The sequence below is a fragment of the Ailuropoda melanoleuca genome, chromosome 17 (assembly GCF_002007445.2).
Source record: "Ailuropoda melanoleuca isolate Jingjing chromosome 17, ASM200744v2, whole genome shotgun sequence".
Lineage (NCBI taxonomy): Eukaryota > Metazoa > Chordata > Mammalia > Carnivora > Ursidae > Ailuropoda > Ailuropoda melanoleuca.
The window spans coordinates 36,280,097-36,400,221 of NC_048234.1; the positions used below are offsets into that span (position 1 = coordinate 36,280,097).

Below are 120,125 nucleotides of genomic sequence, written 5' to 3' on the forward strand. Positions count from 1 at the left end.
CCCATCCCTCCCACCCCCCTTCCACTCCAGCAACCCTCAGTTTGTTTCCCCAGATTAAGAGTCTCATGGTCCATCTCCCTCTCTGGTTTCATCTTGTTTCACTTTTTCCTCTTCTCCTATGATCTTCTGCCTCGTTTCTCAAATACCACATTATGAGTGAGATGATAATTGTCTTTCTCTGATTGACTTATTGCACTTAGCATAATACTCTCTAGTTCCATCCATGTCACTGCAAATGGCAAGATTTCATTTTCTGATGGCTGCATAATATTCCAGTGTGTGTGTGTGTGTGTGTGTGTCTGTGTACACACCACACCTTCCTTATCCATTCATCTGTCGATGGACATCTGGGCTCTTTCCATAATTTGGCTGTTGTGGAGATTGCTGCTATAAACACTGGGGTGCAGGTGCCCCTTTGGATTACTACATTTGTATCTTTGGGGTAAATACCCAGTAATGCAATTGCTGGGTCGTAGGGTAGCTCTATTTTCAACATCTTGAGGAACCTCCACACTGTTTTCCAAAGTGGCTGCACCAGCTTGCATTCCCACCAACAGTGTAGGAGGGTTCCCCTTTCTCCACATTCTTGCCAACGTCTGTCGTTTCCTCACTTGTTAACTTCAGCCATTCTGACTGGTGTGAGGTATCTCATTCTGGTTTTGATTTGTATTTCCCAGATGCCAAGTGATGTTGAGCACTTTTTCATATGTCTGTTTCATGTGTCCAAATGGATTTCTTTGGAGAAATGTCTTTTTGTGTCTTCTGCTTGTTTCTTGATTGGATTATTTGTTCCTGGGTTGTTGAGTCTGATAAGTTCTTTATAGATTTTGGATACTAGCCCTTTATCTGATATGTCATCTGCAAATATCTTCTCCCATTCTGTCAGTTGTCTTTTGGTTCTGACTGTCTCCTTTGCTGTGCAAAAGCTTTTTATCTTGATCAAGTCCCAATAGCTCATTTTTTCCCTTGCTTCCCTTGCCTTTGGTGATGTGTCTAGGAAGCTGCTGCTGTGGCTGAGGTTGAAGAGATTGCTGCCTGTGTTCTCCTCACGGATTTTGATGGATTCCTGTCTCACATTTAAGTCTTCTGCCCATTTTGAGTCTATGTTTGTGTATGGTGTAAGGAAATGGTCCAGTTTCATTCTTCTGCATGTGGCTGTCCAATTTTCACAACACGACGAGACTTTTTTCCATTGGATATTCTTTTCTGCTTTGTCTAAGATTAGTTCACCATAGAGTTGTGGGTCCATTTCTGGGTTCTCTATTCTGTTCCATTGATCTACATGTCTGTTTTTGTGTCAATACCATACTGTCTTGAGGATGACAGCTTTGTAATAGAGCTTGAAGTCCAGAATTGTGATGCCACCAGCTTTGGTTTTCTTTTTCAACATTCCTCTGGCTACTCAGGGTCTTTTCTGGTTCCATGCAAATTTTAGGATTATTTGTTTCAGTTCTGTGAAAAAAGCTGAGTTATTTTGATAGGGATTGCATTGAATGTGCAGACTGCTCTAGGTAGCATAGATATTTTAACAATATATGTTCTTCCAATCCATAAGCATGGAACGTTTTTCCATTTCTTTGTGTCTTCCTCAATTTCTTTCATGAGTGTTCTATTAGTTTTCTGAGTACAGATCCTTTGCCTCTTTGGTTAGATTTATTCCTAGGTATCTTATGGTTCTGGGTGCAATTGTAAATGGGATCAACTCCTTAATTTCTCTTTCTTCTGCCTCACTGTTGGCGTATAGAAATGTAACTGGACTTCTGTGCATTGATTTTATATCCTACCACTTAACTGAATTCCTGTATAAGTTCTAGCAGTTCTGGGGTGGAATCTTTCGGGTTTTCCACATAGAGTTATCATATTATCTGCAAAGAGTGAGAGTTTGACAACAACTTGGCCAATTTGGATGCCTTTTATTTCTTTTTGTTGCCTGACTGCTGAGGCTAGGACTTCTATGTTGAGCAGCAGCGGTAATAGAAATCCCCACTGTGTTCCTGACCTTAGGGGAAAAGCTCTCAGTTTTTCCCCACGGAGAATGATATTCGCTGTGGGTGTTTCATAGATGGCTTTTATGATATTGAGGTACGTACCCTCTATCCCTACACTGTGAAGAGTTTTAATCAAGAAAGGATGCAGTACTTTGTCAAATGCTTTTTCTGCATCTATTGAGAGGATCATATGGTTCTTGTCCTTTCTTTTATTAATGTAGTGTATCACATTGATTGACTTGCGGATACTGAACCAACCTTGTAGCCCAGGAATAAATCCCACTTGGTTCTGGTGAATAATCCTTTTAATGTACTGTTGGATTCTATTGGCTAGTATTTTGGTGAGAATTTTTATATCCATGTTCATCAGGAATATTGGTCTGTCATTCTCCTTTTTGGTGGGGTCTTTGTCTGGTTTTGGGATGAAGGTAATGCTGGCTGCATAGAGTTTGGAAGTTTTCCTTCCATTTCTATTTTTTGGAACAATTTCAGAAGAATAAGTATTATTTCTTCTTTAAATGTGTGGTAGAACTCCCCTGGGAAGCCATATGGCCCTGGGCTCTTGTTGGTTGGGAGATTTTTGATTACTTCTTCAACCTCCTTGCTGGTTACGGTTCTGTTCAGGTTTTCTATTTCTCCTAGTTCAGTTTTGGTAGTTTATACGTTTCTAGGAATGCATCCATTTCTTCCAGATTGTCTAATTTGTTGGCATATAGTGCTCAGAGTATGTTCTTATAATTGTTTGTATTTCTTCAGTGTTGGTTGTGATCTCTCCTCTTTCATTCATGATTTTTACTTATCTGGGTCCTTTTTCTTTTCTTTTTGGTAAGTCTGGCCAGGGGTTTATCAATCTTAATTCTTTCAAAGAACCAGCTCCTAGTTTTGTAGATTTGTTCTACTGTTCTTTTGGTTTCTATTTCATTGATTTCTGCTCTGACCTTTATTATTTCCCTTCTTCTGCTGGTCTGCTTTATTTACTGTTCTTTCTCCAGCTCTCTTAGGTGTAAGGTTAGGCTGTATATTTGAGGCCTTCTTATTTCTTGAGAAAGGCTTGTACTGCTATATATTTCCCTCTTAGGACTGCCTTTGCTGCATCCCAAAGATTCTGAACCGCTGTGTTTTCATTTTCATTTGTTTCCATGAATTTTTTTTTAAATCCTCTTTAATTTCTTGGTGGACCCATTCATTCTTTAGTAGGATGCTCTTTAGCCTCCATGTATCTGAGTTCTTTCCAATTTTCCTCTTGTGATTTGAGTTCAAGTTTCAAAGCACTATGGTCCGAAAATATGCAGGGAATGATCCCAATCTTTTGGTACCGGCTGAGACCTGATTTGTGACCCAGAATGTAATCTATTCAGGAGAATGTTCCATGTGCACTANGGAATGATCCCAATCTTTTGGTACTGGCTGAGACCTGATTTGTGACCCAGAATGTAATCTATTCAGGAGAATGTTCCATGTGCACTAGAGAAGAATATGTATTCTGTTGCTCTGGGATAGAATGTTCTGAATATATCTGTGAAGTTCATCTGGTCCAGTGTGTCATTTAAAGCCCTTATTTCCTTGTTGATCTTTTGCTTAGATGATCTGTCCACTGGAGTGCAGGGGCAGAGGGTGTTAAAGTCCCCTACTATTATTGTATTACTGTGATGTGTTTCTTTGATTTTGTTTTAACTGGCTTATCTAGTTGGCTCCTCCCATGTTAGGGGCATAAATATTTACAATTGTTAGATCTTCTTATTGGATAGACCCTTTAAGCATGATATAGTGTCCCTCCTCATCTTTTACTACAGTCTTTGGTTTAAAATCTAATCTGATATAAGGATTGCTATCCCAGCTTTCTTTTCATGTCCATTAGCATGATAAATGGTTTTCCATCCCCTCACTTTAAATCTGGAAGTGTCTTTGGATCTAAAACGAGCATATGGATGGGTCTTGCTTTTTTATCCAATCTGATACCCTGTGTCTTTTGATTGGGGCATTTAGCCCATTTACATTCAGGGTTAACTATTTAAAGATAGGAACTTAGTGCCATTGTACTGTCTGTAAGGTGACTGTTATTGTATACTGTCTCTGTTCCTTTCTGGTCTATGTTACTTTTGGGCTCTCTCTTTGCTTAGAGGACCCCTTTCAATATTTTTTTGTAGGGTTGGCTTGGTGATCACAAATTCTTTTAGTTTGTTTGTCCTGGACACTTTTTATCACTCCTTCTATGTTCAATGACAGCTTAGCTGGATAAAGTATTCTTGGCTGCATATTTTTCTCATTTAGTACCCAACAATGTTATCGATGTTATGTTTTTTACAGAAGGCCAAAACTCTACATACTTCAGATTTCCTTAAACTCCTATTCTGTGCTATTTAGGTAGAGGGAAATAGTTTCAGCTTCTAGTGGCTTCAAAATATCCAAATTTTCTAGCATCCAAACTTTACTTCCATGTCTGTTTTATTTACTACACTTTTATTGGACACAACAAGAGAAAGACAGAGGCTAAGCAGTATTGACCAAAAAAAAAAAAAAAATTAGCAAGCTTGAAAACTGTCAAAGTTCTTTTACATAGGGGCAGGCCACAGATACCATTTCTCACAGAAACATAAAACTTATGCAACAAATTATATAAAATGTTTCCATCTATCTAGGGAAGAATCTTAACCATAAGGTAAAGATTTCTGTAAATTCCTATACTTATTTCTAGACTATCTAGAAAGATATTCTTATTTTTGTCCTGAGGCCCATGTTGCCACCACTAACTCAAAATAAAAAATATATGCTAGAATGGGCCTCTAAGGATCCGTATTTCCTGTAAATGTATGTTTCCTACTCTGCTCTTGCACTGACAACCTACAGTAATAACCAACGGGCCAGAAAGTTGAAAACTTAGAAGTACCAGATACGTTCCCAATAACCAGAAGAATCAAAATTGTAACGTACTTCAAATAATTTGAAATCAACCCAGCATGTACAAAACAACTGTCACTAGCCACTTCTCTCAACACCACCCAAAGTCAGGTGTTTCTCATCAGTGGATTCTCCAACTAATTTAAGTTTATTCCTGTGTGATCACCAAAATTATTTTCCCTTCTATTGAATATAATGTAACTTTTTGAAAATGCTGAGCTACTGTTGCACATATCAACTGCTGTTCTGCAATACAGTGATACTGTCCCAGACTCTCAAGGTGTCCCGTATCTGCTCTTTTGCCAGACTGTAAGTTCTTACCTTGACAGCTTATCTCCCCTTCCCCCTAAATTTGCTATTTTTAATCAGGAGGAGGAAGCAGATAAGTAATCAAGAATTAGAAAATCATATAAAATAGAATGCTGAGATAATCTGAAATGCTCTCCTGACATGAAAACGTGGGATCTAGTATATCAAATTTTAGGACACCAATCTCAGCTGCTCAAGGCCCACTTCACTTATTTCCTGTTCTTGATGGACTGGGGGAAGAAAAGAGACACACACACACACACACACACAGGTGGAGTGAGGAGAGGGAACAAAGTAGTAAGAAAAAAAAGAATGTTTCTGAAACATTTAGACCTGAATTCAAATCTTGGTTTTGCCACTTCCAAGTTGTGACCTTGAGGATGTTACCTAAGGATCTCTGATCCTAGGTTTCCTCATCAGTAAAATGGAGATAATATTTATTCTACAGGGCTGATGGGAGAATTAAGGGAGGTATGGAAAGTACCTGGGGGCAGAATACTCACACTCATGCAAACACTCAAATATTCAACCCTAATTATGTGAAGATAAACTTTGAATTAACCCACTTTTTAAAATTAAGTTAATCTAAAAAATAAATAAATAAATAAAATTACGTTAATCTAACTTACAAGTTAGTAAAATTAGAAACACTGTCATCCTTTACAACTATCCCACAATTCAAACTTGCCTTTAGCCATCTGTCTCTGCTCCTATTAAGTATCCTCAGAAAAAAAAAAAAATTTTGTGACCTTTTAAAAAAAGCTTTAAATATTAAAACATACATATTAATTGTATTCCTTGCAGAACCACGTATTAACAGCATTTAGCAAGAATTTTCTAAATAGTTGTATGAATAATATACTACATTCAAACATTTGGTATTTTAGTATTTTAAGTCACAAGTCTTTTTTTTTTTTTTTTAAAGATTTTATTTATTTATTTGACAGAGAGCTCTAGGGACAGCCAGCGAGAGAGGGAACACAAACAGGGGGGCTGGGAGAGGAAGAAGCAGGCTCCCAGTGGAGGAGCCTGATGTGGGGCTCGATCCCAGAATGCCGGGATCACACCCTGAGCCAAGGCAGACGCTTAACGACTAAGCCACCCAGGCACCCCTAAGTCACAAGTCTTTTAATCAGTTCCACATTCAATATTGCTAATCTCTTGAAAAAATCCATACTCAATAAATCATCCTATGTAATAGTTCATCCAATTATCACTCTCCAAATACCTGATGTCCGAGTAACCTTAATTAGTATCCTCATTAAAAAACACTGCATATATCTAACACAAAGATGTCGAGTATGAGACATAACTAGAGACATGAGCAGTTATATGAGAAAAAGGCACCTTCTTTTAAATATAAAATTGAGCACTCAGCCATAAACATTATAGTGCATTAGCCATAAAATGTACTATTTTTAAAAGTGTTTCTATGACGGGGCGCCTGGGTGGCACAGTCGTTAAGCGTCTGCCTTCGGCTCAGGGCGTGATCCCGGTGCTCTGGGATCGAGCCCCACATCAGGCTCCTCCGCTAGGAGCCTGCTTCTTCCTCTCCCACTCCCTGTGCTTCTGTTCCCTCTCTCACTGGCTGTCTCTCTCTGTTAAATAAATAAATAAATAAAATCTTTAAAAAAAAAAAAGTGTTTCTATGATCTAAATCTGACAAAGAACAGCAAACTAATGTTTAATTATTCACATGCTAGGATACTATTCCAGCCCTCTTCTATTGCAAAAAATTAAGACTCAATTCACTGGCAAATAAAAGATGCGAGAGGAAAGAAGCCAATACAAGTAGAGCATATAAACCCTGAGCCAGGTACTTTATACATATTAATTCTTGAAATCCTCCATACAATCTAGTCAATCAAGTATTCTATATCACATGTTAAAAATGCTGCCAGTGAGGCTCAAAGAAGTAAAGCACCTTGCTCAAAGATGTCTCCAATTCCAATGTTCATATCCTCTCCAAAATGCAGACCACATTTCAATATACTTAAATTAACATGCCAATACACACTTCCCCCTTTCTCAAAATCCTAACAAAGATTTTATGAATAATAAATAAATAATAGTGGAATAAATAAGTTCCACATATGCCAATATAGAAAGACCACAAACGAGTGAAAAGAGAATAAGCAAAGTGCAGGGTAATGATCCATCTGCTTAACAAGAATAGAAAATTACATATGGGTATATAGATAAATAATTTTCTCAACAGAATCACCAGATGAGTTTTAAAGGCTATAGAAAATTTTACCAAAAACCATTACACCCAAGTCTCAACTCTAGAAAGCTGTAGCAGCTGCTTAACCAGTAATAAGTAAACCAAGCAGTCTACGTTATATCAGTAAGAAATCAAACTAGCTCACTATAGCATAAGTTTACCTGTAAGACCAGAGTTCAGATCCTCTGGGGTAATGAAAATATTTTGCAAAGTACAGGCACACATATATACACTTTATCATACCTATAATGAATGAAATGTTTTGTATGCCAACCCAAAATTTTTTGCATCAAATTTACAGAAGATATCAACTTTAGTCTCTAAAAAAATTCCAATCCTAATTTCATGAAACTTTCTTTTAAATAATGGAAGCTGCTCTTACAGAAAAACAACAGAAATAATGCCACTGGACACTTAATTAAACTAAAAACAAACATCACATTTTTCTAAGTAAATCACAGTTAAAAATATCCGCCAAATAAGTACAAAATATTGCAAATAAATCTTTAAAACACTACTTGCTCACTCAATAAATACTTGCCTTACACAATAGGTGCCAAGCACCATGGGATTAGGAGGTAAGCAAAACAGCCTCTACCCTTGCAAATTCAGTTTGGGATGGGAAGGATAAAGTCCATATAATCACAAAATGGTATCACAAATTAGAATTGTTGAACTCATTTAGATTGGTGAGCCCAATCAAACTCTGATAAACTAACATCTAAATAAACTTTAATCACCATACTGTACACCTGAAATTAATATTACACTATATGTTACCTGGAATTTAAATAAAAACTTTTTTTTTTAAAGATTTTATTTATTTATTTGACAGAGACAGAGACAGCCAGTGAGAGAGGGAACACAAGCAGGGGGAGTGGGAGAGGAAGAAGCAGGCTCATAGCAGAGGAGCCTGATGTAGGGCTCGATCCCGCAACGCTGGGATCACGCCCTGAGCAGAAGGCAGGAGCTTAACCGCTGTGCCACCCAGGCGCCCCTAAATAAAAACTTTTAAAAATACAAATAAATGAACAAACTTTAAGGCCGAAAAACCCAGCCAGAGAAAAGTCAAAGCAGCCTTGAGTAGTGGTTAGGTTTGGGGTCCAAAGTTAGTCACTAGGTTTGAATCTAGGCTCCACTATTTAATGGGTATCTGAATTTGATCACATTATTAACCTGAACCTGTTTCTCCTTTCATTTTTTTATTTTAATTTTTTTTTAAGATTTTTTTCTTTGAGAGCGAGCAAGCGAGCAGGCAGGAGGGACAGAGGGAGAGGGAGTCTCAAGCCGACTCCACAATAAGCACAGAGCCCAACGTAGTGCTCGATCTCATGACCCTGAGATCACGACCTGAGCAGAAACCAAGAGTCAGTTGCTTAACTGAGTGAGCCACTCAGGCACCCCCGTTTCTTCCTTTTAAAAAAGCATTAATAATACTTTCATCATAAAGTTGTGAAACAAAAAAAAATAATAATGTATTACACCTTGATAAGTCTAGAATAGCTATTCTGTTACTGTCATTAGCAGCATTGGCAAAGGCCCCGAGAGGGAAAGAGCTAGGGAGTGATATCTGGGGGAAAAGAAGATATACAAATGGCTGAAATGCAGTGAATAATGGAGGAGAGGTAAGTAAGGAGCAAGACATGAAGACTCTATTAGCTGTGCTACATAATTCTGAAGTCTGTAGCCACACATGGTTAGTCCAAGTTGAGATGTGTTGCATGTATAAAAATACACTCCAGATTTTGAAGACTTAGTTAAAAAAAGGAAATATATCTTAATTTTTAATGTCTGTTTACATGTTGAAATGACATTAAGGACATACTGGGTTAAATAAACGTACTATTAAAATCACAATACCCAAAAGGTAGAAAAATGAAGTGTCCACCATCCAAGGAGTGGATAAACAAAATGTGACAAATACATACAACAGATTATTATTCAGTCTTAAAGGAAGGAAACTGACATCTGCTACAACATGGATGAAACTTGAGGACATCATATTAAATGAAATCAGTCATACAAGGACAAATACTTATGATTCCACTTTTATGAGATACCTAGAGTAGTCAAATTCAGAGAGAGAAAGTAGAAGGCTTGTTGCCAAGGTCTGGTGCAAGGGGAATGGGGTTATTGTTTAACAGGTACAGTCAGTTTTGCAAGATGAAAAGAATTCTAGAGATGGACTATGGTAACTGTTGCACAACAATGCAATGTATTTAATGCCACTGAATTGTACACTTAAGAACGGTTAAGATGGTAAATTTTATGTATTTTACAATTTAAAAATTTCACTTTTAAGTGACTATAAGAAAATTTAAATTACGTATGGTTTGCATTAAATTGCTATTAAATAGCACTATATTGAAGCCATGGTAAAATTTTCCAGTGAGAAGGGTTTTGAGCACCCATGTGACAGGATCTAGAACAGTAAGCTCTAATGCCCCAAGGCAGAAGACAGCACACTTTCTGTAAAGGGCTAAAGAATACTTTCAGTTCTGTGGGCCATCTGGTCATTCTGAAAGCAGTCACAGATAATAACGTAAGTGAATGGACATGGTGGATCTGGCCCACTATCATTGGCTGACCCCTGCGTTAAGCCACTGGAATCAATGACTCCTACCAGCTGAGACTGCTAAATCCTCAGGAATTCTGTGAGCCAGTTTAATATTGGTAGTTTAATATCTGCCACAGTAAGATGAAAATCATGAAACACTTGAAAATCAACAAACACAAATCAGTGCTGTTTTTCCTGAAGAAGTGGTTGATAAACATTTACCAACACACCACCCACCGTATTTACTTCTTTCCTATGTATTTAAACTTACATCAGTTGTCGGGGCTCCTGGGTGGCTCAGTCGGTTAAGCATCCCACCCTTGATTACAGCTCAGGTCATGATCTCAGGGTCCTGAGCTCCAGCCCTGTGACAGGCTCTGCGCTCAGTGTGGAGTCTGCCTGAGATTGTCTCCCCTTTTCTCTCCCCCCACCTCTGTCCCTTCCCCCACTCACGCACGTGCTCTTTCTCTCTCAAATAAAATTTAAAAAATAAANCGCTCAGTGTGGAGTCTGCCTGAGATTGTCTCCCCTTTTCTCTCCCCCCACCTCTGTCCCTTCCCCCACTCATGCACGTGCTCTTTCTCAAATAAAATTTAAAAAATAAATAAAAAAAATACAAAAATAAAATTATAGTAGTTGTGAACCATCTCTGAGAAAAATGGATAGTCATTCAACAGTCATTCTGCATTCTGTGGTTCAAATGAAGAACGGCTGTTCGAAAAGAATTATGTTCCAGCAACCAGAAATAAGAGTATCTGAAGCACTCAAGAGCTGTGGTTGCAGAGCGGTAACCTAAGGGGAAAGCAATTTAAGACAAGCTGCTAGGAGGGCAGGAAGCCATGATTATGTATATACTGCACCCAATGAAGGCTCAATAACCGGCAGTTATTATTAAATACATATTATTGTGCATAATGGTATAGATTGACTTGTAAACAAATATTTACTGAACCCAAACTATGTGCTAAGCTTTGGTAACACAATGGTGAACAAAGATTATCTCTACCAGAAGAAATGAGCACTAACCAAATAACCACATAATCAATTTAAATTGTGATGAATTATGACCAAAAACAGAGTGCTGTGAGAAAATACAGCAAGGAATCCCAATCTAGTCTAGACAATCAGGGATNATTGTGCATAATGGTATAGATTGACTTGTAAACAAATATTTACTGAACCCAAACTATGTGCTAAGCTTTGGTAACACAATGGTGAACAAAGATTATCTCTACCAGAAGAAATGAGCACTAACCAAATAACCACATAATCAATTTAAATTGTGATGAATTATGACCAAAAAACAGAGTGCTGTGAGAAAATACAGCAAGGAATCCCAATCTAGTCTAGACAATCAGGGATAATTCGCTGAAAAAGTGACCTTTGCACTGAGATTTAAGGTATGGGTGGGAACAGGCAGAGTAGGAGGCATTCCAGGTAGCAAGAACAAACTGCAAAGAAGTCCTCTGAGGCAGGGAAAGAAAAATGTAACAACAGGTCAAGGAACTAAAAAGTCAATATGGCAAGAGCAAGTGACCAAGGAGGAAAGAACACATCACAGCGGAGAGAAGGCAGGAGCTGTAAGCACACAGGGCCTCAAGGCCACATATGTAAGTCTAAGATCAGTGGGGAGTTATTAGTTTTAAGTGGAGCATAACATGATCTGATTAACATTTTTCAGAGATTGCAGTAGGAATGAATGCTTGGGGGGGGGTGATGTGGGGAGACTCACCAGCAAGCTCCTATAGTTTGCAGTCAAGACACAATAACAACTTAGTGGAGTCAATCCTCAATCTATATTTAAAAGTACCTACTTAGTATATTAAATACTTGGAGCAATTTTTGGTCTTAGGACACCACTCTTACAAATTTGAAACCCAAGTGTTTGTTTATGAACGTTACTATCTACTGATGCTTGCTATATTAAAAATTAAAACTGAGGCACATTTAAAAACATTCATTTAAAAATAACATGTTAATATAAATAACATTCTTATTAAAAGTAACTATATATATTTCCCCAGTGGGAAGAGTAGCATTGCTTTAAATTTTTGCAAATCACTTTAGTCTCATAATAGAAGAAAACTGGATTTTCACATCTGTTGCGATATCTCAACATCTTAGTGTATGAGAAGTATGCTATTGATTTTTGAGAGAATTAGAGTGAAAAATGCAACACAATTATTGTGAAAATAGTTTTGATCTTATGGTCCTCCTAGAGGAGTTTGGGGAACCCCCCACCAGGCCACATTGAGTCACATAATTACAATGAGATGCACTTCACAGTAACTACGATGGCAATAATCAAAGACAGACAATAACAAGTGTTCCAGGGGATGTAGGGTAATCGGAATCTTCATGCACTGCTGGTGGGAATATAAAATGGTGCCATCACTTTGGAAAATAGTTTGGCAGTTCCAGAAAAGTTAAACATAGAGCTACCACATGACCCAGCATTTCCACTCATAGGTACACACTCAAAAGAAATACAAAAGCATATGTCCACACAAAAATTTTTTAGTTATTCACAGAGACATTATTCAGACTGGTCAAAAAGAAACAACCCAAATGATTAACAACCCATTGGCTGATGAATGGAGAAATAAAATGCGAAATATATCCATACAATGGGATATTATTCAGCAATAAAAAGAAGTGATCCATGCTACACAACACAGATGAACCCTGAAAACATTAAACTAAGTGAAAGAACCCAGTTACAGGTTTCAAAATCTGTATTTTACACTTTCAGCACATTTCAAATCAATCCAACCACATTTCAAGTACTCAACAGTCAGATGCGGCTGGTAGTACCGAAGTGGACAGAGCAGTTCTAGACCCATCATAAAGTATAATGTTAAATGATGTTTCTGGTAATGATCCTGACACACAGCAATTTCCCCTAGCAAGAAAAGGCTCAAACCCATGCAATACAGTATTTATGTTATGTCTAAGTATATTGATACTTTTCTAAAAGTTTCCAGTACTGTAAATGTTTTCTAAAACTAGAATATATTTTACCTGAATATTTCAGGTAATTGTATTTCAAAATCTTACACTATAACCTGGAGAGCTATAAAATCCCAGAACAAGCTAGTTAGATGTTACCTGGAAGCTCCCTTCCATTCTCTGCACTAATTTTAATGACTGACAGACACTACACCCCCACCCCCCATTTTGGCCTTCATCTCCCTTGTTGACACTTGGAAGTTCTCATACTGTTTCCCATAGTAGATAATGAATAATTAATTAATAGGAGGAAAAGTCTCCTACACAGGGACCCTGTGCCACTACACAAGACTTATCTATTTTTTTAATCTATTTACTTATATTATGAAAACCCCTATTTACAAAATCACCTTGAAACACACATGGTTAAGTTTATATTCTAGCTACCCTTAACTAGAAATTTAAACATTACTCAGTTGTTGACTGCTCAATGAAAAGTAAATTTCAATTTAACTTAAAAAAAAGTGTTATTATCAACCCCAAACAAGTAACACTAAATACCGACTCTATTAAGGTCGTATACACTCAATGGCCCAATGGTCATATACACTCAAACAGAACCCAAGAATAAAATAAGAAAATTAGTTACCACCTTACAACATACTTTATAACTGATTCAGAAAGTTTAATGTAATTTCATCCAATCAAGTATTAAAACATTCATATAAATACTATTTCAGCATAATGTACTAAGAGAATTTACATTACACAAAACACTTATTGAAAGAGATTTTAAACTGTAGAATATGGAACTTGCCTGATAGAAAACCTAAGCCTTCAATATTTTCCAAGTCCTTTGCCCACCATACCCTCTTTATCTCTAAAATTAGATAAACATTTTCAGGACCAAATTTCCCAATTTTTTATTGAACATTTTTACTGAACATGGAATCTTAATGTCATTAAATATATTTTAATGACAAGTTTTACTCTGTATAGTTTAAAATCTATCAAACCCTTTAAGAAAAATTTAAGTTACAAAATGACATACTTTCTTGTGCTTCAAAAAGGATTTTACAAATCATCTGAAAAGTGCTTTTCTTATACTCATGCACTTTTCCTCTATGTGTTTCCCTTAACAGACCCCACAAGTATTTCAACTTGTCTTCAGGTTATTGCTGCAGTGCTACATGTTTTTAATGACGTTTTCTGCTTCAATAGAAAGCATTTCTCAGAATAAAAATTCAACTGCAATCAAAGTAAGTTGCTCTGGAAAAGCTTTAAACAATTTACTTTGGTTACAGAAGAATAAGATTAAAACTTCCACAGACTTTAAAATTCTAATGTCACCATCACAAAAAGTAAAAACAAACCCTCACAGACAGAACATCATAAAATGATTTAAGTGAATTCTTCCACTTATAAAATATTGACTCTTTCTTCCTAATCTTTTACAATAAAGTGCTGAAAGCAGGTAGGAAAAGCAGAGACCTGAACTAGGAATCCTAGGAAGAAGACCCAAGGACTTCAAATGCTAATATGGCTACACATACACTAGAAGCACTAAAATGAAAAAGACTGACACTATCAAATGCTAGCAGGGATGTGGAGCAACAGGAACTCCCAAGCACCTTTGGTGGAACTGTAAGACGTTAGCAGCCCTTTTTAAAAATATAGCTTCTTAAAATACTAAGCCTATAGCTATCCTATCTCCCAGTCATTCCAAGTATTTAACAGGAGAAACACATCTGTCCAAAAAAAATATTTGTACAAGAGTGTTCATAGCAACCAACTGCAAGAAGCCCAGGTGGCCCTCAGCAGGAGCGTGCATTAATTATGGCATATTCATACAGTGGAAAACACAGGAAAAAAAAGAAATTACTGGTATACACAAAGAATCTCGTTCTAACGCTGAGTGAAAAAACCTTACCCAAAAGAGTACATACTATATAATCCCACTTATGTGAAGTTCTAGAACAGGCAAAACTAATGGTGAAAAAAATGAAATCAGTGGTGGAGGAGAGTGGGACTGAACGAACAGGGAATGGCCAAGAGGCAACCTTATAGTCAACTATAAAGTTCTACATCTTGATAAAGCTTTGAATCATACAGGCTATGTATTTGTGAAAAACATTTAATGGTATTTGCAACTTACTCTGAAATGCCCCCAAAAAACAAAAGGAACTAATACGTGATAAGAGCAAATACAGCAAAATGTCAATTGTAGGTGATACACATATGAATACTCACTGTACCATCCTTTCGACTTTCCTGTATGTTGGAAAACATAAAAATGTTAAGGGAAATTTTTATACAATTAAAGACACCCCGCCCAAAAAAGGTGATTCCGTAGGTGGTAAAAGTTTCTCACTTGATGGTACAGTGTATTTACTGCTTCACAAAACACACCACCTTTCAGAACTATATAAACCAATACTCTATTTACTGTTCTGAAGAAACTTACATCTCAGGAATTGTTTCCTCAAAGACTGTTCCCATTATTTTGGATCGTCAGAGATCAATTCAACAATTATGCAAAATATCCTGGGATGTACATTCAACAATAAGCTAACGCAAATTTGTTGAATTCTTCAAGACTCTTAACAGCCAAGTTTGTATACCTGAGCAGATTTTAAGTAATGAATTATTTGGTAATATTCTCCATTAACTCCAATTTTATTCTTTTATTCGACTGCAACCGCTAATATCTGCAAACGTGGCTACCATCCCTCTTAAATCAAACAAAAACCTTCCCAATGACTGGCACCTAAGGGATGAGAGAGAAATATACTAAAAAGAAAACAGCAAGTCATCAATGAAAGTCATCCACCTTTCTCCTTAAGCCTAGTACTATTAAGATGTGGCTGAAAACAATTTCTACGTCATGGTTAATTTTTTCTTGAAGATTGAAAGGTAGGAAAAATTTCAGCAATCAAAACGCAAAACTAAATGTACACGTGCTCCTCTCCCCCAGATCTACCCTAACCCGCAGGCAGGTAAAACAATGAGCACCCCCCCCCTTTCTTTTAATTCATGAGACAAAACCGCAGAAGGAGGCTAAAGCGAACCCTCGCCCCAGCCCAGCCTCCACCCCGCCCGGAGCGCGGCGGTGGTCCCTTTCCTTTGTGAGGAACCGGAGGGAGGCGGCGGGGGGCGGGGAGCTGGGGGAGGAGGCTGGTGGTCCGCGGACGCGGGAGCAGGAGGAGGGCGCGGAGGGAAGCGGCGTCGGCGCGTCCCACAAACAGGCCGCGGGGCCCCGCCACAAGCCTCTGCGGTGTCCCAAGGAGCACACCCAGGAACTTGGGTGTGATCTAATTCGAGAAGAGACCCGGGAGAGGGGCCGAGGGCACCTCGGGGGAAGATCCCCTCCCAGGCCTTTCCGAAACCTTCCCCTCCTGCCGCAGGCGGAGGTCCTGCCGCCACCCCCACCCCGGGCCCGAGGCCAGGGCGGCCCTCACCTGCTGGACGGAGCTATTCTCGGGCACAGCGAACTCCTCCTTCTCCTTCGGGGTCTTCACGGTGACTTTCATGATCTTGGGCTCCGCAGAGGCAGCGGCCGCGGGGGCGCCGGCACCTTCGGCCGCGGCGGCGCTGTCCTGGGAGCTCGGAGGACCGCCGCTTTCACCACTCTCGGCCATGGCGGCGGCGGCGGTGACTCAGGCGCGCAAGAGGGAGAGGGCGAGCGAGGGGGAGCCAGCAGACGGCAGAGCCGGCCGGCCCGGGCAGCGGAGAATGAGGGGCACGCCGCCTCAGTGACAACGGGTGCAAGGCCGCCCTGGCAGGCGAGGGGCCGCGGAGCTCGGTGTGGGCTCCGGCGCAGGCCCGGGTCGGGCGCTCCGCAGCCACCGTGTGTTCAGACGCCGCTCGGTCGCAGCGACATCCGCAGCCGCCGCCGCTCTTCCTCCTCCCCGCCCCTCCCCCCACGTCCCTCGGCCGGCGCCGCGCAGGGCACGCCGGGTAACTCGGCTGGCAGCGTCGCCGAGTCATGCCCGGCCGGCGCCGCCGCCCCCTCCGGCTGCCTTTCTTTCCCTCTCCCGTTCCATTGCTCAGAAGGGAGGCGCAGGCAGAGTGGAGGATTTAAAGCAAAATGGGGTGGGAGAGATCAATTCATTTCATCCCCTTCGCCAAAAAATAAATCAGGGGGTTCTGGGAGGCGCTGTAACGGCGCGCTGTGATGACCTCACGGCTAGCGAAATTACTAGAAAGGGGGCTCGACCACTGGGCGCTGCAGCCGCGGATGCGCCTGCGCGCTGGTGGTCAGGGTCGTGTCCCCCGCCCCTTGCAGACCCCGCGGGGGCCGTGCCCAGCCAGTCTGCGCCGTCACGCTCGCCTCGCTTTTGCGCGCACCCAGTACCCGGAGCGGAGGGGAGTGAAAATGCGGCAAGCTGTGCTGTCGCTTTCACATCTTTCCATTTGCCTACTTGTAGGATTTTAAATGGTTGATTTTACTGCCCGGGGCGCGGGAGTTGGAAGCTAAGTTAATGGAGGAACGGTCTGCGTTATAACGAAAGGAAAGTGGGCCGCAGCCACCCTGCGCAATCCCGCGGAGTCATTGCTCCACGGCCACGGCGTCCCGCCCTCGGGTCAGCCCGGTGTGGTCTGGCGATCAGGCTACATCAGTTGACAGTGGCCTCTCCTCCTGCTCTGACAGCCCTGCGCGAGCGCCCCGAATTCTCTGAACGCTATCTCTCAAAATACGTGGGGCAGAACCTGGGTGCCCAAGGACTGCCCACCTACTTGGGGTGTTCATTTTATATTCTAGCAAATTAAGTAATCGCTGCAGGTCAGTCTTCAGGTGTCATTAAAGGCAGCTGTTCAAAAGTCATTTTCAGTAGAGTATGGGTACAAATAAGAAATAAGTTGATTATTTTTCCCGTGACAATCCTGAATTTGAAATGACGTCATCATTTGCCTTTAAAGATGACTTGCAAGGAATATAGAACCCAGGACATTAACTTTATTAATCAGTATTGCGCAAATGGAAACCCTGACAGCCTACTGTGACCCAAATATGCAAAGACGCGTTCCGTATTTCTGTTTTTAAACAATCCAGCCCTGTTCGGGCAAAAAACACTGTCCCATGAAGACTACTTTTTAGCAGAACCCCTTGGGAATCTGGGTGTCAGAGTTCTGAAAGAATAAATTGCGATATACACATCGTTTGACATCAGCTAAATTTCTGGCAGCATTGCTCAATAAGGTGAAGGGATTACACAAGGCTCTCTGCTGAAGGATACACACTGCTAAAGGGTGACTACTTGCATGTGTCTAGATGTGAGGTAATCACTACTTAAGATAGAAAGTTCCACCGTGGGACAACCAATCATTATCTCTAGCCCCGTTCTTATGAAATTGCTCTGTAATTATCTGTATCTACTTCAATTTCTAAAAAAAAAAATGTATGTGCACAATTTATGAAATAATAACAATTTATCTCTAAGAATATATAGTATATATACCACTTTTTAGAAATAATCCTGCCTTTTAAGGAACCGTTGGTAGTGGGGGTCTAGATAAGGATCAACAAATTTCCAGGGAAGACTATATGGTAAATATGTTAGGCTTTGCAGGGCATAGATTCTCTATCTCAAATAATCAGCTCTGCCCTTGTAGCCCAAGGCAACCATAGACTACACGTACATGAATTAGTTGCTGCGTTCCAAAAACAGTTAAAAAAAACAGGCATAGGATCTGTTTGGAACCCCAGGGTCTACATGTCTACTTGAGGCATTTTCTTCTAAATGATGTTTTTCATTAAATGGTCAGTTGGAGAAAAATTAGAGGAGCATATTTCGTTCATTCTACAAACATCAATTGAGCATAACCAATGTCCAAATACGATGTTGAGAATACAAGACAAATAAGACTCAGTCCCTGTCCTCATCCCTGTCCTCAGAAAACCTAGAAGCTAGCTGGACAGGGAGTAGAAGTGACAGAGATGGCAGTGACATGCTGCTAAATGTTTAATGACCAATTTTCCAGAAAACGAGCTTTGATTTATAGTGTTTGCCAGTTTCCTTGATGTAAATATTTGCAAAATAGGCGATCTCAAGCTACCAATTTGAGGTCAACTTGCTCACAAGATTCCTGAAATTTTACTACTCAGTTCTCACAAGCCAATGTGAGCCAGATATCCAAACTTCAAGTACAATGATACAAGGTTATTGTTCACAAGGTAGAAGAATTCTTCCTTGACAAAACGAGGCAATTAATTCAGCCAACACGAATTTATTGAACACATTTTAATGCTGTGTCCAAGAACTTACATAGCTTCAACACAACATAGTACACACGTCCTGTCAAATAAGTGGTATAAATAACACGCACTCATCATGTTAGTCCCCTACTCAAAATCCATCAGAAGTTCCATGCTGCCTGGAAAATAAAGCCCAGACTTCTTAACTAGAAATTCAAGGCCGCCTACTAACTCCTGGTCTGATGACTAAGTTTCATTCCCATTACTCTATGGATACACTGCACTGCAGTCAGACATATTTAGAAGAACTGTTCATCATACTCTCCTCACCTCTGGTCATTCCTTCAAGTCGTTACCCCCTCTATGGACACACGTTGTGCCCATCATTGCTGCCTCCTCTCTAACACCTACCTTGACCACCCACCCCTACGGAATCAATTTTTTTCTCTGATCCTCCATCACAATTATTATAACAATTCACTTAACAATTCATCACTTGTAACATAGCTTCTATTATCTACAACTATTCTTCTGCTACCAGTCTAGATCACACCCTTATTAACTCTGGCCTAGATTACAGCAAAAACCTCCTACAGAGTTTCTTCTGCCTCGGGGTAAAGTCTCCATCCTCAAAACTGGCTCCTCTTGGTGCCATCTTATCCTTCTATAACTAAGCTTTGGCTATGATGCCTAGAAATTTTTCATGAGCTCTCACCAAAGTTTTAGAATAATATCTAAACTTCGGGGCATTTGTGTCCCGGGCCCTCTCTGACCAAAAGACCTTGCTTCTCCTTCATATCTTACTCCCAACCGAATGTGTCTCCTATGCTCTCCAAGCTTGTCCTGCACTTCCCTGCTGAAGACTTCAACACAACATTTTCACCGCAAGTAGAAATTCTTCCCTCTCACGTTGACTCCATTGTTTTACCCACCTTTCAAGCTTCATCTAAAATGTGACTTTCCCTAACAATTTTTCCCTGGTAACCTTTTTTTGATCAGAAATTTTCTCAAAATTCTCTATATTTCTACATAACTTTATTACCTTTTTGGTGTCGTGCCTTGTATTACACTCAATTGTGCGCGTATCCCCTTTATTATTGAGGTCTTTGAAAACAGGGATTAAATCTTAATCATTATATATACCACCCAGTGCCCAAACTAATTTCTTGGCGTGAGAGCATTTACTGTTGAACTGAAGTGTTGAACTGTCATGTTTCTACTAGAGAGGAAATTCATTTGATTCAATAGATCATTTTATACTCCTTTGTCTCTCCCAAGGTTTATGGCAGTGACAGATAGAAAGATAATAGATTCGTACATACACACCTTGAAACTTACTTGCTTTGTAATAGGTTCAGAGGAAGGAAACATTATTTATTCCTGCTTGGGGTGAGGGAGGCCAAGGCGAATGAGTCAGAGAAGAATTTTGAAGGAAATGATTTGAGCCAGGCCTTAACAAATAGGTATGATTTTGTTAAGCGTGTTAACAGGCAACATCGTGATGCAGTGGTGAGAAATAGAAATTCTGCGAGAGCGCTGATCTCAAAGTGTGGCCCACAGCCTGGGAGCAGTCCACAACTATCTTTAGGGGTACTTCAAAATCAAAGAGAATAGAGTAAAACATTCAATAAGTTTCTGAGACTTAGGGCTGAGGAAGAGGTGGTAGTGAAGAGGGGTGCTTACTTTATTAATTCACCAACTGAAACCGTAGACCACTGGATGGAATACAGCCACCACAAGCTTTGAATAAAGGCTGCTAAGTAGGAGCCCACAGCTGTGCCAGGCACTGCATAACATACAGACACAGAGGGGGCCAGCAGCACTCAAGAGAGGGAGATATGGCAAGCCTCTGAAGCATACACCTGTGGTCCTCATTTTGTTCTAGTCTCACTACATTTTTACTTTTTATTTTGAAATAATTAAGAGCCTCACAGGAAGTTGCACAAACAGTACAAAAAGTGCCAGGTACCCTTCAACCAGCTTCCCCCAGTGGTGACATCTTAAATTGTTGCCTAAGATCAAACTAGGAGATTGACATCAACTAGACCACATGCCTTATTCAGTTTGCACCATAGTTTTTAACCTGTATTCGTTTGTGTACAGGTTAGTGTTTGTGTGGTTCTGTGCAGTTTTATATCCAATATATAGTTTTGGGTAACTATAACCACAGTCAAGATACAGAATGATTCTACCAACCAGTAGAATTCTTTTAAATTTTAACTTTTTTTTTTTTAAGTAATCTCTATACCCAACATGGGTTTCGAACTCATGATCCCAAGGTCAAGAGTTGCATGCTCTGCTGACTGAGCCAGCCAGGCACCCCAGCCTCACGACCTCTTATCCTTCTTGTACAGCAGGGTTTCTCAACCTTGACACCACTGACATGTAGGGCCAGATAATTCTTCGTTGTGGGGGCTTTTTGCGCATTTAGCAACATCTCTGACCTCTACTCACTGAATGCCAGTAGTTCCCCCAGCCCATCCCACCCCTATCATGACAATTAAATGACTCTAGATACCGCCTAATGTCTCCAGGAGGCAAATTGCCCCTGGTTGAGAACCAGTGCTGTACAAAGAATCATATTTCACTACAAAGTCTCTTTAATTCTGAGTCACTTTGTCATGACAAACCCTTATGGATTTTCCCGAACATTGGGAAGTATCTCCAGGATTCCATTATGAACTTGCATTTAACCTCAGCTGTTGCATTTCACCTACTCAGGTCTTATCAGGAGTCTGGAATTTCCCCGGGCCTTATAAAAATGCCTAAAAATGTTCTAGGACTATTCTCCTTTGACCTCTCTTATGAACAGGTCCTACTGATATCCTGAGTCACGGTCTCTAGGGCAAGCATTGAATATCTTACAGAAGTGGTAAGACTGGTTCTCCTGGAAAAATACAAATACAACGATAAATATTTTTATAATTAGACTCAAGCTGGGTTTTATTTTTTATAGAATTTCAAGCCCAGTGCTTTCTTTTCAGAAGGTAACTTTATTCAACACATATGTATTTCAAATGTGTTTCCTGGCTTTAGGAGATTACATGAAAAGCCTGCCATTGTGTCATGTAAACTAAGTAAAGGAGCCATGGGGAAATTTCAGGTGCTCTCTGAGGACAGAGAGCAGTAGGTTAAAGTGTGCAAAACTTATTGTCTGAAACAAATCATTTAGGAATCCCAGAGGATAAAATGCTTCTGGGGAACAAAAATGCTTCTGGATGTTGGGGAGTTTTGTAGCACTCAAGAAATTAACCTGTTAAGGGGTGCCTGGGAGGCTCAGGTCATGATCCTGGGGTTCTGGGATCATCACATTGGGCTCGCTGCTCATTGGGGAGCCTTCTTCTCCCTCTGCCCCTCCCTGCCTCGTGCTCTCTCTCACTTGCTCTTTCTCTCACCAGTAAATAAATAAAATGAAAGAAAGAAAGAAAGAAAGAAAGAAAGAAAGAAAGAAAAAGAAAAGAAGGAAAGAAGGAAGGAAGGAAGGAAAGAAAAGAAAGAAGTTAACCTCTTGAAATATTTTACACAGGAAGCTGAGAGGTGTTTAAAAAAAAAGTGTATAGTCTTCTCATCATTCAATGTCATCCAAATAATTCTTTTTTTTTTTAAAGATTTTATTTATTTATTCGACAGAGATAGAGACAGCCAGCGAGAGAGGGAACACAAGCAGGGGGAGTGGGAGAGGAAGAAGCAGGCTCACAGCAGAGGAGCCTGATGTGGGGCTCGATCCCATAACGCCGGGATCACGCCCTGAGCTGAAGGCAGACGCTTAACCGCTGTGCCACCCAGGCGCCCCCATCCAAATAATTCTTAAAAACAATTCCCAAATGAGTTAAAAGTGAAGAAAGAACAACACTGTGGGTTATCTGAGTTGTTCTATAATCCATCAAGAATTGTGAACAGTCTGAGATTTTTCCCTATTTACAAGCTAACAGTTTCATGAATGCTGGCAGAAGATATAAGACTGCTAGGTCAGAAATAAAGTACTTTGTTACTAACAGCAAGAGCAGTAGCCAGTGCATCAGCATTTTCTTGCACCAGTTCCCCAAGCCCTAACTTCTGCAGAATGATGCAGAGAGGGCCAATGACACCTGTGCACGCAGTGGGTTGCATTCTAAGAGAGGAACCCCAAGCATGGAGAACTTGGATCTTTTAAATGGGCAGTGAACCTGCAGCCCTTTGCTCTGGAGGGAGATACGGTATCTCCAAAGACAGTTCACCATACAGATGTCTTTGAAAAATGAGTCCAGAACAAAGGCAGTGTATTAGTTTTCTATTGCAGCTGTGACAAATAACAACAAATTCAGTGGCTTGAAACAACAGAGAGTTATTATTTTCCAATTCTGGACATCAGGAGTCCAAAGCGGATCTTCTTTTTTCTTTGTCTCCCCAGTTTTATTGAGATAGAACTGACACCTAACATTGTATAAATGTAAGGTGTACGACATGAGTTTATGTATGCATATATTACAAATGATTACCACGGCAAGATTAATTAACTTCCATCATCTCACATAGTTACATTTTGTTTCTTTGAGATTAGAACTTTTAAGATATACTCTCTTAGTAACCTTCAAATATTCAATACAGCATTGTAAACTATAGTCATGATACTGTACGTTACATCCCCGGAGCTTGATTATCTTACACCTGAAAGTATCTTACCTTTCTGTTTTCATTTTTTCTTATTGTTTTATTTAAACTCAAGTTAGTTAACATATTGTGTATTATTAATTTCAGGGTAAAATTTAGTGATTCATCAGTTGCCTATAACACCCACTGCTCATTGCATCAAGCGCCCTCCCTAACGCCCTTCACCCAATTACCCCAGTCCCCACCACTGCACCCCCCTCCGCTCCAAAATGGATCTTAAAGGGCAAAAATCAGAGGCTGTGTTCCTTCTGGAGTCTCTAGAGGAGAATCTCTTCCTTGCCTTTTTCAGCCTGTAGACACTGCCCATGTTCCTTGGCTTGGGACCAAGTCACTCCAACCTCTGCTTCCATTGTCAATCTCTGACTTTCCTGCCCCTCTCTCTCACGTATAAGGACCCTTGTGATGACATTGGGCCCTCCCAGTTAATCCAGGATAATCTCCCTGTCTCAGGACCCTTAATCACAGCTGCAGAATCCCTTTTGTATTTTAAGTGACAGAATCACAGGTTCTGGGGATTAGGATGTGGACATCCTGGGAGAGCGTTATTTCACCCATCCCAAGCAGTCAGCACCTGTGTTCACAAGATGCGCAAAATTAGGAGAGACCCATGAAGAACTGTCTCCCAGGAATATCTACCCCTTGTTTCTACACTTTCTTGGCTTCTGGAAAACGTTTCCATGAGTATGACACTCTGTTCATCATTCTGATTAAACTGCCCACCAGAGGCTGGGAGCAAAACCCATTCAATTTGTTTCATATCGCCCTTAATAAGGCCAATATCAACAGGATTCTAAGTAACAGGATGAGGCCAACCATTAGTATTTGTAATTGTACTCCTCAGGGGTTCAGACCCCATCAGCTGAACGTATCCCATAAACCAACGAGGTCTACTTTGGCTGCCTCCTAGGTATTTTCTGTATTGACTTTTCCCCTTGGCCCAAGGTATTAATCTAGGTACAGCAGGATGCATTAGTAATTGTACATACTTCGCCATGGCCCACAAGGAGGAAATCGAGGGCAATAATATCAATGATAACAACATTGAGCAGTGAGTTGAAGCTTCCTTGAATGCCTTCCAGGGCCAATGCGATACACTGATCTCTTCACCCTTATTTTTTCTTAAAAAAAATAGCCCTTATTTAGGGGCACCTGGGTGGCTGAGTCGTTAAGCATCTGCCTTCGGCTCAGGGCGCGATCCCAGCGTTCTGGGATCGAGCCCCACATCAGGCTCCACTGCTGGGAGCCTGCTTCTTCCTCTCCCACTCCCCCTGTGTTCCCTCTCTCGCTGGCTGTCTTTCAAATAAATAAAATCTTTAAAAAAAAAATAGCCCTTATTTACATCTCGGTAGCTTCCTCAGACTGCTTTCTGCCAGAAGTCTGATGATCCAAACGTCTCGCTTTTATTTTGTATTGTTCTTATCCTTTTCAGTTCAAGCTGGTACAGTGCCTTTAAATTTTTTGTGCATTTCCTGTAATCAGCTTCATCATACAAAAAACATACCCATGCTTATTTCGGAGACAAAAACTTCTCTGCTCTGTGCGTCCATAAGGCTGTAGCACAATGCCCTTAGCATTCTTTGTACCTCTGCCAGGCACTCCCTAAGTCTTTGAAGTCTTAACCAAGGGTCTTAAGTACAGCTTTGAGATCTTAATCCTGAAATCTTTATTGTTATCCCTCTGATTTGATCTTTGCCCTGAAGCCATTTATTATTTTGAAAATCTTTGGCTGGGAAAGCCTGAGTTTAAGTTTTATTTTTGAACCCAACAATTCCTGGCTCCTTTATATTTTAAATTCTGCTGAAGAACTTACTCCTTTAGCTCGATTTCTTCCATGTATTGTAGCACAGTTATAAAACACCAATTGTAACACTCTGTATTGTCTGAAAAGCCTTCCCAGCCAAACTTACCTTCATGAGGTTTTCTATTTTCCATGCTACTATAGGCTATAATGTTGCCCACCTCTTGTCATTTCAAAACAAGAAGCCCCCTTTTTTCCAGCTTCCAATAACATTTGGTCTCCCTGTCTTTTAAGGTCTCACCAAAAGTCTCAAGTTCCTTCCCTACTCATTAACAAGACCCTAGGGTCTCTCCACCTTTTGCCAACACTAACATCATATGCACTGAGTTTATTATCATTCTTCCAAGTAACAAATTTTGCTTTGGTAATTTCTTGGTGCATAACAAACTATTCTCAAACTTAGTACCTTAAGGCAAAACTTTGTTCTCTCTCACTGTGCTATGGGCTGTCTGGGCAATTCTCACTTGACATCCCTAATGCAGGTGCAGTCAGAATGCAGCTCAGGCTGGGGTCATAATGAAGCCTTGAGTGGGAGAAATGTCTAAAATGGCTAGTTCACAAGGCCTACCATAGCTGCTGGCCATTGGGTAGGCAGTGGTCATCAATCAGATTACCTACAGATGGTCTTCCATGACTTGAATTTTTTATAGGATAGAGGTCTCAAAACAGTTACACGTGGTATCTGGCTTTCCACACAGGGAGCACTCCAAGAGGGTAGAAGTGGAAGTTGCCAGTGTCTTAAGGTCCAGGCTTAAAAACAGGTATAGTGTTATTTTTGCCATTTTTTTTTTTTTTGGCTAAAACAGTCACAGAATCCACCCAGATTCAAGAGAAAGAATCATAAATGCCACTTCTTGATAGAAGATAGGTCAAATAATTCCTGGCCACATTAGAGGAAGGGGCAGTTCAGAATATTTGTGTGTGATGAATTTTACACACACAGGCACATGCAAGTTCACGTGTGTGCACACACACACACACACACACACACACACTTTCCCTGAATCTGTTTTTCTCTTTTGCCTCTTAGCTCAGTGGTTTTCAACCTGGCTGGCTGCTGTTTTTAAATCATCTGGAGAACTGATTTACTATAATATTCCACGATAACTTTGTTTTCTATCTTATAAGCATAAAAGGCTGATATTTAGAAATAGGAGGATAAGAACCTGTTACTCTGACCAAAAAATACTTTGCTAATAAGTCTAGATCTTAATAGTACAACTAGCGTTTTCCTTTATAGAAGCCAAAAAAGGTACCTTAATGTATATAGTATAGTATATACAGTGTTACTGATTGGGTAACTAGACATAAATGTTATGTCTGGTAAGATAAAAATCACTGGCTCAAAGTGAACTACAGTGTTGAAAAAGAGTAACTAAAATTCTAATTGTCAGTTGTTTTTCTCCAGCAAAAGCTGGCTTGATGATAGGGCCTTGAAACAGTTATTTAAAAATGACAACCCAGGGGCGCCTGGGTGGCACAGCGGTTAAGCGTCTGCCTTCGGCTCAGGGTGTGATCCCGGCGTTATGGGATCGAGCCCCACATCAGGCTCCTCTGCTGTGAGCCTGCTTCTTCCTCTCCCACTCCCCCTGCTTGTGTTCTCTCTCTCGCTGGCTGTCTCTATCTCTGTCAAATAAATAAATAAAATCTTTAAAAAAATAAAATAAAAAAAATAAAAATGCCAACCCAGTCTCTGCAATAAAACTTTATATGATAAAGTGGTGGGTATAGATCCATTAAAGAGCAAAATAGAACAAACAGAATTTTTAGTTCCTTCTTTTGCAGGGATATACAGACCAGCTTGTTCAGACAAACTCTCCAGTTTATAAAAATTGAAATGTGGAAGGACTTCTTAAAAGCATTGAAGGCTTGACAAAGGGGGAGGTCACCAAGTCAATCATTCAAAGGAAAGGAGGAAAAGAGAGAAGCAGAAATAGAGGTTTGTCAGACTGGGATTTTTAAAAAGTGTAAACTGCTGTTAAGAGAGATATTTAAAATATAAGGACAAAACAAACTAGTGATAGTCACTTTGTAAAAAGAAAATCACCAGGAAGATAGGAAAATACTCAAATTTTTAGGTACCTCAAAAGCAGAACTGACAAACGTAAAGAAAAGTAGACAAATCCATAATCACAGTCAGACTTAACATCTCTCTTAGTAACTGACAGAACAGGGGGTAGAATCATTAAGGATACATTAGATTTCAAGAAATTTGATCTAATTGGGCATATATAGAATACTGCACACAACAACTACATAATACACGTTCTTTTTAAGCGCACACATAACACTTACTAGGTAGTCACATATTGGTGCCTAAGGCAAATCTTAACAAATATCAAAGCACGTTCACTTATCCCATTTATTATGTGCAGTTGTATGTCAATTATATCTCAATAGAATTATATTTTAAAAAACTAATTTTATACAAGATGGTACAATCAGTACTCATTATACTGAGGTATGGAGAAGAAAATTATTGCTTCCTTAACAAATTCACGAGGCACATACTATATTTAATATTTATGAAATAATTCACATCTTAATTTATAATATGAATATCAAAAAAGTTAATATTGAAAATGTCACCAGAACAATATGACACGGTTAATGGCAGTAAAACTTCTAAAATGTTTTAAGTGGGAAGTAAAACAAGGGAAACATCAATCTGGTTGGTAAAATTTTACAAGCTCTCTTGCAGCCATACAGTCATACGATTTACAACACTACCTTCTCGGCACCAGTTCTATTGTGATGAAGGGTTCTGATAGAAAGACAAAACAAAACTTCCACATCCAGGAGATGTCTCTTAAAAATCAACATAATTCAACTGAACAGGTCAATAAAATGGGTAAGTTGATACAACCTGCTCCCATAACAGCAAATTACTTAACAAGTAGTAGTGCTTTTCCTCTTTCTTAATTACAGAAAACAGTACATTAGATAAAATTTTGGGGGGAAAACACAATTAACCCATAATTCCCCATAATCTCCCTAATCCAACACAAGCAGTTTTATTTCAGAATTACAACTTTCCAGTTTGCCCACGTGCACATATATTTTAACATAGCTATAACCAGGGTACAACTGTGTATTTAGGTTTTATAGTTAAACATTGTTCAACATAGTCCATGTTTTTACATAGCCATCCTAATTATACTTTTTTTATAACAATTTTATAACAATTCCCACTGATGTGTCATATTTAGTCATTCAGGTTGGATCTTGGGTGAGACACTGAATTGGACATTTGAGTTACTCCATGGTTCCCCTACTATACATACTATTACACCTGTCTAGATCTTTTAAAAGTTACTCTTCTCTCAAATTATTTTCTAAGGGTAAATTATCCAATATCAGTAATTAGTGGGTCTAAGTATTTTTCTGGTTCTTGAAACATTACCATAGTACTTTTCCTAAAGGCAAAAACCAAAGCACAAGGCTGCTCACAGTACATGCAACGGCGCCCACGTCTTAGCAACTGCACTAGAAGCAGGTGCTCGTGTTAGGTGACATTTTGAATCCAATTAAAAATTTACCCCAGGAAAACTCTTCAATGACAGATTTTGGAGAATCTTAGACTATTTTTCACTTACCATCTTGCTTGTTGCTTCAGTAATTTTTCATTCCCATAGTGTACAAAACCTAAGTCATTGAAATTTACTAATGTCTGTGTCATGAAATTGTGTTTCTTTTTTAAATCCTTCAATTTTGCTCAAATATTCTTAAATTGTCATATGGAAGGGGTTATATAATTCCACTAACAGCAGCTTAGTTTAGAATTAAACTACAAATTACAGAGGGTTGATAAAGCAACCAAATTGTGTGATGGCAAGAAAATACCCGATTGGTGGGCTCACAAGACCCTTCCTCACCTCCAGCCCCAATCTCTTTGTTATCTTGACTGGCTCCTTTGTGTTCCTGAACACTGCAAAGGTGTCCTCAGTCCCACATAAAAACAAACCAAACCTCATTCAATCGTGTGGCGCCTTCAAGGTACCCTGGGGCCCCTTTAATTGTTAAAAGTGTTAAAGAGTTTAACTGTTTCTTCAATGCCTTGCTCTGTGCCACTGAAGAACTATTTGGAAGGTCATTAATGTGTCCTTTAGCTGTCCTACAGTTTTTCCTTGGGCTTATAAAGACCTCTCTACAACAACATTCATGACCATACCACCCACCTTTCTGACCACTGCTTCCTACCATTCCCAGGCTGTCCTCAGCAATACCTCTCTTCAAAAACTTTTTGCCCTTGAGTGTGTCAACTATTCATACAGCTCAGTACAATTCATACTGTTAATCCCAGTCCTTCCTCAGAGGATCAGAACTATATCCTAACTTGATGGACTCTACTTTTAGATGCTCCGTGGGCAAATCCAATTTAACAAGTCAAAACCAATTCTGTCCATCACACTACATTCATTCCTCTATCAGTCCATCCTGCTAATGACACTAGCATTCTCACTCTCATTTAGGCATGAGATCTTGTTTTCATCTCTGATGCCCTTGTTCATTTTCTCACTCTACACAAGTTTGCTAGATTCCGCCCTGGGAACGTTTTTTACTCCATTTTCTGAATTCTACTGCCACCTCTCTAGTTCAAATCCTCTATACCCTGTATTTCTGTTATTGGAGCGTCCTTGACACTCTCTCCCAAATTCATTTCTTCTATAATTTGTTATTCATCACTGCCATTTCAATCTTCTTAAAGGGCAACTTGGATTACATCACTCCTTTGTCCATAAACTTTCCCACGCCTACGAGATTATGTAGAGACTTCTTAATCTGAAATTTAAGATGAATGATAGCTATCACAAACCACCTCTCTGGCTGTCTCATTACTGTCCTATACTTCAAGCAAAATGAGGGCAATCTCTTTCCTCAACACATTCTTTATCTTTCCATTCCCGAACACTCCATTGTTTCTCCTTTTTCCATCTTTTTTATTCTCCTTTTGTGTTACATGACCTATACGCTTAAAAGCTGCCTGTCCTTCAGGAAGCAGTTAAAAAATACTATTTTTTTCTATAAGTATCATCTGACTTTCCTAACAAATATACTCTCCTTATGGAATCCACTATATTCTACCTTAAATTTTAGTTACTTATGTGCTATTTTTTATTCCTATTAGACTGAAAATAATTTGAAGGAAGAGATTGCATCTCACAGTTTTTTAACCCAATACTTTCATTAGCTTTTCTCATTTGATACCCAATTTCACTCTGTTCAATCATTTATTGAATAGTCACTATGAGTCAAGGTCATACAACTAATAAGTAATAGAAGTGGGACTTCAACATAGCTCTAGTTCCTCTGGCTTTACGAACACACTACAGAAAATGTAAAAAATCCCACAGATGTTAAAAATATATGCTGAATTTAATTAACCAGCTATATTGCCATAATCACATTTTAAGTAAGACCTTATTAATGAAGTTTGAAATAATTAAAATAAATTGCCTAAGATACTCCTTTAAAATGGTAAGATGCATTTTCTTCTGTACTCCAATAGCAATTTGAATATATCAGTATTTTTTATTGGAATATTTTATGAGTATTTCTTTACATTTCTGTTTTCTTCCAAGTATATATTTGCATCTCTAGTACTTAGCACAACACCTGGCACATGATAAATAATTTCAATGAACATTCAGGAAATGGAAAAGAATCTAAATAATAATATTTATTAAAAGAGAATGCCTGAGAAATCAATTTAATGGAAAAGAAACCCCAATTGATCACTGATTGTCTTTTCTCTCTCTTACTAGATAAAGCTTTCCCTGATGAAACTAATGTATCAGCCCAGAAATGACAGATTAAGCTATAAAAGTGGATATATCAGTCAAGGAAAAAGAATTCAGGGAGAAAAACAGAGCAATGCATACAGTACTCCAGAGAACACCCAACTCAAAAGAGGGTGCTCAATGAAGTTTTCTATTTGCCCAGGTGATTTTAAATCAATATACACCAGTAGAAAATGGCATATCTGTTTAGCGTCTACTATGTGTCAGGCACTGTGCTAGATGCTAGATAACGTACTAAATGGATAATGTGCAGGCATCAAAAGCTGATGATACCGTGTGCTTTGGTAATTCAGTTCATAAACTACTTGGGTAATTCAGTTATAACTGAAACCACTCAAGTTCTGTCTAGCTTGTTCATATAGGACATTAGAAATCTGATTTTGTTCATCAGAGTTGAAAAATATGGCATCATGGGGTGCCTGGGTGGCTCAGCGGTTAAGCGTCTGCCTTCGGCTCAGGGCGTGATCCCGGCATTATGGGATCGAGCCCCACATCAGGCTCCTCTCCTGAGAGCCTGCTTCTTCCTCTCCCACTCCCCCTGCTGTGTTCCCTCTCTCTCGCTGGCTGTCTCTCTCTGTCAAATAAATAAAATCTTTAAAAAATATATATATATGGCATCATGGAATATGACCATATATATTTAATGAATTAATTAGGTTCTAATGGCACCTATTCTTAATCAAAGGTAAAATTAGGAAAAACTATCTAAAAAAGCTTTACCACTTTATTAAATAATTATTCAGTATCTATTCTGTGCCACATAAAGGACTAAGTGCTGGGAATATAGGGAAAAATAAGAAGTCATAATTCTTTGTAAGGTTCATGTAACCTCATAGAAGAACCCAGACATACAAGCAATGATGATATTAAGTATTTTTTTCTTTCAAATACTTACAGGAAGTGGAATTTTCATATAATGCTGGTTTTGGAGGCCAAGGTCAGTATTTATGCATTCATTTTTGTTGTAAAGCCAAAAAACCCTCTGTATTTTAATGAATCATATTTGTATTTCACTGACTGCACTAAAAACAAAATCAATTTTAGCAATTGATGAAACCCATGAAAAATCTCTCATTCATTCCTCCCCCACTCCAACATTCTTTCTTTTCTCAGTGTGTCATGTTTCTGTCCACAAGAAAGACTGTTCTTTAAATAAGTATTTCAGCACAGATTTTGCTACTTCTGCCTGGAATGCCTCTCGACAAATTTACAGCAAAGGTATCTTACCCTCCAAAAACTATCTCATGCAAGTTTTCTCAATTTCCAAACAATATGCTATCACACTCTAATATGTATGGTAATTACTTTTGGTGTTGTCTTTACACCATCCCCCACTTCTATGTCCCCTGAGCATAAACTACTTGAGGGTATCCACCATTTTTCACTCATTTTGCAGGTCCTGTAGGGTTTAGCATGCAGAAAGTGCTCAGTAAATATTCAATGAACTTAAACAATCCAATTAATAATACTTTCACATTGTTTCTGAAATTTAAAAAATCAAACATATTAATGGAAGAGTAAATTAATTTTATTGACTGATGAAAAACTAAAGTGATAAGAAGTATGGATAGTAAACAATAATCATTGAGTTCTGCTGGAATTCTATTTTTCTTCTTTTCACTTTAAGCCAAAAGGACATAAAATTATAGACTGTTAGTGAGCTAATAATTTTAAAGTTTCTTCAACAAAAACTGCATAGTTTAGCAGTTGCACAGCATTAAATATATACATTTTTGCAAAACCCTGAAAGTTTTAATTTTTGTGTTGACCTCAAAGGCTAATGGAATCACCTACACTGGTCGGATTCAGAGTTTCTTTTCCCTTTTCTGCCACCCTGTAAAGAAAAATAGGGCAAATTATTTAGGAAGTATCATTTTAGGGGCATTTGCATTTTAAGAATAAATGAGACCAAAGGCATTTTGAGTATGAGAAAGAAGTAATTTTGTTGCAAATTTGAATGTGCATACCACTAAATTATTTTTACAAGGTTATTTTTTATTATGTTCAGTTAGCTACTGTACAGTATACTCGTCATTAGTTTTTGACATAGTACTCAATAACTCATTAGTTCTGCATAACACCCAGTGCTCACCACAACATGTGTCTTCCTTTTTACAAATGGTTAAAGCAGGTTGGATGAAAGAGTTACTTCTACTTGAATTAGTTTAGACTTAGTGAGATCACCAATATTTTATTTTTTAGGGCTCCTTTGGACGGTCCCAGGTTTTTAAACATATATAATTTTTGATCAATACTAAAATAAACAATTTGCTTCATATAATCAGCAAATTTGCTAATTCAGTTCATTACCTTTTAGAATAATTCAATTTCTAATCCAAGTTAGTCTTGTTCATATTAGACAGCATTAGAAATCTGATTTTGTTCATCAGTGAGTTGAAAAGCAGGTTATACTTTTCATATTGCTCAGTGACATATATGAATCTGTATTTAATTTTCTCCAAATGAAACTCCACCTATGGTATTTGATTTGAGCCAAGGAAGTAGGAGCTTAAAAGATAAGAAGTATTTTACATTTATTACTTTTAACATAACATTTTCTGCCTGACTCTGAGTTAAAAAGCAAATACTCAGTGTAGAAATACAGAAAGTACCAAGGTACAAAAAAGGAAATTAAAATCATTCTTAACTACTCTACCCCCCATTTTAACCAAAGTAATGGTTTGATGTATTTTCCTTACAATAATTTTATAGTTTTCTCTTCCATTTTTATAAATGATGGCAATGATACCCAAACTTAGTTGATCAACAGAATCACTTAAATGGTAATATTTTTCAAATTCTGATGTCTAGGCTTTATCCCAGATCTATTTATTTATAATTACCAGAAGTGGGCTGCACAATCTGTAATTCAAAAAGTTCCCAAGTGATTCTTGGTCACTTTCGTGGTCAGCCACGTTTGGGAACTAGTACTTGTCTGTGGAAGTGCATTCCTTAAAGTGGTGGTTCTATCAGGGGCACATGGAATCCAGACCCATTTACTAGTGTTGGCAGCTACTCTTTGTTGCTTTCAACCTTGTTCTGCTTATAACTTCCCTCTTAGTGGTCACAAACATTTCTACATCAACCTTTTTTAAATAAAAAATCAAGTACAAGAATGCCATTATTCATCCCTGACCAATTAAAAGTTTTGCACAGATTCATTCAAAGAAAAAAAAGTAGAAGAGGATATATGGGACCTGAGATGTGTAATGCCATGTATTAAAAACAAAATTTATTTCCTGTAGCAGGAAAATACAAATACATTTATTAAAAACTTTCCTACAAAGTAGATACCCACTATGCATAAGTACCAGTGTTATACAGCTTAAAACTCTTACCTTGTTTTTCAACAAGATTAAAAACAAAAACAAAACAAAACAAAAAAACCCACACAAAATTCAAGGATCTTTTTCCAAGTCTCCCAGGCAAAGGGAATTCTCCTTCCTAGACTGATGAGAGGTCAAACCTGGGGCTGTTAAAACTTCTGTGTTCTCCAGGCCAACAGTGGTGGCTTTCAAACCTTTTTGACTATGACCCCCCACATTAATTAACACATTTTTATATCATGACTTAGACACACATACGTACATACAAATATATGTGTGCGTGTGTATATACACACATATACATATACACATATATTGAAACAACTGATTTTTTTTTACTGCTTCATCCAGAAAAAAATGCTGAGTGCCAGCTTGTAAATGCAGAAGAAATAATAGAATTAGAAAAAAAATCACTATTTTGCAACCACCAAAATAATAACTGATACAAATATCATCAATGGATGTTAAAACCATTGGGTAAAAAGAAAAGGATATTCACACAATCTCAAAGTATCACTTCACATATTTATTAATTATAAAGGGGGAAAGATTATCTTTACAATGGAGATATCTAGGAGAAACTGCTGTACCCAAGTGATCAAAATTATATGACAGGACAAATGTCATTATGGACCTTCCCTCAGTGCAGTTCCTGGCACATATGCCACATCATGTACCAAGGATTTTACTTAAGTTATTGCTGCATAGACCAATATTTAGAATAACCCTAACATTTCCTTAAGTGTAAATTATATGACCAATAACAACAAAATTATTAATACATTTGGCAAAACAGATTTTGGACTGAATAAAATAGTGCTTTATTCTCACATAGTATCTATTCTAAATGTATTATTTGGGATGAGAACACTTTCAAAATTATAAAAGCATACCTGGTATTTGGCTAGTTCTGCTTGTAATAGTTTCACTTTAGATCTTTCTTGTTCTAACGCAGCATGAAGTGAAGTCACCTAAAACCAAATGTTCAATTTAAAAAAGACTTTGTCTCTTTAGGCAAATACTCTTAATTCTTAAAGTTTACTCACAATGATGAATTCGATTACTAGATGAACAGACATCAGAGAAGAACCACCTCCCACCCACCAAGCACACACAGAATTTCAGTTAGGCATATTACTCAGTTTTATCCTGAAGACAAACAGGAGAAGCTCACTATTCTAAGAGAAAATGCGGAGTCAAGATGGGAAGGGAAGAAAGTCAAATCCACGAACGGGGTAAGTTCTCTCTGCCCTTTTTACCTCTATATTAGCCTGCATCAACTAAAATACAACCGTATCTTCCCTTAGTCTTCAGGACATACCCACCTCTCTCAGCACAGTAAACAGAATCTTCACTCATTTGCTGTTACATGATAATAATGAAGTATAATTTGTTTCACTTTATCACCGTTGATGGGCTGTATTTTTGTTCAATCGAGTTCCATAATTTAGGACTATAGAAAAATAGCTTAAGAAAACCAGTCCTGTGTATTTCACAGTTTTTCTTACCTGTATAGTTAGCTCATTCTTGATACTTTGTGATTCATCAACTTGCAGAAGTATTTCTGCTTTATCTTTCACTGACAAGAAAGGAAAAACAGCAGTATAATCTTTTCAATCACTCAAATACCTGAACAATACTTTAGTGAACCAAGACAGCAGTGTAGTTGGGCAAAAATTCATTGTCCTTATACTGAATGAATTATTTCTTAATTCTATATAGCTCTTATTTTTTCACTGGTAAATTCTGACCATGATTATTACTACAGCAGTTTTTCTTGGAAATTTTACATTTTCTGTGGTATTAAAATATGAATTGTATAGACAGCTTGAAAGATAAATTTTTTCCAGCTATTCTAAAGAGGACAAGGACATAAACAATTTCTCATAGGAATAAAACAAATATCTGGACTAATCTTAAAGCAAGATTTTAAAAACAAGGTAGAATGTTTTCATTTTGTTTTGTTTTGTTTTGTTAAATTGTCAGGGTGAGCAGCACCGTAAAGCCCACAAAAATGATTCTTATCTGACTGTTCACACCAATGAGCACTGTCAAATGAAAGTAGCTCATATGATCATAACTGATTACATTATACACCTGTGGTCTTTCAGAACTCTTCCTTTGTCTAGAGGTTTTCCCTCTTTGGGGAAGCAAGGGATCTATCTATATTTCGGCCCCTAGGTTTCCTAAGCTTTAAAAATCTCCACATGACTAACAACTTCTTTAACCCATGATAATGGTTACAATGCATGACAAACTAACTCCTCAACTTTGAAAACAAACCAGGAGAGACTGAAGAAGTAACACGGTAAAAAATTTAGTGAAGGAGGAAAAGATCAAATATATAGTACTGTTGTCACCACAGCTCTACCAATATAGCACTGTAATTCAAATTTATCTTTCACAGTTCAATGCAGTAAGGTGAGACACTGTGTCAAGAATCAAATCAGTCTCTCAAGATTCAACTTGGTAACTTTCACATCCCCTCTCCCCAGAATTAGGCATACTCCCTGAGAACTAGTGATTTTTAATAATTATGTAACATTTCAATTATAGTCAGTTTTCCAACATGCTTGTTTTGAAAACACAAATTTGTTTCATTGAGATAGCTGTATTATGCAACAACTTGATCATAACATAAATTTTGCATTTGCTTGAGCATAATTTCACAAATACAGAAAACAGCACCCATGCACACACCTCAAACATCTACCAGCTATCTCTGTTCACTGTTAAGAACCACACCAACTTTGCATCCTTCCATTGTTTCACAGTAACACACAACCTGCAGAAGCCTACTTCCACCAGTAAACCTAAGGCAGCCTTAGTGCCATATTTATTATAGTATTTGTGTTTAACTACTTTAACATGTATAAAACTGTGTTACTGTTATTATTAAGTTCCCAACTTTTTTTTAATGTGTCTCTGATGAAGTTTTTTTTTTTTTGAGTGTTGCACCCTCCTAACCCCATTTTCCTATAAACCCTGTGGTTTTAATTGTGTGCTTTGAAGAGTTTGATGATTTTTAGGAATATGTGTTGCATTATAATAGAGCTGACTGTATTCACACTCAACATTATAAATGCTAGAGTATGTGTGCCCTAATGTACTGTATTTTTCATGTAATAGTTCTATATAAAATTCTTCTATTGGATTTTAATTTAAATTCAATTAGCCAACATGTAGTACATCATTAGTTTTTGACATAGTGTCCAATGATTCATTTGTTGCATATAACACCCAGTGCACACCACATCACGTGCCCTCCTTAATGCCCATCACTGAGCTACTTGTATTTTTTTTTAAGTAACCTCTACACCCAACATGGGGTTTGAACTCACGACCATGAGATCAAGAGTCAGCCTGGCATCCCTACTTGGATTTTTTTTATAATATACAGTATGGACACTGATGTTATTTACTGGTAGCATTTTAAATGTATTTTTGAGAGAAAGGTTTTATCAATTAACTTTTTCACTTTTCACAAATGTTTCCCTAAATAGAATATTACTTTGTTTTTACATATTTAAAAATCATGCATCCCTTGTCCAATGATACCCCTAATTTCTTCAATTAGAAATACAGCTTGTAAACAATTATTTTTTTCATAATTTTGTTCTGTCCAAATAATGCCTTTCCCCATTATTCTTTAACTTGTATTTCATCATAATTAAGGGATATGCTAGATTATAAAAAATAGTAAAGTTATCAAACAGGAAGTCTGAATCTATTTCAACACCATATAATCTGTTCAACTGAACATGATTCCTGAACATGAGTAAAACATACTCATATGTTTTGATAACTGTTGTTTAATATAGTTTAAATTTTGATTGGACAATTCCATTCCCAGTATCTTCAATTTGGTATCTTGTTTATTCTGATTCAAGGTAAGTTTCACAATTTTGTGAACACTATACAGTACTCACAAGAGATCTATTTGGAATATCACTGACACAGATTAACAGGGAAAACTGTTTATTAAACTTAACTTTGTTTATTCAGAAGATTTTCTCTTATTCAGATCTTTCTATGTGATTTTTATGATATATAATTTCCTTTGCATAAGCTTCATATTAAAAAATTAACACACTTCCTTTTCTGTTATGAATGAAAAATTTTCAAAGAACTTTCAAGGTAAGTATCATAATCAGGAATGCAACTGATGTTGATGTTGATATACTTTACTAAGGTGATTATCTCTAATCATTTTATATTGATTTCCTTGGCTTCCTGCTGCTGAAATATTGCCGAAGTTTAGAGCGGCTGCAAAAGTATAAAGAGTTGGGGAGGGGCGCCTGGGTGGCTCAGTCGGTTAAGTGTTCAACTCTTGGTTTTGGCTCAGGTCATGATCTCAGGGTTGTGAGATCAAGCCCCACGTCGGGCCCTGCGCTCAGCACAGAATCTTCTTGTTCCTCTCCCTCTGCTCTTCTTCCTGCTCATGTGTGCACACACGCTCTCACTCTCTCTCTCTCTCTCTCTCTCTCTCACTCTAAAATAAATAAATGAATTTTTTTAAAAAAAGACTGGGGGAAAGGAGGGAAGGAAAACCTAAAATGATGATATATATTTTCCTCTAATAATTAAAAAGAGAATCTTAAGCAAGGTCTATTCTTGTTTTCCTGCTGAATGTGGTTCAATACTTTATAAGAATTGAAATTTTAAGCTTTTTCTTACCTGAATAGTTGGAAACTTGTATTATACTAAGGTGCTGTAAGAGTGACTTGTAATAATAAAATTATCAGCAACACTTCAATCTGAATTACTCTGGGAAAATTTTTTATTTTATTGAGTTAATCATATATCTCGAAAAATTATCTTCAAATATTTTTTAAGGTTACCTTTAATTCCAAAAACACACAAATCACTTACTTTCACCTTCCTGAAGCATTTTCAATAACTGTGCATTTCTTGCCTTTACTTCTTTATACTTTGCCTAATAGTCAAAGAAAAAAGATTTAATTTTTTAAAAGTAAATGATATAATTAATGATTTGCTCTGAATTTACGGAGCTATGAATTCTACGCTTGCTGAAAGACAGAAATTACTTTTGAAAGTAATAGGATGGAGGAAAAGGTATTCATTACTGTCTCCTCCTAAATTAATTTCATGGTACAATAACAGAAATTAATATTTTAAGTGATTGAAAAATAAGAAAGAGATAAAACTGGAAAAAATTCAGGATAATACTAAATTTTCTTGAAGTTTTCTTTTTTTCCTTAAAAAAAACACTTATACAAGTCAAAATAATTAGATGAAAACAAAGAAAGATGATTCACAGCTCTAGACCAAGACTGTCCAGTTCTATACTAGAACTTTCAGTATCTGTTCTGTATCGCCATTGTCCAATATGTGGCTACTAACTACTGAGAGTGCCTAGGTACACACACACACAGTAGTTACAGAACTGTTCAGCACAGTACTATGTCTGCTCATTTAAGGCTTTATTAATCTCTCATTATTTCATTAACTATATGTTGTTAAAGTAACTTTTAGTTGATATGAATTAATAATTTACTGGAATTTCTTTCAATTCTTTTTCATTTCTTTTTCCTAATGACTTAGCTTCTTCTCATAATATAGAGATGACACAATTATACACTTATGAACAAGAGAAAATATGTTCCCACATCAACATCTTTATTCCAAGGAATTTTCCCCCTACACTACCCTTATTCAACATATCTTAAACAGACTTAATTATTTATACATATTTAATATATTAACACATTGGAGAAAACAATACATTTAATACATCGTGGAAAAACAAAAGATCAGAGAAAGAAAGCAGATCAGTATAAGAAACTTGTCATTTCTTCTCTTAACACGTATGCACGTAAGTACAGAAGTTACTTATTCAAAAATCTGTTTTGTAAAGCATATGTATTTTAAATTAAGGTCAATAAAGATGGCTTTTACTAAACACTCTATCCAGTAAATTGCTGACAATAAACCAGTAATGATATTCAGCAATACTGTAGACAATATCCTGAACGGAAGTAAACACCACAGTAAATATAAAGGGAACAGAACTTCTGAGAAGCTTAGGAATGAATAAGGGAGGTAAGTCAGAGGGACACATGAAAATATGAAGGGGAAAAACACACATAGTTAACTACAAGTAGATTCACTATGAATATATATCCACTATGAATATGAAACTGTTTCTAAGAAACTCTCTCTCAGGGCCTCAATCAATGTTAATAATCTTGCCTAACTCTATCTCCTGCTCAAGCCTGTTGTCCAAGGTACAGATCAGTATACAAGAGACATCTCTTAAAGCAGGCTTCGGGTCTAAGGTCAGCTCATAAAGCATAAATTGCAAACAAGCAAAATTACCTATGAAAAATCTTTATGTTGCCCATAAAAATAGCATATATAGTTTTGTATATACAACCCTGAATAGCAAATTTATCTATAAAAACAAAATGTATAACATACTAATGTCATGCAATTTAAAAGAGCATAAATGAAATATACAGGACCCTTATTAGCATTTTTAATTTCATGAAAAAGAGAGCACTTAGGTTAAATGATACATATATTGTGAGTTCAGCTGCATCCTGAACATCTATGCCTACATCCATAGCCATTTCAAACTCAGCCTATACAAAATCAGATATTAGTCCCCAGTGCCCAAACGTGTTCGAAATGTGCTCTTCCTCTCACATTCCATACCTGTTCATTGTTTTACTACACTGTCTTCACTCTAGGCTTCATGCATGCATATATATATATATATATATATATATATATATATATATGCACACACACACACATATATACACACCCATATATAATACATATATACATATGTATATATATAATACATATATAATACACATACATATGTACATATACATATATTATACATAATACATATACACATATATTTCATACATATTTTATATACGTCTTATGAATTTATTTATATACATCTTATAATATATTTAGGCCAAGTTTTTAGGTAAGAATTGAAGTATATATTCATTTAGCACCAATCCAGTGGTTCTAATTGCAGTTCTTTTTTTTTGCCCATAATTTATGAAGCTTTGGGTTTATTTAATTCTATTTTTTTCATCATGATAAGTGTACTCTTTAATCCCCATCACCTATTTCCCCCATCCCACCCACCTCCCCTCTGGTAACCATCAGTTTGTTCTCTATAGTTAAGATTCTGTTTCTTGGTTTGTCTCTTCCCCCCCCTTTTTTTTGTTTCTTTGGTTTTTTTGTTGTTTTGTTTCTTAAATTCCACATATGAGTGAGACCATATGGTGTTTGTCTTTCTCTGACTTATTTCACTTAGCATTATATTCTCTAGATCCATCCATGCTGTTGCAAATGGCAAGATTTCATTCTTTTTATGGCTGAATAATATTCCATCACACACACACACACACACACACGCACACGCACACACAAACACACACATGCCACATCTTCTTTATCTTTGTTGTGCCCAACAAAAGAAAACTATAAATCACAAAAAAAAAAAGCTAAGGGAGTGGGTGAATGCAGTCCAAAAATGTTTCAGTAGGTATAATTCCTAATGGCATGTGTAGAAGAGAAGGAAAATATAAGAACCATCAGGGCTGGAACTTGATTTATCATTTTTTTCACTATTACGTTATGTGGGGCCCAGAAAACTACCTGGCACATTACAGACACTCAGTAAATAACTGTTGAGTGAACAAATATTAGTCAAAAAAGAATGACACTTGAAATGAATGAGATTTTTTGAAAAGCCTAAGGAAGCAAGTAAAAGAGTAACATGTAGGTTTGTGGTTTTAAAAACAAATGTATAAATAACAAGTGTTGGTGAGCATGTGGAGAAATTGGAACCCCTGTGCATTGATGATGGGAATGGAAAAAGGTGCAGGTGCTATGGAAAACAGTCTGGCAGTTTCTCCAGAAGTTAAACATAGAATTACTATATGATCCAGCAATTCCACTTTTAGGTATATACCCAAAAGAACTGAAAGCAGAGACTCAGATACTTGTGCACTAATGTTCATGGCAGCATTGTTCACAATAGTGAAATGGTGGAACAACGCAAGTGTCCACAAATGGAATAGAATAAACAAAACGTAGTGTATGTGTGTATGTATGTGTGTATATATATATTAATATACACATACACACGATGGACTATTATTCACCCATAAAAAGAATGAAATTGTATTCATGCAAAAACATGGATGAAACTTGAAAACATTATGCTAAGTGAAATAAGCCAGACACACAAAGACAAATATATGATTCCACTTATATGAAGAAACTAGAATAAAGCAAATTCATTGGGATTAGAGGTTACAGGGATTGCAAGAAAAGGGAAATGGGGGTGTTATTTAATGGGTACAGAATTTGGGATGATGAAAAAGTTCTGGAAATAGATAGTGGTGGTAACTACACAACACTGTGAAGATAATTAACGCCAATTAGTTATACACTTAAAAATGGTTAAAATGGCAAATTTAATATTATATATATTTTCACATGATAAAAAATCATGTTATTCAGATTTTATATCATTGGGAGTTTAAAAACCTAAACAGCAGAAATGTTATTTCTATTAATCAAATATTATACATATTAACATACAAGAAAAACAGAAAAGTGCAATTTTATAGAATTCGTTTACAGCAGTAAATAATTACAAACCTCCCATTGAGTGATCACATTTTTCAGCTTCTGGATTTCAGCATCTTTCCTTTCAAGTTCCAACTTTAGTCTTTCAATTCTTCCATCTTTCAGAACTACTTCCTGTGAGAGAAAAACACTATTTTAGAACTAAGATAGTTCTGGGGTGCCTGGCTCAGTCAGTACAGCATGTGACTCTTGATCTCAGGGTTTTGAGTTTAAGCTTCAACTTGGGTGTAAGATTACTTAAAAATAAAATCTTTAAAAAAACAAAACAAAACACTAAGATAGTTCTACCAATTCTGGTTTACAATATTCCTCTGTGAAAAGTTTAAGAGGAAAAAAATCCCGATTTTCCTGATTTCAATTCATTTTCTAAAGCAACTTTAAACTGCTGACAATATTTCTGCTTCTACCCAAATATATAATTGTAATTATTGTGAAAGCGAATAAGATATTTATGATTAATCTCAAACTACAAACAGAATAATATTAGAGCTTTGAAATATTTCTATACTGGAATAAAACATATTAAAAATGCTCTGTTACAAGCTGTCATTCGTCTATCTTTAAAACCCAAAAGAATTGAAAACTTACGAGAAATAATAAATAGTAATAAGTTTTTATAATTATTTTCAATTATAAAAAATAAATAACAAAAAACAAAACCCCAAAATTAAGAACTTTTCTCTATATCAGTAATTAGCAGGTAGAAAAAATAACTAGAAAAACCATTTCTCCCAGTAGCTATAAAAAATATCCCTAAAAATAAAATTCAGAAATGTTTAGGATCTGTAAGGGAAACCGTAAAATATTGAAAAAGATGGAACAAAGTGATGGGAAGACTAAATATTACTTTGTAAATTCAATAAAATTTCAATTGAAATTCCAGTCAAAATTTCAGCTGGGAGAACACAGGATAGAAACAAAAAGTTAATGCAATGCAGAAGAATTTACCTAACCAAATAATTATACACCACACAGCAAAAATAACTACAAGTGTGGTCAGGGCACCTGGGTTAACAGAGCAGTGTACCAGAAAAGAAAGTCCAGGAAGAGATTTCAGATATAAGAATTTATTGTAATATAATTCTGGTATTTTAAAAATGTGAGAAAAGGCTGAATTACAGAATAAATGTAGGTTACAGGATAAGTGGCTAACTGGGGAAAAAAATCAAGTTAAATAAATCCCTGCCATATTGCACCACAGACCCAGACAAATTTAAGTGCAAAAAAATCATCCCAAAGTCAAATAACTCTGAAATCACTAAAAATGATACCGAACTATAAAATACATTCACATGGTCTCAATATTATGACATTATATGCAAAGAAAACATTCTGAAAGGACATATACTAAAAATTTACTAACTCTTAGGAGATTTATTTTTGTGAGATTATGGAAATTTTGCTTTATTCTTTAAAAATTTGTTTTATCAAAATTGTTTTATATGGAGTACAGAATCATTGAATAATATAAAATACTCTTCTAATTTTGAAAAAATGGAAGCACATAAGTAAAAATAAAATCTAGATGAATATCTATCATCCTTGAGTAGGAAAGCCCTCTGAACATAATACCAAATGAAGGAAACTAAAAGGAAAAGACTGATACATTTAACTTGATGAAAAATCTCCAAAAACACTAAAACAAAATTGAAAGATAAATGAGACCCTTATGGTTTGCCTCCCTCTCTGTTTTTATCTTATTTTATTGAAACTGGAAAAAATAGTCACAACCATATGACAGGCATTACAACCAATAAACACGAGAAAGTATATAATCTCAGTGGAAAGCAAAGAAATGTTATATCAAACTGGTACATTTAAATTTTTTTTTTCTCAGTGTGGAGTAACTGAAAGGGATTTAGTTATTTAAAAATTCAATTATTTAATGTATAAGAATTATTACTTAATAACCCAAAATGCTCACCATCTTTATTTAACTAAAAAATGGTCCATATAATAGTTTCTACATTATTAGAGGAAAAATAAGCATATATCCATAGAAAAGTAGGACCAAAATAAAGTATCAATAGTTTTCTCCACGTCAATAAAATTAAGGTCATTTTTTCCCACTGCATCTATAAACTGAGATAATATCTACCAACTTCATAATTAACTGTGCAAATTAAATAACCATCTTAAGTACTTAATATAGTATCTGGCAAATATATAGTAAAGCCCTCAAATATTAATTTTTGCCATTATCATTTCTCCACTTATCAGTAGTCTCCAAAATTTCTTTAACAAAGATGACTTTTTGGGATTCCTGGGTGGCTCAATCGGCTAAGTGTTTGCCTTTACCTCAGGTCATGATCCCAGGATCCTGGGATCAAGTCCCACATCGTATTCCTTGCTCAGCAGGGAGCCTGCTTCTCCCTCTGCCTCCTGCTCCCCCTACTTGTACTCTCTCTCTGACAAAAAAATAAATAAAATCTTTAAAAAAAAAAAAAAGATTACTTTTTGAGGCACCTGGGTGGCTCAGTTGGTTAAGCATCTGACTGTTGGTTTCGGTTCGGGTCATGACCTCAGGGTCCTGGGATTGAGCCCCAGGTCAGGCTCAGCGTGCAGCGGGGAGTCTGCTGGAGATTCTCTCTTTCCCTCTCCCTCTGACCCTTCCCACCACTCACATACACACACTCTCTCTCTAAAATAAATAAACAAATCTTTTCAAAAAAAATCAAGATCACTTTTTAAAAATGAAAAATCATACTGTTTTCATGTGCATTCATTTTTATAAAGCCCTATATTTCAATTAATACTTTAAAAAATATCTTTTAAGTAGAAAATATTATGCACTAAAATGAGGATACAAGGATGTACAAGATAAAGTCGGTGTCCACAAAAGATTTTTAATCTGTTAAGAAGGATAATAAAAATGTGCCGTGTGAAATGTGCCATAAGAAAAACAAAATGCTGTGGGGTAAAAAAAGAAGGAAAGATCATATCCAGGTTTTTTGTGTTTGGTGTTTGGGGTGGGGCAATGAAGGCAAGCTTCAGAGAGAAGATGACAAGTGACATGAACCTTGAGCAAAGCCAGGGAGGATTGAGCATTCTGTGATAGGTGTGCTTTGCTCTAGCTAGGAGAAAATCTGGGAAAGAACATGGCTGAAGTTAATTAGGTTGAAACTACACCATAGAACAACGCTTTTATACTTACTTGACAGTGATCCACATTAAGGAATGTTTTAGATCATGACCCAGAATACACCCATGTCAGTGTACGTGTATGTACTTATGTGTGTATGCTGTATATGTGCACATATACACAGAGAAACAAATTTTGTAAAATATGAATAGATAGATGTCATATGCTCTTGAAATTCTTCTTTTTTTTCCTATTATCTCTTTTTCTACTACCTATGTATAAACCTACTAAATTGATTTTTGGACTGGTTATATGAGGTGGCACTCTCAGTTTGAAAAGCACAGCCTGACGACTTCACATATCAGGTTAAGGATACTGTACTTGATTCAACAGACATTGAAGTTTAAGGACTTGGTGTGGCATGGTGGATGTCATGCTTTTTAAAAGTCATTTGGTAGCAGTGTATAACAGAAATTACTCCTAGCATTAGAAGGCAGGAAGCAGAAAGAGTTGTTAAAAATTACTGAAATAATACCAGTAAGAGATAATGAGGACCAAAATTAGAAAAGTGCTTGTGAAAAGGGAAGACAAGATAGATTGAAGAAATATTTCAACAATTAAAAACTCCCACACCTTGAAAAACAGAAAAGTGAAAAATACTTCTTTCTCTATCTCTTTCCTCTCTCCATTTTTCTCCTTCCTCAAAGAAAGAAAGCTCTTCTTTTTGCCATGGTTAAATCATCTTTTCCTGTACATTAATATACCCAGGAATTTTTAAAGGTGAAAATAAATCATCCCTAAAGTGAGTGTTTTTCTAAATGGTTTCAATCTTTTTCTTTTCCCCGTTACAATGATAGACTGAGAAAATCTAAATTTTTTTAATTATGAAAAATTTTGCATTTGCCATAGAAATATATAATGACACACATAAGGTAAAAAGAAAATAACCCTATAGGTAGGTTAAGAATTTGAACATTATCAAAATTTTGGCATCCCCCATGTGCCTCTTCCCAATCATACCTCTTTCCCTTTCCACCTGAGGATATCCCCTATTATGAATTTTGTACTGTTGTTCTCTTCCTTTGTTATTAGTCTTTTACTGCATATATATATATATATATATATATATATATCACCAAATAATACATTAAACTTACTATTTTTTAAAATATATATAAATGGTATCAAACTATTATTTGGTGACTTGCTTTTTCATTAAACATTATGTTTTTGATATTCATCCATGTTGCTACATATAACTGTAGTCATTCATTTCTCCTATCAATTTTGTTATTATGAACAACTGAGTTTTGAACATTCTTCTTGAACGTGTCTCCAGGTTTAATCTAGAGTAGGATTTCTATAACATAGAGTCTGCCCATCATCTTCAACTTGAAAAGTTAATACTGGTTGCTAGGGTCTGGGGGAAAAGGGAACAAGGAGAGGCCGGTAAAATGTTCCAAACTTCCAGCTATAAGATGAATAAGGTTGGAGAATCTAATGTATAACATGATGACTATAACTGATAACCCTGCATTGCATAACTGATGTTTTAAGAGGCTAGAACTTAAATATTCTAAAAAAAAAAAAAAAAGATAAATATGTGAGATGTAAATGTGTTAATTAACTAGGTGGGAGGAAACACTTCATAATGTTTAGGTATATCAAATCATCATGACATGCATTTTATTTATTTTTATGATGTGCATTTTAAATATCTTACAATTTTATATCTCAATTATATCTCAATAAAGCTGAAAAAATACTGTTGCATCTTTACCACAAAAATAAATAAAAAGTTAATACCAAACTTTTCCAAAGTGGTTATACCAATTTACACTATACCACTAACAGTACGCTGTTGTTCTATACCCTTAATAATACTGAGCACTGTCTAATTCCTAACACTAGTCCTCAACTTCATTCAGATTTTCCCCAGGCACTGCAGTGAAATTATCGTCACATAAAACTTTGTTCTCTGCTCAAGAACCTTCAAATATTCTTTACTGTCTACTGACTAAACCATAAACCAGGCCTTTAAATCCTCCACAACCTTTTCTAAGCTACCTTACCAAACTTATACTATACTTCTCAAAGGTCCTTCTGTTTTAATTAGGCTGGTTTATACTTCACTGCCTCCATACTCATGGCATTCTAGTTTCTTCTCCCTCACCTGTGCATATTCAAATTCTACTGTTTTTTACATTCCAATTCAAAAGCCATTTTCTCCTAAGAAAGCCATCTTCGATTTTCATTCCTGTGAATTACTATGGCACTTTACCAATATATCCTTTTTGGGACACACCATTTTCTACCTTGTACAAAAATAATTGTGTACTGAGTACTATGTACAACATACTCTGATAAAAACTTTAAATCTTAACTGCTCAGGTAATTTCATCCCAATGTAGCAGAGCTGATAAGCTACAGAAGCTGTATTTTGTGTTATTATGTTTAGTTGATTTCAAAGATCATTGTTCTATACTATACTTTTGCTTTGGTTTTATTAGATCATTAATATTACTTAATCATTTAACTGAACTTTTATATGCCCAAATTTGTTCTACAAAGGGTTTGAGAAATCTAGTTGCTGAAATACATGAATATAATTCTTTCTATCCAAAAATTATCTGAGATGGCTCAAAAAAATACGAAGATATGGACCACAAAGGGGAGAATCATAGTCAATTAAAAAAGAGAAAGCATATACGCTAACCATAAATGTTAACATGGTTGCGTGGACTATATATAAAATTTGACAGTCAAGGCAAGACTTGAAAAAAATTTAATTCAATGTTAGAAAGAAAGAAGCTCACAAGTACTTCTTGTACAGGCAAGGGTTTCCTGCTACTAAGTTGAAAATAGATTTTCATGTGGAATTATGTTAGTGTTATTTATACACCCATCTTACATTAGAATAAAAAGGGTCTGATTTTTGTGTCCTATATAACACAAAATAGTAGGTGTTTAATTTGTTGAGTGACTGAATTTACCAATCTTAATGAAACAAAGAAATAATGTCCACAGAAGAATAAAAGGATGGGAAACGGGCTTTTAGATTCTGTAACAGCCACAGACCAATTTGTCAAAGTCAAATTGTACAAAACTGCTGAATCATTATATTGTATACCTGAAACTAATATAACACTGTATGTTTATTATAGCTCAATTAAAAAAGTAGAAAGAGAGATGAACCAAAGGACTGTTATGTAGAAATGAAGACCTGGCAAAAGTTACATAGCACAGATTTTCAGAACAGAACATTAGAATTGTCTTAAAATATATATATATTTTTCCAGTAACACCTGGCAGCCCAGGAATTAAATAACAATAGAGAAAGTAGGCAATACTGTGCCAGTGCTGTGCACCTACAAGGGAAGAAGAGAATATCAAGGAGGTAAAGGGAAAGCATTCATGGGAACACTACTGAAATTACTTACTACAATTTCAGGCTGAGAACAGTTATTGATGGATTGGAGGTCAATATAAGGTAAAGAACAGGCGAAAGTTTAAGAATAAGTTAGACCAAAAAAACAAAAACAAAATCGAGGAATAAATAAAACAGAAAACCAGCAGTTGTGGTAAGAAAAATAAATGCAGACTTACAGGTCTCTATATGAGATCTTTTCTTTGTTTTTTGAGTAATATATTTAAAATGTGAATACCATTCTTAGCTTGTGGCCAATAGTTTGCAACCCCTGGTCTACGGGTTAAAATTCCAACTTCTTAATTCCCCATAAAAAGACCTTCATAATCTAAACCTAAGCTATTTCCCTGGCCTTGTTACCCCAGCCTCACACACTCTGTGCATCTTAGTGCAGAACCTTCTCTTTTCTGAATATTCTGTCTAAGGCTTGTGCAGCTCTGGGCCTCTGTTTTTGCACTTCCCATAGGACCCCTCCATTTCTCTGCTTACAGTTTATTCATCATTCAATGTCCATACCAAATGTCAACTCTTCAGACACCTTTCACAATTCACCCAAGGAGGGAGCTAGTACCTTCTCTATTCAAAACTTCATTTGTATTGTTCATCTCTCTCTCAAGCATTCATCATACTGAATGATACTCTATAGGTCTGCCTCCTCTTATCCCCACTCCTCTGAGTATCTAAGTGAACGACAGTCCCACCCATCTCCGTATTCCCACTCCCCTACACTGGTGCCTGACAGCACCTAGCACACAGCACACACTCAAAAAATATTCAATGAATGGACTACCTTACACTTGTTAATATAAGTATCTATGTGTGATAATGACTAAGATAATATCCTAAAACTGTAGCATCATATCATCATAATTGGATTCCACTGTTTAAGTTTTTCTAAAAAAGGAAAATTACATTTTAATTTCACTGTGATTTTAAGAGAATTTTCTATTTTACATGCCTGGTTGTGTTCATGAGCTGCACAATTATCTGTTCCATTATATTCTGTAAGCTGTTCTCTTCTTTTTTCTCTAATAAGAATTTTATGAACATCATCTTCCAGTCTATTGAAGAATCCTCCATCATGTGATAAAGTCTGAGAACTCAATTCCTGTCAAAAATGAATTACAATTTACTATCATTCAACACAAAAGTGTATGCATTTAATAAACCTAGTCAGCCACCCGAAGGCTGGAGAATGAAAGAAAAATGGTAACTAAGAGACAATCAACCATCTGATTCTTCTCTATCTCCAGAAAATAAACAGTAGAGACACATTCTTATATGTCCTTTTCTTCATTTTTTTTTTGAGTTGGGTACCGCTTGATTTAAAAAAAAGTTTTATCCATATACCATATAATTCACCTATTTAATGTGCACATTTTAATGGTTTCTTAATATATCCGAAGTTGTACAACCATAACTACAATCAATTTAGTAAGTTTCATCACCCCCCAAAAAAACCCTGAACTTTAAGCAGTCATTCTCCATTTCTTCCTAATACCTGCCCCCTCAGTTTCCCCACCACAACACTAATCTACATTCTATCTGTATAGATCTGTCTTTTCTGGACATCTGATATAAATGAAACCATATAATATGTGGTCTTTTGTGACTGGCTTCTTTCACTTAGTACAATGCTTTCAAAGTTCACCTATATTATAGCTTGCAGCAGTACTTCATTTCTGATTACCAAATAACATCTCACTGATGGATATGTGATATTTTATTTCTCCATTCATTGGTTGATGGACATTTGGGTGGTTTCTATTTTGGGGTTATTATGAATAATGCTGCTATAAACATTCAAGAACAAGTTTTTGTGTGGCTATGTTTTCAATTCTCTTGCATATGTATCTATAAGCAGAACTGTTAGAACATATGGTAACTCTATGTTTAATTTTTTAAGGAATTGCCAGATAGTCTTCCAAAATGGCTGCACCATTTTACAATCCCATCAGTAGGATATGAGGGTTCTAATTTCTTCACATTCTCACCAACATTTGCCATTATCTGTCTTTACTGATCATAGCCACCCAAGTGAGTGTGAAGTGCTATCTCACTGTGGCTTTCAGCTGCATTTCCCTGATGGCTAATGGTGCTGAGCATCTTTTCATGCACTTATTGGACATTTGTATATCTTTTTGGAAAAGTGTCTACTGAGATCCTTTGCCCACTTTTTAACTGGATTGTTTTTTACTTCTGAGTTGTAAGAGTTCTTTATATATCCTAGATAAAAGTCTCTTATCAAATATATGATTTGGAAACATTTGCTCCCATTCTGTGGGTTGTCCTTTCATGGTTTGTTCGTTTTTTTTAAAGATTTTATCTATTTATTTGAGGGAAGGAGAGAGAGCACACAAGCATGAGGGGGAAGGGCTGGGGCAAGGGACAAACAGACTCCCCGCTGAGCAGGAAGCCTGATGTGGGGCTTGATCCCAGGACTCTGGGATCACAACCTGAGCCAAAGGCAGACGCTTAACCAACTGAGCCACCCAGGCGCCCCATCCTTTCACATTTTTGATAGTGTCCTTTGTATTACAAAATTTCTGAATTTTGACAATGTCCAATTTATTCAAGAAACCACTACCTAACTCAAAGCTGTGAAGATTTACTCCTATAATTTCTTCTAAGAGCTTTACCATTTTAGCTCTTACATTTAGGTCTATAATCCATTTTGAGTAATTCTTTTGTGTATGGAGTGAACAAAGGATCCAAACTCATTCTTCTGCATGTGGATATCCAGCGTTATTTGTTGAGAAGATTATTCCTTCCCCCACCAAATTGTCTTGGCATTCTTGTACCAAGTCAACTGACCATAAATTTAAGAGTTTCTTTCTGGATTCAATTCTGTTCTGTCAACCTATATGTCTACCCCTATGCCATAGCACAATGCCTTGATTATTGTGGCTTTGTATTGCTCCATCTTGTACATTACATTTAAAAAATATTTTTTACATAAATTCTATGTACCCATGATAAAGAGACAAGATTTTATCACAATCTACTCAATTACATTAAATTAGAAATTTTACATGTTCTCCATATTAAAGCAGCATTTCTTCTTCAACTTCTTGTTATAAAGACAGAGACTGAAGAGGTGCCTGGGTGGCTCAGTCAGTTAAGCATCTGACTCTTGGTTTCAAGCTCAGGTCATGATCTCAGGAACCTGAGATTGAGCCCTGTGTCAGGCTCCATGCTCAGCACAGAGCTGGCTTGAGATTCTCCCTCCCTTCCTCTCCCCCACCCCCTCCCCCCATTCACTCTCTCAAACAATAAATCTTTAAAAAAAAATAGACTGAAGAAAATATCCTCTCACTCTCATTAGTTTCACATATGTCCAACATTCTTAAGCTATAACACTCACTTTACCCATTTTAATTGTATTTGTAAGCAAATGACCCAAAAGTTCAAATTCCTTTCCCTATATATTATCTTAGAAAGTGTTTGAAAGAAACAAAAATGTGTATCACTGCTTAATAAACAAATGACATTAAAAATATTTGTGCAGCATATTGTATTTTGCAAAGCACTCATGTAAAGCATCACTTTGACTCTCATTAACATCATAAGACATGGATAGAGCAAGAATTATTTTGCCACAAAGTAATCAAGGCCTCACTAAAGTTAAATAACTTGCCCATAAGTTATTCTATTGCTAAGTGTTACACATATAACTCTAAGTCTACTGCTTCATAAAATATGTCTAGTATATTCTGGTAAGAATTCACTTTAAATAATAAATACAACAATGCTTAAAACAGTACTAAGCTTCAAAGAAATAACATGATGGCAGATAACAGGCTTCTGGATTTCACTTCTCTAAAGAGTGTAGTTTCAGCCAGTGTGTTCTATTTTTCAATGGCTACTACTATTACCAGCATGCCTATCCCAAGGGTACTCTGCCCTTGAGTATTTTTCAGTGAGGCAGAAAATTTCTTTACAGAGTAAGAACAGAATTTTTCAAAAGACAGTTTGATAAGAAATTAGGGAGAAAAGAAGCAAAAATAAATCACCCACAACTCCCCCTACCACACGCCCTCCCAAAAAAAGACAAAAAAGTGGAAAATGTAAGAACACATATTCTTTAATAATTTGAGTCAATTCAATTTCAATATAACTCAAATACTGAACATCTATTATGTGACAAGCATATAATGAGAAAGAAAGTATGGTGTTTGTGTTAAGTATAGCCTTATAGATCATTGGAACATAATTGAGAGTTTAGACATATGCTTTCACATTTATGGTCAGTTTATTTTTTTTCAAAGATTTTATTTATTTAGTTGAGAAAGAGAGATCATGAGTGGGGGAGAGGGGCAGAGGGAGAGGGAGAAGTAGGCTCCCCACTGAGTGGGGAACCCAAAATGGGGCTTGATCCCAGGACCACAGGATCATGACTTGAGCTGAAGGCTGACGCTTAACTGACTGAGCCACCCAGGCTCCCCTGGTCAGTTTACTTTTTACAAAGGAATAAGGTACTTCATTACGGAAACAAGAGTGTTTTCAACAAGTGGTGCTGGGACAACTGGATACACACATTCCAAAAAGTTAATTTGGCCTCTTTTTTCATACCATACACAAAAGTTAACTCAAAAATGAATCAAAGAGAGGATCCTGAGAAGACAGAGAAAGAAGCACCAGGAATCTGTCTCCTCATCTAGACTACAATTGCACTGGCAGAATCTACCTGATGTAACTGTTTTAGAACTCTGCAATCTGCTGAAGGCTTTTAACTTCCGAGGCAAGACGTGGTTGGTAAACTGAGGTTAATTTTAGTTAATTTTGGCTTTTATCACAGTCGCAGCTACTCATCCCCCAACTGCGGCCACGTGGTAGGGAGCTATGTGAATATTTGTGGAGCAGCTTGCAGAGTTTATGGGGACTAGGGTGGGCAAAAAGGACCCTGTCCTCCAAATAATGGGAATCTGCTCTGGTTACTGATTGCACTCTGATCACAGAAGTGCAGACAAAGAGACAAGGAGGCAGGCAACTATTGTAGTTGTACCTCCTCAAATTGTTGCAGGCCCCTCTCCCTCCAGCTGCAGTGACTTCCACTGGATTTAAAGGGCTAGTGCCCTTTTTTCCTTCCTTCATTTTTTACTTTTTCACTTTGGGGGGCCAGACATTAAAAACCAGGACATTCAAAAACAAATGCCTATAAGGGGAAAATTAGGAACTGATTGTGCATGCCCAAGGAAAAAGGCTCAGAAAAGACCTACGAAATTAAGTTTACACCTCATGTTCATACTTGGAACAGAGATAGCCTACAACAATCAAAAAAACCAAAAATAATAAAAAACACCACTGCCCAAGGAAGCAGGAGACTTTGATCTCCAGAGTTACGACATTATTAGATTCAAATGTCTAGCATTTGACAAAAAAAATCACAATGTATTCAAAGAAATAGGGAAGTATGGCCCACTGAGAGGCAAAAAATAAATCAATAGAAACTGTCTCTGAAAAAGACTTATAGCAGGTATGTGAGAAAAAGACTTTAAAACAACTGTCATAAAGATGCTCAAAGAACTAAAGGAAGTTGTGGATAAAATCAAGAAAACAATGTGTGAACAAAATGGAAATATAAAGAGACAGAAAACCTAAAAAGATATAAAAAAAAAATCCTGGAGCTGAAAAGTACAATAACTAAGATGACAAATTAAAGGCAGAGTTGAGCAAGCAGAAGAAAGAATCAGTGAACTTAAAGATAGGACAATGGAGATTATGTAGGCAGAAGAACAGAAAGAAAAATAAATGAAGAAAAGCAAACAGAGCCCAAGGGACCTATAGGATAACATCAAGCAGACCAATATGCATAGTGTGGGGGTCTCAGAAGGAGACAAGAGAAAAGAGCATAGAGAATATTTTAAGAAATAGTGGCTGAACTTTTTTACACCATGCACAAAAATAAATTCAAAATGGACAAAAGACCTAAATATACACAGAAAACCTTCAAAATCTTAGAGAACACAGGCAGCAAGCTCTTGACCTCAGCCACAGCAACTTCTTACTAGACACATCACCAGAGGCAAGGGAAGCAAAAGCAAAAATGAAATATTGGGACTTCATTAAGATAGAAAGCTTCCGCATAATGAAGGAAACAATCAACAAAACTAAAACACAACCCACAGAATGGGAGAAGATATTTGCAAATGACATATCAGGTAAAGGGCTAGTACCCAGAATCTATAAAGAAGTCATCAAACTCAACACTCAAAAAATAAATAATCCAGTTAAGAAAATGGGCAGAAAGCATGAACAGACATTTTGACAAAGAAGACATACAAATGGCTGACAGACACATGAAAAAATGCACAGCATCACTCATCATCAGGGAAATACAAATCAAAACCATGGTGAAATACCACCTCACACCTGTCAGAACGGCTAAAATTAACAACTCAGGAAACAACAGATATTGGCAAAGATGTAGAGAAAGAGGAACAGTCTTACACTATTGGTGGGACTGCAAACTGGTAGAGCCACTGTGGAAAACAGTATGAAGGTTCCTCAAAAAGTCAAAAATAGAACTACCCTGCAACCTAGCAATTGTTCTACAAGGTATTTTTCTAAAGGATACAAAAATGCTGATTCAAAGGGGCTCACACACCCTAATGTTTATAGCAGCACTATCAACAATTGCCAAGTTATGGAAAGAGTCAATATGTCCATCAACTGATGAATCAGTAAAGAAGATGTGTGGTGTGTGTGTGTGTGTGTGTGTGTGTGTGTAATGGGATATTACTTGGCCAATCAAAAAGAATGAAATCTTGCCATTTGCAACAACATTATGGAACTAGAGTATATTATGCCAAGCAAAATAAGTCAGTCAGAGAAAGACAAATACCACATGATTGCACTCGTATATGAAATTTAAGAAGCAAAACAGATGAACACAGAAGGGAATGAAAAATAAGATAAAAAGAGAGGGTCACCTGGGTGGCTCAGTTGGTTAAGCATCCGACTCTTTCTTTTGGCTCAGGTCATAATCTCGGGGTCATGGAATCGAGCCCCACATTGGGCTCTGCACTCAGTGTGGAGTCCACTTGAGATTTTCTCTCTCCCTCTCCCTCTGCCCCTCCCCCTGCTCACACTCTCTGTCAAAATAAATAAATAAAATCTTCAAAAAAAAGATAAAAACAGAGAGGGAGGCAGGGGCGCCTGGGTGGCTCAGTCGTTGAGCATCTGCCTTTGGCTCAGGGCGTGATCCCAGCGTTATGGGATCGAGCCCCGCATCGGGCTCCTCTGCTGGGAGCCTGCTTCTTCCTCTCCCACTCCCCTTGCTTGTGTTCCCGCTCTCTCTGGCTGTCTCTCTCTCTGTCAAATAAATAAATAAAATCTTTAAAAAAAAAAAAACAAACAGAGAGGGAGGCAAACCATAAAAGACTTTTAACTGAGGCACCTGGGTGGCTCAGCTGGGTTAAGTGTCTGTCTTTGGCTCAGGTCATGATCTCGGGGTCCCAGGACTGAGCCCCACATGAGGATCCCTGCTCAGTGGGGAGCCTGCTTCTCCCTCTGCCCCTCACCCTACCCATGTTCTTTCTCTCTCAAATAAATAAAATCTTAGGGGAAAAAAAGACTCTTAACTATAGAGAACAAACTGAGGATTGCTGGAGGTAAGGTGGGTGGGGGGATGGGCTAAATGGACAATGGGCGTTAAAGAGGGCACTTGTAATGAGCACTGAGTGTTACATGTAAGTGGTGAATAACTAAATTTTGCTCCCGAAACCAATATTACACTATATGTTAACTAACTTGAATTTAAATAAAAATAATAAAATGAAATATAAAAAAACCCTAAAACAACAGTAGCTGAAAACTTGCCAAATTTGATAAAACACATGAGTCTAAATATCAAAGAAGCTTCTTTGTTGATGAACTCAGAGAAAGCCAACCAAGACCCATTATAAACAAATCTTCAAGGGGTGCCTGGGTGGCTTAGTCGGTTGAGTGTCAGACTCTTGGTTTCAGTTCAGATCATGATCTCATGGACTGTGGGATTGAGCCCTGCATTAGGGCTCTGTGCTCAGTGGGGAGTCTGCTTGAGATTCTCTCCCTCTGCCCCTTCCCAGCTCTCTCTCTCCCTCTCTAATAACTAAGCAACTCTTAAAAAAAAAAAAGCTTTCAAAAGACAAAGACAAAGAAAAAACCCTAAAGTAGTGAGAAGAAGTGAATTACCACATACGAGGGATATTTACTATGACCATTAGCAGATTTCTCTTCAGAAACTTTGGAGCCCAGAAGACATGGGCCAATATAGTCAAATGCTAAAAGAAAAAAACTTTCAACCAATTATCTTATATATGGCAAAACTGTCATTCAAAAATGAAGGAGGGGTGCCTGGGTGGCTTGGTCGGTTAAATGCCTGACTTCAGCTCAGGTCATGATCTTGGAGCCCTAGGATGAAGCCCCGCATTGGGCTCTACACTAAGCAGGGAGTCTCCTTGAGATTCTCTTCTCTCCTCTCCCTCTGCCCCTCCCCCTGCTCACGCTCTCTCTTTCTCTCTCTCAAATACATAAATAAATAAATATAATCTTTAAAAAAAATGAAGGAGAAATTGAGACATTTCCAGATAAACAAAAACTGAGGTTGTTTGTGAACACTAGACCTGCTCCACAAGAAATGTCCAAGGGAGTTCTGGCAAGGTGAAAAGAAAGGACATTAGACAGTAACTCAAAGCCATTTAGAGAAATATACCTCTACATAAAGGTAAATATACAGGCAATTATAAAAGCTGGCATTACCGTAACAATGATATTTAATCGTATTTTTGGTTTTCTACATGATTTAAAAGATTTATACATTTAAAGAAAAAAAACAGTGTAAAAGGTAGTATAACTGTAACTTTGGCTTGTAATTCCAAATCTTGTTTTCTACATAATTTAGGAGACTAATGCACTTAAAATAATCGTTAATGTTTTGGGGCACACAATGTATAAAGATGTAATTTTGTAACATCAACAACTGAAAGGGCTAGGGATGGCAGTGTAAAGGACCAGAGGTTTTGAATGTTAATGAATTTATGCTGCTATAAATTCAAATTAGAGTGTTATAACTTCAGGACCTTCAGTGTAAAGGACCAGAGGTTTTGAATGTTAATGAATTTATGCTGCTATAAATTCAAATTAGAGTGTTATAACTTCAGGATATTAAATGTAATCTCCATGGTAATCACAAAGAAAACAGCCAAAGAATATACACACAAGGAAACAAGAAAGGAATTTAAACATTTCACTACAAAAAAATTACACACAAAAGAAGACAGTAATGCAGGAAATGAGGGATGACAAAGCTATAGGGTATATAAAAAACAAACAGCACACTGATAGAAGACTCTCATTATCCATAATTACTTTAAATGTAAACGGATTAACCTCCCTAATCAAAAGACAGAGATTGGCAGAATGAATAAAAACACATATCCAACTATATGGTCTCTATAAGAGACTCACTTGGGATCCAAAGACACAAATAGGTTGAAAGTGCGGAGATGGAAAAAGATATTCTGTGCAAATATTAACCAAAAGAGAGCAGGAGTGACTATACTAATATTACACAAAACAGACTTTAAAATAAAAAAAGATTATAAGGGACAAAGACAGACATTATATATTAATAAAGGGTTAATACAGCAAGAAAATATAACAATTATAAACATTTACATATGCAGTGACACGCCATAAAGATATATTAAGAAAAACTGACAGAATTGGAGAAATAGGCAGTTCTATAGTAACAACTGGAGACTTCAATACCCCACTCACAATAATGAAGAGAATAACCAGACAGAAGGAAATAAAGAACTCAATACAATAAACCAACTAAATCTATCAAATATATACATATCACTAAGAATATACACATTCTTTTCAAGGGCACATGGGATATTTTCCAGGACAGCCCACATACAGGGCCACAAATGAAGTCTTGATAGATTTTAAAAGATATTGTATAAAGTATCTTCTCTGACCACAGTGGGATAGAGTTAGAAATCAATAACATAAAGTGGAAAATTTACAAAATTGCAGAAATTCAGCAACACAGTTTTAAACAACCAATGGATCAAGAAAGAAATCACAAGGGAAAATTAAAAAAATACTTAGAGACATATGAAAACCAAACACACCATACCAAAACTTACAGAATGCAGCAAAAACACTGTTAAGGGAGAAATTAATACCTATAAAAGGCTTACCTTAAAAAACAAGTAAGATCCAAGTCAACAACTCAACTTTACAACTTAAGGAACTGGAAAAACAACAAAACTAAACCCAAAGCTAGCAGAAGGTAGAAAATGATAAAGATTAGAACAGGTACATAAAACAGAGAATAGAAAAATAGAGAAAATCAATGAAATCAAAAGTCAGATCTTCAAAAAGATCAACAAAATTGACAAATCTTTAGCTAGATGGATGAAGAAAAGACTCGAATTACTAAAATCATGAATGAAAATGCAGACATTAGGACTGGTTCTACAGAAATAGGATTATAAGAGAGTATTATGAACAACTGCATGCCAAATACATTGGATAACCTAGATGAAACGGACAAATACCTAGAAACAAAACCTACCAAGACTAAGTCATGAAAATAGAAAATCTGAATACACCTATAACTACTAAAGAGATTTAATCAGTAATCAAAACCCTCCCCACAAAGAAAAGCCCTGGACTTGATTGTTTCACTGGTGAATTCTACCAAACATTTAAAGAAGACCTACTATCAATGTTTCTCAAACTCTTCCCAAAAAATGAAAAGGAGAAAACATTTCTTAACTCATTTTTTAAGGCAGCATAACCCTGATACCCAAGCTAGACAATGACACTACATGAAAACTATAGACAAATGTCTCATATGAATATCAATGCAAAAATCCTCAACAACATACTAGCAAACAGAATTCAACAGCTAACTGAAAAAATTACACACCATGACCAAGTCAACCCACAGAACGAAAAAAATTTTTTTTGCAAATCATACATCTGATAAGGGATTAATATTCAGGATATATAGAGAACACCTAAAACTCAGTAACAGTAACAACAAAGGGGCACCTGGGTGGCTCAGTTGGTTAAGTATCTGCCTTCGGTTCAGGTTGTGATCTCAGGGTCCTGGACTCAAGCCCCATATTGGGCTCCCTGTTCAGCGGGGAGTCTGCTTCTCCCTCTCCTTCTGCCCCTCCCCTGTGCTCCTGCTCTCTCAAATAAATAAAATCTTTTTTAAAAAAGACAAAGAATAAAAAACAAAAACACCAAAAAAACAATAAACAACCCAATTTAAAAAAGGGTAAAGGACTCTCAAAAACATTTCTTCACAGAGGTTACATGAATGCCAATAAGCACATGAAAAATGTCTAACATCACTAATGATTAGGGAAATGCAAATCAAAACTACAATGAGGGGCACTTGGGTGGCTTAATCAATTAAGCATCCAACTCTTGATTCAGCTCAGGTCATGATCTCAGGGCCCTGAAATCGAGCCTTGTGTGCAGAGCCCGCTTAAGATTCTCTCTCCCTCCCTCCCTCTGCCCTACCCCTGGCCCACATGCGCATGCTCTCTCTCTCTCTCTCAAAAACAAACGAAAAACAAACAAAAAAACCACACTACAATGAATTACCACCTCATATCCATTAGAATGGTGCTGTCCAAAAAACAAGTGCTGTGAAGAAATCAGAACCTTTGCACACTGTTGGCAAGAATGTAAAATGGTACAGACACTGTGTAAAAACAGTATGACTATTTTTCAAAAAATTAAAAGTAGAATTACCACATGATCCAACAACTCCACTTCTGGGTGTATTCCCAAAACAATTGGAAGCAGGGTCTCAGAGATATTTGTACAACCATGTTCACAGCAGCATCATTCACATGAGCTAAAACATGGAAGCAACCCAAGTGACCACTAACAGATGAATGGATAAGCAAAAGTATAAAATGGAAAAAAAAAAAAGGAAATTCTACAATATTGTATAAAATGGGTGAAGATGTTATGCTAAGTGAAATAAGTCACAAAAAGACAAATACTGTGTACGATTCTACTTATATGAGGTACTTAAGAGTACAGTCATAGAGACAGAGTAGAATGGTGGTTGCCATGGGCTGTGGGGACAGAAGAATGGGGAGTTATTATTTAGTAAGTATAGATTTTCATATTTACAAGACACAAAGAGTTATGGGGATGGATGGTGATGATGGCTGCACAACAATATCAATGTAGTTAATACCACTGAACTATACACTTAAAAATGGTCAAGATGGTAAGTTTTATGTTAAAGGTATTTTGTCACAATAAAAAAAATAGATCATAGATTTTAAAGGAATAAATAGAGCTATAAAACTTCTAGGATAAATCATTTTGGACCAGGGTTAGGCAAGAGCTATTAAATGAATACCAAAATCACAATCTATAAAAGAACAAAATGATAGACTCCATCAAAATTAGGAGCTTTTGCATTTCAAAAGAAAACATTAAGAAAATGAAAAGGCAGGGCACCTGGGTGGCTCAGTGGGTTAAGTGTCTGCCTTCAGCTCAGGTCATGCTAGGATTGAGCCCCACATCAGGCTCCCTGCTCAGTGGGGATTCTGCTTCTCCCTCTGCCCCTCCCCCCTGCTTGTGTGAGCACGCACTCTCTCTCTCAAATAAATAAACTCTTAAAAAAAAAGAAAAAGGCAAATCACATTCTGTGAAAGAACATTTACAAATCATATATTTGATAAAGAACTTGTATCTAGAATGTGTAAAGGAATCTCACAAAACAATAAGATGACAAACTTTAAAAATGGGCAAAATATGTGAATAGACATTTCACCAAAGATGATGTTAAGACTGGCTGATGAGTGCAAGAAAAGATGTTCAAAATCATTACACATTAGAGAAATGCAAATTAAAACGAGATACACTACATACCCACTAGTATGGCTTAATCAAAACAAGAGACAATATCAAGTGTTGGCAGGGATGTGGAGAAACTGGAACCCTCATACATTACTTGTGGGAATGAAAAATGGTACACTCTGGAAAACAGCTTGACCATACAACCCAGCAATTTCACTCCTAAGTATCCACCTAAGAGAAATGAAAACAAGTATCTACACAAATACATGTATGAAACATTCACAGCAAATTCCATCAACTATTGAATAAAGAACACTTACACAATGAAATGCTATTCAGCAATGAACTGAGATGAATTACTGACACACACTATAAAGTAACATGGATAAATCTCAAAAATGGACTATGGTTATGGTTGCACAGTTCTTTAAATTCATTACAGTTACTGTATTGAATTATACACTTAACGAAGGGTGAATTTTATGGTATGTAAATTATAACTCTATAAGCCTTTCTTTTTTAAAGAACATCCATGATAACACCATTTTACTTAAAAACTGCAACATTACCAGTACCTCGTGCCCTATTGTAAGAGTAACTGTTAACATGAATTTAGTGTTTATTATTTCCATATTTTATTGGTTTTATTAGATGTCACTAAACAATATTCATTTTGCATGAGTTTTGGGTTTTTTTAATTTAAAAAATTTTATTTACAAAGTTGGAAATTTTTTTTGGTTTTTATTTTGTAAAATGTTTGATGTCTCTTAACTACATTTAAAATTTCTATCCTTTGAGACAGCAAGAAAACAAGACAGCCATCTCTTTTTTTAAGCATTTGATAGGAGTTCTTTCTGTGTCTGGACAGTAATTATGAGTTGTGTTTTGAAAATATGTTCTCTCAAGTGTGCCTCTTTTTACATTTTTTGATATTTTTGTGAAAAATAAGTTATTGATTTTGAATAATTTACCAATCTTTCATTTTATGGTATTTTTGTTAAGATTTTCCCTACCTAGAGCATCAAAAATATATTCCATATTTTCTAGTTCTAAGGGTTGTACACTTGCCTTTCACATAGAAGTATTTAAATCTATGTGGAAGAGATTTGAATGTGTGATGAAAGATCGAGATCCAATTTGACTTTTTCCCAATATGACTAAAAATCGTTGCTTTTCCACACATAAGACATGATGTTAAGTAATGAGCGCAGGAACAAATCAACCACTGGAACAGAATAGAGAGCTCAAAAAATAGACCACTGTGGGATCTTAATGAATGACAGGTAATACATTAAATATGGTTCTTCTTTAGGAGCTCTTTGCTGTTTTTTAGCCTTTATTCTTCCATATTAGCAATTTGTTGAGACATTAGAGGGAAAAAAGCCTTTAGGATTTTCATTGGAAATGCAAAAACAATTTGGGAAAAACTGTTATTTTCATTATAATAAAGCTTCTTATCCACTCAAACAGCATGTTTTCCTACCTATGTAGGTCATCTTTGTCTTTCAATAAATTTTCATAACTTGCGCCATTAAGTTTCTGTATAACTTTTGTTAGATCTTTAGGTTCCTTATAATTTTTTGTTGCTACTGTAAATAGTATCCTCTTAACAAATAACTTCTCTTTTGTACTTGCATAAAGAAAATCCAATTTTAAGCTTTTATTTTTCTTTCACTTTTAAATGGAGTATAGTTGACACAAAACTATAGATTCACGTGTACAACATAATGATTCAATTTCTCTATATGTTACACTGTGCTCACAAGTGTAGCTACCATATGTCAACATACATCACTATTACAGTATCATTGACTATATACTCTATGCTGTACCTTTTATTCCTCTGACTTATTCATTCCATAACTAGAAGCCTGTATCTCTCACTGCCCTTCACCCATCTTGCCCAGCCCTCCACCCCACTCTCCTCTGGCAAGCACCAGTTTGTTCTCTGTATTTGCAGGTCTGATTCTGCTTTTTGTTTGCTTCTTTAATCATTTGTTTTATTAAGTTCCACATATGAGTGAAATCATATGGTATTTGTCTTTCTCGGTCTCACTTATTTCACTTAACATAATGCCCTGAAATCTATCCATGTTAAGAACATATGAAGCGGGGGGGGGGAGGTTAAGATGGCGGAGGAGTAGGGAACCCCTTTTTCAGCCGGTCCCCCTGAGTTGAGCTGGATAGGTACCAGACCAGCAGGAACATCCACGGAATCAGCCTGAGACGCAGGAAGATACATCTGGATCTCTACAAATGAACATCTCCAGCGCTGAGTATCGAGGTACGAAGCGGGGAGCCGTGAAACCGCGCACAGATATCGGAAGCTAAACAGAAGGGGGAGGGAGCCGCCGTGTCAGGGCGCCGGGAAGCGGTAGCCACCTGCAAGGGGGAGCGGACAGACCGCGGACCCGCACGCTTGAGACAGCAGGCTGAGAAGGGAGCTCCGGGAGCGCACGCGGGACGGCTGGCGGTTGGCGGGCCACCTGCACAGGGGAGCAGGTGGACTCGTGGACGGCACCCGCGAGACAGCGGACTTAGAACGCAAGCTCCAGGAGCGCGCGCACAGGGCGGCTGGCGGGCCACCTGCACCGGGGAGCGGGCGGACCGCGGACCCGCACTCTGGAAACGGCAGACTGAGTCCGTGAGCCGGGAGCGTGCACCACCAAGCATCTCACGGAGCTCCGGAGCTCCGGTGTGCTCACTGGATCGAGGCTGAGACCGGGAGCTCCGGGAGCGTCCGCGGGGCGGCTGGCGGCTGGAGGGCCACCTGCACGGGGGAGCAGGCGGACTCGCGGTCAGCACCCGTGAGACACCAGACTGAGACGGGGAGCTCCGGGAGCCCGCGCGGGGCGGCTGGCGGCGGGCGGGGTTGGAAACACAAAGGACAGAGACGTGCCNTGGGGTTGGAAACACAAAGGAGAGACGCGCCGGCCCTGGAAGTGAGGGCTGGGACGCCGGGTGTGGGGCGCACAGCCCGGGATGCTGCAGGGTTGAGCAGCACCAACAGAAACAGAGTTAAAGTGGCCAGAACATCAGTGGAGAACGATCCGCGATCCCTCTGTTCTGAGACAGAGGCTGAATTTCAGCCGCTGCTGCTCTCTCAGAAGAGGCATAGCAAACCGCCAGGGAAAGCCGCCAGAGAACAAAAGCCCGGAAATACCGGCTCACAGGGTGCCCATCCCCATCCCCCCTCGCAAGGGACACAGAGACTCTACCCAAACAGGGTTTTCTGAGTACCTGCAGGCAGGCCCCTCCCCCAGAAGGCAGGCTGAAAAATCAAGAAGCCCACAACCCGGAGCGCCTGAGTGGCGCAGTCACCAAGCACCTGTCTTCGGATTAGGGTGTGATCACAACGCTCCGTAAGGAGTCCTTCATCGGGCTTCTCCACCGGGAACCTGCTTCTTCCTCTCCCACTCCTCTGCTTGGGTTCCCTTTCTTGCTGACTGTCTCTCTCTCTCTCAAATAAATAAATAAACTCTTTAAGGAAGAAGCCCACATCCCTAAGATCTCTATAAAACAAGGGCGCACGGCCTGGGTCCCAGTCAACACTTGGGCTCTGGACAACCCTGCAATCTCTCTTCATCAGAATGACGAGAAGGAGAAGTCCCCCCCAGCAAAGAAAAGATAATGAGTCTGTGGCCTCTGCCACAGAATTGGCCTCGGCCACAGAATTAATACATATGGATGTATCCCAATTATCAGAAATGGAATTCAGAGCAACAATGGTCAAGATGATGAGTAAACTTGAAAAAAGCATCAGAGAAAGCGTTGCTGAGAATATAGAATCCCTAAGGGCAGAAATGAGAGCGAATCTGACAGAAATTAAAAATTCTATGAGCCAAATGCAGTCAAAACTAGAGGCTCTGACGGCCAGGGTCACCGAGGCAGAGGAACGCGTTAGCGAATTGGAGGATGGGTTAGTAGAAGAAAAAACGAAAATAGAAGCTGGTCTTAAAAAAATCCACGCCCACGAATGTAGATTACGGGAGATTACTGACTCTATGAAACGATCCAATGTCAGAATCATCGGCATCCCTGAAGGGGTGGAGAAAAACAGAGGTCTAGAAGAGATATTTGAACAAATTGTAGCTGAAAACTTCCCTAATCTAGCAAGGGAAACAAGCATTCGTGTCCAAGAGGCAGAGAGGACCCCATCCAAGCTCAACCAGGACAAACCTACGCCACGGCATGTCATAGTGCAATTCGCAAATATTAGATCCAAGGATACAGTATTGAAAGCGGCCAGGGCAAAGAAATTTCTCACGTACCAAGGCAAAGGTATCAGGATTACGTCAGACCTGTCTACAGAGACCTGGAATGAGAGAAAGGCTTGGGGGGGCATTTTTAAAGCTCTTTCAGAGAAAAACATGCAGCCAAGGATCCTTTATCCAGCAAAGCTGTCATTCAGAATTGATGGAGAAATAAAGACGTTCCAAAATCGCCAATCATTAACCAATTTCGTAACCACGAAACCAGCCCTACAGGAGATATTAAGGGGGGCTCTATAAAGGTAAAAAGGCCCCAAGAGTGATACAGAGCAGCAAGTCACAACCGATACAAAGACTTTAAAGAGAAATGGCATCATTAAAATCATATCTGTCAATAATCTCTATCAATCTAAATGGCTTAAACTCTCCCATAAAACGCCACAGGGTTGCAGATTGGATAAAAAGACATGACCCATCCATTTGCTGTCTACAAGAGACTCATTTTGAACCCAAAGATGCATTCAGACTTAGAGTAAGGGGATGGAGTACCATCTTCCACGCAAATGGACCTCAAAAGAAAGCTGGAGTAGCAATTCTCATATCAGATAGACTGGATTTTAAACTAGAGGCCATAGAGAGAGATACAGAAGGGCACTATATTATTCTTAAAGGAAGTATTCAACAAGTGGATATGACAATTATTAATATATATGCCCCCAACAGGGGAGCAGCAAGATACACAAGCCAACTCTTAACCAAAATAAAGAGACATATAGATAAGAACACAGTAATAGTAGGGGACCTCAACACCCCACTATCAGAAATAGACAGAACACCCTGGCAAAAACTAAGCAAAGAATCAAAGGCTTTGAATGCCATACTCGACGAGTTGGACCTCATAGATATATATAGAACACTACACCCCAGAACCAAAGAATACTCATTCTATTCAAATGCCCATGGAACATTCTCAAGAATAGATCATGCTCTGGGACACAAAACAGGTCTCAGCCAATACCAAAAGATTGAAATTATCCCCTGCATATTCTCAGACCACAACGCTCTGAAATTGGAACTCAACCACAAGGAAAAACCTGGAAGAAACTCAAACACTTGGAGGCTAAGAACCATCCTGCTCAAGAATGACTCGATAAACCAGGAAATCAAAAAACAAATTAAACAATTTATGGAGACCAACGAGAATGAATACACAACGGTCCAAAACCTATGGGATACTGCAAAGGCAGTCCTAAGGGGGAAATACATAGCCATCCAAGCCTCACTCAAAAGAATAGAAAAATCTAAAATGCAGTTTCTATATTCTCACCTCAAGAAACTGGAACAGCAACAGAGGGACAGGCCTAACCCACTGACAAGGAAGGAGTTGACCAAGATTAGAGCAGAAATCAATGAATTAGAGACCAGAACCACAGTAGAGCAGATCAACAGGACTAGAAGCTGGTTCTTTGAGAGAATCCATAAAATTGATAGACCACTGGCAAAACTTGTCCAAAAACAAAGAGAAAGGACTGAGATTATTAAAATTATGACTGAAAAGGGAGAGGTCACGACCAGCACCATTGAAATTGCAAGGATTATTAGAAACTTTTATCAACAGCTATATGCCAAAAAACTAAACAATCTGGAAGAGATGGAGGCCTTCCTGGAAACCTATAAACTACCAAGACTGAAACAGGAAGAAATAGATTTCTTAAATAGGCCAATTAACTATGAAGAAATTGAGTCAGTGATAAACAACCTTCCAAATAATAAAACTCCAGGCCCAGACGGTTTTCCTGGGGAATTCTACCAAACATTCAAAGAAGAAATAATACCTATTCTCCTAAAGCTATTTCAAAAAATAGAAACAGAAGGAAAGCTACCAAACTCATTCTATGAGGCTAATATTACCTTGATCCCCAAACCAGGCAAAGACCCCCTCAAAAAGGAGAATTACAGACCGATTTCTCTAATGAATATGGATGCCAAAATCCTCAACAAGATCCTTGCTAATAGAATCCAACAGTACATTAAAAGGATTATCCATCATGACCAAGTGGGATTCATACCTGGGATGCAAGCATGGTTCAACACTCGCAAATCAATCAATGTGATACATCATATCAACAAGAAAAGACTCAAGAACCATATGATCCTCTCAATTGATGCAGAAAAAGCATTTGACAAAATACAGCATCCTTTCCTGATTAAAACCCTTCAGAGTGTAGGAATAGAGGGTACATTTCTCAATCTCATAAAAGCCATCTATGAAAAGCCTACTGCAAGCATTATTCTCAATGGGGAAAAGCTGGAAGCCTTTCCCTTAAGATCAGGAACACGACAAGGATGCCCACTCTCGCCACTATTATTCAACATAGTACTAGAAGTCCTTGCAACAGCAATCAGAAGACAAAAAGGGATCAAAGGTATCCAAATCGGCAAAGAAGAAGTCAAACTGTCTCTCTTTGCAGATGACATGATACTCTATATGGAAAACCCAAAGGAATCCACTCCCAAACTATTAGAAGTTATAGAACAATTCAGTAAGGTGGCAGGATACAAAATCAATGCCCAGAAATCAGTTGCATTTCTATACACGAATAACGAGACTGAAGAAAGAGAAATTAGGGAATCCATCCCATTTACAATAACACCAAAAACCATACGTTACCTTGGAATTAACTTAACCAGAGACGTAAAGGACCTATATGCTAGAAACTATAGATCACTTTTGAAAGATATTGAGGAAGACATAAAAAGATGGAAAAATATTCCATGCTCATGGATTGGAAGAATTAACATAGTTAAAATGTCCATACTACCCAGAGCAATCTACACTTTCAATGCTATCCCGATCAAAATACCGAGGACATTTTTCAAAGAACTGGAACAAATAGTCCTTAAATTTGTATGGAACCAGAAAAGGCCCCGAATCTCCAAGGAACTGTTGAAAAGGAAAAACAAAGCTGGGGGCATCACAATGCCGGATTTCGAGCTGTACTACAAAGCTGTGATCACAAAGACAGCATGGTACTGGCACAAAAACAGACACATCGACCAATGGAACAGAATAGAGAACCCAGAAATGGACCCTCGGCTCTTTGGGCAACTAATCTTTGATAAAGCAGGAAAAAACATCCGGTGGAAAAAAGACAGTCTCTTCAATAAATGGTGCTGGGAAAATTGGACAGCTACATGCAAAAGAATGAAACTTGACCACTCTCTCACACCATACACAAAAATAAACTCCAAATGGATGAAAGACCTCAATGTGAGACAGGAATCCATCAAAATTCTAGAGGAGAACATAGGCAACAACTTCTATGACATCGGCCAGAGCAACCTTTTTCACGACACATCTCCAAAGGCAAGAGAAATAAAAGATAAAATGAACTTATGGGACTTTATCAGGATAAAGAGCTTCTGCACAGCCAAGGAAACAGTCAAAAAAACTAAGAGACAGCCCACGGAATGGGAGAATATATTTGCAAAGGACACCACAGATAAAGGACTGGTATCCAAGATCTACAAAGAACTTCTCAAACTCAATACACGAGAAACAAATAAACAAATCATAAAATGGGCAGAAGATATGAACAGACACTTTTCCAATGAAGACATACAAATGGCTAACAGACACATGAAAAAATGTTCAAAATCATTAGCCATCAGGGAAATTCAAATCAAAACCACACTGAGATACCACCTTACGCCAGTTAGAATGGCAAAGATAGACAAGGCAAGAAACAACAATTGTTGGAGAGGATGTGGAGAAAGGGGATCCCTCCTACATTGTTGGTGGGAATGCAAGTTGGTACAGCCACTCTGGAAAACAGTGTGGAGGTCCCTTAAAAAGTTAAAAATTGAACTACCCTATGACCCAGCCATTGCACTACTGGGTGTTTACCCCAAAGATACAGACGTAGTAAAGAGAAGGGCCATATGCACCCCAATGTTCATAGCTGCATTGTCCACAATAGCCAAATCATGGAAGGAGCCGAGATGCCCTTCAACAGATGACTGGATTAAGAAGCTGTGGTCCATATATACAATGGAATATTACTCAGCTATCAGAAAGAACGAATTCTCAACATTTGCTGCAACATGGACGGCACTGGAGGAGATAATGCTAAGTGAAATAAGTCAAGCAGAGAAAGACAATTATCATATGATTTCTCTCATCTATGGAACATAAGAACTAGGATGATCGGTAGGGGAAGAAAGGGATAAAGAAAAGGGGGGTAATCAGAAGGGGGAATGAAACATGAGAGACTATGGACTATGAGAAACAAACTGAAGACTTCAGAGGGGAGGGGGTGGGGGAATGGGATAGACTGGTGATGGGTAGTAAGGAGGGCACGTATTGCATGGTGCACTGGGTGTTATACGCAACTAATGAAGCATCAAACTTTACATCGGAATCTGGGGATGTACTGTATGGTGATTAACATAATATAATAAATAAATAAATAAATAAATAAAATAAAAAAAAAGAAAAAAAAAGAACATATGAAGCATACATATAGCTTGAGGAATAATTATAAAGTGACATGCTTATAAGTTACTATCAAGGTAATAAAACTCTGCTAGCACCCCAGAAGATTCCATGCTTCTCCTTCATTAGAGGTGTGACTACTTGAAATTTTTGTGCTAAACTCTTTGATTTTTATTGCCTGTCAACCTATGCATGCATCCCTAAATGAATTTAATTTTGCTTGTTTTTGAACTTTATACAGAATCATGCTGTTCTTGATAACAGTAATTCATTCATTTTCAATGCCGATTAGTATTCCATTGACTAAATTTGCTACAGTTTGTTATTCATTTCATGGTTGATGGGCATTTAGATTCTTTACACATTTTGATCTTAATGAACAATGATGCTTTAAAGTCTTATACATGTATAGTGGTCCACATAAGCACATATTACTACAGAACATGTACTCAGGAGTAAAAATACTGGGTTTTAAGCCATTGCACTACTGGGTATTTACCCCAAAGATACAGACGTAGTGAAGAGAAGGGTCATATGCACCCCAATGTTCATAGCAGCTCTGTCCACAATAGCTAAATCATGGAAGGACCCGAGATGCCCTTCAACAGATGACTGGATTAAGAAGCTGTGGTCCATATATACAATGGAATATTATTCAGCTATCAAAAAGAACAATTTCTCAACATTTGCTGCAACATGGACGGCACTGGAGGAGATAATGCTAAGTGAAATAAGTCAAGCAGAGAAAGACAATTATCATATGATTTCTCTCATCTATGGAACATAAGAACTAGGAGGATCGGTAGGGGAAGAAAGGGATAAAGAAANGATAAAGAAAGGGGGGGTAATCAGAAGGGGGAATGAAGCATGAGAGACTATGGGCTCTGAAAAACAAAGTGCGGGCTTCGGGGGGGTGGGGGAATGGGATAGGCTGGTGATGGGTATTAAGGAGGGCACGTATTGCATGGTGCACTGGGTGTTATACGCAACTAATGAAGCATCAAACTTTACATCGGAATCTGGGGATGTACTGTATGGTGATTAACANTCTATGGAACATAAGAACTAGGAAGATCGGTAGGAGGAGAAAGGGATAAAGAAAGGGGGGGTAATCAGAAGGGGGAATGAAGCATGAGAGACTATGGGCTCTGAAAAACAAAGTGCGGGCTTCGGGGGGGTGGGGGAATGGGATAGGCTGGTGATGGGTATTAAGGAGGGCACGTATTGCATGGTGCACTGGGTGTTATACGCAACTAATGAAGCATCAAACTTTACATAAAAAACCAGGGATGTACTGTATGGTGACTAACATAATATGATAAAAAAATATTAAAAAAATACTGGGCTTTAGGTTATGGGCATCTTCAACTTTATATGGTTTAGAAAACTGTTTAATTTAAAATGTTTTTATATTTAATTTTTAATTATTTTTTATTGCAGTGTAATTGACATAGAGCATTATATTCGTTTCAGGTGTAACAGAACAATCCATTGTATATACTGCAAAACGATCACCACAGTTAGTCTAATTAACATCTGTCACCACACACAGTTAATAGAATTTTTTTTTCAGTGATGGGAACATTTAACATTTGTAACATTTAACAGTAGTAAACATGCTGTATTACATCCCCATGACTTATTCTGCAACTGGAACTTTATACCTTTTGATTCCCCCCAACCATTCTGCCCACTCCCTCACCTGCAATCTGTTCTCTGTAACTATAAGCTTGGTTTTAGAGTTTTTTTTTTAGATTCCACATATAAGTGAGATCATACATTGCTTGTCTTTGACTTATCTCAGCATAATGCCAAAGTCCATCCATGTTCTCATAAATGGCAAGATTTCATTCTTTTTTATGGTTGAATATGCCACTGTATATACATATACCACAATTTCTTTATCCATTTTATCCATTTGTCCATTGGTAGAACTTAGTTTGTTTCTATATCTTGGCTCTTATAAAAAATGCTGGACTGAACATGTGGGTGCATATATCTTCTCAAATTAGTGTTTTGTTTTCTTCAGATAAATAACCAGAAGTAGAATTTCTGGATATGTTAGTTCTATTTTTAATTTTTTGAGGAACCTCTATACTGTTTTCCATAGTGGCTGCACCAATTGACATTCCCACCAATGACGGGTTCCCTTTTCTCCACACCCTCACCAACATTTGCTATCTCTTGTCCTTTTTTTTATTATTATTACGTTAGTCACCATACAGTACATCCCTAGTTTTTGATGTAAAGTTCCATGATTCATTACTTGCGTATAACACCCAGTGCACCATGCAATACGTGCCCTCCTTAATACCCATCACCAGCCTATCCCATTCCCCGCCCCCCCGAAGCCCTCAGTTTGTTTCCCAGAGTCCATAGTCTCTCATGGTTCATTTCCCGTTCTGTTTACTCCCTCTTTCTTCCTTTTCTTGTCCTACCGATCTTCCTACTTCTTATGTTCCATAGATGAGAGAAACCATATGATAATTGTCTTTCTCTGCTTGACTTATTTCGCTTAGCATTATCTCCTCCAGTCCTGTCCATGTTGCAGCAAATGTTGAGAAATCGTTCTTTGTGATGGCTGAGTAATATTCCATTGTATATATGGACCATGCCTTCTTACTCCTGTCAACTGTTGAAGGGCATCTCGGCTCCTACCACGATTTAGCTGTTGTGGACAATGCTGCTATGAACTTTGGGGTGCACATGGCCCTTCTCTTCACCATGTCTGTATCTTTGGGGTAAACACCCAGTAGTGCAATTGCTGGATCATTGGGTAGCTCAATTTTTAACTTTTTAAGGGACTTCCACAGTTTTCCAATGTGGGTGTACCAACTTGCATTCCCACCAACAGTGTAAGAGGGTTCCCCTTTCTCCACTTCCTCTCCAACATTTGTTGTTTCTTGCCTTGTCAATTTTGTCATTCTAACTGGAGTAAGGTGGTATCTCAGTGTGGTTTTGATTTGAATTTTCCTGATAATTAGCATCTTTCCATGTACACATTGGCCATCTTTATGTCTTCTTCAGAAAAATGTCTACTCATATCCTCTGCCCATTTTTTAGTGAATTGTTTGGTTTTTTGCTATTGAGTTGTACAACTTCTTTATATTTTTTGAACATAACCCCTTATTAGATAGACGATTTGCAAATATTTTCTTCCATTCAGTAGGTTACCTTTTCATTTTGATGATGGTTTCCTTTGGAGTTCAGAAGGCTTTTAGCTTGATGGAATCCCACTTGTTTATTTTTGCTTTTGTTGCCTCTGCTTTTGGGGTCAAACCCAAAAAAATTATTGCCAATGGCAATGTAAAGCTTACCACCTATGTTTTCTTATAGGAACTTTTTTTTTTAATTGTAGTTGACATACAATGCTACATTCATTTCAGGTGTACAACACAGTGATTCAACAATTCTGTACTTTTCACAATGCTCACTACAATAAGTGTAGTCACCATTCAGTGTTATAATATTATTGACTTCATCCCCTATGCTGTACTCTTCATCTCTATAACTTATTTATTTTATAACTTAAGGTTTGTACTTCTTAATCCCCTTCAATTTTGCCCATTCCTCTACCACCCTCCCCTCTGGCAACCACTAGTTTGTTCTCTGTTTACAAATCTACTTATGAGTTTTGTTTGATCATATTTTTAGATTCCACGTATAAGTTAAATCATATGGTATTTGTCTTTCTCTTATTTTACTTAGCATAGCATCCACTAGGTTCACTGTGTTATCACACATGGCAAGGTTTCATTCTTTTTTTTTTTTTCTTGCTAACTCTTCTAGGAGTTTTAGGGTTTAAGGTCTTACATTCAAGTCTTTAATCCACTTGAAGTTGAATTTTGTGTACTGTATAAGATAGTGGTCCAGTTTTCCCAGTACTGTTTATTGAAGAGACTGTCCTTTCCCCCATTGTATATTCTTGCTTTCTTTGTCATAAATTCATTGACCACATATGTGTGGATTTATTTCTGAGCTTCTCTATTTTGTTCTATTGGACTGTGTCTGTTTTTATGCCAATACCATACTGTTTTGATTACTATAGCTCTGTAGTACAGCTTGAAATCAGGGAGCATGGTATCTTCAGTTTTGTTCTGCTTTCTCTAGAATGCTTTGGTTATTCAGGGTCTTTTGTGGTTCCATACAAATTTTAGGATTGTTTGTTCTACTTCTGTGAAAAATCCCACTGGAATCTTGATAGGGGTTGAGTTGAATCTGTAGATTGCTTTGGGTAGTATGGACATTTTAACAATATTAATTCTTCCAATCCATGAGCATGAGATATCTTTCCATTTATTTGTGTCTTCTTCAATTTTTTTCATCAATGTCTTATAGTTTTCAGTCTACAAGTCTTTCAACTCCTTGGTTAAATTTATTCCTAGGTATTTTATTTGTTTTGCGGCAATTGTAAGGGATTGTTCTTTTAATTTCTCTGATAGGTTGTTATTAGTGTATAGAAATGCAACAGATTTTTTTGTATATTGATGTCATATCCTGCAACTTTAATTTACTAATTTATTAGTTCTAATAGTTTTTTGTTGGAGTTATTGGGCCTTTTCTATACACAATATCATGTCATCTACAAATAGTGACAGTTTTACTTCTTCCTTTCTGATTTGGATGCTTTTTATTTCTTTTTCTTGCTTAACTGCCCCAGCTAGGACTTCCAGTACTATGTTGAACAAAACTGTTTGTAACAAGTTACCTCTTCATACACAGTATTCTCACCAACAATTCGAATCATCGATTCAAATCATCAGATGCTTTGGTGGCACCTGTGGCTCAGTGGTACAGCATGTAACTCTTGATCTAAGGGTTGTAAATTCAAGCTCCATGTTGGGTGTAGAGATCACTTTAAAATAAAATCCTTAAATACACACACACACACACACACACACACACACACAAACACACACACAGACAAATCATCAGATGCTTGGATTTTTGCTAAACTGAAGGTTAAGTAATATTTTCTTTGTGGTTTTAATTTGCATTTCTGTGATTACTAGTGAGGTTGAACATCTTTTTATATGTTTTTAAGCCATATAAATATCCTCTTTTGTACTCGCCTTTTCATCAATTCTTCAATGAGTTCTATTTTAGAAAACATCTTTTCCTACTCTGAAGATCATCCTTTCACTTTTCTAATATATTTTGGTGGAAAGAAGTCCTTAATGTATAAATTTAAAGCTAGTGGGTTTTGTGTCTTTCCTACCCTAAAGTTATAAAAATATTCCTGTATGAGTCCCTACAAGCTTTGTAACATAGTCTTTGACTTTTAGGTATTGGATCCACTGCAAGTGAATTTTTATGTATGATATGAAGTAATAATCTAATCTTTTTTTCATAAAAATACTCAATTTCCCAAAACCACGTATTTAAAAAAAGTTCATCCTTTACCCAGTACTATTCCATATCACTCTGTTACAGATCAAGGTTATACTCGTGGTTGGGTGGTTGGCCTGTTTCTGTGCTATTTTGTTCTAATGATCTATTTATCTATTATTATGCCTATACCTTACTGTATTAATTATTAATTTTATAAAGTCTTGATATCTGATTGGGCAAATTCTCCTATCTTTTTCTTCAAGAATGTTTTGGTTATTTTTGGTCCTTTGAACTTCCACATTAATCTTGTAGAAGTGCTTTAGTTTTTACTTTAAAAACTAAATTGTCAAAATGAAACAGAAACATACTCAAATACAGAGAACAAACTGGTGGTTGTGAGCGACAGGTGGGTAAAATACATTAAAGAGATTAAGATGTACAAACTTCCAGTTATAAAATAAATAATTCTTGGGGATTTAAAGTACAGCATAGGGAACATTCTCAATAATATTGTAATAACTTTGTATGGTGACAGATGGTAACTATACTTACCATAGTAAAGCATTTTGTAATGTATATAAATGTTGAATCATTATGCTATACACCTGAAACTAATATAATCTTGCAGGTCAACTTTAATTAAGAAAAAACTAAATTGTGGGGTGCGTGGGTGGCACAGTGGTTAAGCATCTACCTTCGGCTCAGGGCGTGATCCCAGCGTTATGGGATCGAGCCCCATATCGGGCTCCTCCGCTAGGGGCCTGCTTCTTCCTCTCCCACTCCCCCTACTTGCGTTCCCTCTCTCGCTGGCAGTCTCTCTCTTTGTCTAATAAATAAATAAAATATTAAAAAAAAAAACTAAATTGTGATTTTGGTTGGGACTGTACTGATTTTACAGATAATTTGAGAAAAAGTGATACCTTTATGATAACAAGTCAAGGTATATTCCTCCACTTCTGTCTTTACTTGCTTGCAATAAAGTTTTGTAATTTTCCCAACATAGGCCTTATACATTTTTATTAAATTTATTGCTAGGTATTATTATATTACTGTAAAAAGCATTTTGATTTTAATTACACTTTGCTAGTGGCATACAAAAATACAAATAATTATTGAAACTGTTTACTCATCTATAGCGAAAGGAACTCAAGCTAGCATCATAGAAAACCTTTTGTCAGCCTTCCTACCAGGAATGCAAAAATAACTTTCCTTATTTCACAAACTCCTATACCTCTAACAAGTCTAAAATGGTATATCCACTTCGGAAAACTCTTCAGTAGTTTCTTACAGTTGAACATACATCAAGAGAATAAAAGGCACAGCATAAGGAATATAGCAAATGATACTGTAACAGCACTGTACGGTAACAGATAGTAGCTACACTTGTGGTGAACATGTAATATACAACTTGTCAAACCCCTCTGTTATACACCTGGAACTAATGTAACACTGTATGTCAACTATACTCAAATTTTTAAAAACGAAAGAAAAATAAATAAGCAAACATTCATCTACCCCATGACATAGCAATTTCATCATTAGATTTTTACCTAAGAGAAATTAAACATATAAGAACTTGGACATGAATGTTCATAGCAGCATTATTCATAATTTAAAAGTGGAAAAAACCAGGGCACCTAGGTGGCTCAGTCAGTTAAGCAGCTGACTCTTGATTTAACTCAGGTCTTGATCTCAGGGTTGTGAGTTCAAGCCCTACATTGGGCTCCATGCTGTGCAAAGAGCCTACTTAAGTAAAAAAAAAAAAAAAAGGGGGTGGAAACACCCCAAATGTCCAAGTGATTATGTGTAAATTATATCTAATACAATGGAATACTATTAGTGATAAAAAAGGAATGAAGTACTGATGTTACAACAAAAATGAACTTAAAAAATATCATGCTAAGTGTAAGAAATCTCAAAAACCACATTTTTATTATGTTCAGTTAGCCACTATATAGTACATTAGTTTTTGATGTAGTGTTCAATGATTCATTAGTTATGTATAACACCCAGTGCTCATCACAACACGTGCCCTCCTTAATACCCATCGCCCTGTTATCCCCTCCCCCCACCCTCCTCCCTTCTGAAACCCCCAGTCTGTTTCCTGGGATCCATAGTCTCTCATGGTTCATCTCCCTCTCTGATTTCTCTCCCTTCAGATTTCCCTCCCTTCCCCTGTGGTCCTCCATCCTACTGCTTATGTTCCACCTATGAGTGAAACCATATAATTGTCTTTCTATGCTTGACTTACTTCAACTTAGCATAATCCCCTCCAGTTCCATCCATGTCGATGCAAATGGTGGATATTCACCCTTTCTGATGGCTGAATAATATGACCTTGTATATATATATACCACATCTTCTTTATCCATTCATCTGTTGAAGGGCATCTGGGCTCCTTCCACAGTTTGGCTATTGTGGACATTGCTGCTAAGAACATTGGGGTGCATGTGCCCCTTCTCTTCACTACATCTGTATCTTTGGGGTAAATACCTAGTAGTGCAATTGCTGGGTCAGAGGGTAGCTCTATTTTTAACATCTTGAGGAACCTCCATACTGTTTTCCAGAGTGGCTGCACCAGCTTGCATTCCCACCAACAGTGTAAGAGGGCTCCCCTTTCTCCACATCCTCGCCAACATTTGTTGTTTCCCGTCTTGTTAATTTTCGCCGTTCTAATTGGTGTAAGGTGGTATCTCATTGTGGTTTTGATTTGTATTTCCCTGATGGCTAGTGATGTTGAACATTTTTTCATGTGTCTGTTAGCTATTTGTATGCCTTCTTTGGAGAAGTGTCTGTTCATGTCTTCTGCCCATTTATTGACTGGGTTGTTTTTTGACTGTTGAGTTTGAGAAGTTTTTTTTATTTCTTGGATATCAGCCCTTTTATCTGTAACGTCATTTGCAAGTATCTTCTCCCATTCCATGAACTGCCTCTTAGTTTTGTTGACTGTTTCCGTTGCTGTGCACAGAAGCTTTTTATCTTGATGAAGTCCCAAAAGTTCATTTTTTATTTGTTTCACACTTGCCTTTGGAGACATGTCTTTTTTTTTTTTTTAGATTTTATTTATTTATTCGACAGAGATAGAGACAGCCAGTGAGAGAGGGAACACAAGCAGGGGGAGTGGGAGAGGAAGAAGCAGGCTCATAGCGGAGGAGCCTGATGTGGGGCTCGATCCCATAACGCCGGGATCACGCCCTGAGCTGAAGGCAGACGCTTAACCGCTGTGCCACCCAGGCGCCCCTTGGAGACATGTCTTGAAAGAAATTACTGTGGCTGATGTCAAAGAGGTTACTGCATGTTCTCCTCTAGGATTTTGATGGATTCCTGTCTCACACTGAGGTCTTTCATCCATTTTGAGTTTATCTTTGTGTATGGTATGAGGGAATGGTCTAGTTTCATTCTTCTATATGTAGCTGTCCAATTTTCCCAACACCATTTGTTGAAGAGACTGTATTTTTTCCATTGTATATTTTTCCTGATTTGTCAAAGATTAGTTGATCATAGAGTAGAGGGTCCATTTCTGGGCTCTCTATTCTGTTTCATTGATCTATGCGTCTGTTTTTGTACCAATACCATGCTATCTTGGTGATCACAGCTTTGTAACATAGTTTGAAGTCAGGCAACCTGATGCCCCCAGCTTTTTCATTTTCATCATTCTCTTGGCAACTCAGGGTCTTTTCTGGTTCCATACAAAATTTAGGATTGTTTTTTCCAGCTCTTTGAAAAATGTCAAAAGTATTTTAATAGGGATGGCATTGAAAGTGTAAATTGTCCTAGGCGGGATAGACATTTTAACTATGTTTATTCTTCCAATCCATAAGTATGAAATGTTTTTCCATCTTTTTGTGTCTTCCTCAATTTCTTTCATAAGTGTTCTGTAGTTTCTAGAGTATAGATCCTTTACCTCTTTGGTAAGGTTTTTTATTCCTAGGTATCTTATTGTTTTTGTTGTTATTGTGAATGGAATCAATTCCTTAATTTCTCTTTGTTAGTGTATAGAAAAGCAGCTGATTCCTGTGCATTGATTTTGTATCCTGCCACACTGCTGAATTGCTGTATGAGTTCTAGTAATTTGGTGGTGGAGTCTTTTGGGTTTTCCACATTAAGTTTTTTGGGTTTTCCACGTTATCTGCAAAGAGGGAGAGTTTGACTTCTTTGCCAATTTGGATGACTTTTATTTCTTTTTGTTGTCTGACTGCTGAGGCTAGGACTTCCAGCACTATGTTGAACAATAGTGGTAAGAGCAGGCATCCCTGTTGTGCTCCTGACGTAAGGGGAAAGCTCTCAGCTTTTCCCCATCGATAATGATATTTGCTGTGGGTTTTTCATAGATGGTTTTTTGATATTAAGGAATGTTCCCTCTACACCTATACTCTGAAGAGTTTTAATCAGGAACAGATGTTGTACTTTGTCAAATGCTTTTTCCGCATCAATTGTGAGGATCATATAGTTCTAGTCTTTTCTTTTATTGATGTGCTCTATCACATTGATTGATTTGTGAATGTTGAACCACCCCTGCATCCCAGCAATAAAACCCACTTGCTCGTGGTGAATAATCCTTTTAATATACCGTTGGATCCTATTAGCTAGGATCTTGTTGAGTATTTCTGGCACGAGTATTTTGGATATGGATATAACCAAGATGTCAGAAATAGACTCCAGGGTAGCAATTACGAAGTCAATCGCTAGGCTTGAGAAAAACATTAGTGGCAATATAGAATCTCTAAGGGCAGAAATGAGAGCTAATCAGGCCAAACTTAAAAATGCTTGAATGAGGGGCGCCTGGGTGGCACAGTGGTTAAGCATCTGCCTTTGGCTCAGGGCGTGATCCCGGCGTTGTGGGATCGACCCCCACATCAGGCTCCTCTGCTATGAGCCTGCTCCTTCCTCTCCCACTCCCCTGCTGTGTTCCCTCTCTCGCTGGCTGTCTCTATCTCTGTCGAATAAATAAATAAATAATCTTTTTTAAAAAATGCTTGAATGAGATGCAGTCTAAACTGGATACTCTAACAGCCAGAGTAAATGAGGCAGAAGAATCTGTAGTGATCTACAAGATAAACTGATAGAAAGGAAGGAACAGGAGGAGGCCTAGGACAAACAGCTAAAATCCATGAGAACAGATTTAGAGGGATTAACAACAGCATGAAACATTCCAATGTCAGAATTATTGGGATCCCTGAGAGGGTGGAGAAAGAGAGAGAACTAGAAGGTATATTTGAGCAAATCATAGCTAAGAACTTCCCTAATCTGGGGAATGAAACGAGCATTTGTGTCCTAGAGGCAGAAAGGACCCCTCCCAAGATCAAGGAGAACAGACCAATGCCCCAGCATGTGATAGTAAAACTCATAAATCTTAGAACCAAGGAAGCCATCCTGAGAGCAGCTAGAGGGAAGAGATTTCTTATGTACAGAGGGAGGAACATCAGAATAACATCAGACCTGTCCACAGAGATCTGGCAAGCCAGAAAGGGCTGGCAAGACATATTCAGGGTAGTAAATGAGAAGAACACGCAGGCAAGAATACTTTATCCAGCAAGGCTGTCCATTCAGAACAGGTGGAGAGATAAACAGGTTCCAGGACCGGCAGAAACTGAAAGAATATGTGACCACCAAGCCAGCCCTGCAAGAAATACTAAGGGGGGTTCTATAAAAGAAGAAAGACCCCAAGAGATATACAGACCAGAAATTTACAGAGACAATCTATAGAAATAGGGACTGTACAGACAATAGGATGGCAATAAATACATCCCTTTCAGTAGTAACTCTCAATGTGAACAGCCTAAATGCTCCCATGAAATGGCACAGGGTTGCAGACTGTATACAAAGACAGGACCCATCCATATGGTGTCTACAAGAGACTCATTTTGAACCTAAAGACATCTCCAGACTGAAAGTGGGGAGATGGAGAACCATTTATCATACCAACGGACCTCAAAAGAAAGCTGGGGCAGCAATTCTTATATCAGACAAATTAGAATTTAAACCAAAGACTGTAATAAGAGATCCAGAGGGACACCATATCATTCTTAAAGGCTCTATCCAACAAGAAAATCTAACAATTGTAAATATCAATTCCCGCAACATGGGAGCAGCCAACTACATAAGCAAGCTATTAACCAAAATAAAGAATCAGATCGATAATAATACATTAATAGGAGATTTTAACACTGCACTCTCAGCATTGGACAGATCATCTGAACAGAAGATCAACAAATAAACAAGAGCTCTGAATGATACGTTGGACCAGATGGACTTCATATATACAGAACATTCCACCCTAAAACAACAGAATATTCTTTCTTCTTGAATGCACATGAAAATTTCTCTAAAACAGACCTGGGTCACAAATCAGGTCTCAGCCAACACCAAAAGACTGAGATTATTCCCTGCATGTTATTAGACCACAATGCCTTGAAACTGGAACTCAATTAGAAGAAAAAATTTGGAAAGAATTCAAACACTTGGAAGTTAAAGAGCGTTCTGCTAAAGAATGATTGGGTCAACCAGGAAATTAAAGAAGAACTCAAACAATTCATGGAAACTAATGAGAACGAAAACACTTCAGTCAAAAACCTGTGGGACACTGCAAAGGCAGTCCTAAGAGGGAAATACGTAGCTATCTAAGCCTCTCTCAGAAAATTAGAAAAATCCCAAATGCACAAGCTAACCTTATACCTAAAAAAGCTGGAGAAAGAACAGCAAATAAAACCCAAACCAAGCAGAAGAGGAATAATAAAGATTAGAGCAGGGATCAATGAAATAGAAACTAGAAAAACAGTAGAACAGATCAACTGGTTCTTTGAAAGAATTAATAAGATTGATAATGATAAACCACTGGCCAAACTTATCCAAAAGAAAAGAGAAAGGACCCAAATTAATAAAATCATGAATGAAAGGGGAGAGATCATGACTAACACCAAAGAAATACAAAACAATTATTAGAAATAATTACCAGCAACCAAATGCCAACAAATTAAGCAACCTGGAAGAAATGGAAGCCTTCCTAGAAACTTATAAACTACTAAGACTGAAACAGGAAGATACAGACAATCTGAATAGACCAATAACCAGTAATAAAATTGAAGTAGTAATCGAAAACCTCCCAAAAAACAAAAGTCCAGGGCCAGATGGCTTCCCCGGGGAATTCTACCAAACATTTAAAGAAAAAATAATACCTATTCTACTGAAGCTGTTCCAAAAAATAGAAACAGAAGAAAAACTTCCAAACTTCTTCTATGACGCCAGCATTACCCTGATTCCAAATCCAGGCAAAGACCCCATCAAAAAAGGAGAATTACAGACCAATATCCCTGATGAACATGGATGCCAAAAATCACATTTTGTATGATTCCATTTATATTAAATGTCCAGAATTGGCAAACCTATACAGACGATACAATGGTTACCTAAGTCGGGGAAGGGGGGTTAGGACAGAAGTGGTATGGGGAATAACTGGTAATAAGCATAAGGTTTCTTATGTGGATGACAGAAATATTCTAAAATTAGATTACAGTAATGGCTGCACGACTCTGTAAATACACTAAAATCAGCTGAATTATACACTTTAAATCATAACTTTATAGTAAAGTTATAGTATAAACTATAGTAAAGCATAGTAAACTATACCTAAATAAAGCTGGGTTTTTAAAATATTTTGTTTAAGTACTCTTTACACCCAACATGGGGCTTGAACTCATGACCCCAAGTTCAAGAGTCACATGTTCTACCAACTGAGCCAGCCAGGTGCCCCTAGATAACGCTGTTTTTAAAAAATGTTCAAATAGCCTTATTCATAATGGTCAAAAAAAAATGGAAACAAACCAAATGTCCATCAACGGGAGAATAAACAAACACATTATGATATATTCATACCATGGAATATAATTTAATAATGAAAAGGAAAAAACTACTGGTTACACACAACATCAATGAACCTTCAACATTTTGGGAGGGAAAGAGTCAGACCAAAAAATAACATACTATATGCTTTATTTCAAATAAAGAGCCAAAATTAATCTATGATGATAGAAATCACAACAATGTTTGCCTGTGTGGGGCAGGGGATGACAGGAGAAAATGACTGGCATGGGGTAGAAGGGAACTTTCAGGTGTGATGAAAATGTTCTTTACCTTGTTAGGGATGTAGGTCGTATATTTATGTGTCAAACCTCATCAAATTGCACACTTAAGACGTGTGCATTCTATTGTGTATAAATTATACTTCAATTAAAAAACAAACCTAGCTTCCCACTGAGTCCCTATTTCCTAAGTGAAGAATACATCATTTATAGAGCAAATGGACACATATTAATGCTTGATCAACCATTCCTTTCATACTTCCAGGGACTGTAAGCCACCTTTAGAAGAACAGCCTTCCAGCTTTATAGTTTTAAGATACATCAATACATGGTAATATGTAAACCTCAAATGCTCTACCTATATGTGTGATTTCTCTTTTGCTACACTTGAATGCTCTGAATGTATTCCAAGGGAGAATCTAAATAATGGCATTCTTAAATGAGCTCTTATATTAAAGATGGCATTATATATGGGGCAAGTCTACTTTCTTCTCCCCACTCAGGACTCCGGTGGATTCAGGTTTTGAACTTGAAATATTTATTATTAAGCCCTTACATGCAACACATAGGCTACTCTCATGGAACTCACAATCTACTGAAAAAGACAAAAACTAACACATAATAATAAATACAATAATTAAGCACTCTTCCATACATGTCGGAAATGGCAAGTGCCTGTAAAACATGCAGCCACTTCTTCCTCTTTTATAAATGGCAAATGTAATTAGTCGATAGTGAAATTTTTTCTTGCTGAGTAAGGATGCAGTCCCAGAATTCTACTTAATGCAATACTCCATTAAGCAGAAGACCCTAACAATGTGCTTGAACTGACAGAAGAAATAAAATCTACGTGCCTCTGTTACGCTGTAAAATATATGAGAGAAAGAGAACCAGAAAGGCTAGAGAAGGTTTCAGTGAGAAGGCAGAACATTCATTCATTCATCAACCAACTTCCATTTACATTACCTACTATGTGACAGGAATTAGGAAAACTGAATCAACAAGATATGGTCCCAGACCTCCAGCAACTCAAATTCTAGAGAAGAAGCAAAACAATAATAGTGTTGAGCGCTATGAAGTATATACAGAATATTCTGGGCATCTAAATGAGACCAGGAAAAAATGACTCTTTAGGCAGTTCTGAGGCATTAGTTAGGCAAATAAAGAAAGATGGCAGAAGACTGACATCACCAAGATGGTGACTTAGATTGTTCCTGACTTCACTCCCTCTACCAGAAGAGCTAACAATTATTCACACACAAGACACCACTGAGAAAGACGGAAGAGAAGGATACAAAGGTAGACAAGGTAGCATGAAAAAACATAGTGTGTTCTGAAAAACTCTAAACACTTTTGTGTGCCTTTATGCAGGTCAATCATGAAATATAAGGAAGATTTTTTAAAACGTAACAGAAGGGAAATAGCTGGGAGACTATCGTTTTCATAAACCCTCATCTACCATTCAATTACTATTATAATGCATGGATTCTTAGAGCAAAAATTTTAAAGAAGAACACACACTAAAAAATAATGGATAAAGGAAATAATCATTAATAGCTATAAAAGGCACTGAATGTAACTCTGAGGGAAACCTTATAATGGTTGACAACATCTGAAACCACTGATCAAGTTTTTTTTTTTAAAGGTTTTATTTATTTATTAGACAGAGATAGAGACAGCCAGCGAGAGAGGGAACACAAGCAGGGAGAGTGGGAAAGGAAGAAGCAGGCTCATAGAGGAGGAGCCTGATGTGGAGCTCGATCCCAGAACGCTGGGATCACGCCCTGAGCCGAAGGCAGATGCTTAACCGCTGTGCCACCCAGGCGCCCCACTGATCAAGTTTTTAAATAAACTTTTACTTTTAGAATACTCTTAGATTTATAGAAAAGTTTTGGATGGTAGTTCCACATATCACTCACCCAATTTTCTCTGTTGATAACATCTTACATTATTATAGTACGCTTTACGACTAAAGGACCCAACATTGGTACAATACTATAACTACATTCCACACTTTATTCACATTACACTAGTTTTCCCCTAATATTATTTTTCTGTTCCAAGATTCCATCCAGGATATGTTACATTTATCATATCTCCTTAGTCTTCTCTGTCCATGACAACTTCTCAGACTTAGTTTTTGGTGACCTTGAAAGTTTTGAGTTATTCAGGTCAGGTATTTTGTAGAATGTACCTTGACTTGGATTTGTCTGATGATTTTTTATCATGGTTTGACTGGGTTTATGTGATTGGGGGGGGGCACAGAAATACAGGCCATTCCTATCACATCATATCAAGATTATGTGCTATCAACATGATATGTCACTAATAATATTAATATTGGTATTGATCACCTGGTCAAGGTTGTGTTTGCCAGATTTCTACAGTGCAAAACTAATTTCCCTCCCTCTTTCTGTACTCTACTCTTTGGAAGCAAGTTACTAAGCACAACCCATACTCAAGAAGAATGGAAGGAGTTAAGCTCCCTCTCCTGGAAGGAGAACATCTACATAAATTATTTGGAATTTCTGTATAGGAGATTTGTCTCTTGTCTTTTATGTATTTATTTGATCACTTATGTTAGTAAGAGCCATTTCTTTAAGGAGATCAATTTTATCATTAAGATAACCAGACATTCTATGTCCCCTAATGTGATATGATAGAAAGCGTATCACACCATGTAGGGGATATTCTTGCTTCCCTCATCTCCTCAAAGAAAAACTGAACTTTAACCTATCAAGATTCAAAAGCTGATTAACAGTCTATAGAAAATCCTGTAAAGATGTAACCTCAAGATCCCCTAGAACCATGCGATCTGCCAAGAGGTGAAGCCATAGATAGCAACTGAGACTTGTGAGAGAAATGAAGAAACCTAAACCTATATAAATCCCTGGATCCAGTCAACTGTAAGGCCAGCTCTTTCCTTATCCTTCCTGGTTTGTTATAACAACCAAATAAGCATCTCTTTCTTATGTTGGATTGAGGTGGGCTTCTCTTACTTACAACATAAGAGGGTTAACAAATACAATAAACACAAATAAGGAAAGGCATGAGAACAAAAATGAGTTCAGGACATTGAGGAGTAGGAAACAGGTTGAGTTGCTTAGGTAAAGCCAGATTTTAGGGGAGATTTTTAAAAACTAGGTAGAATTTATTTGGTTTTAAAATTTAATGGGCTATGATTGCCGTTTTCCTGTGTTTTGGTAGTGTTAACCATAGGGTTCAATTTTTAGCATATAATATTTAATCGCACACTGATCACTTATCATAATTTTAGAAATCAACAGAGTCAACCTTACTTTTCAGCTAATATAATTAGGACCTAAAATGAATAAGTCATTCATCTAAGCTCATATATCTAAGGTAGACATGCAGGAAGCACCATGCAACGAAAAGGAAATAGGGTATGGAGCCAGATAAGTCCAGGTTTGTTCCCCCGTTCTGTGTCTCACCCAGTGCTTTTTATTTTTGAAGTTATTTTTAAATACATACTACATAGACATAATAGAAAACTTCAAAAATTTACTTTGTGAAAAGCAGCCTTCCTCCTATCCCAATAAGCCCTCCTTCCCCCACCCTTTGACAACCACTGTTACAACTTCTTGGGTACTCTTCCAGAGATAGTTTATTCAAGCATATTGAAGACTTGACCTTTTAGACTTTAAGACATATGATGATCACTAAAAATTTTAAAGCTATTGAATGGTACTAGACAGACTGGGGAAGGCAAGATAAAAGTGGAGCTAAAGAGGAAGCAGGAGTTAGGAGATACTCCACCCCGCAGCACCAGTGTTTAAAAAGCCAACATGTGAAAATTAAAAACAACTTTAAGGATCAAATAATGCTCCTTCAAAGGCATGGTTAGCTAAGATTTCTAATAGGTATATACGAGCACCTATCCTTTATTCATTTTGCTTGTCTAGAATTCTTATGGGATGTTGTTGACTATACTGAAGAATGGATAGGGGACTGGTGTAGCAATGGAAACCAACATTTTCTGGTCATTTAAGGAAGAACAATTAATTGTTCCCATCCTCTACTCCTACAAATGTCAATTTTATTCTAATCATTTCAAGATGAGAGAGATTACAAAGAAAGAACTGAGATTAATAACATAATCAAGATGGATGGAGAAAGAAAAAGCGGAATGATGAAATTAGCTTGAGAACAAGTTTAGTTGGCAGAATATAAAGGAAGTTCAAGTACTCCTCATCACCTAGCAATAAAGTAAAAAACAATCTTTACTCTTCTGAATTTCATCCAGTAAATACCTGATTTAAGAAGGAATGGATGAGATGCACACTGTTCTCAACAGAGGTTAAGAATTTTAAAGTTCCCATGGTGAAAAAAAATCTCTTGGCATAAGTAACAAATTAGGGATGGAAAGAATAAGTCAATTATTGAGCATACATGTAACAAAGACGTATATTTTTAGGAGTAGAAAGTGCATCTCATTTTAGACTTGAAATCAGACATTTTTTTCAGATTTATTTTTGAACTCTCTGAAGAAATTCTTCTAGATTCCTAGAGTAATGGCATAAATGTTGCAACACTTAAATATTCAAGTCGCAAGAAAGTAATACCTCTAATGGAAATGGAACATAACTTTGGCATATTGTTAACAAGTACCAAGGATAATGTGAATTACATGTTCTTTTGACCAATTTCTTAAAATAATTATGTAGGAAATAAATTATAATTAGACGGCACTTACAAAAGTAGAAAATGTCTTAATCATTAGGATTATTCAAAGTGAATTTTATTACATATCAAATTATTTATTAACAGAAGACAATCAGGACACACCTCTAAAACTATAATGAAAGACAAAATATATGCTGTGTCACCTACCTATGATTGTTTAAATACAACTCATATTGAATATATTAAATATATGAGATCCTGTTGGTCCGAAATTTTTTCCTCTTTCAAATCAGGAAAGAAGGAAAAGCACGAAACAGCTTACAAAAATTATTTTTCCCTCCACTAACAGTTGCTGGTAGTCTCTTAGGAATACGGTGTCCCATTTATATCTGCTTTCTTATTTGCATAAAGCTATCTTCCAAGTAAGTGAATGGATTAAAAAAAAATGGAATCAGTCCAAAAGTACGTTTTCCTCTTTCAAACATAAAATGTGGTCATTTAAACTTTAATCTAAAAAATGGTGACAGTGGTTTTTAAGTAAGAAGAATCTCCACCATCCATTTTAACAAATCGATTTTGTGCCTATGGGCATAGTTAAGGACTATATTTTCAATATAGTCACAGAGTTATTTAGATGTGGTTTCCTAGAGATGATTTCGTTTCCCTGACCTGTCAAGCAAATACTTTAAACAATATCAAAAATGGTAAAAAAAAAAAAACCATGTATGTATTATAAAGTGAAAACAAGAAACATCTCTAACCATTCAAAAAATCAACTGATGGAATTACTAACAAGAATACATACATAATAGAACAGTGAAACTTTCAAGTTAGCAGTCAAAAAAACTAACATTTTATTAGTACCTTCCTCAATATTAGAAGATATTTTATTGTAGTACCTCCCAATTCTAAAAGGTTTGTAGAATCTGGTACTGGAGTCTTTAAAAAAAAAAAAAAAGCGATCAACAGCCCTAGGAAGTTGTGTAGGCTGCACTACCCCCTAATGGTGAATGTTAACAGTAGAATATGATCCATAGCTATAAACTACAGAATCACATCTGACCTCACAATTTCCATAACTCCAAAATATCTTGAGACGTTGTTTCAGGATATTAGGATATTTTTAATAAAGATTGGAGCGTTACACCTCTTTTTCCTAAAATTTTAAGCTTACATGTGGTAACCTTTTGGTATGGGTGTGTATGTGTACACACACAAATCGGGATACTAAAGCCAAATAATACTATACTTCCTTCACGAAAATAATATTTTTATTCTACTGTAACATATTTCATATCCTTATAATAGCCAGATCGACATGACTGAACTCATTCACAACAAATCTATGGGTTGTCCTTTAAATGGCTAGGTCTCAAAAAAGACTTACTGCCAAACAGTGAAGTATTGTTCTTAAAATCATCAAGTGTTTTCTAGAATAAAGATGGTTACAATAACACTTACCTCAGTCTTTTTACTAATGTGATCTGTAAATGAAAAAAAAATGATGAAAGTTCATTGAAGAAAATTAACAAGATTAATATTTTATTAGTATTAATAATTATTAATACTCAGTATGTAAAAATATTTAAAGTAATTGAGAAGAATTTAAAGATTATAATAAGAGTTACAGAAGTCATTTGGGGGGTTGTCTAAGATACCAGATTTCCCTCTCTAGGTATAAGATGCTAAATTTCAACATATAATTACTAATTTGTTCAGCTTAGGGACTATATTTTATATCCCAGTAAATGCCACCCATATCACAGGGTATTACTAAATTTTAAACATTTGAATTCCAAATAATTTAGGTCTTTGGTTTCACACAATTTGGGGGGGACAAAGAGGCAAGCAAATATGTCTAAAATCAAATCACAGGGTACTATAACTGCTAAATTGTACAGAATACTGCCTTTGCGGGAAAAAAAATAAAAAGCAAAATAGTAATTTGTGTCCTTTAAACCTCTTAGTTTCTTTATTTTAAAAATATACATCATAGTACTTTGATAATACTATAAGAAATCTTAAAAATTGATGTATATTTATAAAATGAATAAAAGAAAGAAGGCAATAAGAAATATATCCAGATTAAGCAAATCATTGACTTAATAACAACACAGCATTTCTGGAAAGAGATAACAGTATGAGAAAAAGGAAGACATTAAGGGAATCCACACAGATACAAGGCCGAAACTAAAGTACATAGAGGGAGCAAGTGTTCTTATTTAAATTAGAGATGACTGGGATATCTAAAATTTAACATTGCTTCTTGTGCATAAAGAAAATCTCCATTCTCAAGGACTAACAATAATTTAATAGAACAGCAATCTTATGACTGAGAATTAAAATGCTGGTCCAGCTCTCTAAAGCATCTGTTGATCACAACAGGGTCTATAAGTATAATAAATGTCAAAATCACAAGTTTCAGCTCAAGCTACAAAATCCTATTTATTCCTAACTTCCTGTTTATTCCTAACATCACAGCCATTCTTCTAGTGTGTTTTACTTAGCAGACAATGCCAGAACCTGAGAGAGCATCAGCCTGACTGCTTTAATCATGTGTTGAAATAGTCGTTTACCTTCCCTTTAACAATACCATACTGATGTCTTTCGCCATCCATCTAATAAATGTACATAGTACTTATAATCAAACATATGAAAAATAGAGAAGTTTTAAAAAGCATTCTTTTCATGTTTCTGCCTAGTTTTTAATGGAATATATTTTATATAAAATCTTTCTTGCCAAATTGAAAACACTAACATACAGATGTTCTTTAACCTCAAATAAGAAACTTAGCAAGAGTGGCAGACTACAGGAAAAACCATCCTGATCGTTAAACCAAAGCAATAAAATGCTCTAAATTTATCCCTAATTTCACAGATAGGCTTGCTTCTGAAAACAGTACAGTATTTCACTGTAGGTTTTTTTTAGGTTATTGCTGTACTATTATTAATCCTCATAGAACAAATGCCCAATGTATCAAGGCTAAATTCATATGAATCAAAGAGACCACTCTGTCAATGAACAAAAACAACTGTTCGTTCTGTCAGCAACTATTTTGACTGGCACAAGCACAATGCTGTCCAAAAAAATTTTCTGTAATGATAGTAATGTTCCATACCTGTGCTGTCTAATGTGGAAGCTACTAGTCACATGTAGCTCCTGAACATTTCAAATGTGGCTAATGCAATTAATAAATTGTTTATTTTAGTTCATTTTAATTGATTTATATTTAAAGTGCCACACATGAATAGTGGCTACCATATTTTACAGCATAGACTTAGGGTTTTCAAAATTCCCCACATCAAAAACAACGTGCTTTATGGTCTGTCTCCAAAAGTTTGGTGGATGGTGCAGTTTCCTTGTCTTCTCTGTTCAATAAAAAAATACAAATGGTATCATAAGGCTTTCTGCTAATGTCTCATTCTAAAAATTTGTATTTTACTTTTCTAAGGTGTAGTTCCAGATAATTTGAAGAGGTTGGCCAATAACGGTTGAAATCTGAAGATACTATCCCCGGTCTAGTGCAAGTCCAATCACTTTATTCATAAGGACAATAAAAGCATGTTTCAAGATGCCTCAAAAACTACAAAAACAATTTTTATTTTCAGTTAGATTTAGAAAATGGACAAATTCAGATACAAAAAGATGAATCTGTACTGAAGTTTTACGGGGATTTAATGACCGCTTTTAATCTACCCCTCAAATTGTTTCTTTCCAAACATGTCTACATTTTTCACAATCTCAGTAACACATTAACAAAACAATTTTTACTTAGCAAGGAACTTAAATTTAAGTATATAAAGACTTAAAATAGTCTAACATAATAGGTTTCATACATATATTACCTTCAGATTGAAAATCTTTCAGTGATACCGTGAGAGGTTTGTCTTTTCCCTGATGATTCTTTCTTTTATCTTTTTTATTCATAACCTTTGCCTGAGTTGAAGCATTTTCAGCATTCTCATACTCCTAAAAAGAATTACCAACAATAATTAAACTTGGTTCACACTGGTAAAAAAATCAACATACCATTATAGCTAACATACTAAAGTTTTATTTTTATTTTTTATTTTTTTTTAAGATTTTATTTATTTATTTGACAGAGATAGAGACAGCCAGCGAGAAATGGAACACAAGCAGGGGGAGTGGGAGAGGAAGAAGCAGGCTCCTAGCGGAGGAGCCTGATGTGGGGCTCGATCCCACAACGCCGGGATCACACCCTGAGCCAAAGACAGACGCCCAACTGCTGTGCCACCCAGGCGCCCCTAAAGTTTTATTTTTTAAAGGTAAACTGCAAATTAAAAAAAAATCAATACTTGAAGCTAGCCAAATTGCATAAGAGGATAGCTCTTTTTTTTAGAGAGAAAGCACACACTCAGCTGGGGAGGCGCAAAGAGAGAGGGAGAGAGAAGATCTTAGGCAGGCTCCATTCTCAACACAAAGCCCCATGCAGGGCTGGATCTCATGACTCTGAGACCATGACCTGAGTGAAATCAAGAGTCAGACACTTAACTGACAGAGCCACCTAGGCGCCCCAGGATAGCTGTTTTTTATTTGTATACTCAATCTCTTGCCTCTTAAACATTAAAATAAAAACAAAAAGCTATACCCCATGGTTTATAACCTCTCCTAGTTGCCACTTCTTCTTTATTTTGGGACCAAACTTAAGACCATCATCTATAGTCAATTTCCTTTCTCACGACCTCTGCCAAATCTGGCCTCCCCTCTTCCCCGCCACTAAAATTACAGTCAACCTCCCCCACAATGCCATATCCAAAGACATTTTTTCAAACACCTCTTGATTTTATCAATACACTCTGACTACTCTTTAGTCTCCTTCACTGGTTTCTCATTTCCAAATTCTTCTCACCATTATTCCATTCTTAAGCTATTCTTTTGCTTTATACTCATTGTTCCTCAAAGTTTAAAGTTCTTCCTTATACACTGATGATTTTTGTATGTACAGACAGCTCAACTGGACTGTTCAGTAAGCATCGCCAAACTAAATATGTTCGTCCTGCCTTGTCTACTGGATCCTACAGAAAGTACCTTGTTTAATGCCGCCATCACCTACACAACTGTGTAGACTAGAAACGTGCATCACCTCTGTCTGCTCTTCCTGCAGACTTTATATGCAAATTAGTTACAAGGTCTTGTGGAGTTTATCTCCTGAAGATCTCTCTTATATCTGTTCTCTTCTCTACAGACCTTCCGTCATTTCCTTTTCTTCTTTTGCTGGACACTGCAACACCCTCTAATTTTAGCCCCTCAATCCATCTTCTACATGGATACAGCATGAGTTTCTAAAATGAAAACCTGTAATCAACCTAAAAGATAAAAATATTCAATAGTTCTCTGCCAAGAGATTTACAAAGCCCAATCTCCTTAGCCTGGGCCATGAGACTCTTTATATCCTATCCTTCAGAAAGCGTCTCTAGCAACTCCAAATCAAAGGTGCTATACTCTTTCACAGGCACATATCCTGTACACTTGCCACTCCTTCCCTGACGATGCCTCCTTTCTCTGGCCTACACTGTGACTTTTCAATACACCTAGAAGACTCCTCTTTAAGAATCCTTTTCTAACACCCATCCCCATCAAAGGCAAAGAAAATTCTTCCATATTTCTGAATTCCCACTGCACTGAGAACATTCATCTCTCAATGCTATACACAGTAATTATATGTATGTCTCCCTCCACTAAACTCAAGGACTAGGAACTTTATCTTTCTATTATGTGCCTTGTACATTTTGGCTATTCAAAAAAATATTTGGCAAATGAGTCATAGAACAGAATAGAAAGTGCCATCCCAGGGGTGCCTAGGTGGCTCAGTCAGTTTTAAGCGCCCAACTCGATTTTGGCTCAGGTCATGATCTCAGGGTGGTGAGATTGAGTCCCACATCGGGCTGCACACTCAGTGGGGAGTCTGAGATTCTTTCCCTCTGAACCTCCTCTCCCTGTGTGCTCTCTCTCTCTCTAAAATAAACAAATCTTTAAAAAAAAGAAAGAAAATGCCATCCCAAGCTTTAGTTCCTAAAAAACTCTTACACTACAATAATTATTTTGTTGAAATATTGACTTAAAACTCAATGACTACGTTAATGCAATCACATCAAACTAACCATTGCATACAACAGGAGTTCCTCCCTTCTCTGAAAGTCATTATTGTCTGATAGAACCAATGCTTTGGGGTAGCAGGCCTATGACCGTGCCAAGAAAACTGGCTGGGAGCATGATATTTTATCAGCACCATCTTCTCTACTCCTCCTCCAAAGATACAGCTAGTTCTTTTAGCTTTAGAATCTAGACGTATATCTCACAACAATAAATCATCATTATATGATAATACTCTATTTGATAAATTTCATCTCTGAATTAAGCAAGTCAGGGGGACTTTTTTAAAATACTTTTCCAGTAAAACTTGGAAGCCCACTTAAATAATTAAATAATAGTAAAGCTAACTGTATTCATTTTTCTAATTGCCAACTTTGTGCTTAAATGGGCAACTAACAATAAGGATCATAGTTATTCTTGATTATTCAGTATAACAGGAATAGGGACATGGAAAATGAAACTAACACATATAATGTACAAAGTCTTTCATCCTCTTCCCTTGAACTACAAGTAAAAAGGAAAATCATCTGCTCTTTTAATTCCTCTCTTTCCTTCATCTTAAGTGAAGGAGCTAGTGTACAATGACATAGTCTAAAGGCCCTTAAGCATGACCAGGGTCACTTATGATCAACTACAATCACAAACTGAATACATTCTATAGACCAAAAAAATTTCCAATGCATGTAAAGGACTAAAATGTCAAATTATATGAAAATAATAAATGCTCAATTTAAATATAGAAACTGGAAGCCAACACTACCTTTTACTTAAATGTTTCTATAGTTTCAAGCTGTACAATGCACTTCAGCACATAGTCCAATATCACAGCTTAGATAAAATTCAGAGTTCACAAGGCCAAAACAACAGAAATGGCCTCCCATTTAGTCAATTGTTGTATATCTCCAGCAGAGGGTCTTTTAATGGATGCCCCTGTACTCATATTTGCTTAAAATTTTAAATCTGCTTATTTCCTGTGTTTACTTAAAATAAGTTAAAATAAATCATCTGCTATGAATTTCATTTACTCTTTTCCCTTTGTCTTGGGTGGATGAATTTCTTAAGGAAACCTTCCAAATCACCAAAGTTCAGTCTGTTGCCTTTCAAAACCTAGGGAGTAATCTTATTATAAAAACTTTGCAACCGGGGCACCTGGATGGCACAGTCGGTTGAGCGCCCAACTCTTGGCTTCCACGCAGGTCATGGTCTCGGGGTCATGGGATGGAGCCCCATGTTGGGTTCCGTGCTCAGCATAGTCTGCTTGGGACTTTCTCTCCCTCTGCTCCTCCTCCCCAACCCCACTCCCTCTTAAATAAATCTTTTTAAAAATTTATTTTAAATAAACCTCATAATGATATTTTGTTACAATGGTGAATTTTTAGGACAAGTTTTAATGGAGAACTTTTATACAAACTTCAGGAAGGCTGGTCCTAACCTCTGACTACTTAAACTTCTAAAATATCTAAATCAATAAATGTGTAAATACCTTTTTGTGTTCTTCATATTCTAATTTACTTAGCAACAGTGCCTTCTCAAGATCTGCTTCAAACATTTCAGATGTCAGCTAAAACAAAAAGAAAGTTTCACAATTATGCCACACTAGCTAAATAACCATGACAATATATACAGGAAAGGAAAACAAATACATTAAAAAACAATCTGGGTTCTCCAAAGTTATCTATCCATGTCAAAGTAGGGAACTCTGTATTTTATTTTATCGAAGATACCAAAGCAAACTTCCAATTTTGAGGTTTCTATGTCCTTATTCACTGTCAATTATATATTGTATATCACATAATTTTTTTCTTTAGTAAAAAAAAAAAATTACAAAGAAACTGACACTGTATTAGGGGTCAATGATGATATCCAGTTTAGGACACAGAAAATTATAATAGTGATTACTACTCAAAAATGTAATACTGAAAAATAGCTAAGTGAACATTATAAAACACACCATTTCCTTAATATAAAATAACCCACAGGTACAGAAATTTTAAATAAGGTGACCAAATGTTCTGGTATATCTCCAATGTTACAGAATAATTATTTAAAGCGCAACTTTTTACTTCCATCCTTTTGTTTGGTTGTCCTACCTTTAAGGTCATCTAACACAATAAAAAAAATGATTATTTAATTTGTGATCTATTTTTGGCTCCTCTTTCCCACCACTCAATATCATCCTAACTTCTTACAGTCTAGCTCCTACTACTGCCCTCTAATCAAATTACTTTCCAAAACTGCCAGACAGAATTGCTATGGTAGGTGAATGAGACTTCAGGTTTCCACCGTTGGAGATACGGTTATGTCTGCAGCTGAAAATAGGAGCGTTGCAACATGACGGCAGTAAACTTCCTGGATTTGTGTACATAGATGTGTCAACCTATGTGGACTAGATAACAGAGGCACAAATTTAGTGGACATGTCTACTGCTTGTCCAGAATTCCTTCCTTTATTCCTGTGAATAACTATACTTCACCCCCATGTCCTGTGATTCTAGTAGGACAGCCAATCACATAACCCTGTATACCACCCAACACCAAACCCACACAAACATCCAAGCTACAATCATCAACGACAGGGCAGTGGCAAGGGATCCAACTCTTTTTTGATGCCCTAGGAATTAAATTTTTAGAACAAACACAAAGCGAGTGGGGTCTGACCATCTGACACGACAGCCTCTACAAGTGAGTGTACTAGTTCTACCAGTCACATCTCTAAAGCACTCCAGATTCTTAGCTTCCATCTCCCCCAAGGCACATTTGTTTAGTTCTTAATTCAAATCCGTGAATCCTTTCAACAAATGACTTTTGCCAACAGTAATCAGAATTATTTCTATTGCTTAATGACAAAAAAATCTAAAACAGAAACCGACTCCAAAAAAGGAGTGAAGTATTTCCAAGGGATAACTCAAAAATTAGAAAAATGTTAACAATGGACACCAGGAACTAAAGCTTTTATTCCTAACCAAGTTATCCCCTTGAAAGCATCTCATCTAAACCTACACTAAGACAATAAAAAGAAGGGGGAAAAGATTAGGTTTATCACAGAAAAAAAAAGTAATCTCAGAGAAAAATGCAATTAGAATTAAAATGGTAAATAAGGGTATGTAGCATTAGAAAATAAGGCTAAACCCAGAGCAAATTGTACATATTTCTGTAAAACTAAAACAAATTGAAGAATTAATCCAAATTAGTACTAATCAAGAAAAAGTAATAACCTTTCAAATATTTATAATATAAAAGGATATTCAAAAACAATATGTTATAAAGTAAAAAAAGAACTGGTTTCATGTTATCGTTACACAAAAAAATTTACATCAGTGCCTGGCTGGCACAGTCAGTTGAGCGTCAGACTCTTGGTTTCAGCTCAGGTTGTGATCTCAGGGTCATGGCACCAGGCCCCAAGTCAGGCTCCACACTTAGTGCAGAGTCTGCTTGGGACTCTCTCTCCCTCTGCTCCTCCCCTCACCCCTGCACACCCTCCCTCTCTAAAATAAATAAATCTTAAAAAAAATCAAGTTTACATTAATTTCTCCACCTAAACTCAAAGCAAACTGAGTATAAAATATTTCTTTATAAGTCAAGCCAAGAAGTCATCCCAACCCAGAAAAAGTAACAAAACTACTTAAGTTTATTGTGATCAAAGCTGGTTCAATTTACCACTAAATTTTTAATCCATATTAATGACATTTAACATTTATAGAAAGGGCATTTAATGTTATTTCCAATATGTTAAATATTCTGACCGATATTCCAAAAATAAGTTAATAGACAGGAGAACAGGTTAGAGAGTTGGGAGTCTTGGAAGATGTCATTATTCTTTTTCCTATTAACTCAAGAACTTAAATATTAAAGTGGCTGATCCTAATAGCGTGATAAAAACTGAATTAAATGGAACTTTTAAAGTGAAAAATATGAGTCTCCTCAGCATTTGATTTTAAATGCAGCAGTTCAGAGCTTTTAATTTTTAACACAAACTAGCATACAAGGAAACACAAGTAGGCAAAAATGATTTAAGTTTCAAATTAAATCTTTAAAAACTAGAACAAATCTTCCAAAAATGTCCATATAATCAATCAGCCAATAAGATAATAGACAACATTCTATGTACTTTGCCTGTAGGGCTTTAAAGAAGCAGCATATACTTGGCTTTTGCCCTCAAAGAATTTCTACTCCAATTGGGAACAACACTAACACACACGAAGCACAGAAAATAGAATAAGACATTGAAAGCGCTACAAAAGTGGAGGAAAAAAACATACATAACAAATAAAATTCAGAGAAGAATATAGAAAAGACATTAAGTTTGTCTGTAAATGGTAGATACAATTTGGAAAGGTATAAAAAGGAATAGAAGAATTTCAAGAGGATAGAGCCAAGTGAACAAAGATATATTATAAATACATGTATTATGGGATACACAAAAGAAAGGGGATACCTCATAAAGTGTGAATTCGATACAAGAGAGATGTAGACAACACCCAGGCTCTGGGAGATCACACAGGTGGTTAATTTAAATTCCGATTCCATGTATGCTAACTGATCTTGGGCAAATTACATGACTTCTTTTTTTTTTTTTAAGATTTTATTTATTTATTTGACAGAGAGACAGCCAGCGAAAGAGGGAACACATGCAGGGGGAGTGGGAGAGGAAAAAGCAGGCTCCCAGCAGAGGAGCCTGATGCGGGGCTCGATCCCAGAATGCCGGGATCACGCCCTGAGCCGAAGGCAGACGCTTAACGACAGCCACCCAGGTGCCCCAAATTACATGACTTCTATAAATGTGAGTTTCTCCATATATATAAAGGAAATAGAAATATCAACCTTACAGGGTAGTTTTAAGGATTTAAAGCTATTAGTACATGTAAAGTGCCTAACCCAGTGCCTGCCTGGCACAAGACTTACACACAGAGTATTGGAATTCCCCTCCTCTACGCTGGAGAATAGTGGAAAATGAGGTTGCTTAGGTGGGCTAGAATTAGATTCCCAGCACTCCCTAAAAATTAGGGACTCAGGACAGATGAAAGAGAATTGCTGACAAAAGTAATTTTAAAGAAGTAAACTGGAACATCAGAAAAATGAAGGCTTAGAATCAATGTGTTTGGCTAACCCTCTGTAATCTCAGCATATAGAAACCTGAACCAGAACATAAGAGTGCAGAACATAAAGAAGGCTCTATCTTAGGAAAGAATGACCAAATTTTGGAACACTGATTGAATATGAAATATGAAAGAAGAATGAATCAAAGATAAGATTTTTGATCTTAGATAATAGGGAGAATGGTAGCACAAGACAAACAATAAGAAAGAGAAAGAAAACATGAGTATGGTGACGAACATAACATAATAAAAATTATTATTTAAAAAAAATGAATCTAAATTCTCTGAACATATCTTACAGTATTAATTAATCATAAGACTACAATAAATACAGTTGTGAACCTAATTCATCAGTAACGTGTACAGGCAGAACTGGGGGGGGGGGCGCAGTCTGAGCCTAAAAGACAGGTACCAGGCAAGAAAATACAAAAACTACCAAGATTTTTAAAAAGTATCTTCTTTTAAGTCTGCAAATTAAGAATTCCTCATCATTTATGGCAGGAGGAGGAAAGGAAGACAAGGAGGAACTAGCAGGCACTACAATGCCTACTAGATTGAATAAGATACTTAACATGTGCCCAAGATGAAGTACTTCAGATCCCTTCCCACGTGGCTTCTTCACAGCCTCCTACTCCCCATCTAGTAGTACGACATTCTTTTTTCTATTTAAACAAACCTATAGGTCAAGGGCTTATGATCAGTTAATGAGTATGAAGAACCAATGAAAAATGGGAAGGCCAGGAAATTTTTTGGAACTAGATTTTAAAAAATTAATTTGTAAGTCTAAGTACCATAACAATTTTACCCATTTTACACATCCAAGCAAAACAAATTCCAAATGAAGAGTTACTCCTCATTTCCCACAGGCATCATGGGAACAGGATTTGGTAATACAACACACAGCATCATTCTGCAGACATCTAACGCTTGCGGCCAACTGTTTCTTTAGCTACAATGGCAGCAGTGCCCTGTGGTCCTCTAACTCCATGAACCTCAGAGTGTGGACCACGTATTTTTCACTAATTTGGAAAGCAGAATTATTTTTCCAGAAATCTTCTAATAGTCTTATTGGACGTTATGATTTTAAAGGCTGTCAACGTTCTACAAAAATTGGACCTGTGTGTACACACTAATTATCAGGTTCAGCTTATTTCAGTTAATGCACCTTCATGTCTTCTGAGCGTTGTTCACATTTTTTATATCTGCATTTTTGTTGTATGCTTTATTATGTCTCCCAAGTAACAAAAATGGTTCAATGATTTACTGAAGGATTAAAAGTAGGAATGAAAACAGAACTGTAAATAATGCTACTTATTTAAAAAAAACATGAATTTTTAAATGAACAGAACTCCAATACAGTGAATATAGAACATAAATTTGTATGTGTCAGGATAAGTATGATATCACATAAGCAGCTGAAAAGGAAAATTATAAGTGGAAAATTAAGATGGTGAGCATTTGAAATTTTGATTTATTGAGTCAATCTATTTGTTCCTAGCTGCTTGCTAAGAAACATGGTCAGACCAGTGGCCTGAAGACACCACGGTTTTTGTTTCACTTTCAAAGTACAATGACTTGTATGAGTCTTTCCAGAAAAAGCACCACATAATGCTTTTTCCAGAACAAAAGTGATGAATTTTGTTGCTAAAGAAAGAGCCAAAAAATACAGAGAACTCCTTACACAGAAACAGGAGCAAGTCAAAGAACTGCCAAGGGACTTATTATACCAGCCATGAGGTTAATGACAAATATCATAATCACAAACAAACGAAAAACAGAACAAGCTATTGGCAAAACACGTTTATCAGATGGACTGGAGGATTCAATATACAAGAACAATTACTATTGTGCACATGCTAGCTGATATTTCACTTCAGAGCTGGGCAAAACCAGTGATGTGTGAAGTTTGAATCAATAAGAGGAAGAAATACACAATAAAATTTTATCGGTTTATCACTAAAAATCCATGAGAAGAAATTTTTCTATTCAGTTAATTTTTTTTTGAGCCATGATGCAGACTTATAGAAAGGTACACTGGAATCAGCAATATCAATGTATCGTGAATAAAGGAGAACAACATCTACACAGAAGTTTATTCCCAGGCAAAAGATACTGGTGAACAGTATAGTATGTCTCTTGATCTTAATCCAATATTAAAAGAAGTGGTAAAAATTATAACTATAATTAAATCAAAGCCATGGCCTATTCATCTTTTTTAAAAACGGCTTTCCTGAGATATAATTTGCATATTTCATATATCACATAAAATTCACTCATTTCAGGTATGAAGCAAATACCTCCTTTTGATGCATACAACTCTGCAAAGAAATAGGAAATCTAAGATTATCTTTCCACTCGGAAGTGTGCTAGGACAGATCCGTGTCTATCAAATGGAAAATGAGATACAACACTAATAGTGATTAAAGATTATCTCTACAATTTCTAGCAGCTTTCATAGCATACTTCAGCAAAACACACAGTATCTTGAATAGTCTGAACCTATCCTTTCAATTATCAATATGTCACAACCTTTAATGTTAAGGAAAAGATAAGAATTAAGATCAAAATGTGGTCCAGGCAGTTTGTCCCTATCGGTCTTTTAATGAGTAAGCTCAACTATTTATATTTATTAAACAAAATGTCTATTATTCTTTTTTATACCTTATTTCAAAGGCTCCCTTGCATCTTCCTTGACTTTGTAACTTTTGCTTATATGGACCAGGTTTAATTTTTTTTCTTCAACTGATTTAAAATTCATAGAATGAAAAGTCGTGTGAATAAATTGTTCTCTTTAAATTAATAAAAGTCACACTTGGAACTATGTATCTTTTTATCAATATGAAAAATTTTAAATACCTACTGGCTCCTCCAACCTATTTCCTTCCTAATTTTTGTATTCAAAAACAGAGATTTCACTTTAGACAAATTCTTCATGTGAGTCAGTTTCTCTTTAATAAGGATTTACAGGGGGCGCCTGAGTGGCTCAGTCATTAAGCGTCTGCCTTCGGCTCAGGGCGTAATCCCAGGGTCCTGGGATCGAGCCCCTGCATCGGGCTCCCTGCTCTGCTGGGAGCCTGCTTCTTCCTCTCCCACTCCCACTCCCCCTGCTTGTGTTCCCTCTCTTGCTGGCTGTCTCGCTCTCTCTGTCAAATAAATAAATAAAATCTTTAAAAAAAATAAGCATTTACAATCACTACTTAGAGTTAATTCTGCACTAAACTAGCTTCAGTACTTGCCACTGGTGATTCCCAATTGTTGTGCTCTTTATTTAGATTTGCCTTTTAATTGGCAGGAGCATATCTCAGGAAAGTTTGCAGAAAGGCTAATGGCAGTATGCCTCCTTAGCCCTTGCATGTCTGGAAATGTATTTCTTTAGACTTCACAAAAATGGCACCTTGGCTAGATATGAAACTCTTGGTCCTAGCATTCCAATTCTGGCATTTAAAGTAGCCAGTCTGATTTTTCATCCTGTTTTCTCCCATGTATATATATGTATACACAGTACTATTTCCTTGTCTCTCATTCTTAAAATTACAAACTTTTAAAAAGTTTTCCCAAAGAAGTCTTTAAAAAAGGCTTAAGTTCTTTCAAACTCAGATTCGAGTACTTCACTTAGCTTAGGAAAATTTCTATCAATATTATCTTTAACGACTGCCTGTATTCTGCTTGTTGTAGGGACACTAATTATGCTTCTGTTGGATTTCAGTTCCAATCTATCATGTTGATTTTATTGGCAAAAGATATCTCAAATTTTCCTTTATACAACTGACTCAATTTTCTTCAGTGTATAGCCTGTTCTTTAGTCTAATGAAATTTTTAATTCTGCTATGATTTTATTTCCCCAATTTTTATTTCACCCACTTCCCTCCCTTTTCAGTTTCTCTCGGCCACTTTTTCATCTCAGTCTACCACCTCACCTTATTATATAACGTTACTAATCTTGACTTTTACAAAATGTTCTAGCCCCTGGGTTTTCATTAAGGCAAAAGAACAGGTGCTGTCTACAATCAACTTCTGCTTCCTGTAATAAATCTTTTTCAAAGTATGCTTTCACTCTGGACACTAAGTACAATGTTCTTTTCCTTTCGTGGGGCCCAAAGTGCTCCAGTTGACATGAGATCAACTAAGACCCAGTGTTTGCTCACACGGAGATGTGGCCTCTTCACTGTCCACCTAGTTGCTGTGTGATGCAGCTCTCAGATTTCATGCTGAGGCTTAGCTGATGTAAACTTACATTATCGCCTTGGTGATTTAGGAGTAGGAAAGTTTGTCTTAGCAAAATTTCTCTTTTGTGTTTGAAATAAGTAGCCACATAACAAACAAGCTTTCTAATGCCATCTTTTTGTCTCAGCTCCCTAGATACTGGAATTTCTCATCATGTTGTTCCTTTACTGTGTCAGGGAGGACACCCACCATACTACGTGCTTTCTGCCTAGTTTAGTCTCTGCCTGGTTCTCCTTTTAAAATCTGTTATGCCGCACAGTAAAACAGCTTCCAGACGGCTTACCGTGAATCTGTTTCAAGGCCTGCCCTTACCTATTCTTCACTTATCAGGATCATCATCCGAGGGTCTACTCTATTTCCCATGACCTTGATTATTTTCCTGCAAGTGAGAATTCCAAATACGGTACCAGGTTTTCCTAAGTGACCCAACAATAGTATATCCAGCAGAAGTTCTTTGAAGTTCCTGAGCCTGGGATAACATTCGTGTACAGGGTCAGGGCCAAGTCAACTATTTCCTTTTCATAATTACCTGGTCATTTTGGCAGCAATCAGTGGGGGCAGGAAGAAGGGCAATCAAGTATCTGTGCTCGAGTTCCCACATTACACGAAATTTATTTTGGTGCAAATTTGAGTAGTTTTCCTTCATTAATTTTCCAGTGCCCTTTGGGCCACTGGGAGAAATTCTCTCTGGTGAAGACACTGGTCAATTCTATTACTGTCTAAACAAGTACATCATTACATTTATACTTGTAAACCAGAAGAATCTGTCATAATGAATGCTGCAGAAGGAAAAAAGAAATAATCAAAAACTAGAGGGTTTAACACAAGATGATTTATCCAGTATACCACTGCCTGGAAATAACTGTTAAGCAGCATTTGTGCACAGCTCTCGTGTAATAATGGACGCTTGTGATGATGGGCCTAAGGCATTACAAAATCCTAACAAAAATGTTATAACTAATATAGTTTGTGTGTTCAGATTGCAGTTTAGTATACTCTAATTCTTTCAAAACTGGTAACCGAAGCATGATAGGTACAGCAACTCTACGTAGCCAAACATCTACTAGAACAATACCTCTTCCCAACAGATCAACTGACAGTTTAACAAGTAAGCAAAAAAATTACTATTCATTTCCCATACATACAGCATCTCCTAGAGTACATTCCACGCTTAGTATGTTATTTTCCTGAAGAGCACACACACCAAAAGAAACTGACTGGTCTTAAAAATTATCTATTTGATTTCATTAAATGATATTTATTTAATAGAGGCATAATGTATCATGTAAATAGGTTAAAGAAACTAACAAATGCCATAAACTATTTTACATCAAATTTGAAAAAGAGGGGTTCATGGGTGGCTTAGTTGGTTAAGTGTCTGCCTTCGGCTCAGGTCATGATCCTAGGGACCTGGGATCGAGCCCCGCATCAGGCTCCCTGCTCAGCGGGGAGTCTGCTTCTCCCTCTCCTTCTGCCCCTCTCCCCTGCCCATGCTCTTTCTCTCTCAAATAAATAAATAAAATCTAAAAAAAAAAAAAAACAAGTTGAAAAGGAAACCTCTCCCTTCAAAGTCTTTCTTTTTGAAGCAAAAGTGTGACTGAGTATTTCTAACAAGAGACCTTGGACCCTACAAATATTGATTTTTTTACTTGAAATAATTTAATCCTGTTATTCTACCTTCCTGATCTTTCCCTCATTTGTAAAAAGGCAGATGAATTGAAAACTCACAAAATAACTGCTTTGAATTCCCAAAGTTAACAAAACAATAAGTATATCAATTTTTTCCTAGTGGATGAAAAACAGAACCCCTTATTAAAAGCACAAAGACATGTGAATTAATCCAATACAAAATGCTCCTCAGAATAGTGGTGTCACAGACTCAGATGCACTGCCATTTAAAAAATGCATAAATTCACCGAAATACAAAGCAAAATAATTTGATTTACTTAGCTGTACCTGCTCATCTCTTTGCCTCCACTCTTGCCAATTTTCTTCTCGTGAATCCTTCTGCACTGGGTTTGGTAATGAAAGCTCATGTTGAGCATTACAAATGGCATGGGAGGATTTCTGGGGAATTTTCTTAAAGGCAAGATTCCTGAGCTACGAAACAAACAAACAAAAAGCATATCAAATTCAGTCTACCAATCCTGGAATACTAATGATTTTTTGGTAGGTTAAAAAATCAATAATATTTGTATACTTCTAAATATGATTCCTTTCATTATGCTAACTCTCAGAATCACTGTGTTTTTCTTAATCTTTGAAAAATGTTAATTTCGTCAATATTTAGATAATGTTGGTGAGTTTCTAACAATTTAATAAGTGAAAATGGATTGTATTCTATTATACCATCATTTTAATGATTCTGATTTACTTAAGTGAAGAAGTTTATAGGAGCAGAAAACAGGATAACAAGTGTGCTTTTGACTACGTTCTACACTTGAAACTATATGACGTTGTATAACTTCTGGTAAGCATAGCATAATGGATAAACTTGTCGAATCGCTATATTGTACACCTGAAATTAACATAGCATTGTGTGTCAACTACCCTCAAATAAAAGGAAAAATATTTTAATGGGGGTAATGATAATACAATTTACCATTCCAATTACCTTTACAGGGTTGTTGTGAGGAAGAAATGAGTCCATAGAGGCAGAGTACTTAAAAAGTGCCTTTCTTATAATTAACATTATGAGTTTAAGATATATATATATATATATATGATATTATATGTCAACTATACTTAGTTTTCAAAAAAGCACAATAATGGGATTCAAAGAGATTAAAGTTTAATGGCCTACAAATTTAAAAGCTTAAATAATAGGGAGAAAAGGTAGCTTATTCAACTATAGCAACTACTTTGCTAGTCCTTAAAAATATAGGGCCTAGTCCACAAAGTAACATGATGAGCTAAAACTGGACTGGCCAAACCACTCCCAACAACAGTATCACCACCATCACCACCACCACCTCTACCACCACCACCACCACCATCATCATCTGAGATGCAGTAGTTGAAACAAGAGAGAAAAAGAGAGGTTATTATGGATTGAATTGTAATCCCCCAAAAGATATGTCGTAGGCCTGAAACCCTCGGTGTCTGTGAATGTGACCTTATTTGGAAAATAAGATCTCACAGATGTAATCAAGGTATCTGTGACACGATTACACTGAATGACAGTGGGCCGTAATCCCATACAACTGTTGTCCCTATAAGAAGAGGTGAAGACACAGATACACAAAGAATGCCAAGTAACAGCAGAGGCAAAGACTGAAGTGACACAGCCACGAGCCAAGGAATGCCAAGGACTGACAGCCACAAGGGGCTAAGAAGAGCCTGGGAAGTATTCCATACAGTTTCAGAGAGCCTGGCCCTTGCAGACTCCTTGGTTTGGACTTCTGCTTACAGTGGGAGAGCAGACACAACTAGTTATAATTGTTACCTCATTTGCTTCACTCTGTTGCTGTTCCTTCTTTTTTCTTCTTTTTTCTCTCTTTTTCTCATTCGTAGTTGATTTGCTTGCTTGAGACTTTCCAGTATTTCGACCTTTGCCTTTTCCAGGCTCGGAATCAGAACCACTGCCACTATCTACTTGCAACAGGGCAAAACGAGAAGCGGTAGTGGGAACAGAACTAAGTACTGCTGAGGCCATTGTAAAGATTTCTATTTTAAAATACTTCTATCAAGAATAATTCCTGTAGGGAGGGAGAGGAGGGGGCAGATAAGTAAACATAATCAGTAAAATCTGTCTAGAACAATCTTACACACACACTTCTGACACTGGATTCAGTCATATTTGGATTCATACCCACAGTCCCACTGGCAATAACATTCTTTTTTAACTAGAGTAAACAACATAAAATTATATAATATAAAATAGAAAAAAGTAAATTGAGATTTCACAGACAACTATTGTTAAGACTATCACCAGTAAAATGTATTCATTTTTCCATATACGGTTTTCAAACATTCATGATTTTCTTCTTTTAAAGACCCTGCTGTAGTACATACATATTTACAGAGAACACCCTAAATCAGTACGGAGCAGTAGAACATTTTTGACCGCACACAGAGACCCTTAGTCCACCTCCATGTTAATCTTCAACCTTCAAGACAGGAAAAAAGGAGTAGAAAAAGAAGAACACTCTTATCATACACAAAATACTGCCTGAAGTTTGATTCTGGGTTCTGCTAATAAGTCACAGAACTGACAGCAGAACAGAGAATTTAAATTTCCTCAACCAAAGGAAACTTTTCAAAATCACCTTCCACGTTATCTTCTCCTTCACTAGTTTCAGTGTACCCTGAGAGACCTTTTAGACTTAAGATATTAAAGGTCCTACAGTAATATCTAACCCAAATCGTTAATCATTTAGTTTTACAGAGGAGGCAACTGGCCCTTGGACTGGGGAAGTGACTTGCCTAAGGTCGTTCTGCAAGTTAATGGCAGATTCACGACCTGAACCTAGGTTTGCTGAACCTTGCTCTCCAAGTTCAAAGTAAGAAGCCCTGTAACTACTAAAAGACTCGGTACTCTTTCCACTCAAAAAGAAACAGATTGTAAAACTCAGAAATTTGTTCATTTTTATTTTGAAAGGTATCAAATACACAACTGAAAAAAAATGTTTGTAAATAAATGAACACTCCAAGTACCCAGCACTAAGATTAAAAGAATTTTAACCCACCCTGTGCCTCTCCCCAACAGCATCCCAACTCCCCCTGGCCGGAGATAACTACTATCCTGATTTTTGTGTTAATCATTTGCTTTTCTTTATAGTTTTAACAAATCTGTCTTAAGCCACAGTGCTCCTATCCAACTAGCTAATGTCACTTCCAAAATATCCTCTTGTTTACACAGATTCCCCCCTATTCAGTGTGACATGGGACTATGCAAAAGTACAAATACTAGAAGTGAGGATCATTGAGGTCCATTTTATGAAGCTAACCACACACTACAGTTTTTAGGAGGGAACAAAAATGAAAAGCAGTTTTCCATCTTAACCTAAAAATCCAAAAATTATTTGGAAATCTTTGCATTTTTTGTTAAAAAAAAAAAGAAAACCAAAATAAAAGCTGATATATGAAGATGCCATCTAGTAGTTATTAAATAAAAGTACTTTTATTATAAATACCATGTTAAGACCTATTGCTCCTATGCTCAAAAATATGCAAATCAAGATAAAATACCATGACATATAGAAATGACATCATACTGATATATTATGACATATTTTTAGGCTTAAATCTTTGCTGCAAGCATGAGAATTAAGGCTTTGTAAGTTACTACAAGGGAGAAGATGTCACAAAGTGAAAAAGAAGTTCAAGACTCAAAAACATTATGGAAAGCATTAATTCTACTTCAACCTCAACATGCCATGTTAAAAATCCTTTAAGTTTTAGTTGCTTTGAGTACTTAAGGTACAATGATCCTACACAGTTGTTCGACAACTATTATTACATTTAATTTTAACTGTTGGGCCTATAAATTGCATGGGTTAGCCATTCACAAATATTCGACTCTCCCTGAAGGAGAATTATGCACCACTCTCCTACTGAATGGAGGCATGACCACGTGACTTATTTTGGTCAGTGAAATATAAGCTTCAAAAAGCTTTAAAAGCCAGAACATGGTTCCTGGTTCCATAATTGTTGAAGCATATGCTGAGATGGAGTGTCCATTGGTCAGGTCTGTTGGGTCTAAAATTACAATGAATAAAGTCTCTTATTAATGTAATGGATACGTAGCTTGAGCAAGAAAGCAACTTTGCTGCTTTAATCCGAGATTTTTCAGTAGTTGTTACAGTATAACCTAGCCTTATCATGACTGATATCTGACACAAATTTCTTTTCCAGACCAGGGCTGATATCAAAACCGTGAATGTCACATTTAGACTGTTCTACTTGAGTTAAATGTTCACAAATGTCCAACACATTTCCACAAAGTTCATAGAAATTTTCTTTCTGTGGCACAGGGCAGAGCTTCCTTACCTCAAATAAAGTTTCCCTTAGTCCTTAGGGCACCTAAGAAAACTCTGAGAGTTCAGAGATGCTGGGCGGGCCACCACCAGATGCACGCAGCCTCATCGGGTGCCCCCAGAGGGCAGGCTTGCACATGCTGCTCTGCGGTTGTCAACTGTGAAGAGGGGCGTACCTAAGCCCCTGGAAATCTCCTTCATCAGACGGGTGGAGAATGCACTACTGCCCATCAGGGTAGGTCGGCCCAGGGAACCATTGGGAGAGTTCGTGCTCTAGGTGCCCCAAATGCAACACATGCAGTACAGGGAGCAGCAACTGCTGTCAGGAGTGGGAAAGCACTAAGTCTCCTAGTGAGCAAGGTTCCAAGTAATAACGTGACCTGAAAGCTCTCCATTCACAAGTAGCAGATACCTCCTCCCACTTGCCAGTGGTATGCCTTTTTAACGGCGTAAAGTTTAGCTGCCAGGTGACTGCTCAAACAATGCATACGCTTTCTGAAAATAAGAGCTTTGTCATTTTAAACGCTTGAAATTAGAAAGTCCAATTGAATTTTAACTCCTTTCATTTTTATCACAAGAAATTCTTTATTACAAAAAAAATAAATTCTTTACTAAATTTTCTCTGAGAAAAGCTTTGAAATTCTTTAAAAATAATTTCAATTGTTATAAATTACTATTATTATTTTTAATATTCATTTATTTGACAGAGAGAGAGACAGCCAGCAAGAGAGGGAACACAAGCAGGGGGAGTGGGAGAGGAAGAAGCAGGCTCCCAGAAGAGGAGCCTGATGCGGGGCTCGATCCCAGAACACCAGGATCACGCCCTGAGCTGAAGGCAGACGCTTAACAACTGCGCCCCCAGGCACCCCCCAATTGTTATAAATTATTAGTTATTTAAAATGGTTTGTTTTTATTAGCTACTCATCCATACAAAATTTCAATGGGAACTCAATTTGAAGAAAGCATCATCTAAAATTCTGGATCAGGAATTGTATGTTCATATTTCATGGACAAACCTGTTATTTAAAAACTTACGTTCATGGAAACAAGCACAATTTTCTCATTAGAAACCCCGAAAAGATTTTGAAATTTTATACAAACTCAGCATTTAATATCTTTCCTAATACTTTATATTTTGTTATACTTATCCTAATCATATACTATAAAGAAAATGTAACACATTTTTTCCACCCTGCTCTATACAGATGCTGAGGATCTCTTCCCGGTTTGGGGGCAACGAGATGCTCTGGTCTTTTATGTTTGTAATGCAGAAGTCAAATGGCAGAAAATCACTAGCCTACGATGCCGACCTGGAACAAGAATGCCTAGTCAAACCCGGTCAACCTGCTGCTTGCTGAGAGCTCCTGAGCAATCTACCTGCTCTCTCAGTTTCCTCATCTGTGAAATAGGGACAAGAGTGCATAGTTCACTGGGTAGTTGTAAAGATTAAATAATATATGTGATGTGCTTAGAACAGTTGCCAGCACAACAGAAGCACTCAAACACAGACATCTGCTGGGGTTCTCACTATGATTTCTAACTGAAGTATGTCTTGAGGTCCGATGACGCCCAGGAGAACTGGCACAAGCTATTTAAAAATTTGGCTACGCGTGTCTGACTCCATGGCAAAAAGTGGTCTGCGACTTAAATCAACATCTAGCCCTTCTCAAAGTTAAGACTTTAATCTATGAAATGAAAAGTGTTTTTAGGCCCTGAGAAGTCGGGGTCGAGCAGTCAGCCACTGAAGAGAGTCAAGCACCTGAAGATTATACCTAACAAACTGCAGAGGGAAACACCAATCTACCTGAAACCCAAGAATCACAGAAGGACTATGTTTTAACCAGTGGGCACACAGCAGACAGACAAACAACTCCTGAATGAATGAAAAGAAATAATAAAAGACAGAATGATAAAGTGAAAAGAAAGCATTAGAATAACGGTAACTGAGAAACAGTGGAAAACAAAACACATTTTTCTGAGGCGGCAGCTACCTATGATATACCTCAGCAACCCGTGTGTTAAAATACTTAAGAGACGGTAGACGGAAAGAGGGAGATGCTCACCTATAATGATCCCTTATTTGGTCTGGGGCAGGGGCACAACACAGAACAGAATAGTGGCCGCCCCTGTACTATACATAGCAGCCGAGGCGTAAGGGAAGGCGACAACTGGAAAAGCCTCATCATCTGCGCTACATGCCGTACTTTAAGGGGGGGGGGGTGCCTGGGTGACTCAGTGGGTTAAGTATCCGACTCTTGGTTTTGGCTTAGGTCATGATCTCATGGGTCCTGGGATGGCTCCATGCTCAGGGTGGACTCTGCTTGAAAGATTCTCTCCTTCTGCCCCTCGCCCCCACTACCATGCGTGCACGTGCTAGTGTGCTCTAAAATGAATAAATAAAAATCTTTTAAAAAAATGTAATAGCTAACACATCATTTACCTTAACAGCCAAGAAAGACATCTTTGCAGCATGCCAAAAGGTACACTAACCAGTACTTCAGAAGTGGAGGGGGGCGGGAAATACAAATTTTAACTGAAAGAATGAAATAAAAATATAACAATAATCCCAAATTTGTAAATATGTATATTGCTTCCATACTTTTCAGAAAGAAGGAAATGCACAGGGCTATGCATTATGCTTATTTCCTTTTCTATAGCTTTCACTCTTTCCCCAAATATTCTATAATGACCATATTTCTTCTATAAGAAAAAAAATTCAAATGGAAAGGGAAAATGACTATCTATACCTAAATTCGAAAAGGTAAACATAATGTACTCAACGCAATATTGATATTTCTGCCCTATGCCAAAACTTAGGGCAGCTATGGATCAAACTGACATAGAGATGCTCTGGTCCTTCCTGTTAGTGATGCAGAGACGAAGGACAGAGAACAACTGTCAAAGACTGCTTGGTGCATGCTTTTAAGAGAATATTACCTTCTTTAACAAATTTTTCAGAATTTGCAAAAAGAGAGTTACATTACACGATCCAGGGATTTATTTGAAACTTTTTTTTTTGTAAACCTTAGAGAGAAAAGGGGATAAATATGCAGATCATGAGAATATCAGGCTTTTTTATTTTTATTTATTTATATTTTTTTAAGATTTTATTTATTTATTTGACAGAGATAGAGAGAGCCAGCGAGAGAGGGAACACAAGCAGGGGGAGTGGGAGAGGAAGAAGCAGGCTCATAGCGGAAGAGCCTGATGTGGGGCTCGATCCCAGAACACCGGGATCACGCCCTGAGCTGAAGGCAGACACTTAACCGCTGTGCCACCCAGGCGCCCCATGGCTTTTTTATTTTTAAAGACACTATTTCAGGGAATGGGTTACGCTTAATATTCCTGCAGAATACTATTCCTTTGGTCTTGTGTCCTAAACTTTTGCATCTCCACTTACAGTTACCAAGGATGAGTAGATTCAAATAGAGTTCTTCTCCTTCTCCCTACTATTTTCCTTTTCTTTCTGTCTCATGTGGTCTTTAAAATACAAATACTCAAATGTTCAAATATTTATATACTCTTAAGTGATATAGACATAATCAAGATACACAATGCAAAAACTACATAGTAGACATCTTGTAAGCTACCAGCATTGGTCTATGAATGTGGTGGCTAGTGCTATAAATTAAACAGGCATTTACATATTACTAAGATACTACACAAATCAGGTTTTTAGTCCAGAAAAATAATTACTTTGTATGTTTCCCTTTGAGTCTCCTTTTAAAAATAAGTTAAAGGCAAAGTGCCTGGCTGGCCTAGTTGGTGAAGCACGTGACTTCTGATCTCGGGGTTGTAGGTTTGAGCCCCATGTTGGATATGGAGATTACTTAAAAATAAAATCTTTAAAAAAAACTTAAAGGCTATCAGAAAAAGAAATTAAGAAAACAATTCCATTTACAATTGCATAAAAAAGAATACCTAGGAATAAATTCAACCAAGCAGCTGAAAGACCTGTACACTGAAAACTATCAACACACTAATAAAAGAAATTGAGGAAGACACAAATAAATGGAAAGATATTTTGCACTCATGGACTGGAAAAATTAATATTGTTAAAATGTCCATACTACCTAAGACAATCTACAGATTCAATGCAATCCCTCTACAAAATTACAATGACACTTTTTAGAGAACTAGAACAAATAACTCTAAATTTTGTACAGAACCACAAAAGACACTGAATAGCCAAAGCATCTTGAGAAAGAACAAAGCTGGAGATATCATGCTTCTATCTCAAACTATATTACAAAACCATAGTAATCAAAACAGTATGGTACTGGCATAAAAACAGACACATAAACCAATAGGACAGAACAGAACCCAGAAAACCCACCCAAACATGGTTAATTAATTTACGACAAAGGAGGAAAAAATATACAATGGGAAAAGGACATTCTCTTCAATAAATGGTGCTGGGAAAACTGGACGGCCATATGCAAAACAATGAAACTGGACCACCATGTTATAGCATACACAAAAATTAACTCAAAATGGATTAAACACTTAAATGTGAGACCAGAAACCATAATATCCTATAGGAAATCATAGACTGGGATGCCTGGGTGGCTCAGTCGGTTAAGTGTCTGCCTTTGGCTCAGGTCATGATCCCAGGGTCCTGGGATCGAGTCCTGCATCAGGCTCCTTGTTCAGCGGGGAGCCTGCTTCTCCCTCTGCCTGCTGCTCCCCCCTGCTTGGGCGCTTTCTCTCTCTGACAAATGAATGAAAATCTGACAAAATGAAAATTTTATTTACTTATTTGTCAGAGAGAGAACACAGCCACTCAGACTTCCCAATAAATAAAATCTTTTAAAAAAAAAAGAAAGAAAGAAAGAAAAGAAAACATAGGCAGTAAGCTACTTGACATAACTCTTGGTAATACTTTTGGATCTGACTCCAAAGGCAGTGGCAACAAAAGCAAAAATAAACAAATGGGACTGATTTTAAATGGGAATTAAAAAGATTATGCACAGCAAAGAAAACCATCATCAAAATAAAAAGATAGCCTACTGAATGGAAGAAGATATTTGCACATATTTGCTAAGGAGCTACTATCCAAATACATAAAAAAACTCCTACAACTCAGTGACCAAAAAAATCCAATTAAGAAACGGGCACAGGATCTGAATGACACTTTTCCCAAGAAGACATACAGATGGCCAACAGGCATATGAAAAAAATGTTCAGCACCACTGATCATCAGGTAAGTGAAAATCAAAACCATAATGAGATGTCATCTCACACCTGTCAGAATGCCCATTATCAAAAAAGACAAGAAATAACAAGTGTTGGAGAGGTTGTGGAGAAAAGAGAACACTTTCATACTATTGGTGGGACACTATGAAAAAACAGTATGGAGAGTCCTCAAAAAATTAAAAACGGAACTACTATATGATCCAGCAATTCCACTATTAGGTATTTACCCAAAGAAAACAAAAACACTAATTTGAAAAGATATATGCACCTCTATGTTCACTGAAGCGTTGTTTATAATAGCCAAGATAAAGAAACAATCTAAGTGTCCACTGATGTTTGAATGGATAAAGAAAATGTGGTATATATACACAGAGTACTACTTGGCCACATAAAAGGAAATCTTGCCATTTGTGACACCCTGGATGGACCTTGAGGGAATTATGCTAAATGAAATAATTCACACAGATAAAGATTTCACCATATATGTGAAATCTAAAAAGCAAAAGAACAAATAGAACTCACAGATAATAGAACAGACTGGTGGTTATCAGAAGGGAAGATAGGTGAAAAGGGTAAAAGTGGTCAATTGTATGGTGACGGATAGAAGAGAGAGTAGATAACTAGATTTCGTATGACGATCACTTTGTAGTACATGCAAATATAAAATTATTATACTATGCTGTACACCTGAAATTAATGTGTTATATACCAATTTCACTTCAATAACAAAATAAAAATAACTTATAATTTAAGTAGTTGAAGACAAAGGAAAATTCCCAAGATAATTTTAAAACAACTGTTTTAGGGACACCTGGGTGGCTCAGTTGGTTAAGTGTCCAACTCTTGGTTTCAGCTAAGGTCATGATCTCAGGGTCATGGGATCGAGCCCTATGTCGGGCTCCACATTCAGTGGGAAGTCTCCTGGAAATTCTCTCTCCCCGCTGCGGGTCCCCCCCAACTCATGTTTTCTCTCTCTCTCTAAAAAAATTTTAAAAATGTAAAAACAACTGTTTCAGGTCAAAATGCACAAGAAATACAAAGATGTTCACAAATGTAAATATGCAGGAAGCACATAACATAGAAGGACAATATTCTATAATTTAATGACTACCGTTAGAAAAAAACTATTAATTCCTCTATACTTGAGATCACTATCAAATCACTATCCAATTATAGTGAAGTCTCCATTTTAATATATACTGAATACTCAAAAAATCCAATTATTTGGCTTACCAAATATTATAGCATATGTTAGGGCTTCCTATAGCAACTGTCCTTCCTTAAATGTTGTACTATGACAAAATAAACTACTTAAAAGTTCCTGAACACACATTTAGTTTTACTTGTTCATATCTATTTTCTGTTGCCATTGCCTAAAATGCCCTCCCTCTCTTCCACATAAAACTTCTATTCACTCTTCAAAATCCTGCTCAGGGGCTAGCATCTCTACAAAGCTTTCTCTGACCTGCCCCTCAACTTAATCATTTTCTTCTCTGTAATATATCTGTACTTTTATATTTATTATTAGACTTAATTTCATTAAAATTATGTTTATTCTTGTGCTTAGCCACCTATAATCACAATTTCAACATTCTGAAAGTCAATCCCCAACAAAACCACAGGACTGAGCACACAAAAGATAAATTTATTGAGTTTTAAAAACATATTTATATTCCCAAGTACACAGCTATCTATGCATTGAAATACGTGTTTTATTTTTTTTTTAAGATTTTATTTATTTATTGGACAGAGAGAGAGACAGCCAGCGAGAGAGGGAACACAAGCAGGGGGAGTGGGAGAGGAAGAAGCAGGCTCATAGCGGAGGAGCCTGATGTGGGGCTCGATCCCAGAACGCTGGGATCATGCCCTGAGCCGAAGGCAGATGCTTAACGACTGAGCCACCCAGGCGCCCCTGAAATACGTATTTTAAAGTAGAATGCACAGCAAAAGAAAATGCAAAGTGCACTATAAATAATCCTCAATTCCCATGATGCAAAGGTGAATTAAGAATGATTATTAGCAGTTCAAATTTCTTTCATTAGAAGTGCCATTCTACTAAGTGATTATCACAACTAATTTTGTTTAGGAAACATATTTGCTTAAGAAACATAACTGGCTTTAAAGTGTTGATTTAAAAAATTAGGATACATCAGGTACTTAAGTAAACTCTAAAAATTAATGGCCTAAATGGTAAACAGCAGGATTTTTAAATGGCTGGTACTCTTGGACTCTTCCACCAAGATTCTGAGGCCCACTGCCACTATGACCTCATCCCACCAGACTATGACCTCTCTAAGGTCAAGAAAAATGGTAGCAGTACCCATACCTCAGTTAAGAACAACCAGATATAATCCTTTAATAAAATGATAGTCATCTTCCATTAACACCATCAACCAGTTTAGCTTAACCAAACAAGAAATTAATGTGATGTAGATATAGTAAGTGTGGCCTCCCTGAAATGAAACTTAAGATTCAAAAAGACAGATTGAGCATAAAATGAAATGGCACTGAGTATCAGTTATTCAGTACCTGTTGAAATTTTAACAAGTCATTATTTCATGTTCTGTGTTCCTCAAATAACACAACTAAACAATATCTTCCACTTTGGCTTTTTAAGTTCACAACCAACACTTGCCAAGTGCACACCAAAACCATGCTCCCAACACACTTCCTGAAAACCACATAAATTTAATGGGTATGTCCTGAATTCCATTTTTTCCTCATAGTTAAGTACTGCTTCCCTAATTCAATCTGTACCTGATTTCTGGGGGCTGAGATATCTAAGCAAAAAGTACAAGCAGGTACTGAGTGAGGACCTAAAGGATTCTCCCACGGATAAAACACGTGTATTTTCATTTGCTCCCGTGTTCTCTTGGTCAACTTCCAGTTTCTTGCTCTTAGTCCACAGAGTGAAACCACTAGATTGCTATCGTAGAGATAAGTTCGTTGTAACCATTCATGACAATTAAGAATATCTCCCATTAATGAGGATTTGACTAATACCAAGTATAGTTACAAACCTGTTGAGAAACAAGATCTAAATTTCCATATATTAAGTATTTTTAATTTTTCAATTTCCCATGAAGTTTCTCTAATACTCTCATAGCTGCAAGTCAAATTCATCAAGCTGATGATTCAGGTTACAATCACAAGCACAGTTACTACATAAAGAAATAGATAATACTGAATGATGTAGAAAAAATTTCACTGGCTTTTCAGTAAAAGAAAGGTGAGCTTTCATTAGTGCCTCTGGTGAAAGCCGTAGCACCCACTCAACCGTAAAATCTGACTAAGGTAAGAATGAACAATCTAAAAGAAGTTGGAGAGAAGAGACAATTTCATAAGCCATTTTTGTCATTACTGCTCCGTATCTACTAAGCCCCCTAAATGCTAGAGATCTGACAAAAATTCTGAAAGACTGCTGTTCCAAAGAATAACGGCAAGAAAGAAAAATTCAAAACCCTTCTCATTTACTTTCAAAGCTAGCGGGGAGGACGAGGAGCACTTTATTCAAAAAGTAATCCACTATACCTCATTCATGAATGAAAGCCAAATTTCACCCATAGGCTGTCAACCGATGCTCCAAAACTTATTCGCACAAAGTATACTGAGAAAGAAATAGGGCTGGGCGAGACCTAACTCGGGCAGAGAAGCGGCTTCCAAACCTGAAAGGGAGAAAACAGCGAGTCAGATCGTGGCTCCAGAAATTTCCGAGCGCCCGGCTCACGGCAAGGGAGCGCGATGCCCGCGGCGGGGAGGGGGCGGCGGCACCTGTCACTCGGCGGCCCCGCCACCACCGTAGCCCCCAGGGCCCGGGCCCCGCGGAGTCTCGGGAGGCTCAGCCACCGCCCGGGCGCCGGGGGGAGGCGCGGGTCCCTCTCCTCCGACCCGAGCCCTGAGCCGAGCGGCGGGGCCGCGGCCCTTCCCGAGGAGCGGCCCTCCCGCGCCCTCTGCCCAGCGGCTTCCGGCCAACGGGGCCCGTCGCCTCAGGCCGAGTCCCCAACCGCCGAGCCCGAGGCGCACGGAGCGGCGCGGCCGAGGCGCCACCACCGCCTCAGGGGCGCCTGAGC

At 37.2% G+C, this 120,125-nt stretch overlaps 2 protein-coding genes across 4 annotated transcripts in view; both read right to left on the bottom strand.

The window, feature by feature from the left end:
- The window catches only part of UBQLN1 (ubiquilin 1), a 48,460-nt gene extending 31,897 nt beyond the window's left edge, over positions 1 to 16,563 (bottom strand). For both annotated transcript variants that reach the window (XM_002915009.4, XM_034646653.1), the window contains exon 1: positions 16,384 to 16,563. In XM_002915009.4, the coding sequence (XP_002915055.3) occupies positions 16,384 to 16,563 (180 nt within the window). The remainder of the gene's footprint in view (positions 1 to 16,383) is intronic.
- Positions 16,564 to 32,861: 16,298 nt separating this feature from the next.
- GKAP1 (G kinase anchoring protein 1) lies at positions 32,862 to 108,573 on the bottom strand. Of its 2 annotated transcripts, XM_034646818.1 has the most exons (11): positions 108,327 to 108,573; positions 106,838 to 106,981; positions 97,046 to 97,123; positions 93,294 to 93,417; positions 90,909 to 90,931; positions 50,813 to 50,962; positions 43,358 to 43,459; positions 39,569 to 39,632; positions 36,205 to 36,275; positions 35,590 to 35,667; positions 32,862 to 33,204 (listed from the first exon to the last, which is right to left on the bottom strand). In XM_034646818.1, exons 1-11 carry the CDS (start codon positions 108,534 to 108,536, stop codon positions 33,157 to 33,159), a joined length of 1,092 nt encoding a protein of 363 aa, XP_034502709.1. In that variant the 5' UTR covers positions 108,537 to 108,573; the 3' UTR covers positions 32,862 to 33,156. The 2 variants fall into 2 exon arrangements, with proteins under 2 accessions (XP_034502709.1, XP_034502710.1); XM_034646819.1 differs by lacking the exon at positions 50,813 to 50,962.
- Between the last annotated feature and the right edge of the window lie 11,552 nt (positions 108,574 to 120,125).

Coding starts and splice junctions, on each gene's coding strand:
- GKAP1 (XM_034646818.1), bottom strand. CDS start 108,536: ATGGCCTCAGCAGTACTTAGTTCTGTTCCCACTACCGCTTCTCGTTTT. Junction 50,963..90,908: donor ACATTAGTAAAAAGACTGAG/GTAAGTGTTATT, acceptor CATTTTTGACAG/GAATTGAGTTCTCAGACTTT. Junction 43,460..50,812: donor CAGCTCATGAACACAACCAG/GCATGTAAAATA, acceptor TTTCTCTCACAG/GAAGTAGTTCTGAAAGATGG.